The 144,179-nt window shown below is 46.0% G+C and overlaps 2 protein-coding genes across 3 annotated transcripts in view; one reads left to right on the plus strand and one right to left on the minus strand.

The window, feature by feature from the left end:
* LOC141058477 (centrosomal protein of 131 kDa-like) overlaps positions 1–4,876 on the plus strand; it is a gene marked incomplete at its 5' end in the record, with an annotated part of 9,445 nt that extends 4,569 nt beyond the window's left edge. The window contains 5 exons of the mRNA XM_073554699.1: positions 2,954–3,096; positions 3,259–3,436; positions 3,678–3,874; positions 4,364–4,424; positions 4,631–4,876. Of these exons, the coding sequence (XP_073410800.1) occupies positions 2,954–3,096; positions 3,259–3,436; positions 3,678–3,874; positions 4,364–4,424; positions 4,631–4,702 (651 nt within the window). The remainder of the gene's footprint in view (positions 1–2,953; positions 3,097–3,258; positions 3,437–3,677; positions 3,875–4,363; positions 4,425–4,630) is intronic.
* A 1,323-nt stretch (positions 4,877–6,199) lies between these two features.
* Positions 6,200–97,115, minus strand: LOC141058478 (alpha-N-acetylgalactosaminide alpha-2,6-sialyltransferase 2-like). 2 transcript variants are annotated; one of them, XM_073554700.1, is made up of 9 exons: positions 96,682–97,115; positions 66,944–67,337; positions 51,848–52,013; positions 51,393–51,558; positions 51,166–51,304; positions 47,672–47,775; positions 32,642–32,725; positions 17,662–17,761; positions 6,200–8,673 (listed from the first exon to the last, which is right to left on the minus strand). In XM_073554700.1, exons 1-9 carry the CDS (start codon positions 96,825–96,827, stop codon positions 8,482–8,484), a joined length of 1,491 nt encoding a protein of 496 aa, XP_073410801.1. In that variant the 5' UTR covers positions 96,828–97,115; the 3' UTR covers positions 6,200–8,481. The 2 variants fall into 2 exon arrangements, with proteins under 2 accessions (XP_073410801.1, XP_073410802.1); XM_073554701.1 differs by lacking the exon at positions 17,662–17,761 and having other exon boundaries at positions 8,512–8,673.
* Between the last annotated feature and the right edge of the window lie 47,064 nt (positions 97,116–144,179).

The raw sequence follows: 144,179 nt of genomic DNA on the forward strand, positions 1-144,179 counted from the left end.
TGGACCATTCCCTATTATTACAGACCCTCTCATCCCTCGGCATCACAGACTTGGCCCTATCCTGGATCTCATCATACCTAACAGACCGGACATTCAGCGTCTCCCACTCACACACCACCTCCTCACCTCGCCCCCTATCTGTCGGAGTCCCACAAGGTTCAGTCCTTGGGCCCCTGCTGTTCTCTATTTACACCTTTGGCCTGGGACAGCTCAGAGAATCTCATGGCTTTCAGTATCATCTCTACGCTGATGACACACAGATCTACATCTCTGGACCAGATATCACCTCTCTACTAACCAGAATCCCTCAATGTCTGTCCACTATTTCATCCTTCTTCTCTGCTAGATTTCTGAAACTCAACATGGACAAAACAGAATTCATCTTTCCCAACATCTCACGTGACCCCCCCCCTACGAACCTATCAATTACAGTAAATGACTGCCCACTCTCCCCAGTCCCACAAGGACTGCCTCGGAGTAATCCTTGATGCTGATCTCTCCTTCAAACCACATATCCAAGCCCTTTCCACTTCCTGCCGACTTCAACTCAAAAATATTTCACGAATCAGTTCATTCCTCACCCAAGAATCTGCAAAAACCCAAGTCCATGCCCTCATCATCTCTCGCCTTGACTACTGCAACCTCCTGCTCTGTGGCCTCCCCTCAAACACTCTCGCACCCCTCCAATCTATTCTAAACTCTGCTGCCCGACTAATCCACCTGTCCCCCCGCTATTCCCCAGCTTCTCCCCTCTGTCAATCCCTTCACTGGCTCCCAATTGCCCAGAGACTCCATTACAAAACCCTAACCATGACATACAAAGCCATCCACAACCTGTCTCCTCCATACATCTGTGACCTCGTCGCCCGGTACTTTCCTGCACGCAACCTCCGATCCTCACAAGATCTCCTTCTCTACTCCCCTCTTATCTCCTCTTCCCACAATCGCATACAAGATTTCTCTTGCGCATCACCCCTACTCTGGAACTCTCTACCACAACATATCAGACTCTCACCTACCATCGAAACCTTCAAAAAGAGCCTGAAGACCCACCTCTTCCGACAAGCCTATAACCTGCAGTAACCACCGATCGACCAAACCGCTGCACGACCAGCTCTACCCTCGCCTACTGTATTATCACCCATCCCTTGTAGATTGTGAGCCCTCGCGGGCAGGGTCCTCTCTCCTCCTGTACCAGTTATGACTTGTATTGTTTAAGATTATTGTACTTGTTTTTATTATGTATACCCCTCCTTACATGTAAAGCGCCATGGAATAAATGGCGCTATAACCATAAATAACAATAATAATAATAATAATAATAATCTTGCGTTGAAATCTCTTGTCAATTTTTCTTTTCCGTCCACATCTAGGGAGGTTAGCCACAGTGCCATGGGCTTTAAACTTCTTGATGACACTGCGCACGGTAGACACAGGAACATTCAGGTCTTTGGTGATGGACTTGTAGCCTTGAGATTGCTCATGCTTCCTCACAATTTGGTTTCTCAAGTCCTCAGACAGTTCTTTGGTCTTCTTTCTTTTCTCCATGCTCAATGCGGTACATACAAGGACACAGGACAGAGGTTGAGTCAACTTTAATCCATGTCAACTGGCTGCAAGTGTGATTTAGTTATGGCTTTAGGACAATTCTTTTTGTGTTTTTTTTCATTTAAGACAAATTAAATGAAGATAATAATACCAAAGAATTTGTGTTTGCAATCATTTTCAGGAAGAAACTGAGTATTATCTGACAGAATTGCAGGGGTGTCAATACTTTTGGCCACAAGTGTACAGACAGACAGACAGACAGACAGACAGACAGACAGACACACATTTTCAGGAAGAAACTGAGTATTATCTGACAGAATTGCAGGGGTGTCAATACTTTTGGCCACAACTGTATTGTAACCTGTAGCAGATGAGTAACCAATGCAATGGTTGGTGCAGGTTGGAGGCATCTGTGTATCAGCTGGACTTAAATATGACTCCGGCTGCTGTGTTCACGGTAGATCAGAGAGTAGAAGGTTTATTGAGAGGGATCCCTATTAGTAGAAAGAAACAAGAAAGAATAGGAGAAACAGTAAGATGTTTTGCAGTTTCCTTATTAAGAAAACGTGAGATGCTGGAGGTGTTTTTGGCCTGATGGTGACCTGAGTGAAGGAAAATTCTCAGTTAAATATCACCCCAATGTTGCCTGAGAGCTATAAGAATACCACACATGGAAATATTACGTCTAGGTAGGTTGGTAATGGGAGGAAACCCAAGAAGCTCATTCATGGGATGATTCTGTATCAGATAGAGAGGATTTTTGAGATCTTGAAGTGCGTACAAGGTCCATATTGTACCTGTCCATATCTTTGTGCATATATCACAGTCTCCCAAGGTCTGCTGCTCCAGCATTGATCTGTAAGATGTAGTCCAGGATTAGAAAACATGGCTGCTGTCTTCTAGAAGCAGCCCATCCCTGTCTATGGGTTGTGGGCGTTGTAGTAGCTCAGTTCCATTGAATGAATTGGTCTGAACTGTAATATCAGACACTAACCATGAATGGTGCTGGACTTTTCTGGAAAGGGGCTGACTTTTTTTTTCTAGATACAGCAGGGTCATATCTTTGTACACAAAGGACAATAGTGGTGCCACTACTTCCAGCAGCGGGATGAAACAAGAAGCAGTGATGTCCTAAATAGTAGACAGAGCAGTTCATCCTTTTCCCCTAACAATAGTAGCACTTACTCCACCACCTGTTGTCATAGCAGGATCCTCCACTTTCCCCATATTAGCTACATGTTCCCAGATCTTGCATGTAGTCTTGTGTGCCTTCATCAGTCTCATACAGGAGGGGCTTTGTTCCTGTTTTATTACAGGCATAGTTCCCATTTAAAGAGAAGTTCTGCTGTGAATGTAATGGTGCCAGTATATTTCTCTTCTATTATGTGTTTTCTCTGCTATTTAGGAAGCATGGCTTCTTACCCGGGAGCGGGAACTCAAAGAAGAGGTGCGGAAGGGGAGAGATAAGGAGATTGAATTAGTAATCCAACAACTTGAGGCCGAGATGTCAACAGCAAGAGAAGAATGTGAGCGGGCCGCCGAAAACAGGTACCCCGAGCAGAACACAATGGGGGTGAGATTAGTAGGAATGGGGGTTAGAGCTGCTGATGGACTCCAAATGAGGTTGCAGGTGAGTTGTAGTCATTGGAGTAAAACTTAAAGGTGTATTCCAGTGTCGGTCATCCCTGATCCCTTTTTCTGCCTCCGTAGGATTAAGAGGGTGCGTGACAAGTATGAATCGGAGCTGCAGGAGCTGGAGCTGTCCGAGAAGAAGTCACATGACCGTTGCAATCAATTAAAGGAGAGGATGACGGAGCTGGAGGGGGAGCAGATCAGACTGCAGGGGCTTATGAAACAGAGGGAGCAGGAAGTGGACGATCTCGGGAAGGTGAGGGACGCTCCCGGGAGTGGAGCAATTATCTGCAATCTTGGCAATGCTTCATCATTTTGGAGTGCCATAATTTCTAAGTTCTTTGCTCTAGTTATCTTTCAACTTCTTCTCTAGTCACAACCAAAGCTTCATTGAAAGTTCTTCTGACTCACTCTTCAAAGATGTATTTTTGATTGTTGCTCTGGATGTGACCAGAGTACGAGGATTATAGTGGAGTCCTCCTTTTCTAATATTACAGATTACAGACCGGCTGAATGAGGAGAGGAGAAGCCTCTCGGACGTGATCCGCCAGGAATTCGCAGATCGGCTCGTTAGCACCGAGGAAGAAAACAAGAGATTAAAAATCGAGGCATCCGAGGCTCAGGCGCGCCATCGTCTGGAGCTGGAGAGGGTGACTCGCGAGAAGGAGGAGGAGCTGGAGGAGGTTCACAAAAGGTGAGGCACCACATAAAGAAAGGGGGTTGTCAGCATATTGAGAACAAATCCTTTAATGGGTCGATTTGAGAGGACAACTCCCTTTAAGAAATTTTGGAAACTGAGAAGAATTGTGCATCAATGAATGACTTGTGGGGACCCCTCTGTTTGTGGCCTCCCACAATTCTCCATGCCTTACATTATGACCGTGTTAGTCCAACTAAATGCAGTCACTGGACTCTATCCCACAGAATCATCACATCCTTCACCTGAAATTCTTTGTGTTGCTGCAACTAGAGACGAGCAAATTCCTCTGCCCTTTTGGATATACATTAGAAAAAGTGATTTGAGAAATTGGGTAAACCCAAGCTGTATTCCTGTGCTTGGTGGCGTTCTTTGGTTGTGCAAAAAATGGTGTAGGAGTTGGACCCCACAGATGAAATATATTGATGGTCCGGCGGGTATCTCTCTGCCCCGGGATCTAATTATGATCACATTTTTATTTTCTAGAGTGAAATCTGCAATAGTGAAGAAAGAAGAGACCGTGAACAGCCTGCGGAAACAGTGCGAGGTTAGTGAAGACCACCTAACACAAGTGCTGTGCAGACACTGATCAATTGGGGAATGCTGGGAGACTGCAGCTTGCAGAATTTTGAGTGCAGCTCTGCAGTAAAGTACAGGCTGTAACCTATTAGCAATGGCCACCTACTGTTTTTTTTTAGTGCAGATTGGAATAATTAGAGGGGGTGTGCTTTGACTTCTCACTTTGCCTTTCAGGCGGCAGTCAAGAGGGCAGATCACTTGGAAGCTCTTCTGGAACAGCAACGCAAACAGCTATTGGCGAAATAACCTCCCCCCCACAATTCTCACCCTGTGCCCCCTGGGTGCCCACTTGTGCATCCCTGTGACAGACACTACTGCAGGAGCTTTAGTTTGTGCTTTCTCTCCGGTTTGTCTTTTACACACATTTTTGCTGGTACCTCTCATTTTTAATGATTAAACTATTATTTTGTTTTTTTATTACTTGCAGTCTGATGTGATTTATTGGAAGTTTACATTGTAAAAGACTCATGTACTACCAGTATGTGGTAGTATGCCAGCCACAGATCCCATATGCCAATAGTGTCCCTATATGAATGTGACTCCCCTCCTTGCTTTAATTCTTGTGGTCACCACCTCCTAGAGATCTGTAAGTTGATTTGTGGAAAATCAACAAATTTAGATTTGCCGAAATCTAATTTTTTTTTAAATTTATTTGTGATTTGCTGTGGGCAAGTCCAGGAAAATTCGCGTCTGGCCGACCAACATGTTGCTGACCAATTAATTAAAGGCCAGGAAGAGTTTAAAAAAATACTCTACTCGACACAACTATTTCTGTCCCGGCACCAATCCTCCAATTGACTCCTGTTTCTTCATTCTGTTCCACTTCAGGTATTAGTCTTTTGGTTACTAGGCCCCATGACCTCACATGGGGTGCGACTCATGTCAGTGATGTGCGTTGCGCTGCATGTCACCTTATGCCGTAATATGGCATTTTTAGGCCTGGTGAACAGGAGGCCCAGCTATCAAGGATGAAAAGAGAAGAAGAGCCGATCGGAGGCAAGCGGTGGTGAAATGGATAAGTTTAAAGGGAACGTTTCAAGTCCCCAAATTTTATTAACCTGCAGATACAGGGTTAATCCGCAGGTTAATGGCCCTCTAAAGACATGTGGCTGCTGCACTGAAAGCTTGGCTAACCGGAGGAAATTGACTATTCCTCCCTGCAGCCTCTGGCTTTCAGTCATAGAGGCACAGCCGGTGTGGCTTCAGTCACCACTCAGTTCATAGTGAGTGGTGACTGTAACCGCACCCCCGATACTGACTGACAGCCTGCTCAATAGTGCATCAGTGCAGAGCCGGCTGTCGGTGCCATGCGCAGTTACAGCCGCCACTCACTATGTGCGAAGCCACGTTGGTCGCGCCTCCTGAAAGCTGGAGGCTCCTGGGAGGAATAGAATTAATTTTCACCTTGTAGCCAGGCTTCTAATGCAGTCGCCGCACGGCTTTAGTATACCATTACCATCGTATTAGCCCCATATCTGCAGATTCATAGCGTTTGGGGATGACAGGTTCCCTTTAAGAGTTTTTTTTTTTTTTTTTTTTAACCAATTACTGACAGATTTAATTGGCATCATATCCCCCCTGCCTCACCCACTCTGAATTGAGCTCATGTACCCTACTCAAATTTCTGGAGATTCGTGCATCTTTCTACTAAAGGCTAAATGTAGACAACCTTTGTCTTTTCTAAAGAGGAGGAGATAAACTTTGAATGCTGCCTCTTGGATGGAGACCAATAACACAGACACATTTTTAAAAAAAAATATTTCAATTTATTATTTAAATCTTACAAAATACAATCTCATTATTCTCACAATTATCCCAAGAAAAAAATTAATAAATTAATAATTTATTCAACATTTCACCAGATGTGATAATACATGTGCTCTTCACCTAAAATCAAAAAATAGACTCAAGTTCAAGAGTGGCCCACTATTTTTACTAATTTCTTTCAACCCAATATTAGTTACTATTTTGGGGGATAAGTGCTTGAGACAACCAACATGGCTGCTATTATATCAGAACTTCTCCACAGGCCTCTAAATCACAGTAAAATTCCTTGACCCATCATCAACAGGGTGTCTGGATTATTGGAAAGTCATATCGGTGAGTTTTATGTACTATTCTAAGGGTGAAATGGGGATCTGGTAACGACGGAGTCTCCTGTGTGCCCAGTCAGCAAAAAACACAACGAACTTGTGATAGTAGTGGCCACTGCAGAAGAAACATTAGGGTTGATATGTCATTAAAAAAAATGTCAACAACTGAAAAAAATGTAAATGATTTAAAAAAAAAAAAAAACAAAACAGAAAATATGAAAAATATTTTTTCTATTTTCCACTCTTAAACACTAGGGGGAGCAGCTGCTGAAATTTGCTATGAAAATGTAGTGTCCTGATAGTTCACATTACGACTGCAGTAATTGTGGGCGGGGTCTGCCCAAATGGTTATTGTCACCTCCCCTTCTGGGCGTTTCAAAAAGGATAACTGAATCCTGCATTGAGCAGGGGGTTGGACACAATGACCCTGGAGGTCCCTTCCAACATTCTATGACAAGAGAGGATGAAATTTAGGGTGACAGTGCAGAGCCATATTGTTGGTGACTGCAAAGTGATACTGAGATGTGGACAGTGTCACAGAGAACGGCTGGCAGCGCCAAATCTGTCAGCTGGCACTGCACTGGTAACTTTATCACATGCTAGGATTAGATATCCGGAGTGTATGACACGCTAGGGTTGGCTATACGGCTCAGCGGAGTGTATTACACAGGATTGGATTAGATACACAGAGTGTAAAAAAAAAAAATGAGATTAGATAACCGGAGTATATCACACAGGATGGGATTAGATGGACGGCTCAGCGGACTGTATCACACAGGATTAGATTAGATATATTGTGTAAAACTCAGGATTAGATTAGATACACGAAGTGTACAACAGGAAGGGATTGGATGCATGGCTCAGCAGACTGTTTCACAATATGGGATTAGATACCGAGCTCAGCGGAAAGTATGACATGATGGGATTAGATACATATGACACATGATGCGGTGAGAACAGCTCGGTAGCCTGAGAGTAGTACAACACCAGGCTGCCGACCTGTACTCCCCTCCACTACCCTGTACCTCCTGTCACCACTCGCGGCAGAACTCTGTGAATGGTGACAGTGGGAAATTGTAGGTTAGAGCACCGCTCTGGACTACAACAAAATGGCACCAGGCACTCCCAGCAGCTGTGGACTGGACAGCACATGGGGCACCAGTTTACAACAGAGTCAGCCACAGTACAAGAAATGTGGCAGGACACCCACTGCATATCCTCTCTCCTGGAGCTGACGGATTTGAGGTATTTAATTCTTGTGTTCAGGCACCAGCAAATAAAAGGTGGCAGCCCTCCAGCGGCTGCAGAAAAAAATTACCAAGAAATAAATATTAAAACATGACATTCAATTTGGTTAGAAAAATAATTGATTGCATAATCAATAATTATCAATATAAAATGGCGATACATTCTCTTTGGCCATCAACTGACTCCTAATTCAGAATGTCATCATCGGTTCTCTCCTCTCGGATCTTCTACTCCTGGTTCACACAATGTTATAGTTCTGACCCAGATTAAAAACCGTTCGGGATTATTGGGAACCCGATCATCGACCTTTGTGGAATATTAAAGTTCGGATGATTATAAGATGGAATATGATCCTTTCTCGATTAAAGGATTTGTGCTGCCTAATTGGACAGAGATGATGATCTTGGGTCTGGGAAAGCTGTGGTGACAGAGACTTTTTTGCCAATGATTTATTCTAATTTATGAAGAAAGCTTTTCAAGTTTTGGATTTAGGAAGTTAAAAATAAAAAAAAAAAAATCCATTCAGTCTGCTGGGAGTGACATGTTGGTCATCGCTGAAGGCCCATCCTAACCTTTAAAGGCAGGTTCTAATTAGAGCCCATCACACGGTTGGCACCGCCAATGTCCTATCCCATCAGTTCAGAAAGGAGGGTGGTGGCCTTGTCCCGAGGTGGCCATTTTGATTCACGTGACTGGGTGTGACGCCTCCTGCCTCATATACAGCTTTATCACCCCGGCCTCGTGCAGCTTCTGCCAGAGCATCATCTCCTTACGGAAACTGTGGTTGGAATAGAAAACGACCTTATGGTAGGTGGTGTCAAAGTAGTGGTCTGAATATTTCTCGTAGCTTGGCGTCATGAATCCATAAGCGCTGACCTGGTGGGGGAAAAAAGCGAGGGTTAATCTCGATGAGCTAATAAGGAACTTTTCGATTACGGTATTTTTAGGGCCATGTTAGCACCTATGAATACAAATAAAATGATGAATTGAAAACCAGCATAATGATAGGGCGTAGTGCCAGGGCTTGTGTGCGACGACCACCACTGCAACCCCAATGTCTACACCTCTGTTTAGGACAACTACCAGGAGAACTGTAGCACTCTGCAGCCAATGTTTTTGCACTTTTATTTCTTCCTCCTGTGCTTCCTATGCCATAATTTTATGAGGGACAAGTTGTAGTCTTGATTGACAATTCACGTTAAATTTCCAAGTGCCATGAAATGGTGAAAAAAAAAATAAAACCACAACCCCACCATTTTTTGGGGGGGTTTTGATTTATGACTTCAAATGATTCTCCAAGTCTGATCAATTATGCAATGCTAAACTACGCTTTGATTTGAATAACTTCTTGATTTTTCCATCGACAGTTGTTTTTTGGGTGGCGATCTGACATTATTACTGATAGCATTTTGGGGTACGTATTACAGTTTGAAATATCTTTATTTATTTCAGATTTGATGCTTCGACTGAAAATGGCATTTCTGAGCTTTTCAATTCTTTTTTGCTTTTCATAGATAGGACTTTTTTGGATGTGACATGCATACAGTTGCTTGCAAAAGTATTCATCCCCTTGGCTTTTTACCCATTTCTCTATCGCTTCATACCCACTTTTTTACATTACAACCTGTGTTTAAATATTTTTGTAATCTGATTTGTGTGTGATGCATCAGCACTAAATAGTCTCGGTGAAGTGAGAAAATTATAGGCATAAATTAAATGTACAGGATCAAATAACAAAATTGGCATGTGCATATGTATTCACCCCTTTTACGATGAAGCCCCTAAAAATTTTAGGTGCAGGCAATTACCTTCATGAGTCACATACTTAGTGACAGGAAGTCCGCCTGTGTGCAATCTAAGTGTCACATGATCTATCCATATATACACACCTTTAGTTAAAGGCCACAGAGGCTGTAACACCATTAAGCAAGAGGCAGCACTAACCAAACACCATGAAGACCAAGGAGATCTCCAAACAAGTCAGCGACAAAGATGTTATATAAAAATATCCCAATCTCTGATGATCCCCCAGAGCACCATCAAATGGAAAGAACATGGTACAACAACAAATCTGCTAAGAGAGGGAAACCAAATAAAACTCCTCCCCGGGCAAGAAGGGTATTAATAAAAGAGGCAGGGCAGAGACCAAAGGTAACCCTGAAGGAGCTGCAGAGTTCCCAAGCAAAGACTGGAGTATCTGTCCATATGACCAGAATAAGCCATACACTCCATAGAGGTGGCTTTTATGGAAGAATGAGCACAAAAAAAGCCTTTACTTACAAAAATTGTTAGGTTTGTTTTTAGTTTGCCAAAAAACATGTGGGAGACTCCTTATATGTATGGAGGAAGGTGCTGTGGTCAGATGAGACCAAAGTTGAACTTTTTGGCCACCAAGGTAAAAGTTATATCTGGTGCCAAACCAACACAACTCATCACCCCAAGAATACCATCCCCACAGTGAAACGTGGTGGCAGCATCATGCTGTGGGAATGTTTTTCAGCAGCAGGAACAAGGCAAATTGTCGATTCAAGAGGAAAATGGATGGTGGGACATAAAGGGATTTTCTTCAGTAAAACCTGTATGTCTATCAGAGATTTCAGGCTGGGACAGAGGTTCACCTTCCAAAAAGACTGACCCAAAGCATACTGCTAAAACAACACTCAAGTGGTTTAAGGGGAAACCTATAAATGTTTTGGAGTGGCCTAGCCAAAGCCCAGACCTTAATCCAATTGAGAATCTGTGGTCAGACTTGAAGATTGCTGTCCACCAGAGGAAACCATCTAACATGAAGGAGCTGGAGCATTTTTGCCTTGGGGAATGGCCTTAAATCCCAGCGGAAAGCTCATAGAGACTACAAAGTACTGACTTTAGGGTGGTGAATAGTTATGCACACTGAAATTTTCAGTTAGTTTGTTCTATTTGGTGTTTGCTTAAAAAAAAAAAGAAAACCTAATGTTCACAGTTGTAGGCATGTTCTTTACATGAACTGATGCATCTCTTCTTCAATCCTCCCCATCCACCTCACCTCCGCCTCAAAACTGTTCCTTAACATACAATCCTCTGTCTCCAAACACAGACAGCCCCCTCATGCCCTCTCCTGCTCCCACCTGCTAACACTTTCTCTGCTCCTTCTCACTGCTGGTGATATCTCTCCAAATCCTGGTCCTCCTCACCACATTCCCACAGTCATTTCTACCTCCCATCCACGCTCTATCACAACCTTCCGTAACCATTCCAACCTTATACCCATTCACCCAGCCCCCGCTTCCCCAGTCCCACTAACAGGAGCTCTGTGGAACGCTCGCTCTGTCTGCAACAAGATTTCCCACATCCATGATCTTTTTGTTACTACCAAACTTTCCTTCCTCGCCATCACCGAAACCTGGCTCACCCCTTCTGACACAGCCTCTCCTGCTGCACTTTCGTATGGTGGCTTCCACCTTTCTCACACCCCCCGCCCCAGCAGCAAACAGGGTGGAGGAGTTGGTTTTCTCCTGTCAGATACCTGCTCCTTCACCCCAATCCCACTGCCACCCTCTGTTACCCTCCCTTCCTTTGAGGTGCACTCTGTGCGCATCTACTCCCCCTCCAACCTCCAACTGGCAGTCATCTACCGACCCCCAGGGCCAGCCACCACCTTCTTTGACCACTTCACCACCTGGCTACTTCATTTCCTTTCCACGGACATCCCTACTATCATCATGGGCGACTTCAACATCCCCATTGACACTTCCCTCTCAGCTTCGACTAAACTTCTATCTCTCACTTCCTCCTTCGGCCTCACTCAATGTTCTTCTACAGCCACCCACAAAGATGGCCACACACTGGACCTCATCTTTACCCGCCTTTGCTCCCTATCTAACCTCTCTAACTCACCTCTTCCCCTCTCTGACCACAACCTTCTCACATTCTCTTATCTCTTCACTCCATGTCTTCAATCCCCACCCCACAAACTTTTACACCCTCACAGAAATCTTAAACACCTTGACCTACACTCATTCACTGAATCCCTTCTCCCTCTCACAGATATAAGTTCCTTACACAATGTGGATCACGCTGCCGCTCTATATAACACCACGATAGCTGTAGCTTTGGAATCCGCTGCCCCACTTACACATACCAAAACTCGCAAAATCAACAGACAGCCCTGGCACACCAGCCTGACCAAAGAGCTGAGGCGAGCTTCCAGGGCTGCTGAGCGCAGATGGAAAAGATCCCACTCCAACGAGCACTTCATCGCATTCAAACAGTCCCTCACTACTTTCAAGACCACACGCGCCACAGCTAAACAATCCTACTTCTCATCTCATATCCTTCCTGTCTCACAACCCTAAACAGTTATTCAACACCTTCAATTCTCTCCTCCGCCCCCCAGCACCTCCTCCCTCCCCACTCATCCCCACTTTGCCTCATTTTTCAAGCTGAAGATTGATAACATCAGAGACAGTTTTGGTCAACAACCCCCAGAGCCCTTCCGATTTCCCAGCCCTCCACCTTCAAAACCAACTTCTCCACCATTACAGAAGATCGACTCTCCACTCTACTCTCAAGATCACATCTCACCACCTGTGCACTTGACCCGATCCCATCCCACTTCATACCAAACCTCACCACAGTCTTCATCCCAACCCTAACCCATCTCTTCAACCTATCGCTAACAACTGGTGTTTTCCCCTAAAACTTTAAACATGCCTCCATCACACCTATCCTCAAAAAGCCCTCTCGACCCATCCTCTGTATCTAGCTATCGCCCTATATCACTTCTCCCCTACCCCTCCAAGCTCCTGGAACAACACATCTACCTTGAACTGTCCTCCCATCTCTCTTCTTGCTCCCTCTTCGACCGCTTACAATCTGGCTTCCGGTCACACCACTCCACTGAAACTGCCCTTACTAAGGTCACCAATGACCTCTTAACCGCCAAGAGCAAGCGACACTACTCTGTCCTCCTCCTCCTGGACCTGTTGGCTGCCTTTGACACAGTGGACCATTCCCTATTATTACAGACTCTCTCATCCCTCGGCATCACAGACTCGGCCCTATCCTGGATCTCATCATACCTAACAGACCGGACATTCAGCGTCTCCCACTCACACACCACCTCCTCACCTCACCCCCTATCTGTCGCAGTCCCACAAGGTTCAGTCCTTGGGCCCCTGCTGTTCTCCATTTACACCTTTGGCCTGGGACAGCTCATAGAATCTCATGGCTTTCAGTATCATCTCTACGCTGATGACACAGATCTACATCTCTGGACCAGATATCACCTCCCTACTAACCAGAATCCCTCAATGTCTGTCCACTATTTCATCCTTCTTCTCCGCTAGATTTCTGAAACTCAACATGGACAAAACAGAATTCATCATCTTTCCCCCATCTCATGTGACCCCCCCAACGAACCTATCAATTACAGTAAATGGCTGCCCACTCTCCCCAGTCCCACAAGCTCGCTGCCTTGGAGTAATCCTTGATGCTGATCTCTCCTTCAAACCACATATCCAAGCCCTTTCCACTTCCTGCCGACTTCAACTCAAAAATATTTCACGAATCCGTTCATTCCTCACCCAAGAATCTGCAAAAACCCTGGTCCATGCCCTCATCATCTCTCGCCTTGACTACTGCAACCTACTGCTCTGTGGCCTACCCTCAAACATTCTCGCACCCCTCCAATCTATTCTAAACTCTGCTGCCCGACTAATCCACCTGTCCCCCCGCTATTCCCCAGCTTCTCCCCTCTGTCAATCCCTTCACTGGCTTCCCATTGCCCAGAGACTCCAATACAAAACCCTAACCATGACATACAAAGCCATCCACAACCTGTCTCCTCCATACATCTGCGACCTCGTCTCCTGGTACTTTCCCGCACACAACCTCCGATCCTCACAAGATCTCCTTCTCTACTCCCCTCTTATCTCCTCTTCCCACAATCGCATACAAGATTTCACTCGCGCATCACCCCTACTCTGGAACTCTACCACATCAAATCAGACTCTCACCTACCATCGAAACCTTCAAAAAGAGCCTGAATACCCACCTACAAGCCTATAACCTGCAGTAACCACCGATCGACCAAACCACTGCACGACCAGCTCTACCCTCGCCTACTGTATTATCACCCATCCCTTGTAGATTGTGAGCCCTCGCGGGCAGGGTCCTCTCTCCTCCTGTACCAGTTATGACTTGTATTGTTTAAGATTATTGTACTTGTTTTTAATATGTATACCCTCCTTACATGTAAAGCGCCATGGAATAAATGGCGCTATAACAATAAATAATAATAATAATGCAAATCCTAAAAAAAACCAGTGAAATTCCAGGTTCTGAGGTAGTAAAACAAAAAAAAATGCTGGGGGGAGTGGGTTCAATACTTATGCAAGTCATTGTATGTCTACTTTTTTATTGTTTTAATTTATTAATTATTATATTGGGAAGCCTATGGATTTACATTTCTTATTTTAACATCTTTTAAAACTTTTTTTCTTTAGTCTTTTTTCCATCCTGACATCATTTGATCACTTGTACTATATACTGAAACATTTCAGTACTGCAGTGCATGGTGTAAAGCCCCGACTTTTGCTAGGTATTATAAAAACCATACAATTGGTGGTGGTCCTCTCGAGATTTTAGATACCGCCTGTTTTTTTTCCATTATGTCTTGTTATCTTTCAGTTCCATTTCCAACCTGTAGGTGGCGATCATGTCACAACTGTTTACGTAGCATCGCCATATTGTTCCTTCGCACAAGTACTCCACATTGTTGACGTGTGGTTTCTTCCTTCTTCCTCTGCACTTCGTTAGACAAACACTGATTCATTATAGCCGTCTCACACAATATTTGTCTTGAAGGCTGTAACCGTATCTACAATTATTTGGATGATGACCAACTAAGTAATAAAAACTGCCACCTTCCAAAATACTTGCAGGATTTTTATTTGTTTATTTTACTCACCTATAAAACTTCCCTATCACTATGTCTTTGGAGTGTGGGAGGAAACCGGAGAACCCGGAGGAAACCCATGCAAATACGGGGAGACCATACAAACTCCTTGTAGATATCCTTGGTGGGATTTGAACCCAGGACTCCGGCTCTGCAGTGCTAACCTCTGAGCCACCGAGCTGCATAAAAAGGTGTTGTCTTTTCAAGGGCATGGTTTTGCACAAAAAAAACTTTTTTAATTTTTATTCTTTTTTTTTTACATGAGATGCAGGGGTTCTACGCCAGTTCATGCTAGCTTCTCTGCTGGTATCTGGACTGTCAGGATATAATTAAGCTGCCAAAATGTTTGGTGGTTAAAGTAGTGAAGCAGTTAATATCAGTATACTTAATGGGCTAGGATAACCTCACCAACTCTTGTGGTCAAGGGAAGCTGGATTTAGTGCCAGCAACCCTGTTGATCTATGACAGATGAGTTTAATGCCAAAATATCTGGTGGTCTAGGGCAGATGGGATTAAATGCCTGCCTTGCTGATGGTTTAGGGAGGTTGGATTTAAATCCAGCTACCCTGGTTGTAAAGGGCAGATGAAGCTAAGTTCAGCATCCCTGGTGGTTTAGGGAAGTTAGATTTAATGCCAGCAACCCTGGTCGTCTAGAGCAGGGGTCCCCAACCGCCGGTCCGCGGCCCAGCACCGGGCCGCTGCAGTGCCCTTGCCGGTCCGCGGACACAAGGGGAGCCAGGGGCGGTCAGTGGCGTAGCGGGGGCTGGGGCGGCGTGCAGCAGTTCTTAGCGGCGGCCAGGGAGCGATCCAAGCAGCTCCGCTGCCTGCAAGAGGGAATAGCAGGAGCGGAGCTGCAAGGACCCGTCCACTGCGTCCAGCTTCCTGCCCGCCACCCGCGCTTCCTGTCTCTGACTGACACAGAGAGGAGAGCGCGGCTGCTGTGTCAGAGCGAGGAAGCGCGGGCGGCGGGCAGGTGAGAGGAGAGAGGTGGTGTGTGTGTATGTATAATGTGTGTGTGTATGTATGTGTGTGTGTGTGTGTGTGTTGGTCTGTGTTTGTGTAGCCTGGCCCTGGAGGAGATGGGGACATGAGGAGAAGGCCATGAGGGGAGTGATGGAGAGACGGCAGTGATGGGGAGAGGGGAGTGATGGGGTGAAGGCAGTGATGGAGAGAAGGGAGTGATGGGGTGAAGGCAATGAAGGGGAGAGGGGAGTGATGGGGTGAAGGCAATGATGGAGAGAAGGGAGTGATGGGGTGAAGGCAATGATGGGGAGAGGGGAGTGATGGGGTGAAGGCAATGATGGGGAGAGGGGAGTGATGGGGTGAAGGCAATGATGGGGAGAGGGGAGTGATGGGGTGAAGGCAGTGATGGAGAGAAGGGAGTGATGGGGTGAAGGCAATGATGGGGAGAGGGGAGTGATGGGGTGAAGGCAATGATGGGGTGAAGGCAGTGATGGAGAGAAGGCAGTGATGGGGTGAAGGCAATGATGGGGAGACAGCAGTGATGGGGTGAAGGCAATGATGGGGAGAAGGGAGTGATGGGGTGAAGGCAGTGATGGAGAGAAGGCAGTGATGGGGTGAAGGCAATGATAGGGAGACAGCAGTGATGGGGTGAAGGCAATGATGGGGAGAAGGGAGTGATGGGGTGAAGGCAATGATGGAGAGATGGCAGTGATGGGGTGAAGGCAATGATGGGGAGAAGGGAGTGATGGGGTGAAGGCAATGATGGGGAGAAGGGAGTGATGGGGTGAAGGCAGTGATGGGGAGAAGGGGGTGATGGAGCACTTATTCAAAACCTATGGTGAGTTGAGTCACATTATAAATGTTATTTAATTATAAGTATGCACTGCTACACTACAACCGTGTCCATAGCCCCGCCCCCTTATGGCCAAAGCCCCGCCCCTGCCACACCTCCATCCCCACCCTGCCGGGCCATGGAAGAATGGTCTTGCTTGAAACCGGTCCCTGGTGCAAAAAAGGTTGGGGACCACTGGTCTAGAGCATATGGACTTTTTATTGGCACCTATTGTGGTCTACAGTAAACACGGTTAATGTCAGCATCACTGGAGGTCCAGGCTAGTAGGAGGTAATGCCCCCACCTTTCCCTCCGTGGTCTATGGAAGTTGGAATTTATGCCAAAAACCATGGTGGGCTACGATAGATGGGATCAATGGCAGCAACTTGGGTGAACTAGGGCAAATGGAGTTAATATCAGTATCCCATGGTGATCAATGACCGAGAAACATACCTGGTGGTTTAGTATAGATGGGGTGATATAAGAGTCCTTGTTGGTCTATGGCTGTGAAGCATTCCCAGTGAAAATGTAGTATCAGCATCAGCCTACTGTATCAATTTTGCCAAGCAAGAAATTTAGGGAATTGTTGGCCACCATATCCTGCGATACATGGATGGTCCTGCTCTACCAGGGTGACATTTCTATTTTGTCAGAGGAGCTCACTAATCCAGGAAGGTCCTGAACTGTAGACATCCCTTTAGGACAGGGGTGGGGAACCTTAGACCCCTGGGCCATTTACGACCCTCGATGACCTTTTATCTGGCCCCCGGGCAGATCCTTAGGGACCGCATTCTTGGGCAGGGAGCGGTATTTTGATTGCTACCAGCTCATTATTTTTTTTCTTGCTCTGTTAGCACACATACATACACAGTGATCACTACTGGACACTGAAGGGCATGCAATAAAAGAATATGTCCTGACACCAGTGTCAGAGGCAGGATGTACTTTGTGGGCGGAGTTTGTATGGCCCCCGATGGATGGTATAAATATCCAAATGGCCCTTGGCAGAAAAAAGATTCCTTACCCCTGCTTTAGGACATCAAAATACTCTAATAAAACACATGGAAGGGGACGCATAGGCTAGTGATATTTTAGAGTAACCATCCGGCTTCCCAAAAATGTGCTCTCTCACCTGGTCACAAGTGTGTATGGCAGCCAACAGCAGTGAGGCTCCGGTGGACGGGCGATAAATGTCACGGCTTTTTGATTTTAAAATCGTGTCATAGAGGAACCTGTAAAAGTAAAACAATAAAAATTAATCTGAGGATTTAAGACCTATAAAACCACCTCCAGACAAGGCCAGATTATGCCATATGTGAGCTGTGAGCACAAGTTAGCACCATGTGCACATAGTCACTCCTGTAGAATAACTACTATAATACTGCTCCCTATGTACAAAAATATAACTACTATAATACTGCTCCTATGTCCAAGAATATAACTACTATAATACTGACCACTATGTGCAAGAATATAACTATTATAATACTGCTCCTATGTACAAGAATATAACTACTATAATGCTGCCCCTATGTACAAAAATATAACTACTATAATACTGTCCCCTATGTACAAGAATATAACTACTATAATACTGCTCCCTATGTACAAGAATATAACTACTATAATACTGCCTCTATGTACAAGAATATAACTACTATAATGCTGCTCATTTGCACAAGAATATAACTACTATAATACAGCTTTTATGTACAAGAATATAACTATGGTACTATAATACTGCCCTCTATGTACAAGAATATAACTACTATAATGCTGCTCATTTGTACAAGAATATAACTACTATAATACAGCTTTTATGTACAAGAATATAACTACTATAACGCTGCTCATTTGTACAAGAATATAACTACTATAATACAGTGTACAAGAATATAACTACTATAATACTGCCCTCTATGTACAAGAATATAACTACTATAATACTGCCTCCTTTGTACAAGAATATAACTACTATAATACTGCCCCTATGTACAAGAATATAACTACTATAATACTGCCCTCTATGTACAAGAATATAACTACTATAAATCAGCTCTTATGTACAAGAATATAACTACTATAATGCTCATTTGTACAAGAATATAACTACTATAATACAGCTCTTATGTACAAGAATATAACTACTATAATACTGCCCTCTATGTACTAGAATATAACTACTACTGTATAATACAGCTCTTATGTACAAGAATATAACTACTATAATACTGCCCCTATGTACAAGAATATAACTACTATAATACTGGTCCTATGTACAAGAATGTAACTACTATAATACTGCCTCCTATGTACAAGAATATAACTACTATAATACTGTCCCTATGTACAAGAATAAAACTACTATAATACTGCTCCTATGTACAAGAATAAAACTACTATAAGGGTACTGTCACACTCTCAGTATTTGGTCAGTATTTCAGTAAATATAAGCCAAAACCAGAAGTGGGTCAAAAATGCAGAATTGGTGCGCTTGTTTCTATTATACTATTCCTCACCTAGTTTTGACTTGCAAATACTGAGGAAAAACACTGACCAAATACTGATAACATGACAGTAGCCTAATACTGCTCCCTTTATAGGTGAATATAGCTACTACAATACTACCGCCTCTCAACCAAGATATAAATCATATATTATGAATGTCTCATTTCTATATAATAGACAATGCATGTTTCAAGAATCAAATTGAATAGTTCTGTTTGCTCAGGAACAATATTTGGCAAGTGAGGGACGGATATCCTTTTGAGAAGGATCTAATTTTTCTTTTTTATGTAAGTAGTGAAGAATATACTGATGTTGTTGAGTACCTTGTGCTCATTATTCATAATCATAAAGCTTGTCAGAAGAGCTCAAAGTACAAAAACACTTTATGGCAGAGCTGGGGTAATCATTCCTGTAATATTAGTATGGAAGATAGGGACCTGACATTGGTTTGGTCTTTACGTCCTATACTAGTGGAGTCTTCATGGTAGATTTGAGTCCTGGCAAATTTTCCCCTGATGGCATTGTCTGATATCTAGATAGGTATGACTACTGAGAGCCTGGACTTTCCATGCTTTACCTTTCCATTAATGTTTGAGCCTGGTGGTCACCTAACTAGGCTGGTGATGTAACTAATCCTGCTCAAAGAAGGTCTCAGCCGACCTACCATTGTGCCACCATTTTTGTCTACTTGTTCTCCGATTTCCAAGCAAGTCCATGTCTCTTCTAATGGTCCTTCTTATATTAAGAGTTTCATTACAGGGAAGGCCTCCTTTACCTCAAATTCCTTTTGGAGATATCTCAATAGAACAGGTGCGGATGGGAACAGTCCTTTTATCTTACAGGCTAAAGGGCCTGTCCCACTAAGCAATATCGCTAGCAATATCGCTATAACGTCACTGGTTTTTCGCTATGTCTGATACTTACCTCCGACCGGCTCCCCCACTGGTTATCGCTGATCGCGCGAGAACGGCCTGGGTCGTTTCTCATCGTCAGCTTCCTGCTGGGCTTCCTGTGGCGCCGACGAGCGACGCGAGGACGTCAGGATCGCCGCGCCTGACAGGTAAGTAGCGACCCCCGACCGCTGCTATGTCGCTGGTGAGATCTGCCTGTGTGGCAGCTCACTAGCGACCACTTAGCGATGCACCAGCGATCCTGACCGCGTCATATCGCTGGTCGGGATTGCTGGTGTATCGCTAAATGTGACAGTACCTTAATACTTAGGTCAATAATCTGCTGTGTAGATACCATTCAGAGCTGATAAATAGGACACACTACTGCACACACAGAGACAGAAAACCCGATACAAGAAGAAATCCATCTCTCATTGAAAAATGCTCATATTTACAGTTACCGCCTGCCCATACTCAATAGTCTGTGTCTTAAAGGAGAAATTCTCCAATGTTAGTGCTAATTTTTGTGCCACTATAATACCAGACATATTGCCCATAACTGTACCGTTCCCATAATAATAGCGGAAATGTTGCTCTATAATGATATCACCCACAGTACCCCTGTAACAGCAACAACCACATGGCTCTCATTACAAAGCCAACGGGGTCCCTATAACATTGACAATTACTGTGCCTTCATAACAGCACCAAGCACAGGAACGGAGAACAGTCAAATTCATCATTGCCTTTACACTCGGTTTTTGTCTAGTTTTGCGTCTTTTTATTGGTTACACTTAATTCGTTATTATATTTGCACCTTTTTCTGCTTTATGGGCAAATTTTGCCAATTCCAGTTATCTTTGCCTGATTCATCAATTACAACTTTTTAAAAAGTCTCAAAATTTGGTGCAACGCCACTCCAGTCTCTCCCTTGGTGTCTTTTTAAGTACGATTTTGGAACAATTTTTACACCCTTGACACCAAAAAGTCATAAGAGTTCAAGACAAGAAAAAAAGACCATTTTTGACTTTTCGCCAAATCAAGAGCACCATTTTGAAAAATTTGGCACCAAAAAACGGCAACTAATACCACAAGACAAAAAAAGGAAAGTGACCTAAAAAAAACAACTAATGAATTGCAGCATCTTTAATACTCAGTAGAGCCCCTCTGGCTGTTGCAACCTGCTGTAACAATGATGCATAGTCAGACACAAGCTTCTGGCAGCGTTTCTGAGGAATCTTAGTCCTTTCCCCATGGGTTTGCTGCAAATGCCTTCTACACATCCAAACAAACATTTTCTGCAGGGTTTAAGTCTGTACTGTAATTATGGCTCAAGAATCTTCCAGGACTTCTGAAACCAAAGCTTGGTGGACTCTAAGGAATGCATGGGATCAATGTCCTGTTGGACATCGCTTTTTTTGCCAAATCTAGCTGTAGCTATTTTTTACGCTGGAGGGTTTTTGACCACCTGCCTCCTCGGGAATCTGGTGACCGTCGGTTACAGCTTCATGTTCCTGTCATGTCCAAGTAATGCAGCTTGTGCTCCTATAACTTGTGAGCTCTACTTCCAACTGTGTCTCTGGGAACATTTATTGCATTCGATTTTGTAGCTTTTTCCTTATTAGTGTAAGGCTATGATTTTTTTCTTAACTTTTTAGACCACCCTTTTCACAACCCAACAATATTATTGACATGTAGCCCATTACCCATGAGGAATGGGATAATGTACCTCAGGAATGCTGCCAGATTCTGTTGTCTGGTTATTCATCATATTATATCAGTCAGAGGGGCACTACGAAATACTAAAAATGCTTGCTATGAAAGCAGTAGTCAGTAAAAGTGGCTTTTTTGGGGCTAAATTTGGAAAATCCACTTATATTAGCAATGTTGTGCTATCTATGTTGTTCCTATGTCTCTACTGTATCGTAAAAAGTTTGTGTTCATATCATTGGTGCAAGCTGTGCAGCCGCACAAGGGCCCAAGGGTAAGGGTGCCAATTTCCACCTCTAAAGCATCTGTAATTTTGCCTTTCGAAGTAATTGGACTGCAAAAGGCCTATGTATTGCACTTGCTCAGGGGTCCTCTTCTGTCTGCCGGTGTACTGTATATATATCTATACAGCAGGGAGGTTAGGGTCAAATCCTAGTTCACAGGCTCTGATTAGGTGCACCTGGCTGGCCCTGCATATAACCAGGCTAGGTGTTTACCTTAGTCAGTTAGGTGGGGGAGACATACCAGAGTGGATTGGATAAGAGCTAGAGAGAGAGACAAGTCAGAATCTCTCTCTGAGAAGAGACTGCATCTGCCATATGCATCAGACTGCAAGAATCAGTGGTTTCTATGGACAATAGCTGCTGTGTTTGACCAAACTTGGTAACTAGCTCAGCCGTGTGGGAGTTGCCAAGGTCTATCTTGATTTGATAGCGCCTGTACAAACCTAGGGATTTTGTGTTCATGGGTTTGTTTTGATACTGGGCAACCAGTAGAAATAAACGTTACATTGTTTTGACCCAAGACACTAGTGCATGTGTGAACTCTACCTAATGCCTACTGGAGAGCATGAATGCCTGCAGTTGGTGGAGAATGCTGGCATGAAGTAACACAGGTGATTGTAGTGTAAAGATTGAATGTCCTGGTTAACATTGTGAACACAGTTTGAAAGCATGGAGGAGCTTGTTAAGCAACTGGTCCATGCCATTCCGCAGTTGCAGCTGCAGAAACAAGAGACTAAAACTCCTTATCCAGCAGTTTCAACAACAGCAGCAGCAGGAGTTGCAGCAGGAAATGGCTCTCCTGGCAGAAACTGTCAGGAAGGTGGCATGACCTGCCAGCCAAAGTGAAGGTATCTGAGTGAGGTGACAGTATGGGGAGGCCTTACAGAATATGACTCTGAAGGACAACGCTTTCCTGACTGTTTTTGAGAGGGTGGCAGACAGGGAGAAACTGCCCCCAGAGCAATGGGATGAGGTCCTAGCTCCATACCTTACTGAGAAACCGCAGAAAGTGTACTACGATCCTGACCTGCAGGATGCTAAGGAGTGCAACAAGCTAAAGACAGACTGGCACGGTTGGGCTTGAACTTTTGCAAATTTTTTTCACATTACACCTAAAATTTAAATGTATATATGACTACACAGCATTTTATCTTAATTTACCAGACGTTTATTTTCAGTAAGCAAGTAACAGTAAACTGTTATCTATATGTTGACTTTTGAATTTATGTGTTTGTTCTGTGTTTGGTCAAGAAAACAGTCTTTTGTTTGTATAAGCCTGTAATATTGACTTTTAAGTTGACATTTGTTGTAACATATTGTGCTGTTATCCTGGATGATAGAGACACAAGATAATTGAACCATGATGTTTGCTGATATGTTGATTACACATTGTCCATGCCAGTTAGTTTGTTGACTTGCAAAATAGAGGAAAAACTATGCAAATAGATTAAATAATCAAACAATGCAAGTTGATCTCGTATCCGTTCTTCCCGTTTACCTGTAAATGATGGCTTGAAGAAAAGTTGTGGACTATAAAAAGGGGATACATGCCTCTGTGAGATTATAATCATATACATCCAGTCATCCAGACAGCCAATAAATCAAAGGAACCAGAGACTCTTTACAAGACAGCAGTCAAGACATCATGGCTCCATCACTAGGGACACAGATTTGTCATTCTAGAGCATGCCAGCTTAGATGACCACGGCTCCGACTGGAAGAATACAGATCTGTTCCATTGACCATAACTGAACCCAAGGCTACATTTGGAATAGTCAGGATTTCGACCCACCAGTCACCTAAGCCCCATGGATACCTTTGTGAAAGCCAGGATTGGGACCCACTGGTCACCTGGCTCCTTGGAAATGTTTGGAGAAGCCAGGATGTGATCTTCCGGTCACCTGGCCTTGTACCTCATTGGGCTTTCATCTTTTTAACTTATCGTTACCTCCTCTCTGTGTGTGCCACAGGTGGGGCAGTTGGCCCTGGAAACTCTGAATCACAGCTGCTCTTATCCCGGTGAGTTGGCGGAAGGGTGAGACTCTGTAATTTTGCACCATCTTGGGTATTGTGTTGGGACTGTTCTATGTGCTATTTGCCTGAATTGTGTTTCAATAAAGTATTGCCACACTGTTTTACCCTCACTCTCTGTTGTCTGAGTAGTATTAGGCCCATGGTAATAGGAGAACGGGCGTTGCCGTTCACTAGGATGATCCCTGGTCCATGCGGTTTTCGGCTAGCGGACTAGAGCACCCACTGGCCCCGTGTCTACACAGTATATTATTTGGATTTTATGTGATATACAAACACAAAGTAGCAGGTATTTGTGAAATCTAAGGAAAATTATGCATGGTTTTCTAAATATTTTAAAAATATAAATCTGAAAATTGTGATGTAGGACCACCTTTTTGCTGCAATTACTGCTGCAAGTCTTTTGGGGGTCTCTCTGTACAAGCTTTGCACATTTATTGGATGAAATTTTTCCCTATTCTTCTTTGCAAACTAACTTGAGGTTGGATGGAGGTGTTTGTGAACAGCAATTTTCAAGTTTTGCCACAGATTCACAATGGGATTTAGGTCTGGACTGTGACTGGCCCATTCACACACATGAATATGATTTGCTCTAAACTATCCATTGTTGTTATGGCAATATGTTTAAGGTTGTTGTCCTGCTAGAAGGTGAATCTACATCCCAGTCTCAATCCTTTTACAGCCTCTAACAGGTTTTCCTCCTGGATTGTTTGTGTTTACAGGTGTTTCTCACAAAATTAGAATATCATCAATAAGTTAAAGGGAACCTGTCACCCCCCCAGGCATTTTAAGTAAAAGAGCCACCTCTGGGAATCTTGGGCATGCGCAGTAGTTCTCTGCGGCTCTCATGCCCAAGATTCCCAGCCCCGCAGTGTGAATAAATCATAAGCGACTGTGGGGCGGGATCTCTGGCAGGCAGAGCTAACTGCGCATGCCCAAGAAAATATATTACAGCACAGGCAACAGGATTTGAATTGAACACAGAGGAGGTGGAGCAAAGACATAAGGAGGAAATGAATGATGGATGCGAGGCGTCGGTGTCAGGGGGGAAAGAACTGCCCCCCGGTCAAAATTATGGTATGTCGACTAATTTTAAAAACGTTTATTTTGGCGGTGGAAGGGATGCTAAATAAAAGAGCCACCTTGACAGAATGCAGCTTTAGTGCTGCACAAGGTGGCTCTTTTACTTAAAAACGCCTGGGGGGGGTGACAGGTTCCCTTTAATTTATTTCAGTTCTTCAATACAAAAAGTGAAAGTCATATATTAGCTAGAGTCATTACAAGCAGTGATCTATTTCAAGTGTTTATTTTTGTTCATTAAATGCACTCAATACTTGATCGGGGCTCCTTTTGCATCAATTACGGCATCAATGCAGTGTGGCATGGAGGCGATCAGCATGTGGCACTGCTGAGATGTTATGGAAGCCCAGGTTGCTAGCCAATCAAGCACAGTGATACTTTGTAAACCAGGTATTGGTACTTTTGGGAGTGTGGACAGGTGCCAAGTACTGCTAGAGAATGAAATTTCCCTCTACAAAAAGCTTGTCGGCAGAGGGAAGCATGAAGTGCTCTAAAATTTCCTGGTAGACGGCTGCACTGACTTTGGTCTTGATAAAACACAGTGGACCTACACCATCAAATGACATGCCTCTCCAAACCATCGCTGATTGTGGAAACTTCACACTAGACCTCAAGCAGCTTGGATTGTGGCCTCTCCACTCTTCCTCCAGACTCTGAGACCTTGATTTCCAAATGAAATGCAAAGTTTACTTTCATCTGAAAACAACACCTTAGACCAATGAGCAACAGTCCAGTTCTTTTTCTCCTTGGCCCAGGTAAGACACTTCTGGCGCGGTCTATTGGTCATGAGTGACGACACAAGGAATGTGACACTTGTAGCCCATGTCCTGGATATATCTGTGTGTGGTGGCTTTTGAAGCAATGACTCCAGCAGCAGTCCACTACCTGTAACTCTCCAGCAAATTTTTGAATGGCCTTTTCTTAACAATCCTTTCAAGGCTGCGGTTATCCCGATTGGTTGTGCGCCTTTTTCTACCACACTTTTTCCTTCCACTCAACTTTCCATTAATATTCTTGGGTGCAGCACTCTGTGACCAGACAGTTTCTTTAGCAATGACCTTTTGTGGCTTACCCTCCTTGTGGAGTGTGTCAATGACTGCCTTCTGGACATCTATCAAGTCAGCAGTCTTCCCCATGATTGTGGAGCCTACTGAAATAGACTAAGGAACCTTTTTAAAACGCTTAGGAAGCCTTTGCAGGTGTTTTTTGTTAATTAAATAATGATCATACAGTGGCGCTCACTTGCATAAAAAGTACCACCAGCCCAAGTAGAAGACAATAGTCACCACAACTGTCAAGATAAAACCTGAAGAAAATATTAACAAGTGCGCTCAGTATCTTTGAGGTCACTGCCTTTCTTTCCCGGACGGTAAGCCTAACAGTGTTTGCTACGGGCCGGAGCAGCACTGGTGTTGTCATTAAAAAAAACAATTAAAAATGCTTAGGGCAATCAGAGTATAAATGGTTCATTCAAAATGATAATGTGCACAATTAGATCAGAATAAGGATGTACTTCATGTAGCTAGATGCAAATAATTCAAGTGATGTCCTGAAGAAATAGTCCAAGTTGCAGTCAAAGAAGCAATGACCCATGGTGAAGATAATCCGGGTGCTTGTAAAAAGGTCCCAGAGGAGTTGTTCAGTGAATTAGCTTATAACACAGTGCTGCTCCGGCCCATAGCAGACACTGTTAAGCCCCCGTTACACTCTGCGATATCGCTAGCAATATCGCTGTAAAGTCACCGATTTTGTGACGTTGCAGCGATATTGCTAGCGATTTCGCTGCATGTGATACTTACCTCCGACCGGCTCCCCCGCTGGTTATCGCTGGTCGCGCGAGAAGCTCCTGGATCATTCCTCGTCGTCCACTTCCTGCGACGCTTCCTGCTGTGACGACGAGCGACGCGTGGAGCCGGGCGGGAGGACGCAGGATCGCCGCGTCTGACAGGTAAGTAGCGATCCCCGACCCCAGCGATGTCGCTGGTGAGATCTGCCTGTGTGGCAGCTCACTAGCGACCACCTAGCGATGCACCAGCGATCCTGACCGCGTCATATCGCTAGTCGGGATCGCTGGTGCATCGCTAGGTGTAACGGTACCCATAGGCTTACCGCCCGGGAAAGAAAGGCAGTAACCTCTGTGCTCACTGGTCATGCTTGTGCTCGTCAGCACGGGACCTGGCGTGACGTCAGAGTCACGTGTTATGCCTGGCTGTAGTCAAAATTAAAAAAAAGTTACAGATCGCAATGTGGGCCAGAAACTATCTGACGCGTTTCAGAGACTCCTATCTCCTTCCTTCAAGTTCTGTTGTTATTTTTCACTTAAACCCCAATACTAAAAAAGATACCGAGGGCACTTGTTAATATTTTCTTCAGGTTTTTTGTTAATTATTCTAATTTACTGAGAGAATCACTTTTGGGTTTTTATTGTCTGTAAGCCATAATCATCAACATTAACAGAAATAAACACTTGAAATAGATCACTCTGTGTGTAATGACTCAATATAATATATGAGTTTCACTTTTTGTATTGAGGAACTGAAATAAATTAACTTTTTGATGATATTCTAATTTTGTGAGAAGCACCTGTAGATTCATCCATCTTCCCATCACCTCTGGCCAGCTTCCCTGTCCCTGCTGACGAAAAGCATCCAAACAGCATGAAGCTGCCGTCACCATGTCTAACAGTGAGGATGGTGCTTTAGAGGGATGTACAGTGTTAGTTTTCAGTCACACATAATATTTTGCATTTAGCCAAAAAAAGTTCTGACATACCCCAAAAGACTGAATACAAATGCATGTCCACATTTTCAGATATATTTTTTAAAAAACACTTAGAAAACCATAAGTTTTTAGTATTAGTATTTAACCCCTTCACTACCAAGGGTGGTTTGCACGTTAACTCCCGGGCCAATTTTTACAATTCTGACCACTGTCCTTTTATGAGGCCATAACTCTGGAACGCTTCCATGGATCCCGGTGATTCTGACATTGTTTTCTCGTGACATATTGTACTTCATGTTAGTGGTAAAATTTCATTCATATAACTTGCGTTTATTTGTGAAAAAATAGAAATTTGGCGAAAATTTAGAAAATTTCGCAATTTTCCACCTTTGAATTTTTATGCCCTTAAATCACAGAGATATGGCACACAAAAAACTTAATAAGTAACATTTCCCACATATTTACTTTACATCAGCACAATTTTGGAACCAAAATTTTTTTTTGTTAGGAAGTTATAAGGGTTAAAAGTTGACCAGCGATTTCTCATTTTTGCAACACCATTTTATTTTTACGGACCACATCACATTTGAAGCCACTTTGAGGGGTCTATATAATAGAAAATACCCAAAAGTGACACCATTCTAAAAACTGCACCAAGGAGTTTATTAACCCTTCATGTGCTTCACAGGAATTTTTTGAATATTTAAAAAAAAAATGAACATTTAACTTTTTATCACAAAGAAAATACTTCAGGTTCAATTTTTTTTATTTTACCAAGGGTAACAGGAGAAATTGGACTGCAAAAATTATTGTGCAATTTGTCCTGAGTACGCTGATACCTGATATGTGGGGGGGGAACCACTGTTTCGGCGCATGGCAGAGCTCAGAAGGGAAGGAGCGCCGTTTGACTTTTACAATGCAAAATTGGCTGGAATTCAGATCGGACGCCATGTCACGTTTGGAGAGCCCCTGATGTACCTAAACAGTGGAAACTCCCCACAAGTGACCCCATTTTGGAAACTAGACCCCCCAAGGAACTTATCTAGATACGTGGTGAGAACTTTGAACCCACAAGGGCTTCACAGAAGTTTATAACGTACAGCGGTACAATTAAAAAAATCATATTTTTTCCACAAAATGATCTTTTCACCCCCAATTTTTATTTTCCCAAGGGTAACAGGACCCTAAAAGTTACTGTGCAATTTGTCCTGAGTACGCTGATACCCCATATGTGGGCGCAGACCACTATTTGGGCGCATGGCAGAGCTCGGAAGGGAAGCAGCGCCATTTGACGATTTTGGCTGGAATTGAGATCGGACACCATGTCGCGTTTGGAAAGCCCCTGATGTACCAAAACAGTGGAATCCCCCCACAAATGACACCATTTTGGAAACTAGACCCCCCAAGGAACTTATCTAGATGTGGGGTGAGCACTTTAAACCCCCAAGGGCTTCACAGAAGTTTATAACGCCCAGGCGTGAAAATAAAAAAATCAATTTTTTTCCACAAAAATTATATTTTTGCCCCCAATTTTTTATTTTCCTAAGGGCAACAGGAGAAATTGGACCCCAAAAGTTGTTTTGGAAATTGTCCTGAGTAGGCTGATACCCCATATGTGGGGGTAAAACACTGTTTGGGCGCATGGCAGAGCTTGGAAGGGAAGGACCACCATTTGACTTTTTCAACGCAGAATTGGCTGGAATTGAGATCAGACGCCATGTTGCGTTTGGAGAGCACCTGATGTGCGCAAATAGTGGAAACCCCCAATTCTAACTCCAACCCTAACCCCAACACACCCCTAACCCTAGCCCTAACCCTAGCCTTAACCCTAGCCCTAGCCCTAACCCTAATGGGAAAATGGAAATAAATACATTTTTTAAATTTTATTATTTTTCCCTAACTAAGGGGGTGATAACGGGGGGTTTGATTTACTATTTATGGCGGTATTTATATTTGGCAGCTGTCAAACGCTAAAAGACCCTTTTTATTGTAAAAATAGTTTTTGCATCACCACATATTGAGAGCTATAATTTGTCCATATTTTGACCCACCGAGTCATATGAGGTCTTATTTTTTGCGGGACGAGTTGACGTTTTTATTGGTACCATTTTGGACACATGACATTTTTTGATCGCTTTTTATTTTGTTTTTTGGGACGCAGAATTTACAAAAAAACAGCGTTTCATGAATTTCTTTTGGGTGGTGCGTTTACGCCGTTCCGCGTGCGATAATATTGATAAAGCGGTTTTCTTCTTCGGGTCAGTACGGTTACAGCGATACCTCATTTAGGTTGTTTTTTCGGTTTTATGCAATGAAAACAATTTTATATAAAAAATAATTATTTTTGCATCGCTTTATTCTGCAAGCTATAACTTTTTTTTTCGCTGATGATGCTGTGTGGCAGCTCATTTTTTGCGGGACAAGATGACGTTTTCAGCGGTACCATGGATATTTATATGCGTCTTTTTGATCGCGCGTTATTGCACTTTTTGTTCGGCGGTATGATAATAAATCATTATTTTTTGCTTCGTTTTTTATTTTTATTTTTTAAGGGGTTCTCTTAAGGGGTTAACTAATGGGACAGTTTTATAGGGCGGGTCGTTACGGACACAGCGATACCAAATATGTGTACTTTTATTGTTTGTTTGTTTTTTTATTTCCAAAAAATGAATTTATTGGGGAATTTTTTTTCTTGAATTTATTTAGCGATTTTTTTTAAATTATTTTTACACTTTTTTTTAATTTTTTTTTTTACTTTATTACAATGTCCCAGAGGGGACATAACTGTCCTGTGACAGATCGCTGATCTGTCACATCACAGATCGCTGTGACAGATCAGCAATCTGTCACAGGCAGTGTGCAGGTTTCCTCCTTGCCTGCGCTTTGCAGGCACTGAGGAAGCCAGCTTCCTGCAGGCCCTCCGGAGGTCCCCGCCGCCATATTGGATCCGGGGACCTGCAGGAAAGGAGCCCCCCGCAGCAGCGCTGCACATTGCGCTGCTGTGGGGGGCTCAGGGAAGCACGGAGGGAGCCCCCTCCCTGCCGATGCTTCCCTTTAACCCCCGGTACACCGCGATCGTGTTTGATCGTGGTGTACAAGGGGTTAACGTGTCGGGGCACATTGTGCCGGGTGTCAGCTATGATAATTAGCTGACAATAAAAGAAGAAGTGATCCAGCTGAGTGCTCTGGTGATTTATTGAGTGCTGTTCTGAACAGCACTCAATAAATCACCAGAGCACTCAGCTGGATCACTTCTTCTTTTATTATTGCTGTGCGGCCAGGGCAGGGCCGGATCCGAGTCTGAGGTGCGGTGAGGTCAGACGTGGGTGAGCTGGACTTTCAAATAATTAGCTGACACCCGGCCGCGATAAGCGGTGCTCACCACGTGGGCGCCGCTTATCGCTATGACGTAATATTCCGTCCATGGTAATTAGGGCCCAGGGCACATGGACGGAATATTACGTCCAATGAAGGAAAGGGGTTAATCACCTACCAACCAGTAAGAATTCTGGCTCTCACAGGCCTGTTAGTTGTTCATTAAGAAGCCCACCTACTCTACACTCATTACCTTTATTAATTGCACCTATTTGAACTTGCTATCTGTATAAAAGACATCTGTGCAGACACTCAATCACACTCTAACCTCTCCACCATGGCCAAGACCAAAGAGCTGTCTAAGGACACCAGGGACAACATTCTAGACCTGCACAAGGCTAGGATGGGCTACAGGACAGTAGGCAAGAAGTTTGGTGAGAAGGAGACAACTGTTGGCACAATTATTAGAAAATGGAAGAAACACAAGATGGCTGTCAATCTTGCTTGGTCTGGGGCTCCAAGATCTCGCCTCATGGGGTAAGAATGATTCTGAGAAAGATCAGGAATCAGCCAAGAACTACATGTGAGGACCTGGTCAATGACCTGAAGAGAGCTGGAACCACAATCTCAAACATTACCGTTAGTAACACGCTATGCGTTCGTGGATTAAAATCCTTCAGGGTACGCAAGTCCCCCTGTTCATACCAGTACATGTCCAGACCCATTTGAAGTTCGCCATTGACCATCTTTATGATCCAGAGGAGATATAGGAGAAGGTCATGTGGTCAGATGAGACCAAAATAGAACTTTTTGGTATCAACTACACTCGCCGTGTTTGGAGGAAGAAGAAGGATGAGTACATCCCCAAGAACACCATTCCAACCATGAAGCATGGTTGGGGAAACAGCATACTTTTGGGGTGCTTTCCTGTAACAGTGATAGAACAACTGCACCTTATTGAAGGGAGGGTGGATGGGGTCATATAGCGTCAGATTTTCGCCAACAACCTCCTTCCCTCAGTAGGATCATTGAAGATGGGTTGTGGCTGAGTCTTCCAGCATGACAATGACCCAAAACACACAGGACAACTAAGCAGTGGCTCTGTAAGAAGCATTTCAAGGTCCTGGAGTGGCCTAGACCTCAACCCAATAGAAAATCTTTGGCGGGAGCTGAAACTAAATGGTGCCCAGCGACTGCCCTGAAACCTGAAAGGTCTGGAGAAGATGTGTATGGAGGAGTGGGCCAAAATCCCTGCTGCAGTATGTGCAAACTTGGTCAAGAACTACAGGAAACGTCTGACCTCTGTAATTACAAACAATTAACTTCTGTTTCTCTATTGTATCAAATACTTATTTCATGCAATAAAATGCTAATTATGTAAAAATCATACAATGATTTTTTTAAAAGATTCTGTCTCTCACAGGTGAAGTGTGCCTGCGATAATAATTACAGACCTTTCTGTTCTTTGTAGGTAGGAAAACATACAAAATCAGTAGTGTATCATACTTTTCCCCCCTGTACTTATATTCACATCTATGCATATATTTATAGCCAGTGAAGATAAAGAACCCACCTGTTTCTTAAGTAACGCATAAAGTCAGGGTGCAGAATCTTAAAATGTTCTGTTGTCAGGTTCTTCCCAAAATATTTAGCAGGGCTATGGACATAAAAAAGAAGGGGGTTAAACTATGGTTATAATAAATGCCTGAAGGGAAAAAGTCCCTCTTCTTTTTTATCTTTTCTGCTGCTTCTTCATTTTTAATAAATACAGTAATAAAAAATATATTTTAGTGAGGTTTAATTAGATTAGGTTGTTTTGCACCTTGGCCCACTGTCACCACTGTTTTTGCTAATTTCTTACTTGATATTAATTTCCTCCTCCAGGATTTCACCTCTCGGGAGAATGGTGACACCATTTTACCAATTCCTGGTAGTTCCACTCTTCATATAGTCAAATGGAGAGGTAACATCAGCAGGAAGTGCCACAGCACTTTACAGATATCGTCACTGTCGCCATTGGGGTTCACAATCTAAATTCACTATCAGTATGTCCTAGTGTGGGAGAAAGCCAGAAGACCCAGAAGAAACCCACGCAAACACCTTTGTGTGATTTGAACCTAGGACAGAGTAGTTGTGCTAACTAGAGTTGAGCGACTTTTGGTTTTTTAGGGTCGCGTTTCGTTTCGTGAAACCCGACTTTTCCAAAAGTCGGGTCGAGCAAGATCGTCCAATTATAGGGAAAAGTCGGGGTCGTCCCGAAACACGAAACCCAATGTAAGTCAATGGGGAATAAAAGTCGGCAGTGAGAGGAGGACAGGAAACACACCTACAGTGCCCATTTGAATGCCAAAAGCATCAATTCTTCTTACTTAAGCTTGTCAACCTTAATTAACTTCATAATACAAGTTACGCACTGAAAAATGGGGGTTATTTGGCTAAAGTTGTGGGGGGGAGGGCTGGCTGCAGGTTTTCATGTGCCCTGGGCGAAAGAGCGCCCCTTTAACACATACCACAACTCATCATGCTCCGATACGGCAGAGAAATAGCGGTATAGTACAATGAAAAATACCTCACTTTTTACATCTCATGACGAGGCCCATCTATTTCTCCATACAAAATCATTGGTCCCATATAATGTTTGAAACAGTATATGATGAGCTCCACATAATGCTACAGTATATGTTGGTCCCCATGGATGAAGCTCCACTGTCTTATGGGCCCAAATAATGCTCCAAACATAATGGGCCCCATTTCTAATGCTCTAGTGTATAATGGGCCCTGTAAATGCTGCTCCAGTGTCTGATGTCCACCTTTGGAATGTTCCAGTGTATGGTGGGCCCCATCTATCATTCTCCAGAGTATAGTGCTCCCCAAAAATTGCTGTCCCAACATTGAAAACAATCAAATAAGTCTCCTCGCTAGGGAATCCCTGTACTTGTCTGGACTCCTTGTGGTCCCCATCTTCCATCTCACTGCACAGTATTTCAACTTTGCAAGTGCTGTGATCCTGAGCAAGCAGAGGGGGCCCACTCGTTGGCGACGGCACTGGCACAGGGCCCCTGATAGTACGGTGGTGTGTCTGATGGCGGGTGGGCCGAACCTGCACTTTCATCTGCAGCTTCCTCTTTGTCACTGTGTAAGATGGAACTGTATATGGGAAGGGTAACCTGAGTTTCATCAGGGTCAAATTCAGGTCGTGTAGCGTGCGAGGGGAATGTAGTGGTCTGGGTCAATGTACCAGCAGATTCATCGAGCAGTGGCTGGGCATCAGTGCACTTGTGTCGCCCCCAGGAGTACGGTCGCCACAGTGGCATTACCTTCTTCCTAGGGAGTGTGATGTCATGCTTGGGAGCAACGAACGATCTCTCTAGCAGGTTAACTGATTGGGCGGCGTTATTCCCACGAGTCATGACCCTCCAAACAGCGTTCATGAAGGCAAAGTGTTTGTTTTATGTGGGCAGTATGGTTGCAAAGCTGAACCTTAAAGGAATGTCCAGAAGGGCACCACCAGGAGTGGAGCCTACGGTTAAATTCGACTCCACCTGGGAAACCTCAACCATGCCAGCTACAGAACAGATGCACACATTGCAAGCTTAATTCCGTTAACGAACGAGACTCCGTCATGCCCCGCGGTCCGAGTCCGGCTTACTAGAGGGACACATGAGGCTCTGGCACATGAGATTGGCCAATAACTGGTGTGTCATGCCCTTACATGTCCGTGGCTGCATGTGCGCTACACTGAAAAGGCCAGCGTTTGTCGCTTACAGGTGCAGATAACCCGCTGAACAACGTTAGTGATGGGGATCACTGATTACAATTATTACCCGCGAACAATGATTTCCCAGTAAGTGCAGGTCAACCGCAGTTCCGGAATTAGGCCTAACCGTCATTCCTGAAAAAATGAAAAACTTACGTGTGCAAACCACAGGTGCTGTAGCATGCTTAACAGCTCGCCAGCCGTTCTCACGCCCAGTATGGATTACACGTGATTGCACAAAGGTGAGAAAGGGTACCGTATCCCCAGATAACATGTATGGATAGCGTACACATTCAAAATATACTGTATGTCTATACATCAGGAGGCAGGCTCAGACGGTGTTAGGCCCAGTATGGATTGCACGTGATTGCACAAAGGATAGAAAGGGTACCGTATCCCCGGATAACATGTATGGATAGCGTACACATTCAAAATATATGTCTATACATCAGGAGGCAGGCTCAGACGGTGTTAGGCCCAGTATGGATTGCACGTGATTGCACAAAGGTTAGAAAGGGTACCGTATCCCCGGATAACATGTATGGATAGCGTACACATTCAAAATATATGTCTATACATCAGGAGGCAGGCTCAGACGGTGTAAGGCCCAGTATGGCTTGCAAGTGATTGCACAAAGGTTAGAAAGGGTACCGTATCCCCAGATAACATGTATGGATAGCATACACATTCAAAATATATGTCTATACATCAGGAGGCAGGCTCAGACGGTGTTAGGCCCAGTATGGATTGCACGTGATTGCACAAAGGTTAGAAAGGGTACCGTTTCCCCGGATAACATGTATGGATAGCGTACACATTCAAAATATATGTCTATACATCAGGAGGCAGGCTCAGACGGTGTTAGGCCCAGTATGGATTGCACGTGATTGCACAAAGGTTAGAAAGGGTACCGTATCCCCAGATAACATGTATGCATAGCGTACACATTCAAAATATATGTCTATACATCAGGAGGCAGGAAGACGGTGTTAGGCCCAGTATGGATTGCACGTGATTGCACAAAGGTTAGAAAGGGTACCGTTTCCCCGGATAACATGTATGGATAGCGTACACATTCAAAATATATGTCTATACATCAGGAGGCAGGCTCAGACGGTGTTAGGCCCAGTATGGATTGCACGTGATTGCACAAAGGTTAGAAAGGGTACCGTTTCCCCGGATAACATGTATGGATAGCGTACACATTCAAAATATATGTCTATACATCAGGAGGCAGGCTCAGACGGTGTCAGGCACAGTATGGATTTGACGGCCCAGACTAAACAGCGGAGGAGCAGGGAGAGGTAAAGATTGCAAATGCTGGGGCCCTGCCCAAGCAAGGGGGGCCCACTCGTGGGCGTCGGTACTGGCACTGGGCCCCTCATAGTACGGCGGTGTGTCTGATGGCGGGTGTGCACCACCACCGTCAGAGACACTTGATTGCACTATGAAGGACCCTGTGCCAGTGCCCGCGCCCAAGAGTCGGCCTACCCACCTGTCCAGGGCAACGGCACTCGCACGGTGTCATGCGCTAGGTGGTGACCCCGGCCATGGGGGGGGAGGCAGCACAGTTAGGGAGTTTTAGAAAGTGGCATATGTTGATGTTGGACATTCAGCTGATGCAAAAGGTGAAATAGGTCAAGTCCCAGGAAGAGGTGGACCAAAGCAAGCCATTTTTCTGTCACCCTATGTGTCATCAGGGGAAGGTGGGACAAAATCCTTGGAAACCCATGCGTGGTTCATTTTAATGAAGGTTAGATCATCCACATTTTGGGTTGACAGACGGGTCCTTTTTTCTGTCAGGATTGATCCAGCTGCACTGAAGACTCTTTCCGATAGCACACTTGCAGCTGGGCAAGCGAGCTCCTGTAAGGCATATTGTGCCAATTCAGGCCAGGTGTCCAGTTTAGCGGCCCAATAGTCAAAGGGGAATGACCTGTGTGGGAGAACATCGATATGGGAGGAAAAGTAGTTTGTAACCATAGTTGACAACTGCTGTCTCCTGTCACTTTCCATCGATGCAGTATTACCAGTTGTGTGAGCGGTACTTGAAAAATCAGTCCACAACATTGTCATGAAACCCCTGTCTCCAACGCCACTTCTGCTGTGTGCACCACGAACACCACTGCCAAGCTGCCCCCGGCCCGTACGGCTCGTGTGAGAACCATCACCGCTGCTGTGTGCTGGGAATGCCTCAAGCAACCGATTTACCAGAGTTGCTTGTTTATTAGCCAATATTACGTCAAGGTTCTCCTGTGGCATGATGTTTTGTAATTTGCCTTTATAGCGTGGATCCAGGATGCTGGCCAACCAGTAGTCGTCATCGTTCATCATTTTGGCAATGCGTGGGTCCCTTTTTAGGATCTGCAAGGCATAATCTGACATGTGGGCCAATGTTCCCGGTGTCAATGATGCACTGCGAGTGCTGGTTGGAGGAGCACTTTCTGGCAAATCCACATCCCTCCAGTCACGCACAAACCCTGTACCAGACCTTGCCACGCCAACATTTTCACTTGCCCCACGAGATGCATCCTCCTCCCCTAAGTAATCATCCCCATCATCCTCCTCCTCCTCCTCTACTTCCTCCACCTCGTCCAGGAGAGGTCCCTGAGCAGACAATGGCTGAATGTCATCAAGGATTCCCTCCTCCTCTTCCTCCTCATCAACATTGGCTGCAGACGCCTGCTCCTTAAGGTGCGTCAAAGTTTGCATGAGCAGACGCATAAGTGGGATGCTCATGCTTAGGATGGCGTCGTCTGCGCTTACCAGCCGTGTGCATTCCTCAAAACACTGAAGGACTTTACAGAGGTCTTTCAGCTTCGACCACTGCACACCTGTCAACTCCATGTCTGCTCTCAAAGTGCCTGGCCGTGTATCCTCCCACAAATGCATTATGGCCTGCCTCTGCTCGCACAGCCGCTCCACCATGTGCAGGGTGGAGTTCCACCTTGTTGCAATGTCGATAATGAGGCGGTGGTTGGGAAGGTGGAGCAATCGCTGCAGCTTCTGCATACGAACGGAGTGTACAGGCGACCGGCGGATGTGCGCGCACAGTCTTCGCACCTTCTGGAGCAGGGCTGTTAACTCCAGATAATTTTTGAGGAAGCACTGCACCACCAGGTTCAAGGTGTGAGCCAAGCAAGGTATATGGCTGAGTTTTGAAAGGGCTATGGCTGCCACAAAATTACGGCCGTTATCACTAACTACCTTGCCTGCCTCAAGATGTACACTGCCCAGCCATGACTCAGTTTGTCGCTTCAAGTACTCGGCCAGCACCTCGGCGGTGTGTCTGTTGCCCAAACACATCATCTGCAACACAGCCTGCTGACGCTTTCCACTAGCTGCTCGATAGGGGGACACATCGTGTGCAACAGTGGCAGCTGCAGATGGAGTGCTCGTACGACTGCGCTCTGTGGACGAGCTTTCGCTTCTGGAGGAGGAGGAGGAGGAGGGTCGAACGCCTACAGCCAACTGTTTCCTATACCGTGGGCTAGGCAGCACTGTCCCACCACCGCTGTCCCCTGTGGACCCTGCATCCACCACATTAACCCAGTGCGCAGTGATGGACACGTAACGGCCCTGGCCATGCCGACTGGACCATGCATCAGTTGTGAGGTGCACCTTTCCGCTCACTGACTGCTTGAGTGCATGGACAATGCGGTCTTTCACATGATGGTGGAGGGCTGGGATGGCTTTGCGAGAGAAGAAGTGGCGACTGGGTAGGTCATAGCGTGGTACTGCATAGGCCATGAGTTCGCGGAAAGCTGTGCTTTCCACCAACCGAAAGGGCATCATCTCAAACGAGATTAGTTTGGCAATGTGGGCGTTCAAACCCAGTGTACGCGGATGAGAGACTGAGTACTTTCTTGACCTACTCATAGTGTCTGGGAGGGTGAGCTGGACTTGAGAGCTGCATATGGTGGAAGTAGCGGTGGACAGGGCGGACTGAGAGAGGGTTGATGATGGTGATGGAGTTGGTGTTCTTTCTGATGGCCTAGAATCAGTCTTTCGTTGATATAACAGTGGGATTCCCTGACTGCTGTGGCCTTGCAACGACACCTCAACATTTGCTGCTGTGCTAACCGGTGGGCTTACAGTGGGGGAAACAATGTAGCGTTGCTGACTACCTTCGTTGTGATCAGTTGCACATGTGGCACTTGAGGTTTGGTGCTGTGTCCATGCTTGCAAGTGCATGCTGGTTAAATGTCTAAGCATGCAACTGGTATTCAAATTTTTCAGATTTTTCCCTCGGCTAAAGGTCTTTACGCACTTCTTACAGATAACCTTGGCCTGATCATGAGGATTTTGGTCAAAAAAGTGCCACACTGCACTCTTCCTACTTTGGCAGACATTTTGCGGCCTAGCACGCTGTGATCTTTTGACCCTCTGGACAAGCTGTCCAGCAACTCTTTTGATGTTTGGAACCTGTCTTTGGAGTGCTCCGGGCCTGCCAGATAACAGCTGTTGCGATGTCGATGTCTGCTGTGGATGCTCCTCATCTGAGCTATTGGAAGCAGCACCCTCTTCCCCCAATGGATGCCAATCTGGGTCAACAACTGGGTCATCCATCACCTCCTCTTCTATGTCATGTGCACCTTCCTCTGTGTCACCGTGTATGGTGGTATAGTGTGCGGGAAGGGGCACCTGAGTCTCATCAGGGTCAGAATCTGGCTCTGTACACTGCGAGGACAATGTAGTGCTCTCAGTGAATGTACCAGCAGAATCATCCATCAGCGGCTGTGCATCAGTGCACTCCATGTCAGATTCATCTTGGCCTGGGTAATTCACCATTTGACTTGATAATCCAGGCATGGTATGTAAAAACAGCTCCATGGAGTAATCAGTAGTATGGCCTGCATCATCCTTCAATCTTGGTTGGGGTGAAGGACACAAGGAAAGGTGTGGTTCATGAACATGAGCCTCCAATGACGACTCAGTGCTTTTACTTTTTACAACTGAAGAAGAGGAGGCGATAGAGCTGGAGGCTGAGTCAGCAATGTAAGACAAAACTTTTTCCTGATGCTCTGGCTTTAAAAGCGGTTTGCCAACTCCTAGAAAACTAAGCGTTCGAGGCCTTATGTAGCCAGACGATGATGCAGGCTCAACACCTCCTGCATTTGGTCCTATTTTGCTCTTGCCACTACCATCAGATCCACCACCAACACCATCATTACCAGCTGCCAACCCCCGCCCAATTCCACGGCTTCTTCCACCAGCCTTCCTCATTTTTGGTAGAAATGTAGACAAAATCCAACAAACTATATAGTAATGTAAAACAAGGTACAAGGTGTCTATAGGACAGGGGAGATTTTGAATTTCTGCAGACACTTGTGGACACTGGACACTTTTGGATTGTGTGAGGCCCACTGATATCTGAGCGCTATGTCACAGGCTCGATGGCACAGCTGTGACAAAAGTGACGAGAGGATAAGGGAGATTTTTAATTTCTGCAGACACTTGTGGACACTGGATACTTTTGGATTGTGTGAGGGCCACTGATATCTGAGCGCTATGTGACAGGCTCGATGGCACAGCTGTGACAAAAGTGACGAGAGGATAAGGGAGATTTTGAATTTCTGCAGACACTTGTGGACACTGGACACTTTTGGATTGTGTGAGGCCCACTGATATCTGAGCGCTATGTCACAGGCTCGATGGCACAGCTGTGACAAAAGTGACGAGAGGATAAGGGAGATTTTGAATTTCTGCAGACACTTGTGGACACTGGACACTTTTGGATTGTGTGAGACCCAATGAATATCTGAGCGCTATGTGACAGGCTCGATGGCACAGCTGTGACCAAAGTGACTAGAGGATAAGGGAGATTTTGAATTTCTGCACACACTTGTGGACACTGGACACTTTTGGATTGTGTGAGGCCCAATGAATATCTGAGCGCTATGTGACAGGCTCGATGGCACAGCTGTGACCAAAGTGACTAGAGGATAAGGGAGATTTTGAATTTCTGCACACACTTGTGGACACTGGACACTTTTGGATTGTGTGAGGCCCAATGAATATCTGAGCGCTATGTGACAGGCTCGATGGCACAGCTGTGACCAAAGTGACTAGAGGATAAGGGAGATTTTGAATTTCTGCACACACTTGTGGACACTGGACACTTTTGGATTGTGTGAGGCCCAATGAATATCTGAGCGCTATGTGACAGGCTCGATGGCACAGCTGTGACCAAAGTGACTAGAGGATAAGGGAGATTTTGAATTTCTGCACACACTTGTGGACACTGGACACTTTTGGATTGTGTGAGGCCCAATGAATATCTGAGCGCTATGTGACAGGCTCGATGGCACAGCTGTGACCAAAGTGACTAGAGGATAAGGGAGATGTTGAATTTCTGCAGACACTTGTGGACACTGGACACTTTTGGATTGTGTGAGGGCCACTGATATCTGAGCGCTATGTGACAGGCTCGATGGCACAGCTGTGACCAAAGTGACTAGAGGATAAGGGAGATTTTGAATTTCTGCACACACTTGTGGACACTGGACACTTTTGGATTGTGTGAGGCCCAGTGAATATCTGAGCGCTATGTGACAGGCTCGATGGCACAGCTGTGACAAAAGTGACGAGAGGATAAGGGAGATTTTGAATTTCTGCACACACTTGTGGACACTGGACACTTTTGGATTGTGTGAGACCCAATGAATATCTGAGCGCTATGTGACAGGCTCGATGGCACAACTGTGACCAAAGTGACTAGAGGATAAGGGAGATTTTGAATTTCTGCACACACTTGTGGACACTGGACACTTTTGGATTGTGTGAGGCCCAATGAATATCTGAGCGCTATGTGACAGGCTCGATGGCACAGCTGTGACCAAAGTGACTAGAGGATAAGGGAGATTTTGAATTTCTGCACACACTTGTGGACACTGGACACTTTTGGATTGTGTGAGGCCCAATGAATATCTGAGCGCTATGTGACAGGCTCTATGGCACAGCTGTGACCAAAGTGACTAGAGGATAAGGGAGATTTTGAATTTCTGCACACACTTGTGGACACTGGACACTTTTGGATTGTGTGAGGCCCAATGAATATCTGAGCGCTATGTGACAGGCTCGATGGCACAGCTGTGACCAAAGTGACTAGAGAATAAGGGAGATTTTGAATTTCTGCACACACTTGTGGACACTGGACACTTTTGGATTGTGTGAGGCCCAATGAATATCTGAGCGCTATGTGACAGGCTCGATGGCACAGCTGTGACCAAAGTGACTAGAGGATAAGGGAGATTTTGAATTTCTGCAGACACTTGTGGACACTGGACACTTTTGGATTGTGTGAGGCCCACTGATATCTGAGCGCTATGTCACAGGCTCGATGGCACAGCTGTGACAAAAGTGACGAGAGGATAAGGGAGATTTTGAATTTCTGCAGACACTTGTGGACACTGGACACTTTTGGATTGTGTGAGGGCCACTGATATCTGAGCGCTATGTGACAGGCTCGATGGCACAGCTGTGACCAAAGTGACTAGAGGATAAGGGAGATTTTGAATTTCTGCACACACTTGTGGACACTGGACACTTTTGGATTGTGTGAGGCCCAGTGAATATCTGAGCGCTATGTGACAGGCTCGATGGCACAGCTGTGACAAAAGTGACGAGAGGATAAGGGAGATTTTGAATTTCTGCACACACTTGTGGACACTGGACACTTTTGGATTGTGTGAGACCCAATGAATATCTGAGCGCTATGTGACAGGCTCGATGGCACAGCTGTGACCAAAGTGACTAGAGGATAAGGGAGATTTTGAATTTCTGCACACACTTGTGGACACTGGACACTTTTGGATTGTGTGAGGCCCAATGAATATCTGAGCGCTATGTGACAGGCTCGATGGCACAGCTGTGACCAAAGTGACTAGAGGATAAGGGAGATTTTGAATTTCTGCACACACTTGTGGACACTGGACACTTTTGGATTGTGTGAGGCCCAATGAATATCTGAGCGCTATGTGACAGGCTCTATGGCACAGCTGTGACCAAAGTGACTAGAGGATAAGGGAGATTTTGAATTTCTGCACACACTTGTGGACACTGGACACTTTTGGATTGTGTGAGGCCCAATGAATATCTGAGCGCTATGTGACAGGCTCGATGGCACAGCTGTGACCAAAGTGACTAGAGAATAAGGGAGATTTTGAATTTCTGCACACACTTGTGGACACTGGACACTTTTGGATTGTGTGAGGCCCAATGAGTATCTGAGCGCTATGTGCCAGGCTCGATGGCACAGCTGTGACCAAAGTGACTAGAGGATAAGGGAGATTTTGAATTTCTGCAGACACTTGTGGACACTGGACACTTTTGGATTGTGTGAGGCCCACTGATATCTGAGCGCTATGTCACAGGCTCGATGGCACAGCTGTGACAAAAGTGACGAGAGGATAAGGGAGATTTTGAATTTCTGCAGACACTTGTGGACACTGGACACTTTTGGATTGTGTGAGACCCAATGAATATCTGAGCGCTATGTGACAGGCTCGATGGCACAGCTGTGACCAAAGTGACTAGAGGATAAGGGAGATTTTGAATTTCTGCACACACTTGTGGACACTGGACACTTTTGGATTGTGTGAGGCCCAATGAATATCTGAGCGCTATGTGACAGGCTCGATGGCACAGCTGTGACCAAAGTGACTAGAGGATAAGGGAGATTTTGAATTTCTGCACACACTTGTGGACACTGGACACTTTTGGATTGTGTGAGGCCCAATGAATATCTGAGCGCTATGTGACAGGCTCGATGGCACAGCTGTGACCAAAGTGACTAGAGGATAAGGGAGATTTTGAATTTCTGCACACACTTGTGGACACTGGACACTTTTGGATTGTGTGAGGCCCAATGAATATCTGAGCGCTATGTGACAGGCTCGATGGCACAGCTGTGACCAAAGTGACTAGAGGATAAGGGAGATTTTGAATTTCTGCACACACTTGTGGACACTGGACACTTTTGGATTGTGTGAGGCCCAATGAATATCTGAGCGCTATGTGACAGGCTCGATGGCACAGCTGTGACCAAAGTGACTAGAGGATAAGGGAGATGTTGAATTTCTGCAGACACTTGTGGACACTGGACACTTTTGGATTGTGTGAGGCCCAATGAATATCTGAGCGCTATGTGACAGGCTCGATGGCACAGCTGTGACCAAAGTGACTAGAGGATAAGGGAGATTTTGAATTTCTGCACACACTTGTGGACACTGGACACTTTTGGATTGTGTGAGGCCCAATGAATATCTGAGCGCTATGTGACAGGCTCTATGGCACAGCTGTGACCAAAGTGACTAGAGGATAAGGGAGATTTTGAATTTCTGCACACACTTGTGGACACTGGACACTTTTGGATTGTGTGAGGCCCAATGAATATCTGAGCGCTATGTGACAGGCTCGATGGCACAGCTGTGACCAAAGTGACTAGAGAATAAGGGAGATTTTGAATTTCTGCACACACTTGTGGACACTGGACACTTTTGGATTGTGTGAGGCCCAATGAATATCTGAGCGCTATGTGACAGGCTCGATGGCACAGCTGTGACCAAAGTGACTAGAGGATAAGGGAGATTTTGAATTTCTGCAGACACTTGTGGACACTGGACACTTTTGGATTGTGTGAGGCCCACTGATATCTGAGCGCTATGTCACAGGCTCGATGGCACAGCTGTGACAAAAGTGACGAGAGGATAAGGGAGATTTTGAATTTCTGCAGACACTTGTGGACACTGGACACTTTTGGATTGTGTGAGGGCCACTGATATCTGAGCGCTATGTGACAGGCTCGATGGCACAGCTGTGACCAAAGTGACTAGAGGATAAGGGAGATTTTGAATTTCTGCACACACTTGTGGACACTGGACACTTTTGGATTGTGTGAGGCCCAGTGAATATCTGAGCGCTATGTGACAGGCTCGATGGCACAGCTGTGACAAAAGTGACGAGAGGATAAGGGAGATTTTGAATTTCTGCACACACTTGTGGACACTGGACACTTTTGGATTGTGTGAGACCCAATGAATATCTGAGCGCTATGTGACAGGCTCGATGGCACAGCTGTGACCAAAGTGACTAGAGGATAAGGGAGATTTTGAATTTCTGCACACACTTGTGGACACTGGACACTTTTGGATTGTGTGAGGCCCAATGAATATCTGAGCGCTATGTGACAGGCTCGATGGCACAGCTGTGACCAAAGTGACTAGAGGATAAGGGAGATTTTGAATTTCTGCACACACTTGTGGACACTGGACACTTTTGGATTGTGTGAGGCCCAATGAATATCTGAGCGCTATGTGACAGGCTCTATGGCACAGCTGTGACCAAAGTGACTAGAGGATAAGGGAGATTTTGAATTTCTGCACACACTTGTGGACACTGGACACTTTTGGATTGTGTGAGGCCCAATGAATATCTGAGCGCTATGTGACAGGCTCGATGGCACAGCTGTGACCAAAGTGACTAGAGAATAAGGGAGATTTTGAATTTCTGCACACACTTGTGGACACTGGACACTTTTGGATTGTGTGAGGCCCAATGAGTATCTGAGCGCTATGTGACAGGCTCGATGGCACAGCTGTGACCAAAGTGACTAGAGGATAAGGGAGATTTTGAATTTCTGCAGACACTTGTGGACACTGGACACTTTTGGATTGTGTGAGGCCCACTGATATCTGAGCGCTATGTCACAGGCTCGATGGCACAGCTGTGACAAAAGTGACGAGAGGATAAGGGAGATTTTGAATTTCTGCAGACACTTGTGGACACTGGACACTTTTGGATTGTGTGAGACCCAATGAATATCTGAGCGCTATGTGACAGGCTCGATGGCACAGCTGTGACCAAAGTGACTAGAGGATAAGGGAGATTTTGAATTTCTGCACACACTTGTGGACACTGGACACTTTTGGATTGTGTGAGGCCCAATGAATATCTGAGCGCTATGTGACAGGCTCGATGGCACAGCTGTGACCAAAGTGACTAGAGGATAAGGGAGATTTTGAATTTCTGCACACACTTGTGGACACTGGACACTTTTGGATTTTGTGAGGCCCAATGAATATCTGAGCGCTATGTGACAGGCTCGATGGCACAGCTGTGACCAAAGTGACTAGAGGATAAGGGAGATGTTGAATTTCTGCAGACACTTGTGGACACTGGACACTTTTGGATTGTGTGAGGGCCACTGATATCTGAGCGCTATGTCACAGGCTCGATGGCACAGCTGTGACAAAAGTGACGAGAGGATAAGGGAGATTTTGAATTTCTGCAGACACTTGTGGACACTTTTGGATTGTGTGAGGCCCACTGATATCTGAGCGCTATGTCACAGGCTCGATGGCACAGCTGTGACAAAAGTGACTAGAGGATAAGGAGATTGGATTGCTTTTAAAAAAGCAGTTTGCAGAGCAGTGGGTAAACAGCAATGCCAGCCTGTCAGGAAGCCTTAAAAGGCAGCCCAACAACCAACACCACTGATACACCACAATATAGTCTCCCCTTGCACTGCACACACAGTGACTGGTGTGTTGTGCATGCCTAATCGCTAGCAGCAGAAGCAGTTTTTTTTTCTTCTCAGCAGGACAAAAAAAAAAAATTGGGATTGCTTTTAAAAAAGCAGTTTGCGGAGCAGTGGGTAAACAGCAATGCAGGAATGTCAGGAAGCCTTAGAAGGCAGCCCAACAACCAACACCACTGATACACCACTATATAGCCTCCCCTTGCACTGCACACACAGTGACTGGTGTGTTGTACAGGCCAAATCGCTAGCAGCAGAAGCAGTTTTTTTTTCTTCTCAGCAGGACAAAAAAAAAATTGGGATTGCTTTTAAAAAAGCAGTTTGCAGAGCAGTGGGTAAACAGCAATGCAGGAATGTCAGGAAGCCTTAGAAGGCAGCCCAACAACCAACACCACTGATACACCACTATATAGCCTCCCCTTGAACTGCACACACAGTGACTGGTGTGTTGTGCAGGCCAAATCGCTAGCAGCAGAAGCAGTTTTTTGTCTTCTTCCCTGCCTAACGCTCTCCCTACAGAATCAGCAGCAACCTCTCCCTATACTGAGATCGGCAGAAGTAAGATGGCGGTCGGCGTGCACGCCCTTTTATGCCCCCTGTGACGCCCACCAAAGCAAGCCAATCACTTGCATGCCCTTCTGAAAGATGGTGGTGACCCCTGCCTATGTCATCACGTTGCCCACAGTGTCCGTGGATCCTGATTGGCTGAAAAAGAGCGCAAAACAAACTTTTGAAACGCGACTTTGGCGCGTAAGTCGCCGACCTCGTGGCCGACCTCATTCTAGGGTCGGGTTTCGTTTCATGAAACCCGACTTTGCCAAAAGTCGGCGACTTTTGAAATTTTTCGACCCGTTTCGCTCAACTCTAGTGCTAACCAATGAGCCACATAAAAGAATCAATCTTGGCAACCTCTACATTGAGCTGTATAGACAGTGCAAGGAATACTATACTGGGGCATCTGGGCTCAACTTCTTTCTATGTCTGTGGTTTGGCATTGATACTGGTGTCATTTTCAGCTTCTTTATTAGAAACCGTCAGCACGGTTGTTGCCAGACTCCTCCGAACCCCAATATCCAACATCTTTTCTCAGCTAAAATTTTGTAATTAAAAGGCAAGATTTTCCTACATGGTTAATAGAATAGGGTGACATGCCTGGGAAGATTTCAACTCTGAAAACTCCACAGTTGCGAATGAATGTAGCTCTGGGGTATAACACAGACTGAAATTAAAGATAAGTAATGTGGCACATTTAAAATGTCTGCTCCACTTAGCAAGAAATCCAGTTGTACATAATTGAAATTACTTACTCTTTTCCTTTGTCTCTTCCTTTATCAATGATGGTGTTGGTGAGAGCTCCTAACACTATTAAATAGTCTCTGTCATGATCTGGTAAAACGACATAGCGTGTTTCCTGTGAAAATTAAGGATTATAGTAAGAAACCTGGTAATGATCCGGATGCAATACTAAGCTTACAATCTATTTTAGCCACACAGGCATTCAATAAGATGTTCCTCAGGGGTGAGGCATGCGAAAAAGCACAACAGGAAACTCTGAGGCCCTGAACTAGATATAATATAATGTATAAGGTTTCAGTTTTTCCCAGTGAGCTCTATTAAAATCTAATAATAACAATATCTTCCATAGAATGACAAGTAAAACACAATATTTATTGAGTGGCTCCAGGGATAACTCAAGTGACACCCTCTCCAAATTAGCGATGAGCGTGGACAGGTGGGTCCATATGACAAGCTCAGCATTCTGTAATCGAAATTTTCAGACCTAAGTCTTTGAATATCCTGACCACATACTCTATACCACTTCTGGTGATGCATACAAATGGTGCCCATAGTCACATTTAGAAGTATAACTTGACGCATTGCCCCCACAACTGTTGTTCTTCTATTGTGTTTGTGATTGGACAGCTTAGTCGGCTCTTACTGCAACTTCTGCACAACCTAAAGTTCAACCCCTGCTTACAATACTTTACTAGTACAACTCCCTTAGTGGTTCTCCAGGCTTATTGTAATATCACATGCCTCTTTCGTCACAGTTGGACACCATGTGAGGCAAAGTTCTCCCATTTTCTCAGGGACGGTATACCCACACACAGTAAAATAATCGACAAAATAATTATTACAATAGGGATCACATTAATCAAAGGGATCACAGAATTCCTAGTGGGCAGGGCAATGTCGTCTAGTATCATTAACGATATAATGTGGTTTGGATGAGGAAACTATGGATGGGCGAACTTAAACAGTAAAGTTCGAGGTCCGTACCAAACATCTAGTGTCCGTGCATGGATGCCGACAAGGACTTAGCAACCTGAACATTTGGCATTTCCCATGTTGTCATCTGTGTGACAGCGCAAGAAACACCATCTCTGATCGGCAGTAAGTCTGTTACCACTGGTCAGAGCACTGCGGTTTCCACACTGTCAGGCAGTAAAAAAGTTACCGTTGGTCACAGGCGTCGGCTGATGAAACTACTACTCTCATCATCCTACACCTGGTCTCGCTGATGGCAGCGAGAGCAGACGTACAATGAGAGTATTGGTCCACCTGCAGAGGTCGCATCATGCCACCACTCAGCCATTCAATCGAGATGTAGCTGAGTTGGCCTCTTCATGAAGCAAATGGATTGCCATGGGACAAGTGAGGAATATGGTTTTTTATTATTTTTAATTTTACAGTAATAAATGGGTAAAAGAGGGTGGTGAGTGTTTATTTCAAATAAAGGAGTCTGTTTTTATTTTAATTAAAGGACTTTACTCTGTGTATATTTCTATTACATTTAGACGATGGGTTAGCAATGGGGGAGTCTTATAGCCACCACTCTATTACTAACCTGTGGGCTTTATGTCAGCTGACAATACAAAGCTGATACCAACCCCACAAATATTACCCCACTTGCCATTATACCAAGGCAAGTGGGAAGAGCTAGGCTAGGAGCCAGAATTAGCACATCTAATAGATGCGTCATTCCTGGGATGGCTGCGGGCTGCTATTTTTAGTCTGGGGAGGGACAATATCCATGGCCGCTTCTCAGTCCGAGAATACAAACCCCTAGCTGTCTGCTTTAAATTGGCTGATTATCAAAAATAAGAGGGAACCCACACCGTTTTTTTTTTACAATTTATTTAAATAATTTAAAAAAAAAAATGCATGGGGACCCCTCTAATTTTGATAACCAGCCAAGGTAAAGCTGACAGCGGATGCAGCCCGCATCTGGATTTTTCTATTTTTGAGCTTCCGGTTTTTGCTCCGCTTCTTCCCTGAGCCACAACTTTTTTTTAAAAAAAGTGCATTTCCACAATAGATTTTTTTTTTTACCATGTTCAATAAATGCTAGATCTTTTAATCTCCCATTATTGTATTTTAACTAAATGTTGCGGCAACCAAGATCGGAATTCTGGCGTTTTGATTTTTTTTTCTTGTTATGTCATTTACAGATCAGATTAATTTTTTTTTTATATATATTGATAGATCGGATTATTCTGAACTCGGCGATACCAAATACGTGTATTTTATATATTTTTTTAATTGTTTTATTTTAAATGGGGGTGATTTAAACGTTTATAAATTTTTTTATATTTTTAAAAACTTTTTTTACTTTCTACTAGCTTCAATAGTCTCCATGGGAGACTTGAAGCTGCAATCTTCTGATCGCTTGTGTTACACACACAGCAAAGCTTCAGCCCTGCTTTGTGTAGCAAAAATGCTCACTTGCTTTGAGCATAATAATAAAACACCATATTCCTCACCTGTCCGACAACAATCTATTTTTCCACAAAGAGGCCAACTCGGCTACATCTGGATTGCATAACTGAGCAGTGGCGTGATGCAACGTCTCAGCCATGAATCCAAGAGACACTGATCTGAGCCTGAGACCTCAGTTACAGTTCCAAACTCTGACGCTAAAATGTGACCAGCGATTTCAGGCTGAGCAGTCAAATCATGCCACTGCTCAGCCATGCAATGCAGATGTAGCTGAGTTGACCTCTTCATATCCACTATGTGTGCATGTGCGCCTACGGATGAACCGCGGACACTGACATGCGGTGCGTCTTTCAGGAATGTAGCATGTCAATTCCTCCCGCAGAGATGCTATTCTCCGAAATAGAAATTGAAACAATAGAATGTATTGAATGCTGTAAATCCGCATGGTCCAGTGAACACGTGTGGATTTACCTGCATTCAATAGATGATAGCGTTTTGGACACGGCGAAAATATGCTACATTCAAATCACTGCTACATCCGGATCATGGGCACATAGTTTTAGGGTGACTCTTTTAGTGTGTTGTTAAGATGCTATTATCAAACTACAGCTAAGGCTGGGTTCACACTAGCGTTTTGAGGCGCAGTGCACGCTCGCCGTGAAGCTCCGCCCCCTGCCGTGCCTCCTCCTGTCAGCTCCGCATATTGGCGCATGACGCTGCATGCGACCTGCGCACCCTACCTTTAGCATTGTGTACGCATGCCGTGCGCAGGTATGCTTTTGCTGGCGCATGCATCCTTTTGATTGTGCGCCAACCTGTGCCAAACGCATCGTGTTGCATTTTGGTGCGGCCGGCGCACTGTCAAAAGGACGCATGCGCCGGCAAAAGCATACCTGCACACGGCCTGCGTACCCAATGCTAAAGATAGGGTACACAGTTTGCATGCAGCGTCATGCGCCCATAGGCGGAGCTGACCAGAGGAGGCGCGGCAGGGGGCAGAGCTTCACGGCGAGTGTTCACTGCGCCTCAAAACGCTAGTGTGAAACTAGCCTAACAATGCTAACCAGTGTGTATATCTCACCGGTGTTCTAGGAACTGCCTTGAATCCACTTTTGCCATATGCATATAATGAGTTCATCAATGTATTTGTAGAAAAAGAAAAAAACGAAGTTCGGTTGCCAACATCCTTCTCAAATCCTTTTGTAATGGCACCATTCATCCTGCAAGATAAGCCAATAATCAGAAGATGAGAAAGGCATTATTTATGGCCTCCTTGTTGGATTTTTTTTACATGAAGATATACCATACCTGAAGACATAGTCATGGGAATCAATCTCTTGTCCCATTCCTGATCCGTTTAAAATGCCACCATTGCCCACCACGGCGCATCGAATGCAAGGTGACTGCCCTCGCCAGGTGTCGAACATGTAGGCATTACCCGTAGAGTTCAGCAGATTCAGAGTTTTATTAATAACTGGGGAAATAGATACAAGAACATATTAGTTATTAGGCATGGTTTCCATGAGCGTGACTACCATGACTTTTTTGTCTGTGTTACATGGGTAGATTATTTCTTAAGGAAGTAAAGGATCACCTAAAAATGTATGATTTTGTAGTTTTAAGTATCTTGTCAAGCCTTTGATAAATTAAGACTACTAGTGTAGATGTCCATTTTGGAGCATCTTAGTCACAGTGTCAGCTCTTTGTGATGCTTTAGAGATAGACAGAGAACATACGATCTATGGAATAAGTAAGTAACTTACTCTCCCACGTGACTCCCATCCACCCTTGAGCGCCACTGTATTTCTTAAGTCTTTCATATTCTGACTCCTGAGCGTGTTTCTTCCACTGCAAAACTGGTATTTTTTCCAAAAACATATTTTGAAATTCCTTGCTCCGGAGCTTATCTCTGATGCGGTTTGGACATTTCTGCGGAGATTTAAAGATTAAGAACTCATTGATGTATAGAGGTTGTCCAAAGGTTTCTTCAACCTTCTATATTTTTGAAAAACTAATATTGGAAACTCATATATCTCCCAACTATTCTTTTGATAGTTTCTTGAAGGCCTTCTCTTAGCCCTAGCCTAAACAATGAGCTGTATATTACTTGAGCAGTAGGCTGGTCACTGACCTACACACGCGGTCAAAATTGTTGGTACCCCTCATTTAATGACAGAAAAACCCACAATGGTCACAGAAATAACTTGAATTTGACAAAAGTAATAATAAATAAAAAAATCTATGAAAATGAAAGTCAGACATTGTTTATCAATCATGCTTCCACAGAATAAAAAAAAAAAAAAATAATAAAACTCACGAAATTGGCCTGAATAGAAATGATGGTATCCTTAACTTAATATTTTGTTGCACAACCTTTTGAGGCAATCACTGCAATCAAACGATTCTTTTAACTGTCAAAGAGACTTCACCTCTCGACAGGTATTTTAGCCCACTCCTCAAGAGCTCCGGTTGTCTCATGTTTGAAGGTTGAATTTTCCAGATTCAAATTATTTCTGTGACCACTGTGTTTTTTTTCTGTCATTAAACGAGGGGTACCAACAATTTTGACCACATGTCTAAGAAAAAAGGAAGAACTACTCACATAGAGGCTCCTAGTATGAGGAACCTTTTTTTGGCTGTGACTGAACATGTCTGATAGAGAGATCCTTGAGTTGTGCATGCGAAGATTGGGTTGACAATGATGTCAGACAACACGAAACATAATCCAAAGTGGTTGTCTATGTTTGTCCACTTAGAAGAGTTTAAGAATTTGTTTGCTACTTCCCATCGGTGATAAGGGATAAGGGTACAAGACTTAGAGATATTAAGCTGGAGGTCAATTTACCAGATTGTATTGTAGGGTGATTGTGGGTGCCGGGGAGCTCTGCAGTCCACAGGTACAAGAATCTTAGTTGCTGGACAGACCTCCAAAGCACGTGCCGCTGCTCCCCCTTGGCAGGTCTGTCCCCAGTTCCTTCTTAGATCATCCTCGTCTGGTTCTTCTTTGTGAGTGTCTCTGCCAGGGGCTGCTAGTCCTTAAACACGCTAGGTTCCTCCCCCTGTGTCAGAGGGTGGGCTAATAATCTCCACCCTTTAGCTCTCTGCAGAACTTATTTCCAATATCTAAGAAAGGGGGTAACTTTCTACAGCATGATCGGATCAGAACATGAGAGGTACCAGTGAATGCGGTTTGTTTTGCCTGTCGTGTGGAGGGCAAACATGGCCCCATTGGGTCACTGTGGGGGGCGAATCTCTATATCTCAGGAATCAGCACCCTCACCGACTTGGAAGTCACACTGCCAGAGGCTCGATTCCCTCAGGGTCACTCGGATATTTTCATGTGTCCATAACTCGAAAGATGAGTTCATAATCCATGATCCTAGGATGGAGCTGAAGTGACTGGTAAACACAATGGATGTGTATTCCTGTGTCTAGCTGGCAGGTACATTCTAATTGAAGCCCTCAGGCATTTTCCTGCCTCATGCTGGTGCGACTCCTTGCCTAAACTTTGAAGTTCTGTTTTGGTCCTTATCTCATTATCATTATAATTGGCCTTGCTAATTAGCATTGGAACACTAAATCCAGCTTTATTCACTATGCATACAGCACCTGGGGGGCATAGGAGCAATTAGCTGCCTGTAATTCTTGAACTCAGGCCAAAATGGATGCCAAGCTCAGACATGAGGCCCCATATCTAAGATGGCGGCTGCTCCTTCATCACACCTCCCTGCTTTAGAGGGCGCTAGGGGGTATCACATTCCTGTGTTCCCCCATGCGCCCTTCCGCACCCTCTCCTTGCTGGGACAGCCCATCAGTGTTACCATGGTCCCTGCCTCTTTTGTGGCGAATGGTGAAGTGATACTGCTGGAGAGCGAGGCTCCAACGTAGCAACCTCCCATTCGTCCCAGAGACCGTGTGTAACCAGCTGAGGGGGTTGTGGTCTGTTTCCATGGTGAATTGGCATCTGTACAAGTATGGCTGCAAACACTGCAGGGCCCACACAATTGCCAGACATTCCTTCTCCATCGTGGAATAGGCCACTTCCCTCGGCAGGAGCTTCCGGCTCAGGTACAGAACGGGGTGTTCATGGCCCGTAGTGTCGACCTGGCTGAGCACAGCACCGAGGCCGAAGTCGCTGGTGTCAGTCTGCACTACGAACGGCCGCGTGAAGTCGGCTGCCTGTAGTACAGGAGAACTAGAAAGGGCGGTCTTGAGCGCCTGGAAAGCTGTCTCGCAGGCGACTGTCCAGTCGATTGCGATGGGCAGCCACTTCTTGGTGAGGTCCGTCAGGGGCTTGGCCAGGGCACTATAGTGTGGAACAAACCTCCTATAGTACCTGGCAGTCCCCAAGAAGGACATCACCTGCTTCTTGGTCCTGGGGGTGGGCCAGGATGCGATGGCATCCACCTTCCCGGGCTCTGGCTTCAGAGCTCCCCCACCTACCCGGTGTCCCAGGTAGTGGACCTCACTCATACCCAGCTGGCATTTTTCCGGCTTAATGGTCCAGCCTGCTCGCTGGATCCGCCCGAGCACCTGCGCCAGGTGCTCTAGGTGATCTTTCCATGTGGGACTGAAGATGGCGATGTCGTCTAGGTACGCGGTCGCATACCCTTCCAGTCCCTCGAGCAGCGTGTTGACCATCCTCTGAAAAGTGGCAGGGGCATTCTTCATGCCGAATAGCATCACCGTCGACTTGTACAGTCCGAATGGGGTGATAAAGGCAGAGCGTTCCCGTGCCCCAGGGGTTAGGGGAATCTGCCAATACCCCCTGCTCAGATCCATGATGGTCAGGTACTTGGCCCCGGCCAGCCGATCAAGCAGGTCATCGATGCGCGGCATTGGGTACGCATCGGTGACCGTCACAGCGTTGAGCCCCCGGTAGTCCAAGCAGAACCGCGTAGTTCGGTCCTTTTTAGGGACGAGGACTACAGGTGAAGCCCACGCGCTGTTGGACACTTGGATCACCCCCAGCTTCAGCATCTCATCTATCTCTTGGCGCATGTGTTGCTGCACCTCAAGAGAGACCCGATATGTTGAACACCGGATCGGGGGGTGATTGCCGGTGTCCACGTCATGGATGGCTGTCTCAGTCCTTCCGGGCAGGCTGCTGAACAGCTCCCAAAAGTGGTGTAGGGTGACCCTCAGCTGGGAACGTTGTCTCTCCGAGAGCTGGTGGCCAACCCCCACATCCACGATGGATCCACCCGCCTTGGCTTGGGTGAGCAGATCCAGGAGGGTTTCTACCTCTCCTTCCTTGGGAAGGTTGCACACTGGGTGGGCACAAGCCTTCCGCTCATGATGGGCCTTCATCATGTTCACGTGGAAGGCCTTCCTCCTTCCACGGGTGTGGTCCAGGATGACCAGATAGGTGACAGCGTTGAGCCTCTGGTGCACGAGGTATGGACCCTCCCAGGCCGCCTGAAGCTTGTTTTGAGGTACGGGGACCAGTACCCACACCTTTTGACCCACCTTGTAGGTCCACTCACAAGCATTCTGGTCGTACCACCGCTTCTGGTCAGCCTGGGCTTGGGCCATATTGTCATGCACCAGCCGTGTCAAGGCCATCATTCTGTCCCGGAAGCGCACGACATACTCAATGACCGACACTCCAGGGGTGGCCAAATCCCCTTCCCATGCTTCCTTCACCAGAGCAAGGGGCCCCCGTACACGTCACCCATACAGGAGCTCAAAGGGGAGAACCCCGTTGAGGCCTGTGGGACCTCCCGGTAGGCAAACAGCAGGTGTGGGAGATACCGCTCCCAGTCTCTCCCGTGGGAGTCGACCAACATCTTCAGCATCTGCTTTAAGGTGCCACCATTGAACCGCTCACACAGGCCATTGGTCTGTGGGTGGTACGGGCTGGCTACCAGATGTTGCACCTTTACCTGCTTACAGAGAGACTCCATCAGCTGCAACATGAACTGGGTCCCTCGGTCGGTGAGCATTTCCTGGGGAAACCCCACTCTGGAGAAAATCTCCAGTAAGGCAGTGGCCACTTTGTCAGCCCGAATGGACGACAAAGCTACCGCCTCCGGGTACCGGGTGGCATAGTCCACTACCGTTAGTATGAAGCATTTCCCGGAGCGGCTGGGAGTGGACAGAGGTCCAATGAGATCCACAGCCACCCTCAAGAAAGGCTCTTCCATGATGGGCAGAGTTACCAGTGGGGCTTTGGGGCGCCGCCCCGCCTTCCCCACCCTCTGACAGGTGTCACACGAACGGCAGTAAGCAATCACCTCGGTCCTCATTCCCGGCCAGTAGAAATGCTGAGCTAGCCTGGCCCTGGTTTTAGCGATCCCTAGGTGTCCGGCCATGGGAATCTCGTGTGTGATCCGCAACAATTCTGCCCTGAACAGATAGGGTACCACTAACTTTCGGTCCCTGGGCCACGCCTCCGGTGAACCCTGCTGGACCGTTACCCGGTACAGCCGTCCCTGGTCCCAGACCACTCGCTCACGGACTCCAGGGGAGGCTGTGCCGCCTGCTCCTTGAGAGCTTTCAGGCTAGCGTCAGCTTCCAACGCTGCCTGAAATCCCTGACTCGATGTGGCAAGAACTGACGAAACTGCCACCTCCTCTGTCAGCTCCCCGGGATCTGTCTCCTGGCCACTGTCTGACTCGGCAGCCACTTGGTCGGAGAGGGGGAAACCGTCGGACCTCCGCGAGGCTCCTTGGGCTCTGGTGCTCCCACTCCTGGTAACAGCGGCCACAACCACTGAGACCACAGGTAGCGCCTGCTTCCCCTCGGCCCCCGACCAAGTCGCCGGGTCAGGCAGACTTCCCTGGCCTCCTGACATCCCGGATGCGGGGAACTCCTGCCCTGGGGTCTTACCTGGTGGCTCCTCTCCCGGGACGCCCCCTCCCCCCATGGCCTGTTCCTCGTTCTGCAGAGTCCCTAGACTCAGCAGGCTGGATTCACTTAGGGGCCCTACACTGCCCATAGCAGCCCCTCCCTCCACCTCTGAGCTCTCCCCTGCAGTTTTCTCACCTGTCTTCACTGTGAGCCCTGTGTGTGTAGTGTCAGTGCATGGCCTACCATCAGGTTTCACTCCCTCCTCCACTGTTGGAGGCACATTCAACACATTAACATTAGCATTCACAGTAGAGTCATGACATTCTTGGGGAGCCGGACTTGGGGGTTCAGTGGCCACATACTGAGACACTAGCCACCCCAAATCGGTCCCAAGCAACACATTGGCAGGAAAATTTGGCGTTACTCCCACCTCCACTGTTGGAGGCACATACAATACATTAACATTGGTAGTCACAGTAGGGTCATGACATTCTTGGGGAGCCGGAATTGGGGGTTCAGTGGCCACATACTAAGACACTAGCCACCCCAAATCGGTCCCAAGCAACACATTGGCAGGAATATTTGGAGTTACTCCCACCTCCCGCATTCTCCTCCCGGCGCCCCAGTCCAAAAACACCTTGGCGAAGGGCAGCGCCGGTTAAACACCTCCAATTCCGGAGATGGAAAGGGTCTTCCCAGGCACCAAGTCTTGAGGGGACACCAGCTCAGGACGTACCAGGGTTCGTTCAGCGCCTGTGTCACGCAGTCCCATGACCGCTGAGCGGCCGATGGTGACGGGTTGGTAATTGTCCAGGGACCTCCCACCACCCCCTCCCACGCACAAAACAGTGGACGGTTTCTGGGACAGGGATGGGGCTTTATGGCGCTGGGGACACGCAGCCTTAAAGTGTCCCGGCTGGTTGCAATGATGACAACGTCTGGGTTCTGCTCCTGGCCTGGAGAGGGCAGCAGGGGGGTACACCCCTTGCACTCTGGGGGCTGGGGGGACAGGGGCAGGACTGGGCTTACCTCCTCTCCAGGTGCTGCTGGCAGGCTTCTTTGGCTCAGTGGCCCTGTTGTTGGCATACTCGTCTGCCAGGGCGGCTGTAGCAGAAGCCCCCTTTGGTTTCCGGTCACGGAGGAACTGCTGGAGGTCCTCTGAGCAGTTGCACAAGAACTGCTCCGTGACGAACAGTTCCTGGACCTCCTGGCGGGTGATGAGCTCTAGACCCGAGGTCCAGTGCTCTGCAGCTCTCAGCAGTGCCCGCATGTGGTCGGTCCAGGTGTCTTTTGAGCCCCGCTGCAGGCTCCGGAACTTCCTACGGTACAACTCCGGGGTGAGGTTGTAGTGCTGGATCAGGGCCCGCTTGATGCTGTTGTAGTCCTGCTCCTCCCCAGCAGGTAAGTCCCCCAAAACTTCCAGGGACTTACCCCTCAAATGGGGGGTCAGGTACCTTGCCCACTGATCCAGGGCCAGATGGTGTTGGAGGCAGGTTCTCTCAAAGGCCAGCAGAAAGGAATCCAGGTCTCCATCCTTTTCAAGCAGGGGGAAGTCCTCCGCCCGGACCCTGGAGGCCTTGGTCCCCGGTGGGGCTGGAGCGTCCAGCGGGAGCCCGTACTGAGCCATCTCCAGTCAGTGCCGGCACTCCACAGCTTCACGGCGTTCTGCAGCCTGCAGCACACGTTCGGCACGCTCACGCTCTGCCGCTGCTTGCTCACGCTCCGCTGCTTTCTCTGCCGCCACTTGCTCATGCTCCGCTGCTTTCTCTGCTGCCACCAGGAGTCTGTCATGGGCGGCGTCGTTACCAGCCTCGAGCTGTGCCATAGCCGCTTGGAAAAGGGCCTCTGATCTGGACAAGCTGGGGCGGGCAGATGGTGGGCAGTCCACTGCGGGACTGAGCACGGGGGTCTGGCTCCTTGGGGAGCCCTGGCTGAGCTCCCCCTCGCCTTCATTGGTATTGTCCACCACCTCCTCATAGACCATAGCATTGGCCTCCCCCTTTGCCCTACTCCTGGTGCCTTCCGCCATCTTGGGAACCTCTGGTTACTGACACAGCTGCAACCCTGGCCTCGCACACAACTTATTATATTTGCACTCTGACCGTCTAGTGCTGGGCTGACCTTAAGAGCCCAGCAGTGAAAGTTACCGCTGGTAGTCTCTAGTGTCTGGTAGTAGGGGTCCCACGCACACTATTACTCTGATCCCACTGCTGCCACCAATGTGGAGGAACACACACATGGACCCGTTCCTCCCACATCACCACTGTGACGTAACTACACAGGCACAGCTCTCTGGCGCCCCTTTGTCTCTCAGGTCAGTAAGGGAACTGCACCTAGAGCAAATGGCCGCCGGGGAGGATGTCCTTTTACCCGCTGGGTATTCTAAGATTCGCGATCAGAGTAAAAGCATCAGCTCAAGATTAATTTTATAGTTTAATTGCCTTAAAGGCGCATTAGATAATTACAGAAATATACAGTAGATTTGCAGTCAGAGAAAAATATAACAATAAGGGTACAAGACTTAGAGATATTAAGATGGAGGTGAATTTACCAGATTGTATTGTAGGATGCATGTGGGTGCCGGGGAGCTCTGCAGTCCACAGGTACAAGAATCTTAGTTGCCGGACAGACCCCAAAGCACGGGCCGCTGCTCCCCCTTGGCAGGTCTGTCCCCAGTTCCTTCTTAGATCATCCTCGTCTGGTTCTTCTTTGTGAGTGTCTCTGCCAGGGGCTGCTAGTCCTTAAACACGCTAGGTTCCTCCCCCTGTGTCAGAGGGTGGGCTAATAATCTCCACCCTTTAGCTCTCTGCAGAACTTATTTCCAATATCTAAGAAAGGGGGTAACTTTCTACAGCATGATCGGATCAGAACATGAGAGGTACCAGTGAATGCGGTTTGTTTTGCCTGTCGTGTGGAGGGCAAACATGGCCCCATTGGGTCACTGTGGGGGGCCAATCTCTATATCTCAGGAATCAGTGCCCTCACCGACTCGGGAGTCACACTGCCAGATGCGCGATTTCTTCGGGTCACTCGGATAATTTCATGTGTCCATATCTCGAAAGATGAGTTCATAATCCATGATCCTAAGATGGAGCTGAAGCGACTGGTAAACACAATGGATGTGTATTCCTGTGTCTAGCTGGCAGGTACATTCTAATTGAAGCCCTCAGGCATTTTCCTGCCTCATGCTGGCGCGGCTCCTTGCCTAAGCTTTGAAGTTCTGTTTTGGGCCTTATCTCATTATCATTCTAATCGGCCTTGCTAATTAGCATTGGAACACTGAATCCTGCTTTATTCACTATGCATACAGCACCTGGGGGGTATAGGAGCAATTAGCTGCCTGTAATTCTTGAACTCAGACCAAAATGGATGCCAAGCTCTGACATGAGGCCCCATATTTAAGATGGCGGCTGCTCCTTGTCCACTTAGAAGAGTTTAAGAATTTGTTTGCTACTTCCCATCGGTGTTATCAACTAGTCATCAGGGGGCCTCTTTTAACAAAATAGGTTGTGGTCTTTATTAACATAAATGGTGACCATGTAATACTATGACAAGTCTTACAAAGCTGCTGTTACCAGTCTAGCTAATAGCATATGCTCACCTTGTCAGGAACTCATTTTATAAATCAGGGTGGCTTTGGGTGGTGTGGTACAGTAAAGGGTGTCTTACTGGATGGGAGATACATTTCTCCCAGTAGATTATTGTTTGGCCGGGTTTTTCCCTAAAGAAAGGACCTGCGATGATGTCATGGTCACGTGATCAGCCCATGTGATGTCTACCTCACCGGTGGGACGGGTTATGGGCTATGTAATGAATGTTGGTATTTGGCACAGGTTGAGTATGTGTGGAGGATACAGGAACTTGGCTAGAGTTAGCCTGAATCTGTTTGTTGGACCGCACGTGCTGCAGAGCTATAGCAGCAAGACTCCAAACAACCCTGGGAATGGCATCTGGCGGATGCCTCAGGACCTGGCAGCCGCTTAGTTAAGCCCGTCCTGTGCAAGGGGTGAGTCTGGGACCAGTGGTTCTCCAAGCTGGAGTACATTTATGGTTTTCCCTTATTTTCTGTTAACCTGCTGTTTGCAAAGTGACATTAAACCACTGAAATTGGACTTTAAGCCTGTGTGTTGCCTCGTTACTGCAGCCCTGCCATTACCTACCAGAGCGAATCCCTACAATTGGTGGAGAATGCGGGCAAACGCAGTGGGGCCAGGCTGTTTTTGCTTATTTTTGATCTGTACCCCAGCCTATGTCCTGGGTGAAACAAGTGGCACAGACCCAGGCAGGGAACTTTCCAGAAATGGAGGTCACGGTCAAAACGCTCATAGAGTCCATGCGACAGCAGCAGTGTATGCAGCAGCAAGCTACACAGCAGCAACAGGCTATGCAGCAGCAGCAGGAGGCCATGCGACAGCAGGCTATGCAGCAGCAGGGTATGCAGCAGCAGGCTATGCAGCAGCAGCAGGAAACCAATCAGCTGTTGATACAACATATCACGACAGCACAGACAAAAGGAACTAACCAGGGAATACATGATGTCCGGAAAGGGGTTCTTACAGCGGTTCCCAAAATGGAGAAGTCGGATGATGTGGAGGCGTACCTGGAGATGTTCGAAGGAGTCGCTGAGAGAAGCTACCCCGGGACCAGTGGGCAGAAATCATCGCTCCGTTTCTGGCCCCAGGACCTTTGAGAGCATATCTGGACCTACCCATGGAGCAAAGGGCGGACTACACGGTCATCAAGGGTGAGATACTGGCACGTCTTGGGGTAAATGTGTTAGTTCAAGCCCAGCGGGTACACCAGTGGGAGTTTACCCCCTCTAAGCCAGCTCGGTCACAGTATTATGACCTGTTGCTCCTGTCACGAAAGTGGTTACAGCCTGAGGTGTTCTCCCCCACGGCCAAGGTGGACCGCATAGTGACTGATAAGTTTTGGAGGGCTTTGCCCCACTCCCTCCAGACATGGGTCGGACAGGCATCCCCTACTAACACCATGCACATGATAGACCTCATAGAAAGGCATGGGGCTACCAAAGAGCTACAGGGAGGGACTCCCCGGAAGGTACCAGGAAGATTCCCTAAGTCTCCACCCCTGCTTCAGCGAGTGGAGCCCAGGAAGGCCGCTCAGGACTTATCTGGGTAAGTAAGGAGCCCCATAATCTGCTGGCGGTGCCAGGAACCAGGGCATATGAGAGCTGTTTGCCCCCACCTGGCTGAGCCCATGGACACCAATTTTGGGTACCACCAGTCTCACTATGCCGAACCGATGTGTGCAATGGGCACCCCGAAAGGTCCCAATATGGAACATTTGTGTCAGGTTGAAGTGGAGGGCACCACGGCTGTGGCCCTATTGGACTCAGGGAGTCTTGTAACCCTGGTATGAGCCAGCTGGATACAAACCAGCGAGTATACGGGTCGGAAACTTGGGGTGTTGTGTATACATGGGGACTTAAAAGACTATCCCACCGCACTTGGGGTGATCAGCACGCCAGCGGGGAAGCGGTGCCACGAGGTAGGGGTTGTGACTAATTTGCATTATGAGGTGGTAATTGGAAGAGACTTTCCTTTATTTTCTATGCTGTGGCCATCTGTTGTCTCACCCACGGAGCAACTGCCGGCACCAGAGGCAACCAGGTTACATTCTCCAGAAGTAGGGCATGAACCTGGTGGCCCAGAGGAAGAAGTGCTGGTGGTAGGGGTAACCTTCCCTTCGGTGGACGAGGGGAAGAGTTCTCCCATAGAAGTATTGGTTGGAGAGGTGGAAGACTTGCCGCTGGGACCCGAGTTGTCTGACTTGAATTTGTCAGGTGACAATTTTGGTATGGCACAACTCCGAGACCCTACTTTGGCCCGGGCCAGAGAAAATGTACTGTTTGTCAATGGGGAACCCCAACAACCTGGGGCAGCTACAGTGCTTCCATGCTGTGAGCTACACCAAGATTTGTTGTACCGAGTAGAGAAAATACGTGGGGAACAGGTAGAACAGTTACTTGTACCTCCAGGTAGAACAGTTACTCGTACCTCAGACATATCCTAGGCTGGTAATGGACTTAGCGCATGCGCATGTACTTGGGGGGCATTTGGGCCAAAAGAAAACCCTGGACCGAATTCTGCAGTGGTTCTACTGGCTAGGGGTCCATAAAGAAGTTAAACGGTACTGTAGTTCCTGTCCAGTGTGCCAGGTAACCAGTCCCCAGCCTCACTTTCGGAGTCCTTTGGTGCCTTTGCCAATTATAGAGGTACCCTTCGAGAGAGTGGCAATGGATCTGGTGGGGCCTCTCAATAAATCAGCAAGGGGACACCAACACATCCTGGTAGTTCTAGATTATGCTACCCGATATACTGAGGCCATTCCTCTGCACCACACATCAGCTAAGCTTATAGCACAGGAACTCATGGGTATGTTTTCACGGGTGGGAATTCCTCAAGAGATTTTAACAGACCAGGGAACCCCCTTTATGTCAAAAATTATGAAGGAACTCTGCCATTTACTAAATGTTAAGCAGTTGCGCACATCGGTCTATCATCCCCAAACAGACGGTCTGGTAGAAAGGTTCAATAAGATGCTGAAAAGCATGTTAAGAAAGGCAGTTTCCAAAGATGGGAAGGACTGGGATCTATTATTGCCATACTTGTTGTTTGCAGTGCGGGTGGTGCCTCAGGCATCTACCTGGTTCTCGCCCTTTGAACTATTGTACGGCAGACATCCACGGGGCTTACTCGATATAGCCAAAGAGGACTTGGAGAACCAACCTACTCCCCACAAAAGTGTAATAGAACATGTTGCAAAAATGCAAGAAAGAATGGAGACAGTCCTACCCTTAGTCCGGGAACATATGGAGGCAGCACAACAGTCACAGAGTCGGGTCTATAACTGGGAGGCTCGAGTAAGAACCTTTAGCCCTGAGGATCGGGTGTTGGTACTTGTGCCTACCGTAGATAGCAAATTCCTGGCAAGGTGGCAGGGACCCTACGAGATCATGGAAAAGGTGGGGCCATTAGACTACAAGGTACACCAGCCAGGATGGAGAAAGCCAGAACAGGTTTACCATGTTAATTTGCTTAAACCATGGAAAGATAGAGAAAACCTTGGTGGGGATAGTCCGCTGCCTGCGTTTCAGATGGAGAAGGCTCCATTACCTCAGGGCGAGGCAGGAGAAGCCCAACCCGCAGTCAAAATTGCAGATATTTTGTCTCCTAGACAGGTTCAGGAGGTCCGGGAGTTCATTACCCGAAATACAGATGTTTTTTCAGAGCTCCCCGGACGCACCTCCCTAATCCAACTAATCCAACATGACATTGTCACGGAGCCACAGGCCAAAGTCAGACTAAAGCCATATTGGGTGCCTGAGGCCCGGCGACAAGCCATCTCAGAAGAGGTGAAAACTATGCTACAGTTAGGGGTCATAGAAGAATCCCAAAGTGAATGGGCCAGCCCAATAGTCCTAATACTCAAGCCTGATGGGTCTCTAAGATTCTGTAATGATTATACAAAAGTTTAGTGACATTTCAAAGTTTAACGCCTACCCCATGCCCAGGGTTGACGAGTTGATAGAGCGATTTGGGCAGGCACGGTATTTTACAACTCTGGACCTCACAAAAGGTTATTGGCAGGTACCCCTGACAGAGGCGGCAAAGGAAAAAACGGCTTTTGTAACGTCCGAGGGGCTGTTCCAGTATAAGGTGTTACCCTTTGGGTTGCTTGGCGCACCAGCAACGTTCCAGCGATTAATGGATATTGTTCTCCGTCCCAATCGCAGCTATGCCTCGGCCTATCTAGACGATATTATTGTGCACTGACTGGGAAAGTCACTTAGCAAAAGTACAGGCAGTGATAGACTCTCTGCCACAAGCAGGGCTAACTGCGAACCCAAAGAAGTGTTTCACAGGGTTGGAGGAAGCTCGGTACTTGGGTTACGTCATTGGGAGAGGAGTTCTCAAGCCTCAAGTAAACAAAGTGGAGGCAATTCAGAACTGGCCCCGTCCTCTCACAACAAAACAGGTAAAAGCCTTTTTAGGTTTGGTGGGATATTACAGGCGGTTCATTCCCAACTTTGCAACCCTGTCCATGCCTTTAACAGACTGCTTAAAAGGAAGGAAATCTGTGATAGTCCACTGGAATGATCAAAGTTAAAAGAGGTACTGTGTGGTACACCAGTCCTGATCACTCCGAATTTCAAAAGAGAGTTCGTTGTGCAGACTGATGCCTTTGAGATAGGGCTCGGTGCTGTGCTGTCTCAGGAGGTTAACGGGGAAGAGCATCCCGTTAGTTTCCTAAGCCAGAAGCTTACCCCAGCTGAAACCAGGTACAGTATTGTGGAGAGAGAGTGCCTGGCCATCAAGTGGGCACTGGAGTCATTGCGCTACTATTTGCTGGGGAGAACATTTCGGTTGGTGACAGATCATTCCCCTCTTACGTGGATGAGTCAAGCTAAGGAGAGGAATGCCCGAGTCACCAGGTGGTTCCTGTCACTGCAAAATTTTAAATTTTCAGTAGAACATCGGGAAGGCAGACTACAGGGGAACGCAGATGCCCTGTCCAGAGTTCACTGTATGTCATGTGTTCACTCCTCTAGGGTTGAACATAGGAGGGAGGTATGTGGTACAGTAAAGGGTGTTTTACTGGATGGGAGATACATTTCTCCCAGCAGATTATTGTTTGGCCAGGTTTTTCCCTAAAGACAGGACCTGTGATGATGTTATGGTCACGTGATCAGCCCATGTGATGTCTACCTCACCGGTGGGAGGGGTTATGGGCTATGTAATAGAGGTTGGTATTTAGCTCATGGTGAGTGTGTGTGGAGGATACATGAACTTGGCTGGAGTGCACGTGCTTCAGAGCTATAGCAGCAAGACTCCAAACAACCCTGGGAATGGCACCTGGCGGATGCCGCAGGACCTGGCAGCCGCTTAGTTAAGCCCGTCCCGTGCAAGGGGTGAGTCTGGGACCAGTGGTTCTCCAAGCTGGAGTACATTTATGTTTTTCCCTTATTTTCTGTTAACCTGCTGTTTGCAAATTGACATTAAACCACTGAAATTGGACTTTAAGCCTGTGTGTTGCCTTGTTACTGCAGCCCTGCCATTATCTACCAGAGCGAATCCCTACAGTGGTCACTATTGATTGGATTGTGCTATTTGTGAACCTTTTGGCATAAGCATGGATAGTATTATTTTTGGGTCACTATATGGTTTACTATGGTGGTTGAGTCAATAGAATATGCTACATTTGGCTCCATTTCAAGAAAAGCCAATCTTGTCTATGGCATCTATGAAGAGGGATCGTTTGAATTAAGTATATGTACAGTATTGGTCAATCCAGCATGTCATGCCAATATGGTCAGGTACAACTTTGTCCACATTCCCATGTTTCTCACCCAAGGCTTGGTGGACATCCAGATTTGCCTTCCTACAACCATCTGATTGTCCTCCCCTGTCCCCAGTAATGACGGTGATGTAAGCCTTTACCCGTGACCATGTCGTCAGTAGATAATAAGTTCTGCTCCAGGATGTGGGAATTTTCTGCTTTTCTTCTTCAATCAGTTACAGCATGAAAACTATTTGTTCTCTCAGTATTTCTTTTCTCTGTGTCATGGTGTTTGGTGACGTTAATATATCACCAGGTGATTCATATTTACAGAAGAAACGCATACACAGAACATATCTATCTGAGCTCCTAATAAACCAGGAGGTTCCTTTACGGCACAGAGACATAGTAAGATCCATAAACAGCAGTTTGCATGGATTCAGTAGTACTGAGGTGTTAATAAGTTAAGTGTTAATTAATAATAAGAAAACACATCCATCAATAGCTTTCTGATATTTTTAAGAGGAGACCTGATCGATCAACAGTTTGCTGCTGGTTTCCAAAATAAATAAGAAATAAGATTTCATCCATGTATCATGATTGCCCCCATGCTCCTGGAGCATCCTGAACCAAGTAAAATTCTATTGTTTTCAACCCCTAACAGATGCTTTACCAACACTGACAAGCAGCAACCAACTATAATGTGATATCAAACAATGGAAAAATTAATTTGTAGCATTCACATTTCAAAATTTTGGACTTACAGAATGGACATGCGTCTCATCAGTCGCATACTTATTTCCCAAGTAATTGAAGGTTGTTGAGGGCGAACTCTTTTTGGTTGGTTTTGGTATAAGTTTTGTAGTTATTACATTCTGTGGTTTGGACGTAACATTTGGTTTTTGGGTGGTCACATGTGATTTTGCTGACTTATTTTGTTGCTTGATGGACTCATTTAGAGGTTTAGAGGTTGTTTTTGTAGTTTTCCTGGTGACTGTAGATGACTTTCTAACGTTTTCAATTGGTTTTGGTGAGGAGGTTGTGTTGTTACCCTCAGGTTGTAGAGACTCTGCAGAATGCTGTATGGTCATCTCTGGTCTTTCTTCTCTTTTTTCTATTTCTTTAGAACCAATGTAGTTTTCTATCAGGTCAATTTGGCTGTAAAAGAGGATCAGATGAGGTCAGGCAGGTTGAATACTTTCTCGAGATCAATCAAAATACCTACAAAATTCTAAAATGGTTGATCAAGTTCTCCTCTAATAGTGGGTCCAAGAGCTTGGCCTCTAGCCTATCAGAAATAGAAGTTAAATTCCTTCTTGACCAGTCCAGACTATGGGGCAGTCAACTCGCTAGTTACATTTCTGGTAAATTTAGGGTGGGTTTGTGTTTTTACAACTCAGCCAATCTGAACAGGGTGATCTTCAGCAAAACAAAAAAAGGTAAGGCAGGTTGAATACTTTCTCGAGATCAATCAAAATACCTACAAAATTCTAAAATGGTTGATCAAGTTCTCCTCTAATAGTGGGTCCAAGAGGTTGGCCTCTAGCCTTTCAGAAATAGAAGTTAAATTCCTTCTTGACCAGTCCAGACTATGGGGCAGTCAACTCGCTAGGTACATTTCTGGTAAATTTAGGGTGGGTTTGTGTTTTTACAACTCAGCCAATCTGAACAGGGTGATCTTCAGCAAAACAAAAAAAAAAGCACGAACAAGGGCTGAGCAAAAGCCCGAGCTTCTGATTCTACAAGAGGTAGATTTTAGATCATTATAAAAAGTGCTATTTAATGTCTCATACAAATTACATGACTGTCAGCCAAACCCACCAATTTCGGCGGAAGGCTCGGGCAGTTGGACTTTCTCTTATCTCCCACTGAAAACGCATGAACACTCAACCAAATGTAGAGTTTATGTGTGTGAGGTAGATGGTTGAAAGATAGGTGTCTGCCAAACGAATGGGAAATAACTTGCCCAACAACTATCTCATGTGCATGGCCAGCTTTAATCCAGAGGAACTAGTGTATAAGTCAATATTGCATTAGAAATAACAATTTTGAATCAGAATTTAGTAATGCCTTAATTGCCCTGCGAGAGATCTGTAGGGGAATTGAAAACTTGCCGTCCAGGCCATAATTGACGCTCATTGACAACATGTTCACCTTCATGAATCTGTCACTTGTCAGTCAGAGAAGTGTTTGGAATGAATCAGACACTATTATGTTGACGCTGAGGTCATATGGCTAGATATGCGATAACTGACATGTTTTTTCAGTTGTAGACAGCAGCTTCAACCATTTCTGGAAATCCCACTTGTTCTTCCTCATTACTTCTACTCAGCAGGTTTACTTCCATAGAAATGCAAATGCTCAGGGTCCAGTGTGTGGTTTATTAAGATGAATTACACTGCATTCCTTAGATGCTAATGGGTAAAGGTTCACCGGCCCTACCCGTGTTGATCTGTGTCCCTACTTCATTATATACCTTACAAACCCATCGGCTGCAATATTTCGTCAAGTTTATGCATCAGTGGTTAAATCCTTACTTTACTCCTTGCTTTATTTATATGGAGAGGTCTAATCATAATTCTGCAGGCTCCAGTGCGAAAATCTAACAACACCCCCTGCTTGTTCAGGGTCTGTCACACCAGGCACTGTGCAATCATCTTATGCAAAAAAAAAAAAAACTAGCAGCCCCCCCTAGATTCAAAGAACCGAAAAATTACAAGAATCCCTTGTGTCACCTGGTCAAAGTTGGCATTTTAAAGGGTTTTTTAGCACACAAAAAAGTCTGCTTTTTACAATGCTAAAAATTGAAAGATTTGTAAGGATCCCCCACCTTTAATATGGACTGTAGCTATCAGAAGCCCCCACTGTTCACATTTGTCCCAGACCTTTGCTGGTTTGACCGTTGTGGTGGAGATACCACCTGGTTACCTATATTAGTGTATTGTCGCTTAATTCTCATACTTAATGCTTTTTATGACATTTTATTTTTATGTGATGGAACAAATGCCATACAGATCTAGTAAAACTGTATGGGCGATGCAAATTACTGACTAGTATGTGGGAAGAGAGCCCAAGTCACACCATTGGCCAATGGTTCCTTGTTCCACTATCTAGCCTGTATGACTGAGATTCAGCACAATACTAGATTGTGCCTTCTGCACACAGATTGGAGCAGCACACTGGTGGAACAGAGCCTCGTGAGTATTATATGTCGAGTTTTTTTGCATTGTTGAGTACTTGTGGAGCATCATACTATGCATCTGGCTGTGGGAACATCATACTGTGTTGGGAGTTGTGTGCGATCATTCTAATTGGGGGATATAGTGCCATCATACTGTGTGTGAGAGGCCTGTAGGGGACCATACTGTTTGGTAGGGCTTGTATTTGGAAAAGGACCAGTTTTTACCAGAGGACTCCTTGAATACAGAGGTACTAGTGACAGTACAGAGATTTTTCAACAGACTAGATAATAAAAGTTAATATGACGTATACTGATAAGAAAGAAAGATAATAAATGAATCATAAAAGGCCGGGAACAGAAACAGTCAGAGACGAGTCAGTCAGAAGTTCTGGTCACAAGATGGCGGCGCGGGACTGGAGCAGCGCCGGGATGAGATGAAGACCACAGCTGGTGAGTATACGACTAGGGTGAGGGAACCCAGTTTATTAGCAACACTCGAAGTAAAAAAAAAAGCTGGAATGGTGCTTTAACGTAGAATCACTGTGTACAGTGTCTTGAAAAAGTATTCATACCCTGTTAACTTTTCCACATTTTTTCACACTACACCCACGAACTTAAATGTATTTTATTGGGATTTTATGTGATATACCCACACAAAGTAGGAAGTATTGTGAAGTGTAAAGGAAATGATACATGGTCTTCTAAATACAGTGGAGGAAAAAAGTAATAAGTCAGTTCTCCCACTTAAAAAGATTATTGACGCCTGTAGTTGACATCATAGGTAGACCACAACTATGAGAGTCAAAATGAGAAAATAAATCCAGAAAATCACCTTGTCTGATTTGGCAAGATTTATTTTGAAAATTATGGTGGAAAATAAGTATTTGGTCACCTAAAAACATGCAAGATTTATGGCTCGCACAGACCTGTAGGCAAGCAGCTTGCTGTGAAGAAATCATCTGTGGGAGCAATAATAAGAAAATGGAAGACATACAAGACCACTGATAATTTCCCTCGATCTGGGGCTCCACGCAAAATCTCACCCCGTGGGGTCAAAATGATCACAAGAACGGTGAACCAAAATCCCAGAACCACATGGGGAAACCTAGTGAATGACCTGAATAGAGCTGGGACCACTGTAACAAAGGCCACCATCAGTAACACACTACACCGCTAGGCACTCAGATGCTGCAGTGCCCGATGTGTCCCCCTGCTTAAGCCAGTACATGTCTGGGCCCGTCTGAAGTTTGCTAGAGAGCATTTGGATTATCCAAAAAGAGTATTGGGAGAATGTGATATGGTCTGATGAAACCAAAGTAGAACTGTTTGGTAGAAACAAAACTAGTCTTGTTTGGAAGAAACAGAATGCTGAGTTGCATCCCAAGAACACCATACCTATTGTGAAGCATGGGGGTGGCAACATCATGCTTTGGGGCTGTTTCTCTGCAAAGGGACCAGGACGACTGATCCATGTACATGAAAGAATGAATGGGGCCATGTATCGTGGACTTTTGAGTGCAAACCTCCGTCAGCAAGGGCATTGAAGATAAAAACGTGGATGGGTCTTTCAGCATGATAAAGACCCCAAGCACACCACCACCACCAGGCAATGAAGGAGTGGCTTCGTAAGAAGCATATGAAGGTCCTAGGGTGGGCAAGCTAGTCTCCAGATCTCAGTCCCATAGAAAACCTTTGGAGGGATTTGAAGTCCGTGTTGCCCAGCAACAGGCCCAAAACATCACTGCTCTAGGGGAGACCTGTATGGAGGAATGGGCCAACATACCACCAACAGTGTGTGCCAACCTTGTGAAGACTTACAGAAAACATTTGACCTCTGTCATTGCCAACAAAGGATATATAACAAAATATTGAGATGAACTTTTGTTAATGACAAATACTTATTTTCCAACATAATTTGCAAAATAAATCTTGCCAAATCAGACAAGGTGATTTTCTGGATTTGTTTTCTCATTTTGACTCTCATAGTTGTGGTCTACCCATGATGTCAATTAGAGTTGAGCAAAACGGGTCGAAAAATTTCAAAAGTCCCCGACTTTTGGCAAAGTCGGGTTTCATGAAACGAAACCCGACCCTAGGATGAGGTCGGCCACGAGGTCGGCGACTTACGCGCCAAAGTCGCGTTTCAAAAGTTTGTTTTGCGCTCTTTTTCAGCCAATCAGGATCCACGGACACTGTGGGCAACGTGATGACATAGGCAGGGGTCACCACCATCTTTCAGAAGGGCATGCAAGTGATTGGCTTGCTTTGGTGGGCGTCACAGGGGGTATAAAAGGACGTGCACGCCGACCGCCATCTTACTTCTGCCGATCTCAGTATAGGGAGAGGTTGCTGCTGATTCTGTAGGGAGAGCGTTAGGCAGGGAAGAAGACAAAAAAACTGCTTCTGCTGCTAGCGATTTGGCCTGCACAACACACCAGTCACTGTGTGTGCAGTGCAAGGGGAGGCTATATAGTGGTGTATCAGTGGTGTTGGTTGTTGGGCTGCCTTCTAAGGCTTCCTGACATTCCTGCATTGCTGTTTACCCTCTGCTCCGCAAACTGCTTTTTTAAAAGCAATCCCAATTTTTTTTTTTTGTCCTGCTGAGAAGAAAAAAAAACTGCTTCTGCTGCTAGCGATTTGGCCTGTACAACACACCAGTCACTGTGTGTGCAGTGCAAGGGGAGGCTATATAGTGGTGTATCAGTGGTGTTGGTTGTTGGGCTGCCTTTTAAGGCTTCCTGACAGGCTGGCATTGCTGTTTACCCACTGCTCTGCAAACTGCTTTTTTAAAAGCAATCCAATCTCCCTTATCCTCTAGTCACTCTTGTCACAGCTGTGCCATCGAGCCTGTGACATAGCGCTCAGATATCAGTGGCCCTCACACAATCCAAAAGTGTCCAGTGTCCACAAGTGTCTGCAGAAATTCAAAATCTCCCTTATCCTCTCGTCACTTTTGTCACAGCTGTGCCATCGAGCCTGTGACATAGCGCTCAGATATCAGTGGCCCTCACACAATCCAAAAGTGTCCAGTGTCCAAAAGTGTGTGCAGAGATTCAAAATCTCCCTTATCCTCTAGTCACTTTGGTCACAGCTGTGCCATCGAGCCTGTCACATAGCGCTCAGATATTAATTGGGCCTCACACAATCCAAAAGTGTCCAGTGTCCACAAGTGTGTGCAGAAATTCAAAATCTCCCTTATCCTCTAGTCACTTTGGTCACAGCTGTGCCATCGAGCCTGTCACATAGCGCTCAGATATTCATTGGGCCTCACACAATCCAAAAGTGTCCAGTGTCCACAAGTGTGTGCAGAAATTCAAATTCTCCCTTATCCTCTAGTCACTTTGGTCACAGCTGTGCCATCGAGCCTGTCACATAGCGCTCAGATATTCATTGGGTCTCACACAATCCAAAAGTGTCCAGTGTCCACAAGTGTGTTCAGAAATTCAAAATCTCCCTTATCCTCTCGTCACTTTTGTCACAGCTGTGCCATCGAGCCTGTGACATAGCGCTCAGATATCAGTGGGCCTCACACAATCCAAAAGTGTCCAGTGTCCACAAGTGTCTGCAGAAATTCAAAATCTCCCTTATCCTCTAGTCACTTTGGTCACAGCTGTGCCATCGAGCCTGTCACATAGCGCTCAGATATTCATTGGGCCTCACACAATCCAAAAGTGTCCAGTGTCCACAAGTGTGTGCAGAAATTCAAAATCTCCCTTATCCTCTGGTCACTTTGGTCACAGCTGTGCCATCGAGCCTGTCACATAGCGCTCAGATATTCATTGGGCCTCACACAATCCAAAAGTGTCCAGTGTCCACAAGTGTGTGCAGAAATTCAAAATCTCCCTTATCCTCTAGTCACTTTGGTCACAGCTGTGCCATCGAGCCTGTCACATAGCGCTCAGATATTCATTGGGTCTCACACAATCCAAAAGTGTCCAGTGTCCACAAGTGTGTGCAGAAATTCAAAATCTCCCTTATCCTCTCGTCACTTTTGTCACAGCTGTGCCATCGAGCCTGTCACATAGCGCTCAGATATCAGTGGCCCTCACACAATCCAAAAGTGTCCAGTGTCCACAAGTGTCTGCAGAAATTCAAAATCTCCCTTATCCTCTCGTCACTTTTGTCACAGCTGTGCCATCGAGCCTGTGACATAGCGCTCAGATATCAGTGGGCCTCACACAATCCAAAAGTGTCCAGTGTCCACAAGTGTCTGCAGAAATTCAAAATCTCCCTTATCCTCTCGTCACTTTTGTTACAGCTGTGCCATCGAGCCTGTGACATAGCGCTCAGATATCAGTGGGCCTCACACAATCCAAAAGTGTCCAGTGTCCACAAGTGTGTGCAGAAATTCAAAATCTCCCTTATCCTCTCGTCACTTTTGTCACAGCTGTGCCATCGAGCCTGTCACATAGTGCTCAGATATCAGTGGCCCTCACACAATCCAAAAGTGTCCAGTGTCCACAAGTGTCTGCAGAAATTCAAAATCTCCCTTATCCTCTCGTCACTTTTGTCACAGCTGTGCCATCGAGCCTGTCACATAGCGCTCAGATATCAGTGGGCCTCACACAATCCAAAAGTGTCCAGTGTCCACAAGTGTCTGCAGAAATTCAAAATCTCCCCTGTCCTATAGACACCTTGTACCTTGTTTTACATTACTATATAGTTTGTTGGATTTTGTCTACATTTCTACCAAAAATGAGGAAGGCTGGTGGAAGAGGCCGTGGAATTGGGCGGGGGTTGGCAGCTGGTAATGATGGTGTTGGTGGTGGATCTGATGGTAGTGGCAAGAGCAAAATAGGACCGAATGCAGGAGGTGTTGAGCCTGCGTCATCGTCTGGCTACATAAGGCCTCGAACGCTTAGTTTTCTAGGAGTTGGCAAACCGCTTTTAAAGCCAGAGCATCAGGAAAAAGTTTTGTCTTACATTGCTGACTCAGCCTCCAGCTCTATCGCCTCTTCTTCTTCAGTTGTAAAAAGTAAAAGCACTGAGTCGTCATTGGAGGCTCATGTTCATGAACCACACCTTTCCTTGTGTCCTTCACCCCAACCAAGATTGAAGGATGACGCAGGCCATACTACTGATTACTCCATGGAGCTGTTTTCACATACCATGCCTGGATTATCAAGTCAAATGGTGAATTACCCAGGCCAAGATGAATCTGACATGGAGTGCACTGATGCACAGCCGCTGATGGATGATTCTGCTGGTACATTCACTCAGAGCACTACATTGTCCTCGCAGTGTACAGAGCCAGATTCTGACCCTGATGAGACTCAGGTGCCCCTTCCCGCACACTATACCACCATACACGGTGACACAGAGGAAGGTGCACATGACATAGAAGAGGAGGTGATGGATGACCCAGTTGTTGACCCAGATTGGCATCCATTGGGGGAAGAGGGTGCTGCTTCCAATAGCTCAGATGAGGAGCATCCACAGCAGACATCGACATCGCAACAGCTGTTATCTGGCAGGCCCGGAGCACTCCAAAGACAGGTTCCAAACATCAAAAGAGTTGCTGGACAGCTTGTCCAGAGGGTCAAAAGATCACAGCGTGCTAGGCCGCAAAATGTCTGCCAAAGTAGGAAGAGTGCAGTGTGGCACTTTTTTGACCAAAATCCTCATGATCAGGCCAAGGTTATCTGTAAGAAGTGCGCAAAGACCTTTAGCCGAGGGAAAAATCTGAAAAATTTGAATACCAGTTGCATGCTTAGACATTTAACCAGCATGCACTTGCAAGCGTGGACACAACACCAAACCTCAAGTGCCACATGTGCAACTGATCACAACGAAGGTAGTCAGCAACGCTACATTGTTTCCCCCACTGTAAGCCCACCGGTTAGCACAGCAGCAAATGTTGAGGTGTCGTTGCAAGGCCACAGCAGTCAGGGAATCCCACTGTTATATCAACGAAAGACTGATTCTAGGCCATCAGAAAGAACACCAACTCCATCACCATCATCAACCCTCTCTCAGTCCGCCCTGTCCACCGCTACTTCCACCATATGCAGCTCTCAAGTCCAGCTCACCCTCCCAGACACTATGAGTAGGTTAAGAAAGTACTCAGTCTCTCATCCGCGTACACTGGGTTTGAACGCCCACATTGCCAAACTAATCTCGTTTGAGATGATGCCCTTTCGGTTGGTGGAAAGCACAGCTTTCCGCGAACTCATGGCCTATGCAGTACCATGCTATGACCTACCCAGTCGCCACTTCTTCTCTCGCAAAGCCATCCCAGCCCTCCACCATCATGTGAAAGACCGCATTGTCCATGCACTCAAGCAGTCAGTGAGCGGAAAGGTGCACCTCACAACTGATGCATGGTCCAGTCGGCATGGCCAGGGCCGTTACGTGTCCATCACTGCGCACTGGGTTAATGTGGTGGATGCAGGGTCCACAGGGGACAGCGGTGGTGGGACAGTGCTGCCTAGCCCACGGTATAGGAAACAGTTGGCTGTAGGCGTTCGACCCTCCTCCTCCTCCAGAAGCGAAAGCTCGTCCACAGAGCGCAGTCGTACGAGCACTCCATCTGCAGCTGCCACTGTTGCACACGATGTGTCCCCCTATCGAGCAGCTAGTGGAAAGCGTCAGCAGGCTGTGTTGCAGATGATGTGTTTGGGCAACAGACACACCGCCGAGGTGCTGGCCGAGTACTTGAAGCGACAAACTGAGTCATGGCTGGGCAGTGTACATCTTGAGGCAGGCAAGGTAGTTAGTGATAACGGCCGTAATTTTGTGGCAGCCATAGCCCTTTCAAAACTCAGCCATATACCTTGCTTGGCTCACACCTTGAACCTGGTGGTGCAGTGCTTCCTCAAAAATTATCCGGAGTTAACAGCCCTGCTCCAGAAGGTGCGAAGACTGTGCGCGCATATCCGCCGGTCGCCTGTACACTCCGTTCGTATGCAGAAGCTGCAGCGATTGCTCCACCTTCCCAACCACCGCCTCATTATCGACATTGCAACAAGGTGGAACTCCACCCTGCACATGGTGGAACGGCTGTGCGAGCAGAGGCAGGCCATAATGCATTTGTGGGAGGATACACGGCCAGGCACTTTGAGAGCAGACATGGAGTTGACAGGTGTGCAGTGGTCGAAGCTGAAAGACCTCTGTAAAGTCCTTCAGTGTTTTGAGGAATGCACACGGCTGGTAAGCGCAGACGACGCCATCCTAAGCATGAGCATCCCACTTATGCGTCTGCTCATGCAAACTTTGACGCACCTTAAGGAGCAGGCGTCTGCAGCCAATGTTGATGAGGAGGAAGAGGAGGAGGGAATCCTTGATGACATTCAGCCATTGTCTGCTCAGGGACCTCTCCTGGACGAGGTGGAGGAAGAAGAGGAGGAGGAGGAGGATGATGGGGATGATTACTTAGGGGAGGAGGATGCATCTCGTGGGGCAAGTGAAAATGTTGGCGTGGCAAGGTCTGGTACAGGGTTTGTGCGTGACTGGAGGGATGTGGATTTGCCAGAAAGTGCTCCTCCAACCAGCACTCGCAGTGCATCATTGACACCGGGAACATTGGCCCACATGTCAGATTATGCCTTGCAGATCCTAAAAAGGGACCCACGCATTGCCAAAATGATGAACGATGACGACTACTGGTTGGCCAGCATCCTGGATCCACGCTATAAAGGCAAATTACAAAACATCATGCCACAGGAGAACCTTGACATAATATTGGCTAATAAACAAGCAACTCTGGTAAATCGGTTGCTTGAGGCATTCCCAGCACACAGCAGCGGTGATGGTTCTCACACGAGCCGTACAGGCCGGGGGCAGCTTGGCAGTGGTGTTCGTGGTGCACACAGCAGAAGTGGCGTTGGAGACAGGGGTTTCATGACAATGTTGTGGACTGATTTTTCAAGTACCGCTCACACAACTGGTAATACTGCATCGATGGAAAGTGACAGGAGACAGCAGTTGTCAACTATGGTTACAAACTACTTTTCCTCCCATATCGATGTTCTCCCACACAGGTCATTCCCCTTTGACTATTGGGCCGCTAAACTGGACACCTGGCCTGAATTGGCACAATATGCCTTACAGGAGCTCGCTTGCCCAGCTGCAAGTGTGCTATCGGAAAGAGTCTTCAGTGCAGCTGGATCAATCCTGACAGAAAAAAGGACCCGTCTGTCAACCCAAAATGTGGATGATCTAACCTTCATTAAAATGAACCACGCATGGGTTTCCAAGGATTTTGTCCCACCTTCCCCTGATGACACATAGGGTGACAGAAAAATGGCTTGCTTTGGTCCACCTCTTCCTGGGACTTGACCTATTTCACCTTTTGCATCAGCTGAATGTCCAACATCAACATATGCCACTTTCTAAAACTCCCTAACTGTGCTGCCTCCCCCCCCCATGGCCGGGGTCACCACCTAGCGCACGACACCGTGCGAGTGCCGTTGCCCTGGACAGGTGGGTAGGCCGACTCTTGGGCGTGGGCACTGGCACAGGGTCCTTCATAGTGCAATCAAGTGTCTCTGACGGTGGTGGTGCACACCCGCCGTCAGACACACCGCCGTACTATGAGGGGCCCAGTGCCAGTACCGACGCCCACGAGTGGACCCCCTTGTTGGGCAGGGCCCCAGCATTTGCAATCTTTACCTCTCCCTGCTCCTCCGCTGTGTAGTCTGGGCCGTCAAATCCATACTGTGCCTGACACCGTCTGAGCCTGCCTCCTGATGTATAGACATATATTTTGAATGTGTACGCTATCCATACATGTTATCTGGGGATACGGTACCCTTTCTAACCTTTGTGCAATCACTTGCAATCCATACTGGGCCTAACACCGTCTGAGCCTGCCTCCTGATGTATAGACATATATTTTGAATTTGTACGCTATCCATACATGTTATCTGGGGATACGGTACCCTTTCTAACCTTTGTGCAATCACGTGCAATCCATACTGGGCCTAACACCGTCTGAGCCTGCCTCCTGATGTATAGACATATATTTTGAATGTGTACGCTATCCATACATGTTATCCGGGGAAACGGTACCCTTTCTAACCTTTGTGCAATCACGTGCAATCCATACTGGGCCTAACACCGTCTTCCTGCCTCCTGATGTATAGACATATATTTTGAATGTGTACGCTATCCATACATGTTATCTGGGGATACGGTACCCTTTCTAACCTTTGTGCAATCACGTGCAATCCATACTGGGCCTAACACCGTCTGAGCCTGCCTCCTGATGTATAGACATATATTTTGAATGTGTACGCTATCCATACATGTTATCCGGGGAAACGGTACCCTTTCTAACCTTTGTGCAATCACGTGCAATCCATACTGGGCCTAACACCGTCTTCCTGCCTCCTGATGTATAGACATATATTTTGAATGTGTACGCTATCCATACATGTTATCTGGGGATACGGTACCCTTTCTAACCTTTGTGCAATCACGTGCAATCCATACTGGGCCTAACACCGTCTGAGCCTGCCTCCTGATGTATAGACATATATTTTGAATGTGTACGCTATCCATACATGTTATCCGGGGAAACGGTACCCTTTCTAACCTTTGTGCAATCACGTGCAATCCATTCTGGGCCTAACACCGTCTTCCTGCCTCCTGATGTATAGACATATATTTTGAATGTGTACGCTATCCATACATGTTATCTGGGGATACGGTACCCTTTCTAACCTTTGTGCAATCACGTGCAATCCATACTGGGCCTAACACCGTCTGAGCCTGCCTCCTGATGTATAGACATATATTTTGAATGTGTACGCTATCCATACATGTTATCTGGGGATACGGTACCCTTTCTCACCTTTGTGCAATCACGTGTAATCCATACTGGGCGTGAGAACGGCTAGCGAGCTGTTAAGCAAGCTACAGCACCTGTGGTTTGCACACGTAAGTTTTTCATTTTTTCAGGAATGACGGTTAGGCCTAATTCCGGAACTGCGGTTGACCTGCACTTACTGGGAAATCATTGTTCACGGGTAATAATTGTAATCAGTGATCTCCATCACTAACGTTGTTCAGCGGGTTATCTGCACCTGTAAGCGACAAACGCTGGCCTTTTCAGTGTAGCGCACATGCAGCCACGGACATGTAAGGGCATGACACACCAGTTATTGGCCAATCTCATGTGCCAGAGCCTCACGTGTCCCTCTAGTAAGCCGGACACGGACCGCGGGGCATGACTGAGTCTCGTTCGTTAACGGAATTAAGCTTGCAATGTGTGCATCTGTTCTGTAGCTGGCATGGTTGAGGTTTCCCAGGTGGAGTCGAATTTAACCGTAGGCTCCACTCCTGGTGGTGCCCTTCTGGACATTCCTTTAAGGTTCAGCTTTGCAACCATACTGCCCACGTAAAACAAACACTTTGCCTTCATGAATGCTGTTTGGAGGGTCATGACTCGTGGGAATAACGCCGCCCAATCAGTTATCCTGATAGAGAGATCGTTCGTTGCTCCCAAGCATGACATCACACTCCCTAGGAAGAAGGTAATGCCACTGTGGCGACCGTACTCCTGGGGGCGACACAAGTGCACTGATGCCCAGCCACTGCTCGATGAATCTGCTGGTACATTGACCCAGACCACTACATTCCCCTCGCACGCTACACGACCTGAATCTGACCCTGATGAAACTCAGGTTACCCTTCCCATATACAGTTCCATCTTACACGGTGACAAAGAGGAAGCTGCAGATGAAAGTGCAGGTTCGGCCCACCCGCCATCAGACACACCACCGTACTATCAGGGGCCCTGTGCCAGTGCCGTCGCCAACGAGTGGGCCCCCCCTGCTTGCTCAGGATCACAGCACTTGCAAAGTTGAAATACTGTGCAGTGAGATGGAAGATGGGGACGACGAGGAGTCCAGACAAGTACAGGGATTCCCTAGTGAGGAGAATTATTTGATTGTTTTCAATGTTGGGACAGCAATTTTTGGGGAGCACTATACTCTGGAGAATGATAGATGGGGCCCACCATACACTGGAACATTCCAAAGGTGGACATCAGACACTGGAGCAGCATTTACAGGGCCCATTATACACTAGAGCATTAGAAATGGGGCCCATTATGTTTGGAGCATTATTTGGGCCAATAAGACAGTGGAGCTTCTTCCATGGGGACCAACATATACTGTAGCATTATGTGGAGCTCATCATATACTGTTTCAAACATTATATGGGACCAATGATTTTGTATGGAGAAATAGATGGGCCTCGTCATGAGATGTAAAAAGTGAGGTATTTTTCATTGTACTATACCGCTATTTCTCTGCCGTATCGGAGCATGATGAGTTGTGGTATGTGTTAAAGGGGCGCTCTTTCGCCCAGGGCACATGAAAACCTGCAGCCAGCCCTCCCCCCCCACAACTTTAGCCAAATAACCCCCATTTTTCAGTGCGTAACTTGTATTATGAAGTTAATTAAGGTTGACAAGCTTAAGTAAGAAGAATTGATGCTTTTGGCATTCAAATGGGCACTGTAGGTGTGTTTCCTGTCCTCCTCTCACTGCCGACTTTTATTCCCCATTGACTTACATTGGGTTTCGTGTTTCAGGACGACCCCAACTTTTCCCTATAATCGGACGATCTTGCTCGACCCGACTTTTGGAAAAGTCGGGTTTCACGAAACGAAACGCGACCCTAAAAAACCAAAAGTCGCTCAACTCTAATGTCAATTACAGGCCTCTCTCTCTTTTTAAGTGGGAGAACTTGAACAATTGGTGGCTGACTAAATACCTTTTTCCCCACTTTACTTTAAAAATATAAATCTGAAAATTGAGCCGTGCATGTGAATTCAGCCCCGTGTAGTCTGAAACCCCAAATAAAATCCTGAGGGACCAATTGGCTCTGGAAGTCACATAATTAGTAATTGAGTAATTGTGTGTAATTTATTCTCAGCATAGCTACAACTGTTCTGTCAAGACCGCAGAGGTTTGTTTGAGAATATTACGGATCAAACACCATCATTAAAACCAATGTACACACCAGACAGGTCAGGGATAAAGATGTGGACAAGAGTAAAGCAGGGTTAGGTTATAAAAATAGCCCTAGTTTTGAACATCTCACAGTGGTTCAATCCATAATCCAAAAGTGGAAGAAGTATTGCACAACTGCAAACCTACCAAGACATGGCCGTCTACCTACACTGACATTCCAAGGAAGGAGAGCCCTAATTAAAGAAGCAATCACGGGTCCTCTGAACCAAGGTCACTCTGGAGGAGCTGCAGAGAGCCACAGCTCAGGTGGGAGAATCTGTTCACAGGACAACTATTAGTTGCATACTTCACAAACCTGGCCTTTATGTACGAGTGGCACGAAAAAAGACATTTTTGAAGGCAATCCATATGAAGTCTCATTTGCAATTTCCAATAAGCCCCGTAGGGGACACAGCGAACATGTGGAAGAAGATGCTCTGGTCAGATGAGACTAAAGTAGAACTTATTGGGATAAATGCAAAACTCTATGTGTAGCAGAAAACTAACACGGCACATCAAGCGAAAACATCATCCACACCATCACACGTGGTGGTAGAATCATGCTGTGGGGATACTTTTCCTCAGCAGAGCCAGCTGCTGGCATCAGAAGAGGATGCAGCCTGGTGGGAGAGCAGAAGGGAGGTATAATTACTTATTTTTTTCTATGCATTAAATAAGTGGCAGAATGAGGGACATATACTAGGATGGGGGACATATAATAATTTCTAATTAATTATTATATACCAGGATGGGGCCCAGGATGGAGGACATACAGTATGAAGGAAACCAGGTCTTGTGAATATCTGTCTTAAAAGTGTGACCACGAGCTTAAAGGGAACCTGTCAGTAGACTCATGGTGCCCTGACTGCAGGCAACATGAAATACTGGCAGGCTCCCTGTCAAGCTGAGTCGGGTGGAGAGAAGCCGCAGGCTGTGCCCGGCTCATGAGTTTTCTTTGAAGCGCCGTGATATTTCAGAGTAAGGCCGGGGTCACACTAGAGAGATACGGACGAGTGAGAGGCGAAAAACCGCGCTTTGTACACTGACCAATGATTCTCTATGGGGTAGCTCCCATCAGCCGTATATTTCTTGCGCGTATTTTACGGTCCGTGCCAATCACAGCATGCTGCGATTGTCAGAGTATTCCGCCCGCAATACACCAGTGCAAGTCTATGGGTGCGCAAAAATAACGCATTACACACGGACCACACGTGTGACTTGCGAGAAATACGCACGACTTTGGCAGGTGACAGGAAATGGACCAACCAATTGAAAGCTTAGACATGCTAATTAGCTCAAAAAGCGCTCCAGACATCCCGGAAGATCGCCTCCACGGAGTACAGCATCATGGCACCCTACCTGAATGTGGAGATGCTGATTGTTCTTGTGCAGGAGTGCCCGGAAATATGGGACCAACGTGATGCCCATGATGCTGACCAGGCAAGAAAGGAGGCGGCATGGAGGCGCATAGGTCACCAGATGTTCCATGATTTTGGTGATCGGCCACGTGTGGAGCAGCAGCAAATGAGTAAGTTCAACCAAAAAAAGGGTTGAAAATTACCTCACATCAAAAAAGGATCTTGGAAGTAGCCCCCCCCCTTACTGTGCTTGGGCTTTTTGCCTCTTGAGGCCTGTAGATTCAGATTTGACCCACTGTTTTACCCTGACATAATTGGTCCCTGTCCACAAGCTCCTCATAATGCCTAGGAAGACAATTTTAGAGTTGTTACTTGCCCCCTGAGCTATTGTGACCCTGTGTATCTGGCCTAGTTGCCCCAATTATATATGCCACCCTGGGTAGAAATCACACCCTACTAGGCCACATGACTATGCTACTTTTTGTAAAGGTTGTTTTGCAAATATGTGAAATGTAGAATATTTTCTGTCACATTGCAGTTGAAGATGTGATGAGACGCTGGCGCAGCATCCACGACCAGTATCGCCGGGAGCGCCAGCAGCGTTCAAGAAGTGGGGATGCGGGCTACATCAAGCGAAAATATGTATACTATGATCACCTCTCCTTCCTCGCTCCAATTCTGGATCTGAGACCGTAAGTAGAAAATTCTCACCACATTACACTTATTCTTTACAGGGCACAAACCAATTTTTTTTCTTTTTTTTTTTTTTGCCATTTTATATTTCATAACAGAACTCAGTCTAATCTTACTGAAAGGGAAACTGGGTCAAATACAGAGCCAATCATAGATCCTGTGGCTGGAAGGGAAGAGGTGGCTGGCCCATCTTCTCCCCCTCCAAGAAGCATGGGCCAAGTTTTGTCTCCTGCTCGCCCTGCGCCTGCCCTTGGACCTGGACCTGCGCTACAAACCCCACCACCAGGACCACAGCCACAAGCAGGACCGTCAGCTGCAGCACCACCTGCCATACAGGATGATCAGGGCCACATCAGCAGCAGCCCAACTGTCCACCTAGAGGGCTCCCCCCAGCCTGCTGTACCATCCCGGCGAGGTAGAAGAAGGCGCCAGATCCCTGCCAAGATACCCATACAAATGTGGACACAGGGGTCCTCAACTATCTTGCTAGAGAGAATAATGATGATGGGGAGGAGGCGTACTCATGCAGCCTGGCCCGTTATCTTCGGTCCCTTCCCCGTGAGGTGAGGTTACATATTCAAGGATCTATTCAGATCCTGATTGACGCAAGCATACCCCCCAATACCCCATATGAGGTATTTGAATTTCTGGAGAGGTGGCAGCTTTCCCCAAGGAATCTGATGTGCCTTAGACCACTCCCACACAGGCTTGCTCAATCTGGCTCTGAGGATCCTTCTACATGTGGGCCTACACCTCACCCCCTTCCTCCCCCGACCCAACCTTGGCCACAGCAGTCACATATGTTTGTCTCTAACCAACCTCACCAATATGGCCACTTGTTCCCACCCAGTGTTGTAGGCTGGTCCCAACCTGGTTGGGGACGACATGGCTATTTTGGGGTGTATGAGCCACTGGCCTACCAGCCCCAACAGGAGGCCCCTCTACAGTATCAGACTTCCCCGTACCCACCACAATCCCATAAGGCAGCACACTACCAACATCATGGCCAAGAGTATGCCCCCACAGAGGGCGAGGGCCAAGTTGGCTAAAATAGCCAGCAGCCAACACAGGCTGGGCTTCTGCCTTCTCCTCCCACGACCTACCACCATTTGTAATGTTGTAGTATTGTTTTGTTAATTATGGTCTTGCCTTTTTTTGTTGGCTATGCAAGTTTGTGGTTTTAAAAATTTCCAATATGCAAAAAGGCCACATTGTGCCATTTACACATTAACCATATGGCAAGAATATGGTTTAAAAAACAAAAAAATGAAAAAATTGGCTACCGCCTCTGTCTCAATTATGCAATAACATCACAACATACTAACATACACTTACCAAGGGAATTACAAAGTGAGAGAAACATAAGGAGTTGAAATATATATATTTACACAGACAAAAAGAAAAAATTTACAACATAGATACAGCATGCTCTTGGCAAGAAGTTTCCCCCTCAGGTGACACAAAATAATTAGTGAAGATATCACGCACTTTGAGACCAGAGAGCGGTCTACATTGAGGGTTGACATGTGGACTCACAACACCAGCAGAGGAGGAACAATCATGTATCCTGGTGAAGTTATGAAGAACGACACATGCTTTTATAACTTCATTAACGTTTTGTTCACTCAGCTGAATAGCAGACTGGAGGACCCGCCATTTGGCACAAACAATGCCAAAGGAACACTCTACCCGTCGCCGAGCACGTGATAGGCGCAAGTTAAAAATTCTGCGTCGGTGGTCCACGTTGCGTCGGGGATATGGCCTCATTACATTGTGCGTTAACTGAAATGCCTCATCTGCCACAAGGACATAAGGGACTGATGTCGAGCCTGGTAGCTGGCGTGGTGGGGGTAGATCCAATGGAATTATTGAAGATTCTAGAGTCTCCCGTCCTTCCATAGGCCCCAATGTCGACAATTATAAACTTGTATTGAGGGTCGGCCAGACCCAACAATACAACAGAAAAGTATTGCTTATAATTAAAGGAATAGGGAGCCAGAGTTCAGCGGCTTATGCACACGGATATGTTTCCCATCAAGGGCCCCAATACAATTTGGAAACTGGCATTCCTCCTCAAAGTCCCTTGTGATCCTCAACCAGTCTTCCATCCTGGGCTCGGGCATGATGACTTGATGTAGTCTTGACCAGATTTCACTATATGTCGACCTGACTATGCCAGAAATGGTAGATCTTCCAATGAGAAACTCATGGTGGAGTGCGGCATAAGACAGGCCAATGGACAAGAAGCTGGAGAACAACAGAAATGTAACATTTAAAAGCCAAAAATTAGAAAAACAACAGCTACATACATACAAAACATTATAATTTGTCATATTTACTAACACACATATTTTTTCAAGCATAATGACTACGTGATATTCAGTACATAATACACATAATATTCTGGTCTATAATTTAAATATATCTGGACTTAGATGAGGCAAAAAAATGGTACCCAAATAATAAAATACTCATACTTTGGGCAACACAGCATGAACATAGAGAATGTGGTTGTGTAGTACATACCGTAATGTGAGTAGAAGTCGCTCCTCTGCAGATATAGCTTTGCGCATCCTTGTGTCCTGAAAGGTTATCCCAGGGTGCACAGTCTCCAAGAGTAGATCAAATGTGGCAAGGCTCATGCGACAGAATTGAAAATTTTTTTCTGGATGATCCCGTAGAGAAGAATAGAGACGGTAGAAATGACCTCTTGTGAGTCGTTGCCTCAAAAGTAGATGGACCCACATTTGTCTCCTCCGTGGATCCACTATCACTGGGTATGGCTGACCAAAGTGGCGTGACAAAAGCCAGTTGAAGAGAACCTGCTCAGTTGTGTTGAAACTCAGACTGTCTGCCACGTTGGCCAAACAACACCAACACACCTAGACAAGGCAAGGTCACAAATGGACAGAATGGAGGCAGCCACCTGTTACAGAGCCAATAAATAGGGTGTAGGCTAATGATTTAAACAGTTTGCAGGCCTCAAAACCGTTAAATGTCCATTTTGCAAGTTGGTGGGAAAATCTCGCCATACGGATTATATACGGATGGTTACATGCGCAAAATACGCGACAACACCTTGATTACGGATGATATACGGAGCACTGTTTAGGGGACATTTCTCATGTAAACTACGGACCGTATTTCTCGTCGGTTAGTGTGACCCCGGCCTAAAACATAGCTTGCTGTATTGTGGGAGCCCATCAGTATTACATTATGAGCGTGGCTAGTGTAGTTTGACTACACTGACAGTTTGCTATTAAAATGATCCTGTAAATATTGATTCCTTTGTTATTGCTGTTTGGTGATAACTAGAGTTGAGCGAAACAGGTCGGTCAGATTCAAAAGTCGCCGACTTTCGCCAAAGTCGGGTTTCATGAAACGAAACCCGACCACGGTGTGAAGTCGGCCATGTGGTCGGCGACCCAAGCGCCAAAGTCGGGTTTCGCCGAATGCTTGCACGTGACTTTTTTCAGCCAATGAGAGAAGCGTAGCGTAGGGTAGCTGGAGTGGGAGAGAGAGAGAGCGAGAGAGCGAGAGGAAGAGGGAGAGAGAGAAGAGAGAGAGATTTAGGGTTAAAATTCATGCCAGGTGTGTTTACAGTCCTCCACTCACTGCCGACTTTTCTCCCCATTGACTTGCATTGGGTTTCATATTTCCCGACTTTTCCCTATAGTCGGCTGATTTCGTTCGACTCGACTTTTGAGAAAGTCGGGTTTCATGAAACCTGACTCGACCCTAAAAAAGGCAAAGTCGCTCTTCTCTAGTGATAACCAATGGCGCCCTCAGTTATGAGAAGGGTCTCTAAACGATTACCTGATAATGTGATGATTAGCTGTACACTGTAGAAGAACCTGACAGCTGCTCTGGAGGACCCAACAATAGGCACTGTGCAATACTTCATTCCACCTGTGATGGCGCTGTTGGAGAATTGACCACTTGCTGCCAGGTTACCTTGTCGATCCCAGCTGATCGCCAAAAGTCACCGTACAAAAAAAAATGTCAAAAGTATTGCATCCCTTTACGTAAATGTCAAACCAGGTTAGATTCTAATCAGACAGTGCAACCTCACAAATTAGTAATCTTATTCACAAATGTTATGGACTGATCCTCTAATTAAAGGGGCAACTGGAAATTGTATGGAAACATAATGGATAGGACTCTCCTTTTACTTTGGTATGAAAGATAATTTTTTTTTAATCATTTGAGGCAATTGTCGCACGTGTTGAGGAACTGCGCTGCCCCTAGAAGACGCTCTACACACCAATAATAAGTGTGGGAAAGGAGATCCCACGACATGGAGCCACAAGGGAGCCATTGAGATAGCAAACAATGGACTTCATATATAATGAAGAGCACTGACATCATCATCTGTCTCCTCTGGCATCTGTCTGTGGGTTATCAGCTACACATTCATGGGATTTTATAGTTAAAAAGCAATCTAGGCTCCTGAAGCACTCTGTGCTGCGGGGTCCCGAATCTCCTTCATTCCTGTTTTTACATGGCGCTGCCACTGCTACATACAGTCCTGTATAAGGATGCAACAGGTCACTGTTTCGTACGAAATTAGCACTCTCGTTTCCTGAAATACTCTGTGCTACTGAGACCCTTGCTCTCTCTGATGTGAATTTGTGATATTCATTCCCATCCTCAAAGACAATGGCCCAGCAACATACAGTTATACATTTTACAGAATAATGAACAAGTCACAGCGAAATTAGAACACTCTTCTCCTGAAATACTTTGTGCTCCACTAGAATCCTTTCCTTCCACCATTTCCATCAACAAGAGAGCTCCCACTTGTCTCTAATTACCTCCTCATATCATTGCAGAACCAAATCACACAAATGCAAAGGAAGAAAGATGAGGAGGACACTAGTTTCCTGAAATACTCTGCACTGCTGTGGAATTGGCTTTTCAACTATGAGTTTTTAGATCTTTATCGGGAAAATGCCTAAATAGAAATATTCTAACTCTAATAATATTTTTCTTATGGTTCTCATCAGCTGCAGGAATAAATATATTTAAGGAATCGCTATGGAAGCAAATCCCTACCAGAATGGTTATCTTACACTTTGAGATCTTGGCAGCCAGCTTGATGATTTTTATTTGTCTATGACATCTCTATATCCCCCGGTTTGGCAAGACTATACATACTCTGGTTCTTTTGCACTGTATAACCCAAAAATATACTTATCGCATGTGGCTTTCATTAAAATAACCCTGATGGGAGAGTGAGGGAGATTAGATTGTAAGCTCCGCTGGGCATGGACTGGTTATAATGGATACAACAAACACACCTAAACGCATGCACATATAATGCACATGTATCATACACATATACTATACACATATAAACACAGACATATATCTAAAATACACACATTTCATACAAATATAAAGCCAACAATTGTACAAAACATAGATACAGTGCACACATACACATAAAAGCACACATGTAACCACACAAATATACCCATCATACACACACACACATAAAATATACATACTTGTATAAAACACAGGAATACAGAAATAAACACATAGCTACATAGTACAATTATATAAATATACCTATACACATATGGGACACACTTATACATACACATCTAGCTATACGGTGCACATATATCCACTTATAGTATAAATATAAACTAGCAGAGATACGTACAACATACACACATATAAGCACCTACATACACTGTACATTGTATAAAGACTTATGGTATAAATATAAACTAACATACACACAGACTACACACATATAAAACACACACTATAATACACACAGATATACATAGTACATACACACACTTAATATACTGTACATATAATCGCACAAAAACATGTGAAACACATAAAACACAGGAATAATATAAACATAAATATGTAGACATAATACTATATATATATTATATATATGAACAACTATAATATACAGAATAGTACATATGTGTAAGCACCTATATACACTGTACACATGTATAAAGACTTATAACATAGATATACAGAAGATACACATATAAAACATATAGACAAGCAGACACTAAGTAGAAGCACATACACTATAATACACACAGACATATTACATACATACATAACACACCCAAACCCACAAATAACAATGTAATTTACATATAAAACACAGAAGTACAGTAATAAACATGCATACAAAGATATAATACAATTATAGACACAAACCTATAATTCACACAAATAGGCCATGTATATAAGCACCTAGATATACTGTGCACACACACACACACATATATATATATATATACCCCCACACACTTATAGTGTACATATAAACTAAAAGAGATACACATAACATACACTCATATAAAGCCATACGTGTAGAAAGATACAAGCTGACACTAAACACATGTACATACACAATAAAACATAGATATACATTTTTCATACACACATAACCATGTTTTATACATACGGTACATAGATTTGAAATTCAAGAATAAACATGCACATATACACATAATACAGGTATAAAAAAAACACTTATAATGAACAAAATAGGACACACATACTAGCACCTAGATATAGTGGACACACATATACACACTTACAGTACACATATAAAATAAAAGATACGCACATAATATAGACACATATAAAGTCATAGATGTATACGTACAAAAGCAGAAGCATAATACACATACAGAATGATACACATAGAAACACATCACCTACACACAAATAATACACACAAAATACACAAATTACCATATAAAAGGAATACACGTAATATACACACATATATATACAAATAAGAGCACATAGTACACAGAATAACACACATATAACATACAGATATACACTACACATAACTCACCTTTAATTCTCACATATAATACACATAAAACCACACACATCTAAAGAGCTCATATTGGCACATAATATATAGAACCATAAAACAGACAAGTAATAATGCACTGTGAGATAGCGACAGGACAAGTGGAATTATGGATCTCATCCTGGAAAAGGTGCATGAGTTATAAGGAATGCAGAAAAGCTAGATATTCCCAAAAAGTAAAGTGGATTTTTTTTGGAATGACAGACTGCGGGTCCTATCTTTCCTTCCTTATCTGGTAGTCCAGGTGTTAGTGTGGATGAGAGGGTCCCCGTCGAGTGTCCGGGTCAGAACCAAGGGGACCGTCACCTGGGTTCCGGGGGACAGAGTTCGGGGATGGACCGTTGTGATAGAGAGATGGGCTGGGGGAGGGACCAGTATAAAGGAGGAGGGGAATTCCCAGGACGATGAGTCAGCAGAACGACACAGAAGGAGCAGGAGATTCTGGGAGCGACTGAGAGCCAGAGCGACTCACCAGAGCCAGAAAGGAGGCCAGAGACGGGAGGGATACTTCCCCTGGACATCAGTGGGACGGCGCCGAGACGATCGTCCGAGAACCGCTGCCCCGCGTCGCCCAGTGGCCGCCGCCTTCTTCCACCCTGCGGCTGCCGCCTGCCCGCGGTCATTCGCGGCCGTTGTCGCCTCGCTCAAACCCACGGCCACTGCGGCCCCAGTTCAACCTGCGGCCGCTGCGGCCTACCCACGGCCGCTGCGGTCTCGCTCCAGCTCGCGGCTGCGGCCTGTTCCCCGCCACCTGCAGCTGCCCTGTTCTCACCAGTGGCCGCGGCAAGTACAGTACCGCGGAGGCCACCACTGTCCCGCTCCGGTCCTACAGCAGGGGCCGGGCCTCTGCTGACCGCGGACTCCCCGTCGCAGCCGTTAGCTGCGCAGGTGACCTGTCATTCGCCACCATACATCGCTGCCAATTGTCCCAGGCCAGGGGCTGCGGCCCAATCGTCCATGGACAACGCCGGAGCCTGTGGGGCTCCAGTGTCATCAGCGCGCCAGAGTGTGTGAAGTCTTCGTCATCGCCTCAGCAACTGGGCCCAGCAACTACTACGCCAAAAGACCACCAACCTGAACGGCGAGGGACGTCTGGACGGCTAAGTTGACTTTATAATTAAGGACCCGTAGTCGGCCATACCGCGGCCCTATAGTGACCGACTGTTGCCGGAAGTAGTCGTGTTCTACCCGTTTGTGTGTGCTTGTATAGAACCCCCTGCGAGGGCAACCCGTGTTACCCCTTTTGGTGATCATGCCGGGAATGAGGAAAGTTCCCTCTGGTCTTATAAACCTTAATATAGAAAGCACCTAACTGTCTCGTGACTCGTCACTGCATCCTGCGTACCTGCAATCACCACATTGGGCTGATTCATTACTGGATTTATGAAGATGACCTTGTATGGGGTGCACACATCAGGGGAACAAAACTGTCTCAGGACATAGAAGAGACTCCATTATTGAGGATGCTGGTCTACAGTGGGTTCTATTGGTGTGAAGTAACACAAGACTTGGGCCTTACCTTTATTTTACAGACCAACACTAAAAAACAGGAGAATCCTGCTCTCATCAGATCTGTGTCCCTGTCACTAACTGCATTGATCCCATTTTGCCTAATGCTTCACAGCTAATCTTCTATGTCAAATATATAACACAAATAAAACAAACATAAGCAATGTAATGTATACTTATCACACATATAATAAGCACATAAAAATACAAACCGATATACCAAAGCAATACACCCACAGAAATACAAACATTTAATGCTCACAAGTCAAGCATAGTCACATTACTCACAGATCTACATGTAGCATACACATATAATACAAGAAGATTCTCGCATAAAAGCACACAGATGGATACACACACAGATCCGCACATAATACACACATTCACTTACACATTACACACATACAACCCTACTAAGCTCCCTGTATGTAGAATGACAAAAGATATTTGCCCATCAAGCTCAAACGTTCTTCGTTTTATTTTAAGGATGTCCACTCACATTAATAATAATAATAATCTTTATTTTTGTATAGCGCTAACATATTCCGCAGCGCTTTACAGTTTGCACACACATCATCACTGTCCCCGATGGGGCTCACAATCTAAATTCCCTATCAGTATGTCTTTTAGAATGTGGGAGGAAACCGGAGTACCCGGAGGAAACCCACGCAAACACGGGGAGAACATACAAACTCCTTGCAGATGTTGTCTTTGGTGGGACTCGAACCCAGGACCCCAGCGCTGCAAGGCTGCAGCGCTAACCACTGAGCCACCGTGCCGCCCACATTAGATCGAAGTTGATGAAAATGGACGATTTTGCCCTTAATGAATGCTGAACAGGTGAAATTAAACATCAAACTGCCACTTTAGCTATCCAATCACCGACCATTGTTGTCTGAAATGAAGAATGATGTTGTATTTTTCAACATCCAAAAGATCTTTCAGCCAAGAACTATCCAGGAAAGAATATTTGTAGACAAAAATGTAAATTTTTTTGCCCGTTGTCATTGTACAACATGTACAGTATGGGTAGGATTAACATCTTTAACTGTGGACTATAAGGTGTAAGACTGCATCAGCGTAAGGATCCTGTATCAGAGACTACTGTTCAACCATGATCCTAGTTTTATCTAATTTGTTTGGTCACCTTAAAACACATATAACAACTACTGCAACCTTCTACTCTCTGGCCTCCCCTCCAGCACTCTGGCACCACTCCAGTCCATCCTACACTCTGCTGCCCGACTAATGCACCTGTCTCCCTGCTATTCCCCAGCTTCCCCCCTATGTCAGGCCCTTCGCTGGCTTCCTATTGCCCAGAGGCTCCAGTTCAAAACCCTAACCATGACATACAAAGCCATCCACAACCTGTCTCCTCCATACATCTGTGACATGGTCTCCCGGTACCTACCCGCACGCAACCATCGACCCTCTCAAAATCTCCTCCTCTACTCCCCCCTTATCACTTTTTCCCACAACCGCATGCAAGACTTCTCCCGAGCTTCCCCAATACTCTGGAACTCTCTACCCCAACACATCATACTCTCTTACCAACAACGGAAACCTTCAAGAAGAACCTGAAGACCCACCTGTTCCGACAAGCATACAGCCTGCAATGATCCTCAGTCTACTGAACCACCGCACAACCAGCTCTACCCTCTCCTAGTGTATCCTCACCCATCTCTGTAGACTGTGAGCCCTCGCAGGCAGGGCCCTCTCTCCTTCTGTACTTGTGTGTCCCTTGTCTTGCACATGTTTATTATACTTGTCTATATTTCCCTTTTCACATGTAAAGCACTATGGAATAAATGGCACTATATAAATGTATAATAATAATAATATGCACATAAACATAAATAGTAACACACATACATACAACAACATACATCCATACACACATACATAAATGCTAACACACATACATATAACATATATCCGTACACACATACACTGACAACGACCAAAAGGGTAACAATGTTTTGAATTTTTGACTTTCAGGCTCCATTTCTCACCGTACACTACTGCTTTGATCATGAGACTACCATCATTTTATAGACAATCATCTTGGCTATCTCATACATAAATTTGACTTGCAACTATTTAGCATATAATTAGTTTAGCAAATTCTTGTCATGTCACTGCATTATTTTGGTTTTGCTCCTGGTGGTTTAAACATATTTTTCTTCCTGAATACTACAAAACACAACCTGTTCTCACATTCCCTAATACCTCAGTGTAATATTAGGTTGATTCCCAAGTGAAAGGTCAATGGTTTGATTCGAGCAGCAGCCATGAAGACGATTTCCCAAGAAAAGAGAAACAGCATCATCCAGCTCATCGATAGCAGTCTCTTGACCCAGAAAATTTACAAACTGCATCATGTGAGTGTCATGATAGTTGGAAGAATGCAAAATAAAGAGTCCATTCAAAAGCCAAGAGGTGGACATCCAGGCAAAATATGGAACTCAACATGTCGACTCATCCCAAGGTCTATCAGTTCTAGTGCGACAAACATGGCAGTGGAGGTGGCTTGTATGCTTCATAATAACACAAGCACCGTGCGACGCACATTACACAAGTCTGGAATGTTGGCCCAAAGAAAGGTGAGGAAGCTTCAACTTTAAAATTGTCATAAGAAGCATCAGCACGAGTTTTCAAAAAGGTACAGATCATGGACAGTAGAATATTGGAAACGTGATTGGAGCGATGAGATAAAAGTCAATAGACTAGGCTCTAATAGGTGCTAATGGGTCTAGAAGAAACACAGGAAAAAGGGGCTAACGGATCAAGAAATTGAACTGTCAAGTTTGATGGCGATAGCCTGATGATATGAGATGATCTCACAGGAAAAGGTGTTGACCAGGATCAATGGTGTTCTAAATGCTGAACTATATGAGTATCCTCTAAGACAAGTTACTTCCTACACTAGAGTACTGTGGGAATGAAAAGGATGACATAGTGTTCCTGAAGGACAATGACCAGAAGCACATGTCAAGCTTGGAGAAGAAATGGTTCAATGACAATGAAGTAGAGGTGCTGGAATGGCCCCCCACAGTCCCTAGACCTCAACTCAATCGCAGACTTGTGGGTAGAATTGAACAAAAAGCTGTATACATACCCAAGTAAGTCGATCAGTATGCATCAACTTTGGGAATGTGTAGAAAAGACCTTGAATCAGATTTCAGTCAAGACATGCTTGAATCTGATCAAGAGCATGCCCAGAAGGATTCTGGCAGTGTTGAAAGCCAAAGGTGGATTTACAAAATAATAATAATTAAAATTCAGATTTTTAGGAGCAAAACAGTAACAATGTAGTGACATGACAAGAATCTGCATAACTAATCATATGCTAAATAGTTGGAAGTCAAATTTATGTATGAGATATCCAAGATGATTGTGTATAAAATTATGGTAGTCTCACAATCAAAGTAGTAGTGGATGGTGAGATATGGAGCCTGACAAAAGATCAAGACACTGTTACCCTTTTGGTCATCATTGTATATAAATACTTACACACATATACAAACAAACATCAATACACATATTCATAAAAATACATACATACAAAATTCACATACATATAAAGACATACACTTATACACAATCATAAATACTAACACACACATGTAAACAAAACCACACATGAATAAATACTAACACACATACATTCAAAAACATACACCTATACACATATACAAAAATGCTAACATACATACAAAAACATACACCAATACACAAACATAAATACTAGCGCACATGCATACAAAAACATGCACCTATACAAACATACATAAGTAGTAACACACATGCATACAGAAACACACACACAGTTGCACACTCACAGAAGTACTAATGCACATGTACAAAAAACACACAAAAACACAAATAATAATACGTACATGCATAAACCACAGGTAACACATATAAACAGTAACTCAGAAATAAACACATACAACTAAAGACATACTGATAGGGGATTTATATTGTAAACCCCAATGGGGTCGGAGATGACAATAGCTGCAAAAGCATTGTGGAATATGATGGCGCTATATAAGTAAGCATAATAAATAAAACAATACAAAACATACAAAAAACTCACAGATACATAAAAAGTACTGATACACACATACACACATTACTAAAACAGAAAAATACTGAAAGCAAAAGGCAAATATATTGACATACATACATAAATAACAATATATAGGTACACACACACAGACACAGATACATACCATAAATATAATCCAAAGATACAACAAAAGGACGGTTACAAACCGTAAATACATAAAAATAGCACACAGAGATGCACATATATGCACACAGAGGGATAATAGTACAGATACACACATAAATGCATGCAAAGACACAGATGCACACATGCTAACACACACAAAAAACACAAATACATAAAAAAAGACACAAGTACGAAAAACAAATATACAAACACTTAACACAGATAGATAAAAAAGACACAAATACACAAATGTATACAAAGCTGCATAAAAAATAAAGACACATACAAGAAAATACACAGATACACATACTAAAAAACATCACCGATATGCACATACATAAATGATAACATACACACATACACATAAAAACACTAACACAGAAAAAAATCAGGTAATCACAAAAAAAACTAAGGAAAACATATAACCCATCACCTAAACACAAAGATGCACAGATGACTGTGTACTTTGACTCAACGGAGAGGAACTACAAGCCCCATCAGCTACTGCTTCTTCAAATTCGCTTCCTAAAGGTTACAATCTCTGAGCCCTTAGAAACACAAGTTTCAAGTTTACCCAGTACCCATCCGATACCCAGCATCACAAACACTGCCCTAGTGTTCGATCCATCAAAAATGTAAAAAAGTCCTATAAGAGTCCGTAGGGTCTCCACCACCCACCGAGCATTCTTACCTCTTGTAATAGGCACTCCACCGTGGCGATAGACTATTAACTAACTGCTCCTTGCGTGAAAGAAGTAGTCCTACCATAGTGACCAGACATAATGCCAGGAGGATCTTCATTAAGGATTTCGATCGTAGGTTCACGTAGGGGATCATCTTGAGATTTTATTTTTTATTCTTCCAGCTCTTACTGGTGTTGATCCTGTTTTCGGCATGTGAGTGCCTTATCAGTGGGATTCCTATTACATGGGTGAGGGCACTGGTGTGAGCTCAGGGCTGGTAGTGTTGTAGTGTTGCCCTTCTTCAGTTCCGCGCTCAGTGGTGTATGACAGGTCCTAACATGAGTGTGCATACAGTGTGTGCATGTGTGTAATCTGACGATGTTAGTCTCTTGCACAGCATTCCCGGACAGTACAGAGGCAGCTGTGTCAGACACTTATGCCGAAGGCGGGTCACTACAGCCCTGTGTTTTAGGGCAGGCTAATATATCTTTTGAAATATGCAATGATTAACTCATTAGTCACTGCCACTGCGTGAGTCCGACACTCTTAAGGAGAACTAGCCATTTATAGACTGTAAGATATTGGCTAATATCAGATTATTGCTAATTACCCAGCAGCAATTTTTAAACTTTTAAATTAACTTTATTCTATGGGTTGTTACAGCTACTCCATTTCCTAATAATTACACACTTGTGGCTTTTGTTAGGTTCCCAGCTGCCATAGGAAAGTGTTGCCGATGAACTAAGCTGGCAAACACCTTAGAACAGGGGTGGACACTGACAGATTTGGGCTCCTGTGCAAGAAATGTGTCCAGGCCCTCTGCATTCACATAATATATAGAGGGGCATTTCACAAAATTAGAATATCATCAAAAAGTTAATATATTTAAGTTCTTCAATACAAAAAGTGAAACTCGTATATTAGATAGAGTCATTGCAAACAGAGTGATCTATTTCAAGTGGTTATTTCTGTTAATGTTGGTGATTGTGGCTTACAGCCAATGAAAACCCAAAAGTCATTATCTCAGTTAATAGAATATTTTAAAACACCAGCTTGAAAAAATGATTGGCCTACTGAAATGTATGTTTAGTAAATACACTCAATGCTTGGTCGAGGCTCTTTTGGCATCAATTACTGCATCAATGCGGCTTGGCATGGAGGCGATCAGCCTGTGGCACTGCTGAGGGGTTATGGAAGCCCAGGTTGCTTTGATAGCAGCCTTCAGCTCGTCTGCATTGTTGGGTCTGGTGTCTCTCATCTTCCTCTTGACAATACCCTATAGAATCTCTATGGGGTTAAGGTCAGGTGAGTTTGCTGGCGAATCAAGCACAGTGATACTCTTGTTTTTAAACCAGGAATTGGTACTTTTATCAGTGTGGACAGGTGCCAATTAATGCTGGAGAATGAAATTTCCATCTCCAATAATCTCCAATAAGCTTGTCGGCAGAGGGAAGCATGAAGTGCTATAAAATGACCTGGTAGATGGCTGCACTGCCTTTGGTCTTGATAAAACACAGTGGACTTACACCAGCTGATGACATGAATCCCGAAACCATCATTGTTTGTGGAAACTTCACGCTAGACCAGGCCAATGTTTCAGAGGGTCTAAGACCCAACTATATCTAGGATTCCCCCACGTGGAAGCCACGGATGGCAAAACTTGTTTGTTTATCTCCCCTGTTGGATTGCAGCCGCTGGAGGATCCTTCACTCTCAGCCAAGGGCTGCATTGTGTTCAATGGGGAAAATGTCTCAAGAGTAGAGTTGAGCGACTTTTGGTTTTTTAGGGTCGCGTTTCGTTTCGTGAAACCCGACTTTTCCAAAAGTCGGGTCGAGCAAGATAGTCCGATTATAGGGAAAAGTCGGGGTCGTCCCGAAACACGAAACCCAATGTAAGTCAATGGGGAATAAAAGTCGGCAGTGAGAGGAGGACAGGAAACACACCTACAGTGCCCTTTTGAATGCCAAAAGCATCAATTCTTCTTACTTAAGCTTGTCAACCTCAATTAACTTCATAATACAAGTTACGCACTGAAAAATGGGGGTTATTTGGCTAAAGTTGTGGGGAGGGGAGGGCTGGCTGCAGGTTTTCATGTGCCCTGGGCGAAAGAGCGCCCCTTTAACCCATACCACAACTCATCATGCTCCGATACGGCAGAGAAATAGCGGTATAGTACAATGAAAAATACCTCACTTTTTACATCTCATGACGAGGCCCATCTATTTCTCCATACAGAATCATTGGTCCCATATAATGTTTGAAACAGTATATGATGAGCTCTACATAATGCTACAGTATATGTTGGTCCCCATGGATGAAGCTCCACTGTCTTATGGGCCCAAATAATGCTCCAAACATAATGGGCCCCATTTCTAATGCTCTAGTGTATAATGGGCCCTGTAAATGCTGCTCCAGTGTCTGATGTCCACCTTTGGAATGTTCCAGTGTATGGTGGGCCCCATCTATCATTCTCCAGAGTATAGTGCTCCCCAAAAATTGCTGTCCCAACATTGAAAACAATCAAATAAGTCTCCTCGCTAGGGAATCCCTGTACTTGTCTGGATTCCTCGTCGTCCCCATCTTCCATCTCACTGCACAGTATTTCAACTTTGCAAGTGCTGTGATCCTGGGCAAGCAGGGGGGGCCCACTCGTTGGCGACGGCACTGGCACAGGGCCCCTGATAGTACGGTGGTGTGTCTGATGGCGGGTGGGCCGAACCTGCACTTTCATCTGCAGCTTCCTCTTTGTCACCGTGTAAGATGGAACTGTATATGGGAAGGGTAACCTGAGTTTCATCAGGGTCAGATTCAGGTTGTGTAGCGTGCGAGGGGAATGTAGTGGTCTGGGTCAATGTACCAGCAGATTCATCGAGCAGTGGCTGGGCATCAGTGCACTTGTGTCGCCCCCAGGAGTACGGTCGCCACAGTGGCATTACCTTCTTCCTAGGGAGTGTGATGTCATGCTTGGGAGCAACGAAGGATCTCTCTAGCAGGTTAACTGATTGGGCGGCGTTATTCCCACGAGTCATGACCCTCCAAACAGCGTTCATGAAGGCAAAGTGTTTGTTTTACGTGGGCAGTATGGTTGCAAAGCTGAACCTTAAAGGAATGTCCAGAAGGGCACCACCAGGAGTGGAGCCTACGGTTAAATTCGACTCCACCTGGGAAACCTCAACCATGCCAGCTACAGAACAGATGCACACATTGCAAGCTTAATTCCGTTAACGAACGAGACTCCGTCATGCCCCGCGGTCCGAGTCCGGCTTACTAGGTGGACACGTGAGGCTCTGGCACATGAGATTGGCCAATAACTGGTGTGTCATGCCCTTACATGTCCGTGGCTGCATGTGCGCTACACTGAAAAGGCCAGCGTTTGTCGCTTACAGGTGCAGATAACCCGCTGAACAACGTTAGTGATGGGGATCACTGATTACAATTATTACCCGCGAACAATAATTTCCCAGTAAGTGCAGGTCAACCGCAGTTCCGGAATTAGGCCTAACCGTCATTCCTGAAAAAATGAAAAACTTACGTGTGCAAACCACAGGTGCTGTAGCTTGCTTAACAGCTCTCCAGCCGTTCTCACGCCCAGTATGGATTACACGTGATTGCACAAAGGTGAGAAAGGGTACCGTATCCCCAGATAACACGTATGGATAGCGTACACATTCAAAATATATGTCTATACATCAGGAGGCAGGCTCAGACGGTGTTAGGCCCAGTATGGATTGCACGTGATTGCACAAAGGTTAGAAAGGGTACCGTTTCCCCGGATAACATGTATGGATAGCGTACACATTCAAAATATATGTCTCAGGAGGCAGGCTCAGAAAGGTGTTAGGCCCAGTATGGATTGCATGTGATTGCACAAAGGTTAGAAAGGGTACAGTATCCCCGGATAACATGTATGGATAGCGTACACATTCAAAATATATGTCTCAGGAGGCAGGCTCAGACGGTGTTAGGCCCAGCATGGATTGCACGTGATTGCACAAAGGTTAGAAAGGGTACCGTATCCCCAGATAACATGTATGGATAGCGTACACATTCAAAATATATGTCTCAGGAGGCAGGCTCAGACGGTGTTAGGCCCAGTATGGATTGCACGTGGTTGCACAAAGGTTAGAAAGGGTACCGTATCCCCGGATAACATGTATGGATAGCGTACACATTCAAAATATATGTCTCAGGAGGCAGGCTCAGACGGTGTTAGGCCCAGTATGGATTGCACATGATTGCACAAAGGTTAGAAAGGGTACCGTATCCCCAGATAACATGTATGGATAGCGTACACATTCAAAATATATGTCTCAGGAGGCAGGCTCAGACGGTGTTAGGCCCAGTATGGATTGCACGTGATTGCACAAAGGTTAGAAAGGGTACCGTATCCCCAGATAACATGTATGGATAGCGTACACATTCAAAATATATGTCTCAGGAGGCAGGCTCAGACGGTGTTAGGCCCAGTATGGATTGCACGTGATTGCACAAAGGTTAGAAAGGGTACCGTTTCCCCGGATAACATGTATGGATAGCGTACACATTCAAAATATATGTCTCAGGAGGCAGGCTCAGACGGTGTTAGGCCCAGTATGGATTGCACGTGATTGCACAAAGGTTAGAAAGGGTACCGTTTCCCCGGATAACATGTATGGATAGCGTACACATTCAAAATATATGTCTCAGGAGGCAGGCTCAAACGGTGTTAGGCCCAGTATGGATTGCACGTGATTGCACAAAGGTTAGAAAGGGTACCGTTTCCCCGGATAACATGTATGGATAGCGTACACATTCAAAATATATGTCTATACATCAGGAGGCAGGCTCAGACGGTGTCAGGCACAGTATGGATTTGACGGCCCAGACTACACAGCGGAGGAGCAGGGAGAGGTAAAGATTGCAAATGCTGGGGCCCTGCCCAAGCAAGGGGGGCCCACTCGTGGGCGTCGGTACTGGCACTGGGCCCCTCATAGTACGGCGGTGTGTCTGACGGCGGGTGTGCACCACCACCGTCAGAGACACTTGATTGCACTATGAAGGACCCTGTACCAGTGCCCGCGCCCAAGAGTCGGCCTACCCACCTGTCCAGGGCAACGGCACTCGCACGGTGTCGTGCGCTAGGTGGTGACCCCGGCCATGGGGGGGGAGGCAGCACAGTTAAGGAGTTTTAGAAAGTGGCATATGTTGATGTTGGACATTCAGCTGATGCAAAAGGTGAAATAGGTCAAGTCCCAGGAAGAGGTGGACCAAAGCAAGCCATTTTTCTGTCACCCTATGTGTCATCAGAAGAAGGTGGGACAAAATCCTTGGAAACCCATGCGTGGTTCATTTTAATGAAGGTTAGATCATCCACATTTTGGGTTGACACACGGGTCCTTTTTTCTGTCAGGATTGATCCAGCTGCACTGAAGACTCTTTCCGATAGCACACTTGCAGCTGGGCAAGCGAGCTCCTGTAAGGCATATTGTGCCAATTCAGGCCAGGTGTCCAGTTTAGCGGCCCAATAGTCAAAGGGGAATGACCTGTGTGGGAGAACATCGATATGGGAGGAAAAGTAGTTTGTAACCATAGTTGACAACTGCTGTCTCCTGTCACTTTCCATCGATGCAGTATTACCAGTTGTGTGAGCGGTACTTGAAAAATCAGTCCACAACATTGTCATGAAACCCCTGTCTCCAACGCCACTTCTGCTGTGTGCACCACGAACACCTCTGCCAAGCTGCCCCTGGCCCGAACGGCTCGTGTGAGAACCATCACCGCTGCTGTGTGCTGGGAATGCCTCAAGCAACCAATTTACCAGAGTTGCTTGTTTATTAGCCAATATTAGGTCAAGGTTCTCCTGTGGCATGATGTTTTGTAATTTGCCTTTATAGCGTGGATCCAGGATGCTGGCCAACCAGTAGTCGTCATCGTTCATCATTTTGGCAATGCGTGGGTCCCTTTTTAGGATCTGCAAGGCATAATCTGACATGTGGGCCAATGTTCCCGGTGTCAATGATGCACTGCGAGTGCTGGTTGGAGGAGCACTTTCTGGCAAATCCACATCCCTCCAGTCACGCACAAACCCTGTACCAGACCTTGCCACGCCAACATTTTCACTTGCCCCACGAGATGCATCCTCCTCCCCTAAGTAATCATCCCCATCATCCTCCTCCTCCTCCTCTTCTTCCTCCACCTCGTCCAGGAGAGGTCCCTGAGCAGACAATGGCTGAATGTCATCAAGGATTCCCTCCTCCTCTTCCTCCTCATCAACATTGGCTACAGACGCCTGCTCCTTAAGGTGCGTCAAAGTTTGCATGAGCAGACGCATAAGTGGGATGCTCATGCTTAGGATGGCGTCGTCTGCGCTTACCAGCCGTGTGCATTCCTCAAAACACTGAAGGACTTTACAGAGGTCTTTCAGCTTCGACCACTGCACACCTGTCAACTCCATGTCTGCTCTCAAAGTGCCTGGCCGTGTATCCTCCCACAAATGCATTATGGCCTGCCTCTGCTCGCACAGCCGCTCCACCATGTGCAGGGTGGAGTTCCACCTTGTTGCAATGTCGATAATGAGGCGGTGGTTGGGAAGGTGGAGCAATCGCTGCAGCTTCTGCATACGAACGGAGTGTACAGGCGACCAGCGGATGTGCGCGCACAGTCTTCGCACCTTCTGGAGCAGGGCTGTTAACTCCGGATAATTTTTGAGGAAGCACTGCACCACCAGGTTCAAGGTGTGAGCCAAGCAAGGTATATGGCTGAGTTTTGAAAGGGCTATGGCTGCCACAAAATTACGGCCGTTATCACTAACTACCTTGCCTGCCTCAAGATGTACACTGCCCAGCCATGACTCAGTTTGTCGCTTCAAGTACTCGGCCAGCACCTCGGCGGTGTGTCTGTTGCCCAAACACATCATCTGCAACACAGCCTGCTGACGCTTTCCACTAGCTGCTCGATAGGGGGACACATCGTGTGCAACAGTGGCAGCTGCAGATGGAGTGCTCGTACGACTGCTCTCTGTGGACGAGCTTTCGCTTCTGGAGGAGGAGGAGGAGGGTCGAACGCCTACAGCCAACTGTTTCCTATACCGTGGGCTAGGCAGCACTGTCCCACCACCGCTGTCCCCTGTGGACCCTGCATCCACCACATTAACCCAGTGCGCAGTGATGGACACGTAACGGCCCTGGCCATGCCGACTGGACCATGCATCAGTTGTGAGGTGCACCTTTCCGCTCACTGACTGCTTGAGTGCATGGACAATGCGGTCTTTCACATGATGGTGGAGGGCTGGGATGGCTTTGCGAGAGAAGAAGTGGCGACTGGGTAGGTCATAGCGTGGTACTGCATAGGCCATGAGTTCGCGGAAAGCTGTGCTTTCCACCAACCGAAACGGCATCATCTCAAACGAGATTAGTTTGGCAATGTGGGCGTTCAAACCCAGTGTACGCGGATGAGAGACTGAGTACTTTCTTGACCTACTCATAGTGTCTGGGAGGGTGAGCTGGACTTGAGAGCTGCATATGGTGGAAGTAGCGGTGGACAGGGCGGACTGAGAGAGGGTTGATGATGGTGATGGAGTTGGTGTTCTTTCTGATGGCCTAGAATCAGTCTTTCGTTGATATAACAGTGGGATTCCCTGACTGCTGTGGCCTTGCAACGACACCTCAACATTTGCTGCTGTGCTAACCGGTGGGCTTACAGTGGGGGAAACAATGTAGCGTTGCTGACTACCTTCGTTGTGATCAGTTGCACATGTGGCACTTGAGGTTTGGTGTTGTGTCCACGCTTGCAAGTGCATGCTGGTTAAATGTCTAAGCATGCAACTGGTATTCAAATTTTTCAGATTTTTCCCTCGGCTAAAGGTCTTTGCGCACTTCTTACAGATAACCTTGGCCTGATCATGAGGATTTTGTTCAAAAAAGTGCCACACTGCACTCTTCCTACTTTGGCAGACATTTTGCGGCCTAGCACGCTGTGATCTTTTGACCCTCTGGACAAGTTGTCCAGCAACTCTTTTGATGTTTGGAACCTGTCTTTGGAGTGCTCCGGGCCTGCCAGATAACAGCTGTTGCGATGTCGATGTCTGCTGTGGATGCTCCTCATCTGAGCTATTGGAAGCAGCACCCTCTTCCCCCAATGGATGCCAATCTGGGTCAACAACTGGGTCATCCATCACCTCCTCTTCTATGTCATGTGCACCTTCCTCTGTGTCACCGTGTATGGTGGTATAGTGTGCGGGAAGGGGCACCTGAGTCTCATCAGGGTCAGAATCTGGCTCTGTACACTGCGAGGACAATGTAGTGCTCTGAGTGAATGTACCAGCAGAATCATCCATCAGCGGCTGTGCATCAGTGCACTCCATGTCAGATTCATCTTGGCCTGGGTAATTCACCATTTGACTTGATAATCCAGGCATGGTATGTGAAAACAGCTCCATGGAGTAATCAGTAGTATGGCCTGCGTCATCCTTCAATCTTGGTTGGGGTGAAGGACACAAGGAAAGGTGTGGTTCATGAACATGAGCCTCCAATGACGACTCAGTGCTTTTACTTTTTACAACTGAAGAAGAGGAGGCGATAGAGCTGGAGGCTGAGTCAGCAATGTAAGACAAAACTTTTTCCTGATGCTCTGGCTTTAAAAGCGGTTTGCCAACTCCTAGAAAACTAAGCGTTCGAGGCCTTATGTAGCCAGACGATGACGCAAGCTCAACACCTCCTGCATTCGGTCCTATTTTGCTCTTGCCACTACCATCAGATCCACCACCAACACCATCATTACCAGCTTGCCAACCCCCGTCCAATTCCACGGCCTCTTCCACCAGCCTTCCTCATTTTTGGTAGAAATGTAGACAAAATCCAACAAACTATATAGTAATGTAAAACAAGGTACAAGATGTCTATAGGACAGGGGAGATTTTGAATTTCTGCAGACACTTTTGGACACTGGACACTTTTGGATTGTGTGAGGCCCACTGATATCTGAGCGCTATGTGACAGGCTCGATGGCACAGCTGTGACCAAAGTGACTAGAGGATAAGGGAGATTTTGAATTTCTGCAGACACTTGTGGACACTGGACACTTTTGGATTGTGTGAGGCCCAATGAATATCTGAGCGCTATGTGACAGGCTCGATGGCACAGCTGTGACCAAAGTGACTAGAGGATAAGGGAGATTTTGAATTTCTGCAGACACTTTTGGACACTGGACACTTTTGGATTGTGTGAGGCCCAATGAATATCTGAGCGCTATGTGACAGGCTCGATGGCACAGCTGTGACCAAAGTGACTAGAGGATAAGGGAGATTTTGAATCTCTGCACACACTTTTGGACACTGGACACTTTTGGATTGTGTGAGGCCCAATGAATATCTGAGCGCTATGTGACAGGCTCGATGGCACAGCTGTGACCAAAGTGACTAGAGGATAAGGGAGATTTTGAATCTCTGCACACACTTTTGGACACTGGACACTTTTGGATTGTGTGAGGCCCAATGAATATCTGAGCGCTATGTGACAGGCTCGATGGCACAGCTGTGACCAAAGTGACTAGAGGATAAGGGAGATTTTGAATCTCTGCACACACTTTTGGACACTGGACACTTTTGGATTGTGTGAGGGCCACTGATATCTGAGCGCTATGTCACAGGCCCGATGGCACAGCTGTGACAAAAGTGACTAGAGGATAAGGGAGATTGGATTGCTTTTAAAAAAGCAGTTTGCAGAGCAGTGGGTAAACAGCAATGCCAGCCTGTCAGGAAGCCTTAAAAGGCAGCATAACAACCAACACCACTGATACACCACAATATAGCCTCCCCTTGCACTGCACACACAGTGACTGGTGTGTTGTGCAGGCCAAATTGCTAGCAGCAGAAGCAGTTTTTTTTTCTTCTCAGCAGGACAAAAAAAAAAAATTGGGATTGCTTTTAAAAAAGCAGTTTGCGGAGCAGTGGGTAAACAGCAATGCAGCAATGTCAGGAAGCCTTAGAAGGCAGCCCAACAACCAACACCACTGATACACCACTATATAGCCTCCCCTTGAACTGCACACACAGTGACTGGTGTGTTGTGCAGGCCAAATCGCTAGCAGCAGAAGCAGTTTTTTTGTCTTCTTCCTTGCCTAACGCTCTCCCTACAGAATCAGCAGCAACCTCTCCCTATACTGAGATCGGCAGAAGTAAGATGGCGGTCGGCGTGCACGCCCTTTTATACCCCCTGTGACGCCCACCAAAGCAAGCCAATCACTTGCATGCCCTTCTGAAAGATGGTGGTGACCCCTGCCTATGTCATCACGTTGCCCACAGTGTCCGTGGATCCTGATTGGCTGAAAAAGAGCGCAAAACAAACTTTTGAAACGCGACTTTGGCGCGTAAGTCGCTGACCTCCTGGCCGACCTCATCCTAGGGTCGGGTTTCGTTTCATGAAACCCGACTTTGCCAAAAGTCGGCGACTTTTGAAATTTTTCGACCCGTTTCGCTCAACTCTACTCAAGAGGACAATTTGCCTGTAGATAGGACAGGATTTCTAAATAAAGGGACCGTGTCTCCATTTGATAGAGGTTGTATTGAGGACTGTGCTCCCATCTTATGGACTGTTGGAATACAATGGGCTTTGCCCTTAATAAACGGATGGATGGATGACACGAAGTGCCAACCGACTTTAAGTTATGCTGTATTGGCTTGTGAAACAGGGCCAATATTGACCCGGGGGACTGTTCCCGGGTTGGAGAGACTTGAGCTCTGGGTACCAGGGTCCTAACCGAGAGGATCAGTTAATACAGAACGAAAAGAAATGTTTAGCAACATAATTAATGTGCAGGAGAGTGGCCCACTGTACATCTTAAGTAGAGCAGTATAAGAAATGTACAGATGAGTGTGCTGGCAACAACTCCACAGGTCAACGAAAAAAAATTTTTTTTCTGGTGTCCAAAATATTTTAATGAATTTGGGGTATTTTTGGGGTGCTGATTCTGAATATGTCATCAGTTTTGCCAGATTGGCTCAAGTTTTTGAGATTTTTGGTATCTTATTTATAGCACTTGTTGGTAAATGCGACGCATCATCTCATTAATTTCTTTGGATTAGTACTTGAACTGAGCAGTTCTCAATATAGTTTTGTGTTAATTAGTGTTCTAAAAGTTTGTTCATAGCTTGATTTTTGCACTAACTTTATGTTGTTGTCTGTTTTCCAGTGAAAAGCATGAACTCATCATGAAGAAGTTGTCTTAACGATCCAGACTCATTCTGTTACATTTGTGGTGAATATACACTGCCAAAACATAGAAGAAACATAACAGACTTCGTAAAAAAAGTGTATTTTGCCTATTTTGGGGTTATGCTTGGGGACCAAGACAAGTTTTGGGCACCACACATAGTGTGCAAAGCATGTATCGAATTATTACGAAAATGGAGCAAAGGACAAAGAAAAAGCTTCAAATTTGGTGTTCCAATGGTGTGGAGAGAGCCAAAAAATCATCATGATGACTGTTATTTCTGTGCAGTGCAAGTGCAAGGATTCAATAAGCATAAGAAACGAAAATGGGAGTAACATGGAATCTGCAAGAAGGCCTGTCCCTCATTGTGAAGATGTGCCTGTACCTGTGTTTACCATAAATAACAGTCATCATGATGATTTTTTGGCTCTCTCCACACCATTGGAACACCAAATTTGAAGCTTTTTCTTTGTCCTTTGCTCCATTTTCGTAATAATTCGATACATGCTTTGCACACTATGTGTGGTGCCCAAAACTTGTCTTGGTCCCCAAGCATAACCCCAAAATAGGCAAAATACACTTTTTTTACGAAGTCTGTTATGTTTCTTCTATGTTTTGGCAGTGTGTATTCACCACAAATGTAACAGAATGAGTCTGGATCGTTAAGACAACTTCTTCTTGATGAGTTCATGCTTTTCACTGGAAAACAGACAACAACATAAAGTTAGTGCAAAAATCAAGCTATGAACAAACTTTTAGAACACTAATTAACACAAAACTATATTGAGAACTGCTCAGTTCAAGTACTAATCCAAAGAAATTAATGAGATGATGCGTCGCATTTACCAACAAGTGCTATAAATAAGATACCAAAAATCTCAAAAACTTGAGCCAATCTGGCAAAACTGATGACATATTCAGAATCAGCACCCCAAAAATACCCTAAATTCGATGAAATATCTTTGGCACCAAAAATGCTGTTGACCAGTGTAATTCTAAGTAATGAATGTATAGGTGTCACAAAGTTTTGGTGTTTTACAGGTTCTAGATGTTCGATGATGACCATCATTAAAGTAGGGCAAAAAGTAAGGATACACCTTACCCCCTTGAACAAGTTCATTGTTGCAATGTAATGTGAATTGTGTCTTGTGTCCTTTTGAATATTGTGATCTAATGTGCCATGTGAAATGTAATATGTCCCTGTGTAATGGAAAATAGGATCCCCATAGGAAATATAACATTACAAATTTAATTCCATTAAATAAAAAAATAGGATGTTCATAGCACCTGATTAAAATCATGTTCACTCTGACGCGTTTCTAGACGAAGCCATTAGTCATACAGTAGTAGTATGGTAGATCCAAGGTACCAGTAGTGGAAGTAATAGGATGTAGGACAACTGAGCGAGTAGGGAGACTTGCAGATCAGGACTGTGTCATTCAGGCTAGGTTGTGGCAATATAGGACAAAACAGTGTGTCTACAAAGCCCTGGAGTAGAACTATAGAGGAAGGATATGGTGTGAGAGAAAATGCTTTATGCTGGAGACGAAACAACAATAAGACTTTGTGCCCACTATCCCTTGTATAGGACCTTTGCCAAGTTATCACTCAGTAAAGACTTTATTTTTGAATGATGGTCTTCTTTATTGATCTGTGAAAGCTATGGTCCTGGCCAACCAACACCGCCGGCTATCCGCAGCCTGCATGGACTTAACGCGCTAACAGCACAAGTCCACACACCTAGCCAGGATCCACACTTTCATGTAGTAACGGGGCATAAAGGAGACAAGTACCGTGCCACATTACAGTTACACCATAACATAGGACCTCTTCTTTGATATCACCTTCACAATTTTTGCATCCATTGAACTTGTGAGTTTTTGAATAGTTTCTGCTTGTATTTCTTTGCAGGATGTCAGCCTAACCTCCCAGAGGTGCTGTTTTGATGTGAACCGTCTCCCACCCTCATAGATCATTTGCTTTGAGTTTCTCTCCTGTTATGCCCATAGCAGCCAATGACTCAGACATATTCTGTGAAGCATGAGATGTTGCATTTTCATGCATGAAGATGATTTTACTATGAATGGCACAGTTCTTTTTTTTGTACCATGGAGAGAGTGGTCAGTAAGAAACTATAAAATTTGCAGAGGTCATTTTCACACCTTCAGGGACCCTACAGGGGCCCATGGGATCTCTCTACATGATCCCGGCCTAAAACATGACTCCGCCACCTCCTTGCTGATGTCGCACCCTTGTTTTCATACCTTGTCTTACATTGCACTATTTGAAGCTTTTTGGCAGCAGAGAGATCCTTTTTATTTCCCATATTGCTGGAAACCTATGGCCTGCTAAATAATGAGGAGCGTTCGGGTATGTGCACACGTTGCAAATTTCGATGCGTTTCCACTGCATTTTTGGACGTGCAAAATTGCCTCAAATCCGCAGTGTGTTGTGCACACAATGTTAATGAATGGGAAATGGAAAAACGCTGCGCACATGCTGTGGAAAAATTCAAGTGGAATCACAGCGTTTTATTTTCCTCAGCATGTCAATTGTTTTTGAGGATCTGCAGCTGCGGTTTCCATTCTGGCACATAAAAAAAATTCTCTCTCTGCACTGTCTCTCTGTATGCAGAGCGCGGCGCACACCTGTGTCTCCTTTCCTGCGCTTCCTGTACTCTCCCCCTCTCAGCAGGTCAGGGGTCCTGTACGGTTCCCCATTCTTTCCCTCCGGCAACACCGGACGCAGCCTCAACAGTTCTGGACCCGGCATCATGCAAGTACAAGCAGCCCGGTCTTCCTTCTTACACTCCCGCCCTTTAACTCGCCATTCCACGGGCAAGAGTTAGAATCATAGAATCATAGAATCATAGAATCGTAGAGTTGGAAGGGACCTCCTGGGCCATCTGGTCCAACCCCCTGCTCAAAGCAGGATTCGCTAAATCATCCCAGTCAGATGTCTGTCCAGCCTCTGTTTGAAGACTTCCATTGAAGGAGAACTCACCACTTCTCGTGGCAGCCTGTTCCACTCATTGATCACTCTAACTGTCAAAAAGTTTTTTCTAATATCTAATCTGTGTCTCCTCCCATTCAGTTTCATCCCATTGCTTCTAGTCTTTCCTTGTGCAAATGAGAATAAAGTTGATCCTTCTACAATGTGACAGCCCTTTAGATATTTGTAGACAGCTATTAAGTCACCTCTCAGTCTTCTCTTTTGCAAACTAAACATTCCCAAATCCTGCAACCTTTCCTCATAAGACAGGGTTTGCAGACCGGTCACCATTCTGGTCGCTCTTTTCTGAACTTGCTCCAGTTTGTTGATGTCTTTTTTAAAATGTGGTGCCCAAAACTGGACACAATATTCCAGATGAGGTCTGACCAAAGAGGAGTAGAGGGAAATAATGACTTCACGTGATCTAGACTGTATGCTTCTGTTAATACATCCTAGAATTGCATTTGCCTTTTTTGCTGCTGCATCACACTGTTGACTCATATTCAGTCTGTGATCTATTAGTATACCTAAGTCTTTCTCACATGTGCTGTCACTTAGCCCTATTCCTCCCATTCTATATATGGTTTTTTCATTTTTATTGCCCAGATGTAGTACTTTGCATTTCTCCCTGTTAAAAACCATTCTGTTAGTTGCTGCCCACTTCTCCAGTTTATTTAAATCTTTTTGAATCCTCTCTCTCTCTTCTCTAGTATTAGCTATCCCTCCTAGCTTTGTGTCATCAGCAAATTTAATCAGTTTACCCTCAATTCCTTCATCTAAATCGTTGATAAAGATGTTGAACAATACAGGGCCCAGGACAGAGCCCTGTGGTACCCCACTTGAGACATTCTTCCAACTGGATGTGCAGCCATTTACGACCACTCTTTGGGTCCGATCACTAAGCCAGTTATGAATCCACCTAACAGTTGCCTTGTCCATTCCATACTTAGTCATTTTTTCAATAAGGATTGTATGAGAGACTTTGTCAAATGCTTTGCTGAAGTCAAGATATACTATATCTACAGCATTTCCTTGATCCACTCAATCAGTGATACCGTCATAGAAGGAAATTAAGTTAGTCTGACATGACTTATTAGTTACAAACCCATGCTGACTCTGTTTAATCACTTCATTCTTATCCAGGTATTGACATACATGTTGTTTAATAATTTGTTCAAAGATCTTTCCTGGTATAGAAGTCAGACTCACCGGCCTATAGTTGCCTGGGTCCACCTTCTTCCCCTTTTTGAAGATAGGAACAACATTTGCTCTTCTCCAGTCTTCTGGCACTTCTCCTGTTCTCCAAGAATTTTCAAAGATTATGGAGAGGGGTTCAAAAATTTGTTCTGCTATCTCCTTCAGTACTCTGGGGTGTAATTCATCTGGACCTGGAGACTTGAATTCATTTAGGTTAGCTAAGTGTTTCCTCACTATCTTTCTGTTTATAGATATCCTGGATTCTTCTATTCCCTTAATAGGACAGTGAAGAACAGTTGATGTTACATTTCCTTTCTGAGAGAAAACAGATGCAAAATAGGAATTTAAAAGTTCAGCCTTCTCAACATCCTGTCTTACCATTTCATCATTTTCATCCTGTAAAAATCCTATAGCATCTTTGACTTTTCTTTTACTTTTGACATATCCCCAAAATCCTTTATTATTGCTTTTGACATCTCTTGCAAGCCTCAATTCATTTTCAGCTTTAGATAATCTGATTTGTGCCCTGCAGGTTCTGCAGACAGCATTATATTCTTCTTTAGATATGCCTCCCTCTTTCCATTTTATAAACATTTTTTTCTTCCTTTTTAGCATGTGCTTAAGTTCTGTGTTCATCCATCCTGGTTTCCTTAAATGCTTCCTATTCTTCCCTCTTTTCGGAATTGTTAACAACTGTGCTTTGAGAATTTCATTTTTCAAGATTTCCCATCCTTCCTGGACATTTTTGTCTTTAAGGATATCCAGCCATTGGATCCCTCCAATTCTCTTTCTGAATCCCTTAAAATCTGCCTTTCTGAAATCTAACCTTGATGTCTGAGTCTTCACAGGTCTTCCGCCTCTAGTTATCCAAAATTCTAAAATAGCATGGTCGCTACCTCCTAGGGTCCCAGCCACTTTTACCTCCTCAACCATTTCCTCCCTGTTTATAATGATTAGATCCAAGGTAGCAGTTCCCCTTGTTTTCTCCCTTACCTTTTGGAAGATAAAGTTGTCAGCAAGAGGGGATAAGAATTTCCTTGACCTGTTAGTTTTGCCTGAGAGAGATTCCCAACAAATGTCTGGATAGTTGAAATCTCCCATGACAACTATGTCATATTTTTTGGAGAACTTGGCCATTTGATGCATAAAGAGTTCATCCATATCTTCAGCTTGCACAGGCGGCCTGTAGTAAATGCCTACAATGGTGTCCTTTCCATTGTTCTGTCCTTGTATTCTTACCCAAACAGTTTCCACAGAACTCCCAGTCTCTGAAGCTTCAATCTCTGTGCAGATATACGCGTTTCTAACATACAATGCGACACCCCCTCCTCGTTTATCAAGTCTGTTTCTTGCAAATAAGTTGTATCCTTCTAGTCTTGTATTCCAATCATGTGTATCGTCCCACCAAGTTTCAGTGATTCCAATGACATCATATTTCTTTTCCTGTGTTAGTAGTTCCAATTCTCCTTGTTTGTTGCCCATGCTTTGTGCATTAGTATAGAAACACTTTAGTTTGTGATTGGTTTCTCTTTCTCCAATATTTTTATTAATTAGATTCTTTCGTCTTTGTTCTTCCTTTCCACTTCTAATAGCAGAGTTCTCAATAGCATTTGTCAGGTGTATGACTTTTTCTGGTCTTTTGCTTCCCTTCCCATGTTGTTCTAGTTTAAAGCTCTCCTTACAAGTGTAGCAAGGCGACTTCCAAATACATGCTTTCCAGTCTTCGTAAGGTGCACCCCATCTCTAGCAAGTAGTCCATCGTATAAGTAGTTCACTCCGTGATCCAGAAATCCAAATCGTTGCTGACGGCACCATCGACGTAGCCAGTTGTTCACCTGCAGAATCTTATTCCACCTCCTTGTTCCATGGCCAACCACTGGGAGGATGGAAGAGAAGACCACCTGCGCTCCCAGTTCTTTCACTTTCTTGCCTAAGTCTTCAAAGTCTCTGCAGATGGTTTCCAGGTCGTTTCTTGCGGTGTCATTTGTCCCCACATGTAGTAGCAGGAATGGGTAGTCATCTGTAGGTCTGAAGAGTCCTGATATCCTGTCAGACACATCTTTAATTTTTGCACCTGGAAGACAGCACATTTCTCTTGAAGTTATATCCGGTCTGCAGATAGCGGCCTCTGTTCCTCTCAACAGGGAATCCCCCATGACCACCACTCTCCGTTTCTTCTTCACAACATTTTTCTTTCTCCATCCAGGAGGACTCTGAAGGCGTACAAGGTTGCTGTTTGTTGGCAAAGTCTTATCCTGATGTATTTCTTCATCGTTTTCCTGCGTGAGAGCCTGGTACTGGTTTCTGAGCAGTATGGGTGCTGACTGCCTCCTGATCCTCCTGCTTCTCTGGGTCACATGTCTCCATTCCTCTGTTTCTTCAGGTGCACTTCGAATTTCTTCTCTTTCTGTAACATGAAGAGATAATTCTGCTCTGTCCAAGAACTCTTCACCTTCCTTAATGATCTTCAACGTAGCTAACCTCTCTTCGAGATTTTGCAACTTTTCCTCCAACAGGGACACAAGCTTGCATTTGTGGCATGTGAAGTTTGGCTTTTCCACTGGTAAATCTGTGAACATGTAGCAAGAAATGCAGCTCACCAGATGGCTCCTGGCCTCTTCCATCTTGAGATTTCTTAAAAACAATGAAAGACGAGCCAAAATTCGCGCGCCGTTAGGCCAAAACCCAGTGATCGTTGAGCTCGCGGAGACTCTTCACTTATCCCAGAAGGCACTGGGAATATGCAAATGATCTCCTCAAGACTCTTCCCCTGGTTTTCCGATTTCCTCTTTTCAGCTGCAACGGCCAAAACCCAGTGATCGTTGAGCTCGCGGAGACTCTTCACTTATCCCAGAAGGCACTGGGAATATGCAAATGATCTCCTCAAGACTCTTCCCCTGGTTTTCCGATTTCCTCTTTTCAGCTGCAACGGCCAAAACCCAGTGATCGTTGAGCTCGCGGAGACTCTTCACTTATCCCAGAAGGCACTGGGAATATGCAAATGATCTCCTCAAGACTCTTCCCCTGGTTTTTCCTTCATCAGACGTTCACACTCTTCCATTTCTTGAATAATTCACTGCCAAAAAATCTGGCCTTGTTTTTAACGAGTGGGAGCTTTTCCAGCTGTCGACCACTCCGTATGGCGTAGTTCAGGTTGAGTGGTAGAAGACGGGAGCATATCTTGATCCGATGAATTGGCCGTCTCTGGGGTTTCAGGCCTACGCACTTCTCTGGTCCTGGTGGGTGGCAGACTATCCAAGTCTGAGAACGAGGCAAGTGTCTCTTCCTCATCACACTCGAGAACCATCGAGGTGAGCATTTCAGTGATGTCTGGCACTCTCTCTCCTTCTTCAGGACCCTGTGACAAGCAAGGACACAACATGCTACTGTGGACTATTCGGGTATGTGCTCCTTCCTGTTCGGGTTGAACTTCATACACTGGCCCATCCTACCCAACTTGGCCTTTCACACGATACGGGTTTTTTCCCATCGACTCTCCAACTTGTCTCGGGGCTGCTTTTCTCAGACCAACACTCAATCTCCGGCTTTGGGAGCTGAGCTGTCCCTCGAATAGGCGTCATTTCATGGTGTTGGAGTTCCCGAAACGTAGTCTGCACCAGCTGGCAAAGAGTCTGCAGCCGAAATCAATGTTCTCGGATCCAGGTAGACACCACCGACACCGTGGGTAGTCTTCTGGATCCAACTCCAGCTCCGTAATTTCCCATCCCTTTCGCCCAAACAGCAGGGTATATGGAGTTTATCCTGTTGTACTGTGCACTCGGTTGTTGTATACTCAGATCAACTCAGGCATGTACTCAGGCCACCGTATTTTTCGATCTTCTTTCAGTGTTCAGAGCATCTGAATTAGCATCCGATTGAAGTGTTCATAGGCTCCATTCCCCTGAGGATGATAGGGCGTTGTCCTTGACTTCTCAATCCAGTACAGACGATGTAACTCCATCAGTTGACCTTGGAAACAAGCGCCTTGGTCAGAATGGATCCTCTTCGGGCAACCATACACCAGGATGAAGTCTTGGAAGACTCAGCAGTCTGATCCTGAGTTAGAGTCACCACAGTGAACTTGGTAAAGTGGTCAGTCATCACCAGACAATGTTCATACCCAAGATGAGCTGGGCCCATGGTCAAGTAATTTATCATCAATAACTCTAAGGGGGCAGAAGTCACGATGGTCTGCATTGGGGTTCACTGCTCCAACATCGTTGACAGGCCTCCTCTACTGCAGGCTTCAATCGGGGGTGATATACCAGCTTCTGTAACCACTGGAACATCTTATCCGGACCAAAGTGAGCCCCTCTCTCATGGGCCTCAGTAGCCACTACACGGATCAACTTCTCTGTGAGCACCACCTGCCATTTGACCCCCAACTCCTGCAACAACCGCACTTTTCTATACAGCAAGCTGTCCTCCAACTGGAGTCTCTCCCACTGCCTTAGAATCTGCAGAGTTCCCAGAGACAGAGCATCTCTTTCACTCTGGCTGGTATGTCGCTTCAGAGCCACCCACTGTCTCAAATGGGCAAGTTCCTTATCTTCTTGCTGGCATTGCACCCAGTCATCCTGACGTCATCCCAGCACCTGTTCTCCAGACGCCTTTCTGATCTGTCCATGCATCATCACCAAGGACCTAGCGAGGTCCCAAAAGCCTGGAATCTCCTCTGCCTCTTCATCTCAGTCATGTACAAGCCGTTCATGGGTCACCCTCAACAGAGCATTAGCATGAGTGTTCGTGGCTCCAGCTCAATACGCAATCCTGTACCAATACTTCACCATGTGGGCCACCTATCGTTGTTCCAAGGTCCCCAATTTTGCATTTTCCATGTGGGCTAGGGGATTATTATTGGTGCACACCAGGACTTTGGACCCCGACAAGTATTCTGCTAACTTTTCGGCCATCGCCCACACTAATGCCAGCAATTCCAGCTTGAAGCAGCTGTAGTTATCTGGGTTCTGTTCCGAGTCATGGAGAGACCGGCAATCACTTGTTCCTTTCCGTTCCTGCATTTGCGATAGCATGGCCCCAAGACCATGTAGACTTCGATTGCTGTGAACAATGAATGGCTGTGAGAAGTCCGCATAAGCAAGTATTGGGGCCTCAGTTAAGACCATCTTCAAGGCTTGGAATGCTTCTTCCTGGCTACCTCCCTATTGGATAGTACGATTCTTTGAACCCGACTGCACCCCCTTTAGTAGTTCCAGCAGCAGATTAGCGATGCAGGTGAAATTACTCATGAACCTTCGGTAGTAACCAGCTAGCCCCAGAAAGGCCCAAACTTCTTTCACTGTCTTCAGGGTGGGCCAGTCCTGTACCGCCGCTATCTTCTCACATGTAGGTCTCACTCTTTCATCAGATACGATGTGACCCAGGTACTCAATTTGCTTCAGGAAAAGGTGAAATTTTTGGGGCTTCACTTTCAGGCCGTGCTTCTGTAGTTATCGCAGGCATGCGGGATGCAGTTACGAGACGGAAGCTGGAGTAAGCTTAAAATGTAACTTTTATATAGATATATATCCCTTTAGGGCTATCTCGAGTAACCAGCAAGCTAACAACGTTATCCTCGCAGGAACTGGAACAACAATACACAGGTAACACAATAATAACTACCCGGTTGATACCGGTAACTATGAAGCCGCGGTGTGGCCGACTACGGGTCAAGGAACTACGATTATTCAACTACAACGTGTCACTTATCCTCCTCTGATGTCCGGCAGAGTGGTGGTTGATGTCTGTTCAGCGTCTCAGCCATTGGGCCCAGCGGACTAGGGGTTGATGCAAGCTTCTGGCGTTCCTATGCCCAGGTGGAGTGAGGGCACAACAGGCCCCTGTGGAGTTCCTCTGCGTGGCGCCTCCCGGCGGAGGCGGGACAGCGATGGTCGGGGCCCGGGGTGTAAAGGTCACATCTGCAGGCTGGGGCCGGGCAGCAGTGGGCGCGGTTGGCAGCGGGCAGGCCGCAACCGCGGGCTGGAGTCGGGCACTGGTGGCACGGGCGGCAGCAGGCAGGCCGCAGCCCGAAGTCGGGCACCAGCGGCCGCGGGTGTCGGCTGGCAGGCTGCAACCGCGGGCTGGAGTTGAGCAGCGGCGGCCGCGGGTGGCAGCAGGCAGGCCGCAGCCGCAGGCTGGAGTCAGGCAGTGGTGGCCATGGCCAATCCGCAACCGCGGGCTGAAGTTGAAAGGCGGCGGCCGCGGGCGGCAGAGGGTAGGCCGCAGCCGCAGGCAGGAGTCGGGCAGCGGCGGCTGCGGGCATTTGTTCGGCGCCCCTCTGCTGGGCCGCTCGGGGCTGTCTCCTCCTGGCAGTGGTGTGTCTCCCTCCAATCTCTCTGGTCGTCGCTCCCTCCTGCTGTCTCTGGCTCTCTGACGCCGCCTAGGCCTCCTGCTCCTTCTCTCCTGCTCTGTCGAGTGCCCCCTGCTGGCATTCTCAGCACCTTTTATATCTGCTCTGCCCCCACTCCTTCTAGAACTGTCTCTGGTCCATCCTCTAATAATGCCCCCCGGAAACTGTCTCCCTAGGAACCTTGGTGACAGTCCCCTTGGTTCCGGTCCGGTTACACAGCGGGGACTCTCCCTCCTGCACTTCTGTAGTCGACTTAACACTTGCTGCAGCGGCAGGAGGTGTTCTTCATAGGTGGCTGCATAGACATTGATATCGTCCAGGTAAATAAGTGCTGCTTTGAAGTTCAGATCCCCCAAGCATCTTTGCATCAATCGCTGAAACGTTCCAGGGAAGTTAGTGAGGCCGTATGGCATCCGATTAAATTCAAACAATCCCATAGGCAGTATGAACACTGTCTTCGGCCGATCGTGTTCAACCATGGGCACCTTCCGGTATCCGCTGGCCAGATCCAGGGACTAGAAATAATTTGCCTTTCCCAAGGCAGATAACGTCTCCTCGATTTGGGGTAATGGATAGGAGTCCCACACCGTACAGGCATTCAGTCATTGGTAATTGACACAAAAGCTCAGAGTTCCATCCTTTTTCTGGACTAAAACAATGGGAGCTGCCCACAGGCTCTGACTCTCCCGTATGACTCCACTTTGCAGCATGTGAGCCAGCATCTCCTTTAACTCTTTGTTCATCTGAGGCGGTGTCTGCCTATATCTCTCCCTGATTGGGGCAGCACTTCCTGTGGGGACTTCATGGGCTATAGTCATGGTGCACCCAAAGTCATCTTCATACAGCTTTCACTTGTTGCACCTGTTGCGGGGAGAGTCCCCTCAGATCAGCTAGCATCTGTTCCAGAATTCAACGGCCCTACTTCAGGCCTCTACGCGAATGTTCCGATGTGGTCGTGAAGGCTAGGGTCCAGGGTTCCCCTTGCATGGCTGCCAATTGTACGGCCTCCGGTTGTATCAGTTCTTCCGGCATTCCCAGCACCTGAGCCACTTCAATTTTAGGCGAGAGTATGAGATCTTCTTCCCACAGATTGACACTGCACTACCATGTTACAATCATAGACTGTGGCTAATGTACGAGCAACGAGGAACCCCGAGGGTATCTGATCCACTACAGTTGGTTTGATCTGCACTTCCACCCCTTCGAGAGGTGTACAAGCCCGTACTGGCAACGTAGGGTCTGACCGGGCGGTAGAACAAGCTTAGTTGCTGCAGGGACTATCACCTAGAACCTTCCCTTCACTTGATGCTTCCTGGGCCTGGGCAACCCATATCAATTTTTGAAACACCTTCCTCTGGGGGGTGCGTGGGCTCCATTGGTTCAGAAAAGCATCTTGTGGCTCGCTGATCAAGAGGGTTCTGACTTCCTTCAGCACGGTCATTCCTATAGTCAACGCAGGACCATTGCCAATGTTGACGGCGACTAACACGACTCCTTTATGGCCCACATCTTTACCGCACACCATAATCTGCATCCAGACTGCCCCTGCGACCAGGATAGGCAACTGATTGGCTGCCGCCAGCTTGATTACTGAGCCCCATTCAGGCTGTGTCACCTCAGGGAAATGACATCTAAAGCAATTTGCCGCCATGGTGGCCACCTGCGATCTGGTATAGACTAGGCAGCGAACGGCTCAACCATTCATTTCAGCTCATATGAGGGGACTCAGGGAAATTAATCTTTCAGGACTGCCTTCTCTCCTCCTTGGCCTCTCAGGCTCCGGGCGACGTCCCCCAGCCACATAGCCCACTAGTTTAATGGCTGCCATGTCAGAGGGCACCCCCAACTCGCACACCCTCAGGTATAGTGTCCAACGTCCCCACACTTGAAACAAGTCGGATGTCTCTCTTCTTGGGGTTGCCCCATTTCCTGGCGATGTTCAACGGGCAAGCAAGACTCGGATTCACTCCTGCCTCTGGGTGGATTTGGAGCTATAGTGAGTACTCTTCTGAGGCCAGACCAATCTTCCCGCATTTCCTTCTGGATCTCTCTGGTCCATCCTGGTTCAGCCGCAGGCAAGGCGAGTACCTCACTGCTCCAAACCATCCCTGTCAAGGCTGCCGTCCTCCTTCCTGCTCTCGCACGTGCGCTTCAGCCCCGATTTCTAAGAAGGTCATGCGCGGATTGGTATGCAGGTGCTCTCGCAATGCTTGAGTAAGCGACGCGTCTCTGAGGCCTGCCACAAGTTGATCTCTCAAGATCCCACACCTATGGCCCCCACATCACCCCGCTTGGCGATTGCAGCGTGCACCCCTTGTAACGCATTCATGTATTGAGTCACTGATCCCCCTCCCTCTGAACATGGCTAAACTATCGCATCCGTAATTCTAAGACATCAGTGGGATCCCCATGCATTTTTTCTAAAATTTGCAACACCGGGGGGGGCTGGACACATGGCAGAGTGAAGACGTGCTTTCTGCTGCTCCTAACCACCATCCACCTAGCAATCAGTTACTGTACTTCAGCATGGGCAAATCAGGGGCTAAAAAGTTCTGCATCCCCCCAGGGTGATATTGAGCCTTTCTTCACCAGGGCACAGAGGCCGGACCAGGCCCCATCTCCATCATCCCCCCTGGAACAGAGGCAGTCAGGAGCTTCTTGCACGCAGTTTCTGCATTGGAGCCCGGGGGCAAGTCTTCAGACCACCAGGTAACCGGGAGGAGAGAAGAGGGTCACCAGCGAGATCCTGTATGCAGCAGGGAGGTCCCGGAAGTCCCCACTGAGCAGAAACTGGAGCACAATGTGCCATTGCAAGATGGCCACTGCAGCAGTACTGCAGGGTGCCACAGACAATGTGCAGGAGATGCTGGTGAGTCAGAGCCACTGGCTGCCTGCTGTGCCCCCTCTGACACGCTTAATGAGGGCACTGAAACACAGAAGGACATGGAACAAATTGGGATGGAGGGTGAGCAGAGGATTAATTCTCTTAATCAATAACTGTTTGCCAGCAATATCAGGGGAGCACACAGTTGTTGGGGACCCCCACGTCTCTGCTGGGTGAAACATCTAGCTATGCCCAAAACACCCTACACCAGGAGTCTCGTCATGCTCCCATCCCAATAGCTTCCCCTTATATAATCAATGAGGGATCAGGCTTTCTCACCTCAGGAGAAAAGGGAGTGCAGCAGTGGATGCTGATCCCAGAGGAGACTCATCCCGCTTCCTCACTAAGATGATCCACGGGCTCATCATGGGGGGACACATCACCACGTTCAGCAGAAAGACCTGAGGTCGTCCTGTGTAGGGAGGAGGGCCCTCGCAGCGTGTCCAGGCCTGAACTAAGGGGGCCACCATCTAGGTCCCCAAGGAAACTGTACCCGGGGGGCAGAGGAGGAAGGAGGACTGGTGAGATTGACAGAACAGCAAGGGGAGGGGCGAATATAAAAGGGGCAGGGAGCACACAAGGAGGACAGTTGGCAGAGCGGTGGAGAATGAGGAAGAGACGGTGGGAGCGTGAGAGAGCCAGTACAACAAACTGTGAGCAGAGGCTTACCGGGCTTACCGACAAGAGACTGCCACTTCACTCCAGTCCGGAGTCGCGGCCTGCCCACGGACACTCGCGGCCGGTGCCGGTGTACTCCAGCCCGCTGCGGCCTGCCCGCTGCCTCTCGCAGCCGTTCCCGTCCCACTCCAGTCCGCGGTTGTGGCCTGCCCGCTGCCGCCTGTGGACCCGCCTCTCCGCTTCAGCCTGCGGCTGCGACCTGTCTATCTCCGCCCGCAGCCGCCATCACCCAGCTGCAGTTGGCAGTTGGGGCCTGTTCCTCGGCAAGAAAGACACTCTGCACACAGCCTCAGGCTGCGCTCGTGGCCAGTAAACCGCCACTCTTAAAGACTGCGACACCACCCTGCTGGATACAAAAGCCCGATTGAATTCGCAAATAAGCCGAACCCCGCTGTGTTTACAGGGGGTTACCTCTTCAAGAGACTCCTTCAGGGCCCGTTGTGCCCCACCTCCAGGACTCCTTCAGGGCCTGTTGCGCCCCAACGTCAAGACTCCTTCAGAGCCTGCAGTGCCCAATTCCAGGAATCTTTCAGGGCCTGTTCTGCCCCAACTCCACGACTCCTCCAGAGCCTGCTGTGCTTCCACTTCTCCTGGGTGCTGGATCGCCCGAAAATTACGACAGACCTTCAGCAGCTGGGCCCAACGCAGCCCATCAGCGACATTGAGGGACGCCAAGCAACCGGCCGTTGCCGGATTAGTCGTGTACTCAGTTAAAGTGCTTGTTGGTGCAAAGTCCCTGCGAGGACAGCATCTACTATTGTCATAGTTTGGTTGCTTAGCATAGCCCAAGTGGCTCAAAGTTATAAAAGTTTCTTTAACCAAAGTTCACCCAGTCTCGCGTCTCATCACTGCATCTTGCGTACCTGCTGATACCTACACCTGCATACTTTAAACAATGTGGACACTATTCCTTTAAATGCTGTGGACATTTTACCAATTCAACAAGATTCTCAGACCTCGGTGGCCATGGCTACAGTGGGCATGACATCAGCCTTGTGCAAGCCTGATCACTGCAACTCCACAATACAAAATGAATCTCATATAGAAAGGCCACTACCCCCCAAATACAACTATGGGGATGATGACAGACCTGGGTCCATAGCAGATCTCCAGGCTCTTCTCCAGACAATCCCAATTAAAAGTGACATTGCAGCCCTGACTTCTCAAGTGGTGGCAGAGTGTAAATAACAGTTTGCACAATTCAGGTCAGATCTCTCATCTCTTAATTCTAGAGTTGATGTAATAACCCAAACTCAGGAGAATAATGTGTCAGCTATACAGGTCTTACAGGACACTGTGCACAAGCAGTCCCTGCAAATATACTCACGTCAACAAAACCTCGATGATTTAGAAAACAGAAACAGGAGAAATAATCTCCATATCAGAGGATTACCAGAATCAATCAGTACCAAAGATATCCCATTTGTACTTTTATCTATTTTCAACAACCTCCTCAGACGTCCCCCAGGGACCCCAATAGAAATTGATAGAGCGCACAGAGCCCTGCGCCCCCCAAGACCGGATGAATCTCGCTCCAGGGACATAATTTGTCGTGTCCTCTTGTTTGTCATTAAGGAATCCATTCTTCAAGCTGCAAGGAGTAAGGCCAATCTTACATACCAAAACAAATCTATCAGAATTATGTCTGATCTCTCACGCCATACCCTGGCAACAACTCTCAGCGCTTAAACCTTTGCTGGATGTCCTGCAGAAAAAGAAGATACCTTTTCGTTGTGGTTTCCCCCTCTCTCTGTCTGTCCAAAGAGGGTCAAAGTCATTTTTTTTGCTCTCACCTGAAGATCTACCAACATTTCTATCCAGCTTGGACTTACTTAATCCCCACTGGCCTACATTAGGATTTAACTCAGCTGGCCCTGGAGGCAAGGAAGGAACACCTAGTAGTCTTTCCACACATTCACCTGATTCTTCATTTCGTCCCGGCCTGCCTCCTAGAACGGGGCGCCAGGGAGCTGGTGGCTGTACTCCTTCCGGGTATCAGGATTTAAGAAATGCTATTTGACTAAATCATCCACGGTAAAATAACATACAAGACCCCCTTTTCTTTTAATTTCCAAGGAACCTTTGGACTCTGAAAGTTTTGGTTGGAGATATGGTGCCCATACCATGTTTATACCCGTTAAATTTAAATCGCCAATTGCTATTATTATTATCATCACTTTTTTGTATCAACTGAATTAAGGAGTAGCTATATATGATGTTTAGCTTCTGTAACCCCCATATAGGGTGGGAGCCTCTGACGTGCCCAATGCGGGCTCGCACACTCCCGATTTGGACTGTTTCCTATACTGTATAGTCTTTTTTGCAGAGGCTTTTCCTCTGCTCATGTTTGTTATTTCTTTGGTTAAGATTTTTTCTTCCCTAACCTTTCCCACACTTTATTTATTTGACCATGAGGACCAGGCAGTTCGGCTATGTTAGATGATATCAATAAATGAAGAATCTCATATTGGATATCAATGGCTGACCTAAATATTGCTTCTATGAACGTGAAAGGATTTAACACGCCCGAAAAACGTGCGCAAATCCTTCACCATTTTCACAAGAAAAAGGTACATATTGTATGTTTCCAGGAGACACACTTTAAGACAAGTCATGCTCCTATAATTACACACAAATATTACACATTTTGCTCATAACCCTGAATCTCGCTCAAAAGGAATTGCTAGAACGATTCACAAATCATTAACGCATCAGGTCATCAACTGTGTAGTGGATAAGGAGGCGAGGTATATTTTTTAAGTGTTAGTTATCAGTGGCCAGTTATTTACAATCATAAATGTATATACCCCTAATTAGGATCAAGCCAATTTCATTGATAAGATAGAAGACAATGCCCTTCCCTTAATCCAGGGATCCATAATATTTTATGGGGATCTAAATGTTAGGGCCCCGTCACACATAGCAACTCACCAGCGATCCCGACAACGATATCACGTTGTCAGGATCGCAGGTGAGTCGCTATGTGACCCCTGGTGAGCTGCCAAACAGGCAGCTTCACCAGCGATCAGCACCAGCGACACGCGGTAACAAGCGACGCACGTCGCTTAGTTACCCACAGTGTATCTTAGTTACCAGCGTGACTTTTTTCAAACAACTAGCCATAGCGTCTGCGTATGTTTTCTATTTATGCGTCTCATCTAAGACAAGCAAATGTATTAAGAACATAATTTTGGCTGAATAGATACCTTTTGGTATCTCAATCTATATTATCGCACATTTGTGCAAGCGCAGTTCCTGTGTGACGAGCTATATATCACTGCTACTCTGTGTTGTTCATCTTGTGCGCGCATGTTTGACCCTGAGCAGTGTGCGTTTCCGGGTGAGCTACCATGCGCCACTGCTATGTCTCCTACAACCTTACGCCGCAAACCACCAGCTGGCAAAGATCTATTGGTAAATATTTGGGCTTAAATAGCTGTTTAAAACAGAACCAGACACAGCCACCTTGAGAAAGACACTCTAGGTGTCGGAACGCGTGGGTCTCCATATACCACTTTGGCTGCATGTATATATTCCAGATGACGGGGTGACTGTCTGTGACTTTCCTTTTGACTGACTGGTCTGCGGTGATGTATCAGTTAATTTACCTGCATTTGAGCCATTAGTTCTCTTTCATCAGGATCTTCTCCAATTCAGGATACGTGTGTCTGAGCCTCTGGTGGGGGTCTATTGAGGGGCACGGATCACTCATCTCTTGCTCATTTATATATTTATCATAACTATGTTTTTGTGATTATAACGTATATCTGTCTAGAGCATTTGAACTTGAGATATAAACAGGAAATTATGGGTGGTTCAAATAATCTATTTGTTCGTCATTGATCAGCTTTTCGCTTTGTCTATGTTTACTGGGTTACATTAGCAGTTTGACTATATGATGAAAAAAAATTTTTTCCAGTGCAATATTAAAATATTTGCAGCCAGTGGTTATATAATCTTGACCATCTTCTATGAAATTTTTTCGGCGACCATGCCTATCCTTATCCACTGTTTTTAAATGCTTTTAAATTGTGTGGTGTTGTTTTGGTCTTCGTAAACAATAAAATATATATATATATTTAAATACATTTGTATTTTGTGTGGTGATCCTACATATATGCATGGTCTTTTTTCTTACATTGCTTTGGTCTACTTTACATGCATGTAGTGATCCCTGTTGCAATATTATTATTGATACTGCATTGATGGTGCCCACTTATTGCTTCTTTCAAATGTATTTTTCTCACCTTTAGTGAGGTTTCTTTATAGTGGTGGCACATCACTTTGTTATTGTTATGGACCAGAATGCCAGAGAGGCGGCTTGGCAGGAACAGGTTAGGGAGATTTTTGGTTCAACTAGTGATACTGCAACCACTAATGGTAGTATTAATACTGGTTTTCAGAGCGTTACTTCTGACTTGACAAACCTACATAAAAAACTGACTAAGACATGGTGGAACATAAAAAGTCTTGAAGAATATAAAAGATTGGGTCTTATACCACGTGGTTTGAGAGTTCAAATTTTCCCGGCATGGGAGGTTGACCAAGACTTTAAGGACACTGGTTTAAAAAAATGCTCCTACATAATTATTGATGTGTTGATTGAGCAAGATAGGGTCTTTTTGTCTAAAATTAAGGAGGAGATTAGGGATAAAGAATCTAAACTTGATGCTTTTGACAAAAAAACACTGGTTGACCCTTTCAAAAATCAACTCAAAGAGTTGATAGACCGTTTTGAGAAAGACATTATTAGGGGCAAAAAGAACAAATTTCAACGAGACAGGATGGACCTGGATAAACAGAGGGTATTTAGATGGTCACATCAGGGCAACATGAGGCGAAAAACATCAAAGATTACTGATATTAAGACCAACAATACTGTTAATGTAACTGCACCTACCCTAAGTAGTGATTTTTTATCAACAGATACAAGCGACAGGGAAAGCAGCATAGAAGGGGGCGAAAGAAACCTAAGACATTGTACAAAAAGAAACAGGAACTTATGGGCCTGGTCTCCAGCTTGAAGAGGGGAACGAGGTTCAACAACCGGAGACGATATTAGATGTAAGTCCCCAGACTAATTACGAGTCTAATGGAGGGGAACAGCGTATTATCAACTTGTCCACATATAATCGGAAATAGAAACAAAACTACTCTCAAAGGGTTTGTCCTTCTCGCTTATGAGTTGCCTCGACAAATTTGAGTTGACAAAAGATTTATATTTATTCTGTCGACAACTAACATTTAAGATGCTATATTAACAGCCAACACTTATTGATCAACTCCCTGATCAGGATAGACGGGTGTTTCGTGATCTCTTAGATTTGCTAACAGAAAACAAAAATGAACAAATGAGAAAAAGGTTTAATGGTAGACTACCCTCTCAGGCAACTCCTAATTTCTCTTTGTTCCCAACAATTCAATTTTTTTTTTAAAAAACTTGTAGGGACATTAAGAGACTGAAAATTGACAAACATCGTCAGGATAATTTGAGTAGGGGTGAAAGATTGGCCTTGGATGGTCTGAAAAATAATGATCTCTTGGAAATAAAGGAAGCCGATAAGGGCGGTAACATCGTCCTATGGCCCAAAACCATGTACTGTCTTGAAGCCCGGCGACAACTGGATAATGCTCAGTACTATCAACTGTTACCCTCTGGCCCTACCACCATTTTCAAAGGACAATTAGATAGACTACTATAGAGGGCCCATACGTGTGGTATCATCAATAAAAGAGAAATTGATTTTCTAACTACCAGCCACCCGGTAATACCAACATTTTATTTGTTACCAAAAGTGCATAAATCTGTTACGGAGCCACCAGGCAGGCTAATCATTTCTGGGTTAGGGGGTTGTCAGAGAAACCGAGTTCTTACCTGGATTATTTCTTACAGCCCTTGGCCCAGAAGTTGGAGTCATATGTCCGTGATTCATCACATCTTATGCTTCTATTGGAAACATTGGAGATACCACACAGTGCCATCTTAGTAACTCTCGATGTAGAGGCACTTTACACCAACATTGGACATAATTTGGGTATGGAAGCAGTTTCCTATTTCTTAGTACGTCTAACCACAGGAGATAGAGGTCAGATTGCCTTCATTTTGGAATTACTAAAATTTGTCCTGGAGAAAAATTATTTTGTTTTTGATAGAGCATATTACAAACAAATGTCTGGGACCGCCATGGGGGCCAAATGTGCACCCTCCTACGCCAACCTCTTTTTGGGGTGGTGGGAGGAGACACATGTATACAAACATGACAATTATTCCAAATTTGTGTTCAAATGGCATCGATACATCGATGACATTGTTATCATTTGGTCTGGGACCCCCGTACAACTTGATCACTTTATTGAGGGACTATACAAGAACTGTTGGAACATCAGGTTATTATCTGCTTTTTCTTACAGCTCGGTTGATTTTCTGGACCTGAGATTAGGGATTTGCCAAAATCGTATCGTTACAACATTATTTTGGAAAGAAACAGCATCGAATAATGTACTGCACTTTGACAGGTTTCATCCCGCACACTTACGGAAGGGAATTCCAAAAGGACGGTTTATGAGACTCAGGAGAAATTGCAGCCGAACTGAGGACTTCATTGAAGAATCTCGTCAACTTACCAATCGGTTTCGTGAAAGAGGGTACCCAAAGAGGATTATATCAAGGGCCTTTGAATTTTCCATGAATAAATCCAGGGAGGATGTTTTGAAACCACGAGTAAGAGTGGCATCTAACCGAGTTAGTTTGATCACAAGATTTAACAACCAGTGGAACGGTATATATCGGATCCTTGGAAACAACTGGGACATACTGTTGAGTGAACCTAAATTGCGATATTTTATTGATGAACGACCCAGATTGGTGGCTAAGAGGGCGAAAAACCTAAAAGACTATTTGTCTAATAGTCATTTTAGGCGTCCTGTCACCAAAATCAGAACAGGTCATGACAATAGGGGCACCTTCCCATGTGGGGGCTGTTCTGTTTGTTCTCGGATTATTTCTAATCGAACTGTTTCTTTGCTTTGTCTGCCCACACAGCTACAGTCGAAGGCGTACTTCAATTGTTGATCCCGCAACCTGGTTTACACTCTGGTCTGTGGATGCAAAAAAATCTACGTGGGGCAGACAACGCAAGAACTGCGGCGTAGAACGCAGCAACATCTTTCAAGCATAATGACAGCCAAATCAGATAAAGGTAAAGGTAAACCCATTACTTCAGTGGCTGCCCATTTTCTCGACCAACATGGGTGGTCTCCGGATTCCCTCAGAGTTATGGGCTTGGAAGGAGTACACATTAATATTAGGGGGGGGCAATGTTACAGATGAGCTTCTCCGACGAGAAGCCAGATGGATATGTCTCCTTGATTGCCTCTCACCCATGGGCCTTAATGAGGAGTTGCTATACACGGGTTTTTACAGGAGGTCATAGCTTTTTTACTGTGTCCTCCTGTTGGACCGGAGTGTGGCACCCCTAGTGCCTATGGGTTACCACCATTTCCTCTTTCTCCTTCTTTACAGATATTCTTTGTTCTTTTTTAAGTTTTTAGAGTCAAGCTACTATCAGAACATCTTGTGGATGGACTCGCTTTGTTTGTGGATGAATATCCCTGTATAAAACATTTTTGGGACTGTTCAGTTTTAAAAACATGTTAGTCCATACAAAAACGGTACCTTACAGGATCAATCCTGTTGGGTTGACCTCTCTATATGTGGTATTTTTCATCAATTTTTTCCAGCATTATTTGTTTGGGCTCCGGTTTGAAACCATAGGGCCATCTTGTCAATATTTAGGTTTATACTTGATAGGTTCGAAGTCGTATAGCCATGCTGCTAACAGAGACTCTCTTCTTTATGCCTGGCATTAGTTTATATGCATAAGATTCAAACTATATGGGTTAATCTGCACGTGTATCTATATAAAAATTTCTTTCATCCACCAGTACATATGTGATGTTAGCCAAATTATAAATTAGTGTACCCCTATACATGTGTGACAAGTGTTTACCTTACAAATCTATCTGTATCTTTATCAACATATTTAGTCAGCTCTTATATGTGGGTTTAGTACTCTCCTTATAAATTTATGTATATTGGTATTAACACATCATGACTATATGTGAAGTTCTTGTTTATGGTGGCCCTTGTAAACCATGGATTAATGTCCTTTATACCTATGATGTTTACTTTCTAACATACTAGTTTGTGCATTCCCTGTGTGAACATTGCCACATACGGATTTTTTTTTTGCACTGGTGTGCCGCTGGCTGTTTCATTAGGTATTATGCACCTGTGCAGTTGCCATTTTACTTGGGTTCACTGCACTCTGTTAGTGCATTGGTATGGAGGCCTGTCTATACAAGTAAGCATCTCTACCTGTTTTGTTTTTTTCTCAAATATTGGAGGATTTTTTTTCTCTTTCTGTGGTTCTCATGTTAGAGTACTAGAGTAGATTACTAAAGAAACCCACCCTCGACCCATCCTGCACAAACAACTACAGACCAGTCTCCAATCTCCCCTTCATCTCTAAACTCATGGAGCGCCTGATATACTCCCGCCTTACCCGTTACCTCTCCACTCACTCCCTCCTAGACCCTTCACAGTCCGGTTTCCGCCCCCTACATTCGACAGAAACTGCACTCATCAAAGTGACCAATGACCTTCTGACAGCAAAAAGTAATGGTGACCACTCTCTGCTCATTCTTCTCGACCTTTCTGCAGCTTTCGACACTGTTGACCATCCTCTCCTACTCTCTAGGCTCCAGTCACTAGGCATTAAGGACACTGCTCTTTCCTGGTTCTCCTCCTATCTTTCCGACCGCTCCTTCAGTGTTCTGTTTTCTGGCTCCACTTCATCTCCTCTTCCTCTCGCTGTTGGGGTACCTCAGGGCTCAGTCCTTGGCCCCCTTCTCTTCTCTCTCTACACGGCCCCAATTGGACAGACCATCAGCAGATTTGGCTTTCAGTACCATCTTTATGCTGATGACACACAACTGTACACATCATCCCCTGACCTTACCTCCGCTGTACTACAGAACGCCACTGACTGTCTGTCTGCAGTCTCCAACATCATGTCTGCTCTCTATCTGAAACTCAACCTCTCCAAAACTGAACTTCTTCTGCTCCCACCATCAACCAACCTCCCTAAATCTGACATTTCCCTCTCTGTGGGTGGCACCATAATAACACCCCGACAGCAGGCGCACTGTCTGGGTGTTATGTTAGACTCCGATCTCTCCTTCACCTCCCATATACAATCTCTTGCCCGCTCGTGCCACTTACACCTAAAGAACATCTCTAGAATCCGCCCTTTTCTCACCATGGAAACAACAAAAACTCTCACTGTCGCCCTGATCCACTCCCGCCTGGACTACTGTAATGCTCTATTAATTGGCCTCCCTCTCACTCGACTCTCCCCTCTCCAGTCTATCCTTAATGCAGCAGCCAGGGTTGTCCATCTGGCTAATCGTTACTCAGACGCGTCCGCTCTTCGCCAGTCGTTACACTGGCTGCCAATTCATTACAGGGTACAATTCAAAGTACTTGTTCTCACCCACAAAGCTCTCCACAATGCGGCACCCCTTTACATCTCCTCCCTCATTTCTGTCTATCGGCCTAACCGACCGCTGCGCTCTGCAAATGACTTTCGACTAACCTCTGCCCTAATCCGTACCTCCCACTCCCGACTCCAAGACTTCTCCCGTGCTGCGCCAATTCTCTGGAATGCTCTACCCCAAGATATTAGGACCATCCACAATTTGCATAGTTTTAGGCGCTCGCTCAAAACACATTTGTTCAGAGCGGCCTATCACATTCAGTAATCAAAGTCATGTTATGTTTGTGTGTGTGTAGCCCATTCACTATCTCCATCTAACCCCCACCCCCTGAAGATGGCTGGACCATCATTGTAAATACATCATTGTAAATACAAACCTGTCCTTTGTATCTCCCCCACCTCATTGTAGATTGTAAGCTCCCACGAGCAGGGTCGTCTTATTTCGTCTTATTTCGCTTTAATTATTGTATTGTTAACGTTGTTACTTATGACTGTTGTGTTTGAAACTGTTCAACTGTAAAGCGCTGCGGAATATGTTGGCGCTATATAAATGAAGATTATTATTATTATTATTATTATTATTATTAGAGTAGGACTGGCAAGTGTAAGGAACTTTGACGTTAGCTTACGTATTAGGCTACTTTCACACATCAGGTTTTCGGCGTCAGGCGCGATCCGGCGTCGTGCCGGAACGCCGGATCCGGCAAATGTTTAGTAAAACCGGATGTGACGGATCCGGTTTTCTGCCGGATCCGTCTTTTTCTTGACAGACAAAACCGGATCCGTCTCATCCGGTTCATCCGTTTTTCTATCCGTTTTTCGACGGATTACGCCGGATCCGGTTTTTAAAATTGACCCTTGTGGCCTTCCGAACGGGATTGGCTACTGGAAAACTAGATATAGCATGTTCCTACAGCCCTTCTTTGACAGGTTGTAGAGAAGAAAGTGCAGGTTGGAGAGAAGAGCAAGTTACTGGCGAAGATGGATGTTGTCATTGGAAATATTACCACTAGAAGTTCTGTGACGGTTTCAGGGACAATTTTCCACTATACTTTATGTCACCTCAAGGCAGAGTACACTGGGATGACAGAGTGTGAGAGATTTTTGCCCTAAACTTGTGTACCTTCTGGACCAACAGTATATACCTTTGCCAACCAAAGTTGGCTATCTTGTCATGGTCTTACTATTTTTACCTTTAGGCCACAGGTGTGTACCTGGTTGTGTTTTATGCAAAGTATTTCACCTTTTAACAAAAGTTGTGTACATTGTTAGGAAATCACCAACAATAAACACAACTTTTTAAGTGAAATACTTTGCTTCAAACACAACCAGGAACACAACTGTGGCAAAAAGCTAAAATTTACCCACAGTTATACCTGGTTTTGAATACCTTTTTACCTTTGAAATACCCTGTATTTAACCTTTTTTTAAAACATAGTTCGCCGCAGAAAGAAATGACAGACAACCATTGTGAAACGATAATTTAACTTTTATTTAAATTTTTTTTTTTTTTTTGTAAAATGTTTTTAAAGTGCAAAAAAACTTTTTTAGAAAGGTTTTAAACCCAATGGGCATTTTTATTACAAAAAACACACATTACAATTCTGTGTACTGTGGGGTGGAAATACTGCTGGAGGGGCTGCGGGACACTTCGACACTGGGTGTGTGGAGAGAGGACTGGGATCTTGGTGGGGAAGGAACAGTTAGAGGTGAAGGTGTGGAAAAAACTACAGAATGGGTGGACATGTGGGAAGCAGAAGAGGTGGTGGGTGGTGGAGTGGAGGGTTGGGCAGGGACTGTAGGAGCAGATGATGTTGATGGAAAGTTGTATGGGGAAGGAGTTTGGTACGGGGAAGGAGTTTGGTACGGGGCAGGTTGCTGGAAGTGGGGAGATGACTGGTACTGGGGAGGTTGCTGGTACTGGGGAGGTTGCTGGTACTGGGCAGGTTGCTGGTATGTAGTAGGAGGGGGAGGATGAAAAGTGGCTGGAGGGGGTGCAGATGTAATAGGAGGGGGAGGATGGAAAGTGGCTGGAGGGGGTGCAGGTGGAGGAACTACAGTGGTGGGAGGTGGAGGTTGGGAGGTAACCTGCTGTAGAGCACCGTGGCACGAATGCATTACATGCATCTGCTGGGCAGGAGAGAGCGTTTCCATGCGCTCCACAACAGACCTGAAAAAGGTGTGGTTTGGCGAAGATCTTGCTTCTGAATGCATGGTTTGCAGAAGTGTCTTCACCTCCAGAATGCTGGAGTTGATCTGCTGAAAGCCTGCGGAGATTTGCTCTGACAAGACTTTTAGACAGTTCTGGAAAGATGCATTCAGATGCAATAACTCTTGCGCATAACTCTTTTCCTGACCCCTCTGCCGCTGTCGCCCAGTACCCGCAGGTGTACTAGAGGCGGCAGGGGCAGAAGGGTGGGGTAAAGGGAAAGCGATCTCCTCACCAGCAGCTTCATGTAATGTAGGCGGCCACGATGCTCCTGTGCTGGTGGATGGGACAGATGGGTCGAATGTGTGGGAAGGCAGGGAAGGTGCAGATGTACCGGGGCGGTCGAAGTGTCCCTCGGTGCCGGTCTCCTCAGGGATCGCCTCAGAAGGGTCCAATCGTGCAGGCTCCCGAGTGCTGCTCACCGTGCTGTGGAATAAAGAGAAAAAAAAACAATTAAAATACTGACATGGTATGGCCCTGGCTGAAAAAAAAAGTTACATCTAACATTTTTTTCACATGTGGTGTGTAATATTTACCTTCTGGTGAGCATTGTTTCCCGGAGGAACGACAGGGCTTGTGAGTACTTGTACTTGCTCCTGCGTCCTCCAGATCCACTCGGGACCCGCATCTCTTTATTGAACTCCTTCTTGAAACGATCCCTCACAGACCGCCACCGATTCACAATTCTGTTCCCTGAAACGAGAAAGGAGTGGTTAGTATACAACATCAGTGTTTCGCAAACTCCAGTCCTCATGGTCCCCAGGGGTCATGTTTTCAGGATTTCAATAGTAAATAGAAATCCTGAACACATGATCCGTGGGGACCATGAGGACTGGAGTTCGGGAAACACTGGTTTACATCAAGCAACCGTTACTGTATATACTTACGCTCTTTAATCTGGTCCCGAGCTTCGAGGTCCTCCCAGCGGCCCACAAGGAGAGAACAGATTTCCTCCCAGAGTCGTCGGGTAATGATCAGGTCAGCGTGGCGGCGGTCAGCCATATTCCAGAGTGGCTCCCTTTCTCTGACGAGATCGATGAGGCGGTCCACATCAATCCCTCCATCCTCACCGTCAGAGTCGGGAGCACGCTGTGAAGGCTGTTAAAGAAAAAGACAAAAATAACATAATTAGCCTCCACAAAAGAAATGAAATAAAAAGTGCAAAAAAACAAAGCAAAAATATTTATACTTACACGCTGGTGACCGCCGCGTTGCTGTCGCCGACGACCCTGGGAGGCACTGCGAGGACCTCTTGGCCGAGCACCAGATTGGGAAGACTAGAGAAGAAAACAAAAAATGTTATGAGTTTGGATGTAGGCATTTGTTTGCTGTGTGTGGTCTGCAGAACATTGTTTTCTATGTGTTGTGTGTAGTGTGATGTTGTGTTTCTGCGTTTGATGCAAAAAACTTACGAATTGTGAGCCCACTCCAAGCGTCTGTCCACCCCTTCCTTCTTCTTCTGGGAGCTCCTCTTCATCTTGTGATTCCTGTTTTGAAATAAAAGGCAATGAATAGACATATATTACAGAGATGATGGATTTTGGAAATAAAAACTTACCGTCAAACGCTGACGATGCGAGGGAGGGCTCCCAGAAGAAGATGTGCTGTCCTGTTGATGGCCAGACTCCATGGCTGTGGGTATTGCTGCTGCCAGTGATGCCATTTCTGCTGCTGCTGCTGCTGCTGCATCTCTTTGGCGGCTGTTGAATAAAGAGAAACAAAGGGCCAATGAATATCTTGATATTCCATGGCCCTAGTTTGGAGGAATGGGGGATTTGATAATTACCGTCTCTCATCTGCTTCTGGACTCCCCTCCCGTTCAGCATGCTGCTCCATTTGGGGTGGTGCTGATGGTGCTGCTGCTGCATCTCTTTGGCGGCTGTTGAATAAAGAGAAACAAAGGGCCAATGAATATCTTGATATTCCATGGCCCTAGTTTGGAGGAATGGGGGATTTGATAATTACCGTCTCTCATCTGCTGCTGGCCTCCCCTCCTCAGCATGTTCTATTTGCTGCTCCATTTGGGGTGGTGGTGGTGCTGATGGTGCTGCAGTGGTCTCCTGCCTTCTCCTGCTTCACTTGGTTGCTTTCTTGGGTGGCATGTTGGGTGTGGCTGTGGGTCCCACTGTCTTGCTTTTATATATGTCTTGTGGGCAAAGCTACTGAGCATGCTCAGACCAAAAAACCGGATCCGGCCGCCGGATCCGGCTTTCGCCGGATCCGGCGCATTGCGGCGCTCATAGGCTTTCATTGTGTGAAAAAGCCGGACGCGCTGGATCCGGCGTGTCCGGCTTTTTCGCCGGAGACAAAAAAACGTTACAGTAGACGTTTTTTCCAGACGCCGGATCGCGACACATTGCGACACATTGCCGGATCCGGCGAAAACCGGATGAAACGCATGGCCATCCGGCGCGATCCGGCGCAAATGCAAGTCAATGGGGGTGAAACCGGATCCGGCATTGCATTTCGCCGGATCCGGTTTCTGTCAAAAGCGCCGGATCGCGCCTGACGGCGAAAACCTGATGTGTGAAAGAGGCCTTATGGCCATAATATTAACCAATACCTTACATATATTGATATGTTGTTGTGCACTTTTTATCTTTTCAGGGTCCAGCTGGGCCAAATGGATCTGTAAACTGTGGCCTCTGTTCACACGGGATGCATTATAGTTAGCACTGGGCAGCCCCCCTATATGGTGTTACTAAGAGGCTGTGAACCATATGCTCTGCATTCCCTGTGTGAACATTGCCACATACGGATTATTTTTTTGCACTGGTGTGCCGCACGTCCAATCCCTGATTGTATGCTGGCTGTTTCATTAGGTATTATGCGCCTGTGCAGTTGCCATTTTACTTGGGTCCGCTGCACTATGTTAGTGCATTTGTATTGAGGCCTGTCTATACAAGTAAGCATCTCTACCTGTTTTGGTTTTTTATCATGACTATATGTGAAGTTCTTGTTTATGGTGGTCCTTGTAAACCATGGATTAATGTCCTTTAAACCTATGATGTTTACTTTCTAACATACTAGTTTGTGGTACTTTCCACTCTCCACAAATGTCCCTTTGCTGTTATGCACATGTGGACTAGCTCTACATGTGCATGACCTACATCATTGTCTTTCAATGCTGTGCTATGATTTATATACCCTATTCAAACTTATGGGTAGTTTGGCTTATTCAGAATGAATGCTCTTTGTGCAGTATTTTAGTGGGTGGAATTCTTGTATGGCATGCATGATATCAATTCTTTGCCCTTTTGATAACTAACTACGCATATGTGTGGTATTTGCAGGTACGCAGGATGCAGTGACGAGTCGCGAGACAACCTGGTGCCTTCTAAAATAACTTTTATAAGACTGAGGGAACTTTCCTCAGTCTCGGCTTGAACACAAAAAGGGGGAACACGTGTTGCCCTTGCAGGGGCTCTAGACAAGCAAACACCAATGAGTAGAACACGACAACTTCCGGCAATAGCCGGTCACTATAGGGCCGCGGTTTGGCCGACTACGGGTCCTTAATTGAAAAGTCAACTTAGCTGCTGTCCAGACGTCCCTCGCCGTTCGGGTTGGTGGTCTTTCGGCGTAGTAGTTGCTGGGCCCAGTTGATGAGGCGTTGACGGAGTCTTCGCGCCCTCTGGCGCACTGGCGACACTGGAGCCCCTCAGGGCTCGGCGAAGTCCTTGGACGGGTGGGCCGCAGGCGATGTGCGGTGGCAGATGACAGGCCACGTGCGCAGCTAACGGCTGCGATGGGGAGTCCGCGGTCAGCAGAGGCCCGGCCCCTGCTGCGGGCCGGAGCGGGACGGTGGTGGCCGCCGACGGCACGGTACTTGCGGCGGCCACGGGCGAGAACGGGGTGGCTGCGGGTCGCGGGGAACAGGCCGCAGCCGCGGGCTGAGGAGAGGCGGCAGGAGCCGTGGGTGACCATGGGTAGGCCGCAGCTGCGGGCTGAGAGGAGGCAGCAACGGCCGCAGGTTGAACTGGGGCCGCAGTGGCCATGGGCTGGAGCAGGGCAGCAAGTCTCGGATGATTGCCTTGGCACTGTCCCTCTTGAGTCCTCAGTGGGTGTCCTCTCTCGCACTGGTAAGTCGCTCTAGCTTCCCGACGCTCCCACGCTCGCTCTCCGGCAGTCTCTGTCCCGGTCTGCTGACGCATCGTCTGGGGAATTCCCCGCCTCCTTTATACTGGTCCCTCCCCCAACCCATCTGTCTGTCAGGACGGTCCGTCCCCGAATTCTGTCCCCCGGGAACAGTTTCCCCCGAAACCCGGATGACGGCTCTTTTAGTTCCGGCCCGGACACTCGACGGGGGCCGTTCCTCCCACATATGTGCCTTTCTATATTTGATTTGTGTGACTTTTTTTTTAACAACTAGCCATTGCGCCTGCGCATGTTTTCAATTTATGCGCTTCATCTAAGACACGCAAACGCATTAAGAGCATAATTTTGGCTGAATAGATACCTTTTGGTATCTCATTCTATATTATTGCAAATTTGCGCAAGCCCAGTTCCTAGGTGACCCGCTATATATCACTGCTACTCTGTGTTGTTCATCTTGGGCGTGCAAGCGCACTTGCTATTCGACCTCGAGTAGGGAACATTTCCGGGTGAGTTGCCATGCGCAACTGTGATACATCTGATGCCACAATACATGTGAGTCTGGGCAGCGGGCACTTCCGGGTGACGCACCATACATCACAGCCATTCAATGTTGTTTACTTTGGGCGCGCAGGTGCACTCGATGTTTGACCCTGAGCAGTGTGTATTTCCGGGTGAGCTACCATGTGCCACCGCTATGTCTCCTACAACCTTACGCCGCAGGCCACCAGCTGGCAAAGGTCTATTGGTAATTATTTGGGCTTAAATAGCTGTTTAAAACAGAACCAGGCACATCCACCTTGAGAAAGACACTCTAGGTGTCGGAACGCGTGAGTCTCCATATACCACTTTGTATGAGATTCAATGGCTAGCACACGATAGGTACGGGGGTATGGTGCTAGTGAAGGAGGCTCATGAGTCCCACATAAATGTCTATTAGAATCACTGCACACATACACGTAAGGAGTATTTGCTTATTAGTGAAACTTATTGAAAACAAGTGCTCTTATAGTGATTGCGACAGAATGACGTTTCGGTCATTCAAGACCTTGATCACATAAGTCGCCTTGAACAATGTAGTGGTTCATGAAGGATGTGGTCCTTATGATCAAAATAGGGACAGCGAGTATGCCCGTTGTAGTTCTGAACTAAGGGCTGTCCTGAATTAGGTAATGGTCACTTATGCCTTTAGGTTAGCCAGGGTCAAAGCGGTCGCTCTATGTGGGGTGGTGGCGAGACGGTGGACTGTGTTAACACTCAGTTGTAATAAGGAGGAGTCACTCGACCGAAACGACATTCTGTCGCAATCACTATAAGAGCACTTGTTTTCAATAAATTTCACTAATAAGCAAATACTCCTTAAGTGTATGTGTGCAGTGTTTCTAATAGACATATACCACTTTGGCTGCATGAATATATTCCAGATGACAGGGCGACTGTGACTTTCCTTTTGACTGACTGGTCTGCGGTGATGTATTAGTTCATTTACTTGCATTTGAGTCATTAGTTCTCTTTCATCAGGATCTCCTCCAATTCAGGATACGTGTGTCTGAGCCTCTGGTGGGGGTCTATTGAGGGGCACGAATCACTCATCTCTTGCTCATTTATATATTTATCATTACTATGTTTTTGTGATTATAACGTATATCTGTCTAGGACATTTGAACTTGAGATATAAACAGGAAATTATGGGTGGTTCAAATAATCTATTTGTTCGTCATTGTGTAGGGTTCGAGCAGGTTCGCAGGATGCAGTGACGAGACACGAGACTGAGTGTGGTTTGTGGAATAAACTTTTATAAACTTTAGCCGCTGTGCTACTTTGAGCAAACAAAAGGTGTTAACAACAACCAGTCCACGCAGGGACTCAACAAACCTAGCAACACTTTCTTATTGTAAATGCGACTAACCCGGTTTGCCCGGGTGCTGTAGACCACGTATGACCAAACTGGGGGTCCTTGTCTCCTATAGTAAACTTATCTTTCCAGGGGTCTGTCAGGATCACAGGCATGGCCGCGTAGAGGTCGCTGATGCGGCTGCCTTGACGCCTCGATATTCCGGGATGAAACAAGGCTCGACAGGCCCTTGTAGAAGCGATGCCTGTGGGGCGCAACAGGCCCTGGAGAAACGAGGCTGGTGGGGCGCAACAGGCCCTGGAGAAACGATGACGGTGGGGCGCAAAAGGCCCTGAAGAAACGATGACGGTGGGGCACAACAGGCCCTGACGAAACGATGACGGTGGAGTGCAACGGGCCCTGAAGAAACGATACTGGGGGGCGCAACGGGCCCTGAAGAAACGATGACGGTGGGGTGCAACAGGCCCTGAAGAAACGATGACGGTGGGGCGCAATGGGCCCTGAAGAAACGATGACGGTGGGGCGCATCAGGCCCTGAAGAAACAATGATGGTGGGGCGCAATGGGCCCTGAAGAAACGATGACGCAGTTCCCAACTGACCAGTAACTGTCCTCTGATAAGAGTCCCTCCATAGCCGGGAAATGGGTCTCTAATGTCGCCTAGGACGAGGTTGTGTCCCCTGCAGCCGGTGATGACAGGGTCGCCGTGGTGGGAGAAGGCCGGGGGGCAGTGTCCAGGCCTCTGTGGCCATTTTTTGTGTCGTCACAGCCGCATCCTGAGGCGAGGGATCTGTTTCACCAAGGCGGGGGGCAGCGGGCGTGGCTTTCGGCGAACGGGGGTGGGAAGCGGCCTCCGGTAGAAGTCTCTCCCTTTTCCCTTGTCGGTGAGTGCCCAGTATCCTCCTCACAGGCTCCTGTCGGTGTCCCTTCAAGTCACCCGGCTTCCTGCCTCCTGTCCCACTCTCTCTCAACTGCCACTTCAGCGTGCCCCCTGCTCCTTTTATCCTTGCCCCGCCCCCTGTTTCCCTGACAACTTCAGTCAAGTCTCTCCCTTTACTGTCCTCCCAGTATCGTTCCCTCAGGAACCCTGATGGCGGTCCCCTGGGTACCTGCCCGGTCACTGCCTGGGAGTCTTCCTCCCCACAATTGATCAGCTTTTCGCTTTGCCTATGTTTCTTGGGTTACATTTGCAATTTGACTATATGATGAAAACATTTTTTTCCAGTGCAGTATTAAAATATTTGCAGCCAGTGGTTATATAATCTTGACCATCTTCTATGAAATTTTTTCGGTGACCATGCCTGTCCTTATCTACTGTTTTTAAATGGTTTTAAATTGAGTGGTGTTGTTTGGTCTTTGTAAACAATAAAATATATATTTTTAAATACATTTGTATTTTGTGTGGTGATCCTACATATATGCATGGTCTTTTTTTCTTACATTGCTTCGATATCACCTTGTCAGGATCACTGGTGAGTCACTATGTGATCGCTGGTGAGCTGCCAAACAGGCATCTTCACCAGCGATCAGCACCAGCGACATGCGGTAACAAGCGACGCACGTCGCTTAGTTACCCACAGTGTATCTTAGTTACCAGCGCGCTGATGCAGGGAGCTGGTAACCAAGGTACACATCGGGTTTCTAAGGAGCTCACGGCACTTAGAAACCAGATGTGTACCTTGGTTACCAGCTTCCTGCATCAGCGCGCTGGTAACTAAGGTACCATTGGGTTTCTAAGGGGCGCGTGCCCCTTAGAAACCCGATGTGTACCTTGGTTACCAGCTCCTTCTCGCTGGTCTCCCGCCTATCAGAGATCACTATGTGTGACGGGGGCTTTACTCTTGACCCAGTGTTAGATAATTCTAAGTAGATTGCATCTCTCTTATGTGGTTATCAAGCGTATCAGGAGAGCCTTTTTGCGAATGCAGCTTTATGACATTCTGGAGGCTCCAGCACCCATCAGATAGGGATTATAGCTTTTACTCCCATCGGCATGATTCTTATAGTAGATTAGACTGTATCCTCCTCCAACAAAATGCCTTACCTTGCCTTTCAGATTCTAGTATTGGTAACATACTTTGGTCAGATCATGCCCCTGTATATTGCTCACTAAAAGTACCATCCTTTACCAAAACATCAGGGGTTTGGCGTCTCATTGAGTCGTTATTATTAGAAACATTATGCACTTTGGACGTATGATCCTCCATATCTAACTTTATTGCTCACCACGGAAATGATGATACAGCCCCCACAATTAAATGGGAAGTCCTCAATGTGTACTTAGAGGGGTATTTATCAAACATGGGTCCTAAATAAAAAAAGACAGAGGTCAGGCAATCAAACTAGCCTTACAGAGTCACTGATCTGATGTTAATTCATAAAAAGGCGTGGGTCGCCCTCCCAGGGCTGGTGGGGTACTCGGTACCGGGCCCGCAGATCTCCAAGAGGGGGGAATTGCTGTTGTCACGGCAGCTATGACCTGGCCCGTGGCCCTGGGCGCCCATTGTGAATGGCTAAATTGTTCATTGAATGATTCGTGACGCCACCTGTGGTGTTCGGCAATAAAGATTTTAAGCCGACGCTGCAGACAGATCCTCTGGGACAGATGGTGTGGTGCAGCAATGATGTTGTGGCCCTCCACATGTAGGGCAGCAGTCCCAGGGCAGTGTATGTGAAGGGATAGGGGAGAGACGTAGATGGTGCAGTGTCAGGCACAGAGATGTAGCAGTGCTGAAGGTGTTGGCGCAGGAATAAGCGGAGGACACCAGGGCATGTAGTTCCAAAGCTTTACTCACAGTCTGTTGTGCATACAGGTGCCCACATCCGTGTCGTGTCCTCCGGGTCAGGGGCTCAGCCAACTTGCAGGCAAGATGAAGTACTCCGTTCCAACACTCCGCCAACATATGTGCCTTTTCTGAACGTCTCCCTTTTGCGCTTATAGTGAAGTACTCTCAGTACTGAGTTACACTGGAGTTCCTCCTGTCAGATGTTCCTATGAACTCTACTTGTACGGCAGACAGCTGTAGCCTGCTTCAGGGACTCTTTGCTACTCAGTCCCGGCTCACTCTCGTTGCTGTTGTGCCTCCAAGTCTTGTGTGGGAATAAAGTGGTGACAACTTCCATTCCTCCGGTGTCTGCTGCAGGACCATTAGTATCCATACAACTTCGGGGACCGGACCCCGGCCTTGCGCTGTGAACTTGGGAAGGGTTCTGCTCTAACTCTAATCCTCAGTCCTCCTCTTCTCCTTACGTTCCGTTCAAATCTATCTTTCTTATAAAGAGTCAGGCTTTCCATCTATGTCTCTTTCCTGTGCCAGCAGACTCAGGTCACTGAAGTCTGCTGCAGCACTTCCTTCATCCATCCCACTCAGGGGATCTTCTCTCCCTGACTGACCCAGTCAGACTGACCAAATCCTAAACTCTACCCAATCCTTTTGTGCAGACTAAGCTCCACCCACCTCCCAGCACTCTTCGTGTTCCAAGCAGGGAGCCACCAAAGGGTGCTTTGCTACACTACTATGTTGTGTGGGATGCAGGTGTTGGAGTGTGGTCAGGTGTCTCCACCTTACCTGGATGGTGGGGCACCACACCTCAGGAGGAGGTGCAGTACCTCTGTGGCGACTGAACCCTCAGGGGTGCCACATACCCCCCCGTTAAACACAGCATGTCTGTGGGCTGCAAGTGAACAAAGTTAGACAAACAAAGGAACATACAAAAATTTTTGAATGCTGATAAACAATACTTATCTAAACTTCCCAATGTGGGAGGCACTCACTCTTGAACGTTGCAAACAACTTAACTAACTATGATTTATTGCATTACCTTATTTTAAAGTGCTATTCAATATCCTTTATCACATTTCACATTTCCACTTCTTCTTAACCATAAGTGACAACCGCTGGTACCTGGTTCGTCACTTGAATATTCTTTATTTAAATTTTCATCTCTTTACTCCTAAACAGATACCTAGTCATTACTATCAGTTTAAACTTTATATAAAAGCTATTCTATAACTATGAATACTCTCATAAGACACATTATATAACTCTTCACATTAAAACATCACAATTCTTTTAAGTGCTGGACACCGCTCCCAGCCGGGATTTCTTGCATTGTCCTTAGGTTGGAGCAATGCTCCAGGTTGAGGTAGTCTTCACTCTTAGAAAGCCTATGTAAAACCAAGAAAGGGCACCTAAAGAGGCGCAACTATATACAAGAAAGTTTGTGATTCACTCCAAGTTCATGATCACTGCAGTTCAGTAAAAATGCTGCCAACGCAACTAGACAAAAACTGGAACATAATTGTAAACAATGGGGCACAACGGTGCCAATATCCTCCTGGGTAACAGTTTAGTTATGTGGGGAATGTTCTTTATTGTTGGCTCCCTTGGGTGATGGAAGCTGGTTTCTTGAGCTGCTTCCAGGGGAGAACTTCTGATTTTCCTCTTCCTGAAGTGGCAACTGGGATAACTGCTGCCTGTGGTGTAGCAGGGGTAACAACCTGT

This window comes from Dendrobates tinctorius, unplaced genomic scaffold (genome assembly GCF_039654945.1).
Source record: "Dendrobates tinctorius isolate UK_male_01 unplaced genomic scaffold, ASM3965494v1 ptg000212l, whole genome shotgun sequence".
NCBI classification, from domain to species: Eukaryota; Metazoa; Chordata; class Amphibia; order Anura; family Dendrobatidae; genus Dendrobates; species Dendrobates tinctorius.

Excerpts from the sequence above, each read along its gene's own strand:
- LOC141058478 (XM_073554700.1), bottom strand. The coding sequence starts at position 96,827 with ATGATCCCCTACGTGAACCTACGATCGAAATCCTTAATGAAGATCCTC. Across the intron at positions 51,559-51,847 it reads GATGGGAGTCACGTGGGAGA|TTATTAATAAAACTCTGAAT; the intron begins GTAAGTTACTTA and ends CTATTTCCCCAG. Across the intron at positions 51,305-51,392 it reads TCCCATGACTATGTCTTCAG|GATGAATGGTGCCATTACAA; the intron begins GTATGGTATATC and ends CTTATCTTGCAG.